The sequence below is a fragment of the Heteronotia binoei genome, chromosome 15 (assembly GCF_032191835.1).
Source record: "Heteronotia binoei isolate CCM8104 ecotype False Entrance Well chromosome 15, APGP_CSIRO_Hbin_v1, whole genome shotgun sequence".
Classification (NCBI taxonomy): domain Eukaryota; kingdom Metazoa; phylum Chordata; class Lepidosauria; order Squamata; family Gekkonidae; genus Heteronotia; species Heteronotia binoei.
In genome coordinates, this window is record NC_083237.1 from 12,554,406 (window position 1) to 12,677,348 (window position 122,943).

A 122,943-nucleotide genomic window follows, 5' to 3' on the forward strand; every position below is an offset into this window, starting at 1 on the left:
TGTGTGTGTGTGTGTGTGTATACACATATTTGTGTGTGTGTGTATGTGTGTGTATATATAAACACACACACATATATTGGCCACTGTGTGACACAAAGTGTTGGACTGGATGGGCCGCTGGCCAGATCTAACATGGCTTCACTTATGTTCTTAAAAACCTCAGCTTGAGACCCTGGAGAGCTGCTGCCAGTCTTAAGTAGACAATACTGACTTTGATGAACCGAGGGTCTGATTCAGTAGAAGGCAGCTTCATATGTTCATATACTCATATAAAGGGCTCCCAGTCCTGCCTACCCAGATGCCACACCTGATACCTCAGCACCTAAGAGTTGAATGCTGACTTCTAGAAATTTTGGATCTACAGTTTTCGCCCCTCCATCATGGCCGGTGTCTAGGAATTTGATGGTTCTTTTTGCAGACGAGCAAATCGAGTGATGCCTGGTGTCTACTGATGTGAAGGTCTTACTGTCTCTGCTTGGAAACTAACCGCAAAGAAGAAGACTGCAGATTTATACCCCGCCCTTCTCTCTGAATCACAGTCTCAGAGCAGCTTACGATCTCCTTTATCTTCTTCCCCCACAGCAGACACTCTGTGAGGTGGGTGGGGCTGAGAGGGCTCTCACAGCAGCTGCCCTTTCAAGGACAACCTCTGCCAGAGCTATGGCTGACCCAAGGCCATTCCAGCAGGGGCAAGTGGAGGAGTGGGGAATCAAACCCGGTTCTCCCAGATAAGAGTCCGCACACTTAACCACTACACCAAACTGGCTCTCACGTACTTTGGAATCCACAACCAAAGTACTTGGTATAAAAGGCAGCTGGGAAAGAGAACTATGGAGCAGCAGGGGGGAAGAAATGGTTTTGCCAGGCCAGTTGGTCATAAAAATAGCCCCACGGTGTGTTCAGAATTGGATGGGAACGAAGGCTCCTGGGATTGTTGGGAGGTGAATGGGTATGTAAAGAGGGGGTTTGTAGGCTGCAGTGCATGCTGGGATATTGAAAGTGCATTCTTTCTCACTCAGAACTCCCCATTTCTTCTTCCAGCCAGTTCTAGACCGCATGCTACACCCTGAGGCTTTGCCCCACCTGATCGTGTCGTTCGGGGAGCTGAACCGCAGCTGAAGTTGGGGAGGGGACCTCTCGGCCACCCCCTCCCCGGCTCGGGAGCCCACTCCTTCGTCCCTCAACATGGCGGACCCCATCATGGACCTCTTTGATGACCCCAATCTTTTTGGCCTGGACTCGTTGACCGACGAGAGCTTCAGCCAGGGGGCCCCCGACCCCATCGAAGAGGCCCTGGGGCTCCCCGGCGGGGCTTTGGACTCTTTGGCGAGCGGGTCCAAAGAACAGCAGGTCCCTGCGCAGGCAGAGGCCCCCCAGCCTCAGACCCTGGCCCTCCCGGACGCACAAACCGAGGCCGCTCCCGAGTTGCCTCAGCAGGACCAACCGGGACTCTTGCAGGCCCCTCAAGACCAGGAAGTCCTCAGCCAAGGCAACCCCTTCATGGGAGTCTCTTCTGCCACCACCACGCCAACCGTAGTACCCTCTTCCTCCACCGGGGGCCAGCAAACGGTGGCACCCCCTCCAGCCCCGAAGATCGTCATCTTGAAGGCGCCGGCGGGGGGCTCGATGACGGGCGCCCACGTCGCTCAGATTCAAGCCCAGCCCATTGGGGCGGCCAACGGAGGCAAAGTGACCTTCGCAAAGGTGTTGACAGGCACCCCCGTTACGGCCAGGGGTTTCCATAGTTTCGGGCAACGCGGTGCTGGCCACCAAGGTCTCCCCTGGAGCTGGGGCCCCGGCGACGCTGCATCGTCTCGTCCAACCCGGTCGGCCCGTCAAGCAGCTGGTGTTGCAGCCCATCAAGAGCCAACCAGGAGTCACCACGGGGGCCACGCCACTGAAACCAGCCGTGACACTGACGTCGACGCCTGCACAGGTGAGTGCCCAGTGCATGTTGAGGGTAACAGGTGGGTTGGGTTTTTCTGGAGGGGGTAGCTAGATCCAGGGGGTGGAATTCTAGCAGGAGTTCCTTTGCATAATAGGCCACACCCCTCTGATGTAGCCAGTCCTCCAAGAGCTTACAAGACTCTTTTTTTGTAAGCTCTTGAAGGACTGGCTACATCGGGAGGGTGTGGCCTAATATGCAAAGGAGCTTCTGCTAGAATTCCACCCCCTGGCTGGATCAGTGGTTGGGGGCTTGGGAAAGACCCTCCACTTCTGGAGGACTGCCTCCAGTCTCAATAGACGGTATCTGGTGCAACGAACCAGTGACTGAATCCAGTGAATCCAGTAAACTTAGTAAAAGACAGTTGTATGTAACCATGTCCTTGTTATCTTTCTGTAGGTATAGTAATAGTCAGGGCTTTTTTTGTTGCAGGAACTCCTTTGCATATTAGGCTATACCCCCCTCCCGAGGTAGCCAATCCTCCAAGAGCTTACAGTAGGCCCTGTAAGGAGAGCTCTGTAAGATCTTGGAGGATTGGCTACATTAAAGGGGGGGGCGTAGCCTAATATACAAAGGGGTTCCTGCTACAAAAAAACCCCTGGTAATAGTATAATCACCAGCCTATCATTTGTAGCAGATTGGCCGTGTAGTGTAGTAGTTGGAACATTGGGCTGTGACTGAAGATATTGAAGGAGATATTGGATTTATATCCCGCCCTCCACTCCGAAGAGTCTCAGAGCGGCTCACAATCTCCTTTACCTTCCTCCCCACCCCCCCACAACAGACACCCCGTGAGGTGGGTGGGGCTGAGAGAGCTCTCACAGCTGCTGCCTTTTCAAGGACAACCTTCTGCGATACCTATGGCTAACCCAAGGCCATTCCAGCAGGTGCAAGTGGAGGAGTGGGGACTCAAACCCGGTTCTCCCAGATAAGAGTCCGCACACTTAACCACTACACCAGACACACCAAACCCGCTCTCCACTGGGGCATCTGGGTTCAGATTCTTTCTTTCTGCCGTGAATCTTGGGTCAGTCACCAGCCTTTAGCCTGTCCTGCCTGACGGTGTTGCTGTCAGGATAAAAAAGGAAGCCAGAGTGGGGCAAGAAATCGTAGACCAGGAAGGAAGGATGGAGCACAGTGGCAAACAGATCCCGTTTTGTACCATTTGAGAACTCAGCGTGGTATAGTTGTTTGAGTGCTGGGCTCTAGGGCAGGGGTGTCTAACTCACTTGTTATGGGGGCCGGATCTGACATAAATGAGACCTTGTCGGGCTGGGCCGCATGTGTCGTACAATCTAACATCAGGTAGTGGAGACATAAACTTTATAAAGGACAAATACAATTAAAGGTTTTCTTTAAAAAAAAATTATTCAAATATGACATGCTTAAAAGATTAGCATTCTTGTAATATTTTATTTAGCAGTCTCTGAGAACCGAAAGAAGTTAGAGAGAGGGAGAAGGAAGCAGACAAGAGCCACTTGCTCGGGGGCCTGATAGGAGCCCTCCGGGGGCCTGATTCGGCCCCTGGGCTGCATGTTTGACATCCCTGGGCTAGGGTCTTCAAAACTTGTGTTCAGAACTCCACTTTACCATGAAGTTTGCCATGGAGAAGAGCCAGTTTGGTGTAGTGGTTAAGTGTGCGGACTCTTATCTGGGAGAACTGGGTTTGATTCCCCACTCCTCCACTTGCACCTGCTGGAATGGCCTTGGGTCAGCCATAGCTCTGGCAGAGGTGGTGCTTGAAAGGGCAGCTGCTGTGAGAGCCCTCTCCAGCCCCGCCCACCTCACCGGGTGTCTGTTGTTGGGGAGGAAGGTAAAGGAGATTGTGAGCCGCTCTGAGACTCTTCGGAGTGGAGGGCGGGATATAAATCCAATATCTTCATCTACCTCACAGGGTGGCTGTTGTGGGGGAGGAAGGTAAAGGAGATTGTGAGCCACTCTGAGACTCTTCGGAGTGGAGGGCGGGATATAAATCCAATATCTTCATCTACCTCACAGGGGGGCTGTTGTGGGGGAGGAAGGTAAAGGAGATTGTGAGCCGCTCTGAGACTCTTCGGAGTGGAGGGCGGGATATAAATCCAATATCTTCATCTACCTCACAGGGTGGCTGTTGTGGGGGAGGAAGGTAAAGGAGATTGTGAGCCGCTCTGAGACTCTTCGGAGTGGAGGGCGGGATATAAATCCAATATCTTCATCTATCTCACAGGGTGGCTGTTGTGGGGGAGGAAGGTAAAGGAGATTATGAGCTGCTCTGAGACTCTTTGGAGTGGAGGGCGGGATATAAATCCAGTGTCGTCGTCGTCTTCTTAGTTGACCCTGTGCTGGTGACTTCTCTCTCAACCTAGTTGAAATCACTGGGTTTCTGGGAAGATAAAATGATGAAAGAAGATTGAGGAATGCCTCATGAAGGAAAGATATGGGGAAAATGTACCAGATAGGTCCCCCAAATCCCCATGAAAATATATCAAATGGCCTCCTGAGACTGCATAACTTTGAACTACCAGTACAAAATGGGAGTTTGTCTGGTTAAATATTTCCCCATGTTGGTCAGCATGCTAGGTTGCTTTTGAGCATGTTGACTTGTAGGTGATGGCCGGGGATCCAGAATTACTACTCATCTCCAGGGTACAGAGCAGGGGTGGCCAAACTTGCTTAACGCAAGAGCCACATAGAATAAGTGTCAGGTGTTTGAGGGCCGCAAGACCTGAACGTCAGATGTTTGAGAGCCAGAAAGAAGGAAAGAGAATAGATTGGTGGATGGGGAGGTGGAAAGAAAGCAACTTTAAATGTATTGTCCAAGCTGGCTTGGCTCGGAGAAGTGATTTAAAGATACAGATGCCTTCTCCAAGGCAGCCGATGGGGCAGTGGGGACTTTGAGAGCCACACAATACGTGAAAGCCACAGCTTGGCCACCCCTGGTATAGAGATCAGTCCCCCTGGAGAAAATGGCAGCTTTGGAGAGTGGATTCTGTGCCATTGTACCCCGTCCTCCCAAGTTTCTATGCCCAAATCTCCATGAGACTCCTAGCCTGGAGTTGGCAACCCTATTTTACAAGCAGGGACTTTTTAAATATTTGGGAGCTTTCAGATATATAGATAGAAATGTAAAATTTCCAGAAATTCTGTTGTGGGGGAATAGAAACATATGCAATACGTAGTTTCTGATCAACCCTAAACTTATTTTACTGATGTAATTTTTTTTCAATGTAAGAGTCATTTTAAAAAGCTTAATTAGTGTATGAAATTATACTGCTGTGCATACTTACGGAGTTAAAGCTATAAACATTGTCATTTCTATAAGGGGAAAAAAATGCAAGTCTGACAGTACTTAAGCAAGTGTTGTGTCCTATGCAACCCTAGCACACGTGTTCTAATTTTTGCCATCTGAGAAGTAGAAAGAAATGTACGTTGAGGGTAGAAAACAAAATTCCTTAGTAACCAAATGAAGGTATGTTACTTGAGCAGAAAAACTCTCATACGTTCACAATATGTATCAACAATACTGTTCCTCACCTGGATAGGCCAGGCAAACCCGATCTCGTCAGATTTGGAAAGCTAATGATGGTTGATTCTAGCAAGTACTTGGATGGGAGACCTCCTTGAAATACCAGAGGGCAAGGGCAGGCTTTATTCTGCCACCTCTCTGAATATCCTCCGGGCTCCCAGTAGGGGTGAGTCACTAGAGGTTGCTATGAACTTCCAGGTGCACACACACACTCACAAGCACATACACGCACATAAAAATTAAAAAAAAACCCCAGTATTATGTGCATATTTGGATATGGGTATATTAGGAATGATGATAATGTTGATGATATTGGATTTATACCCTGCCCTTCTCTCTGAATCAGAGACTCAGAGCGGCTTACAATCGCCTACATCTTCTTCTCCCACAACAGACACCCTGTGAGGTAGGTGGGGCTGAGAGGGCTCTCACAGCAGCTGCCCTTTCAAGGACAACTCCTACGAGAGCTATGGCTGACCCCAAGGCCATTCCAGCAGGTGCAAGTGGAGGAGTGGGGAATCAAACCCGGTTCTCCCAGATAAAAGTCTGCACACTTAACCACAAAACCAGACTGGTTTACTTGTTTTCTCTGTTTCCCTATCCTCCAGGTCAGTGTGCAAATGTCAGTCTCTTCAGCCCACTGGTTTAAGAGATGCCTTGGCGTTGACCTTGTCGTTCTTTTCCTCTCCTCCAGGGGGAGTCCAAGCGCATCACTCTGGTCCTCCAACAGCCCCCGGCAGGGGGAGGTGCACCGGGCCAGCGCCACGTCGTCCTGGGCAGCCTGCCGGGCAAGATCGTGCTCCAGGGGAACCAGCTGGCGGCTCTGAGCCAGGCCAAGGGGACCCCGGGGCAGCCAGCCAAGGTGGTCACCATCCAGCTCCAGGTCCAGCAGCCCGGCCAGCAGCAGCAACCAGCCCCGGGAGGACAGCCCGGCACGCAGAAAATCCAGCTTCTGCAGCAGCCTCCGGTCAGCACCTCCGGCCCCCAGGCCCCACTGAGCGTCTCCTCCGTACAGCAAGCCCAGGTGGTGGGGGGCTCGGGGCAGAGAGTGACGGTGCCCCTGAAGGTCGTGTTGCAGCCGCAGGTAAAGGAGGAGGCTTCATTCTTGGGAAGCAACGGGGCTTTTTTTTTGTAGCAGGAACTCCTTTGCATATTAGGCCACACCCCCTTTGAAGCAGCCAATCCTCCAAGAGCGTACAGGGTTCTTAGTACAGGGCCTACTGTAAGCTCTTGGGGGATTGGCTGCATCAGGGGATTGTGGCCAGGGAGTTACTGCTACGAAGAAAAGCCCTGGGAAGCAATGTAATTGGGGACAGAGCTCAGTTTACCATCAGGACTGCACGTGGGACAGTTTCTACAGAAGGATAAGGAAGCTGTAGGTTATGTCATACTAGAGAATCTCAGCTTCCTTGCGAGGGGAAGGCACAAAGAGGAAAATGACCAAAAGTGCCGTATAAAACAGTTTTTTGTTCTCTGCTGTTAACCATTATATGCTTTATTTAAAAAAATCAAAAACACTGCTACTGGTAAATAAAAGAGCAATGACTTAAGTACCAAAAAATAACAAAGGCAATTCAGTACATCTAGATAGGTTGGCTTTACATATCCATCTAATGCATAGCGTTCGCTGACAACTGGACTACTCTTAATATCCACCCACATTATAAATTCTGGTGATATTGAGCAGCCGGACTGGAACGTTAGAGACCAACCCTATTTTCAGGGTATAAGTCTTGAGAGTCAAAACTGGCACAAATCATAGAAGGAGGACCTCCAGGGTCATCTAGTCCAACCCGCCCACTCAATGCTGGAAATTCACAGATATCTCCCCCTCACGTGCACCTTGCGTAATCCCTGCTCTGAGCCCAGAAGATAGCAAAGAAATCCCCACAAAAAACTCCCAAGATTCTCTGGAGCAGGGGGGTCCAAACTTACTTAACGTAAGAGCCACATAGAATAAATGTCAGATGAGAGCTGCAAGACACGAACATCAAATGTCTGAGAGCCGCAAGAGAGGAAGGAAGGAAGGCAAATAGAGAGGGGGGGAGGTGGAAAGAAAGCAACTTTAACTTTAAGTGCATTCTCCAGGCTGCAACCTGGATTGGCTTGGATAAGTGATTTAGAGAAATGCCTTTTTTTAGTCAGCTGACAGGGCAGTGGGGGTTTCAAGAGCCACATAATACGCGTGAAAGAGCCACGTGTGGCTGCTGAGCCGTAGTTTGGCCATCCCTGCCCTGAAGGGATCAACAGCTGAGTCTGGACTCTCGAAAGGGAGCTTCGACGTTTGAAAGCTTATAACTTGAACACCTTGTTGGTCTCTTGAGGTGGTACCGGACTCGAACATGGCTACATCTTGGGAGTAAATGATAATTCAATGATTTGCCATTAGCTTTATCTGCATAGGGCTAGCTGTTCAGGTTGTTACAATACAATATGAGAATTTATAATGTGGGTGGATATTAAGAGAAGTTAGTCCAGTTGTCAGCGAACGCTATGCATTAGATGGATATGTAACCAACCTATCTCTTTGAAACATCATAATGTATTGCTATTAAAGCAAAAAAAAAAAAATCCCTTGGAAATTAGATGCATTTTGATTACGCTCCTTCCCAGAGAAACTCTTTCACAGTCTGTTTTGTAGTAGAACAATCATGTGTATCCCTTAAGTTATCAGGCTTTCTGCTGAAATTGTCTCTAGGGAGAACTACAATTTATTCTAGTACAAAACATGTCTCTTTTATAGCAAGATAAATCTCCAAGGAATATGCGGTTGTAGACTCGGGGGGGCCCGTGCAGCTGATACAGGGGTAGGGAAGGTTGGCTCTCCAGAAGTTTTTTTTGCCTACAACTCCCATTAGCCCCAGCGAACATGGCCAATGGCTGGGGCTGATGGGAGTTGTAGGCAAAAAAATCATCTGGAGAGCCAACATTCCCTACCCCTGATGAGTCGTGATTTGGGAAGGTTCCGGGTTCAGATCTAGCTTCTGCAATGAATCGTGGTGGCCACAGGCAGGCCAAGCTCTTGTCAGTGCTCCCCCCAACGCAATATTGGGATAAACTGGCCAACTGTACAGGGCTGTTGTCAGAATCACAAAGTGATGTAGGTGAAGTACTTTGAACAGAGAAGTGCTTTAGAAACGTGAAGAGTTGCCGCGATCACAGATGAACGAGTATGATGCAACTTAAAGGAGAATTTCTGCTCTTCGATTGGCTGCGAAGACAAGCACGGGGAATGGCTGCCGAAGTCTCCTGAGATGGCTCGGAGACCGCATGAGACCTTGCATGAATGCAGAAGCATGCTGCCGGAAAGAATTAGGCAAACCTGGGTGGAAGGGGGCAGGGAGCAAGGATTGTAGAATCAATTATACAAATTTAGACTGATGAGCTCAGTTTGCATACCGTTTGCTGCTTCTGCGTAAACCAGTCCCAGGCTAGCATTCCTTGGCGCAGGTCTCATTTATAGTGCGAAGCGGGTGCGCCCCGCCCTGGTTCCAGCGTGTCTCAATGACTGTGTCGGGACAAAGAGAGCATGTTATGCGCATTGTAATCAGGATGCGCTTTGTCCTTTGCGTTCCCAGTTAGCATCATCCCACCTGCTCTCGGCAAAGCCCCCTTGAGGGGCCGTGGCTCAGTGGCGGAGGCACTGCTCTGCATGCCTAAGGTCCCAGGTTCAGTCCCCAGCATGTCCAGTTTAATAGGACTCGATCACAGTGATGTCAAAGACCCTGGAGAGCCACTCCCGGCAGAGGAGATGATTGGTTTGGTAGATGAATGGCCTGACTCAGTAGCTTTGAGGGTTCACAACTACTCTCTGTGGGCCAGGTGTGGTTTTAAAGGGAGATCGGGATGGGGTTGATTAAAATAATAATAATAATGACACCCGAGCATTTATTAATAATATTATCATTATTATCTATATCTATCTGTCTATCATCTATCTATCCATCATATCTCTCTCTCATCTATCTATCTGTCTCTCTATCATGTATCTGTCATCTCTCTGTCATCTATCTATCAACTCTGTCATCTCTCTGTCATCTATCTCTCTGTCATCTATCTATCAACTCTGTCATCTCTCTGTCATCTATCTCTCTGTCATCTATCTATCAACTCTGTCATCTCTCTGTCATCTATCTCTCTGTCATCTATCTATCAACTCTGTCATCTCTCTGTCATCTATCTATCAACTCTGTCATCTTTCTGTCATCTATCTATCAACTATGTCATCTCTGTATCAACTCTGTCATCTCTCTGTCATCTATCTATCAACTCTGTCATCTTTCTGTCATCTATCTATCAACTATGTCATCTCTGTATCAACTCTGTCATCTCTCTGTCATCTATCTCTCTGTCATCTCTCTATCAACTCTGTCATCTCCCTGTCCTCTCTCTGTCATCTGTCTATCTATCAACTCTGTCATCTTTCCCAGATGGGCTCAGGGCGGATAACAACATGTTAAAACAGTAAAAGCAATTAAAACCAATAAAAATATACATTTTTTAAAAAAATAGAACAATGGTGGCAGGCAGGGCTGTTTTTTGGTAGCAGGAACTCCTGTGCCTATTAGGCCACACACCCCTGCTGTAGCCAGGCCTCCAGGAGCTTACAGTAGGCCCTGGAAGAAGAGCCCTGTAAGCGCTTGGAGGATTGGCTGCATCAGGGGTGTGTGGCCTAATATGCAAAGGAGTTCCTGCTACCAAAAACCCTGGAAACATGGGGTGGGTGGATTTTAGTTACTTTGGGCAGAGTCCCCGGAGAGGCAGCATGGAGGTTTTCTAAGGAAATACAATAATTCCAAGAGACAAGGATATGAGAAGGCCTCGTAGAGAAGATGAAGATAGTTTGCATCTTGAGGGTTTCCAAAGCCCCTTTTGGCCAACCTCATACTCCCTCGCCGCACGCTGGACCCGTGTTCCACAGCGCAGAAAACCATAGCGCCTCTCTGACAGGGGGTGTTCCTTTTCTCTGTTGTCTTCTGCAGGCCAGCTCCTCTCAAGGCAGTTCCTCGGGCCTCTCGGTCGTCAAGGTGCTGAGCAGCAGCGAGGTGGCGGCCCTCCCCTCGTCCAGCGGGACGACGCGGAGCAGCTCAGACGAGTCCCGCAAGCTGGAGCACCAGAAGAAGCAGGAGAAAGCCAACCGGATTGTGGCCGAGGCCATCGCCCGGGCCCGAGCGCGGGGCGAGCAGAACATCCCCCGTGTGCTCAACGAAGACGAGCTGCCCAGCGTGCGCCCCGAGGAGACGGGGGAGCGCAAGCGGCGTCGGAAGGGCGGAGGCGAGCGCGTCCCCAAGGAAGAGCGGCCCCGCAAGGGGAGAGGCCAGGGGGGGTCTGGCAAGAGCAAAGGGCGGGGGAAGCCCAGGTAAGGGGGGGATGATGTGGGGAACGTCTCCTCAAACCCCCTCAACCTTCAGAGTAGAGTTCTGTATTTTAAAAAATTCCTCTCCTCATCATCCCTTCCAGCACCATCACGCCGGTGGTGGGGAAGAAGCGAAAACGCAACGCCTCTTCCGACAATTCAGATGCTGAGGTGATGCCAGCCCAGTCCCCGCGTGAGGAGGAAGAAAGCAGCGTCCAGGTGAGGCAACTTTCAGGAAAGCAGGGCAAAGCCTCAGGGAGCATTTTGCTTCACCAGGTAGAAATAAGACTTGGCAGAGCACTCAAACCACTGCACATTGGGAGAGGGGCTCAGCTTGTTCCCAGTGAACATCAGAGAAGCCATGTTGGATCGGGCCAGTGGCCCATCCAGTTGAACACTCTGTGTCACATAAGAACATAAGAGAAGCCATGTTGGATCGGGCCAGTGGCCCATCCAGTTGAACACTCTGTCACATAGTGGTCAAAAAACCAAGTGGCATCAGGAGGTCCACCAGTGTGGCTAGGACACTAGAAGCCCTCCCACTGTTGTTCTACCCCCGCCCCCCCAGCACCAAGAATACAGAGCATCACTTGCCCCAGATAGCACATTATGGTTAATAATCACTGATGGACCTCTGCTCCATATGTCTATCCAATCCCTTCTTGAAGCCATCTATGTTTGTCGCTGCCACCACCTCATGTGGCAGTGAATTCCATAGGTTAATCACTCTTTGGGAAGAAGTATTTCCTTTTATCCTTTCTAACTCGACTGCTCAGCAATTTCATTGAATGCCCACGAGTTCTTGTATTGAGAAAGGGAGAAAAGGACTTCTTTCTCTACCTTCTCTATCCCATGCACAATCTTGTAAACCTCTATCATGTCACTCCTCAGTTATCATTTCTTCGAGGTAAATTGTCAGAGGCAGGATAAGACAGGTTTACATGACGTGTAACTACTCTAGAAGCCCACTTTGTGCACCAAAATAAACAGCGGGTCTGACAGATATCAGACTCCCAAACCTACACACACAGGCTTCTCAAGGACTTAATGCTTTTTGCTTTGGAGGACTGGGAGATCGTGGGCGAAAAAACATGAGTTGCCATCAGGAGGTCCACCAGTGGAGCCAGGACACTAGAAGACCTCCCATTGTTGTCCCCCGCAAGCACCAAGAATACAGAGCATCATTTGCCCCAGAGTCATTAGAACATCAGAGAAGCCATGTTGGATCAGGCCAATGGCCCATCCAGTCCAATACTCTGTGTCACACAGTGGCCAAAAAACCCAGGTGTCATCAGAGGTCCACCAGTGGGGCCAGGACACTAGAAGCCCTTCCGCTGTTGCCCCCCACCCCCGTCCCCCCAAGCACCAAGCATACAGAGCATCACTTGCCCCAGGCAGAGAGTTCCATGATAATCTATACCTTGTGGCTAATAGCCAGTGATGGACCTCTGCTCCAGATGTTTACCCAGTTGCCTCTTGAAGCTGTCTATGCTGGTGGCTGCCACCACCTTCTGTTTGCTCGCTGTTTGCCTTTTTTGGTTTGTTTGCCAGCACCCCAGTATCTTTGTGGGTTTATTGCGCACAGCCTAAAGGTTCTGTAATGTTCTGTGGTAGGGCTGAGTTTCATATTTTAGATGCTGTAAGGTTATTCTTATCTGATCGAGCAAATAATATAATATATTTTAATAATAATATATTTTATTTATATCCCGCCCTCCCCGCCGAAGCAGGCTCAGGGCGGCTCACGACACGTAAGAATTGCAAATGACAATATAAAACATTTCCTCCAAACGATATATATATATAATTTACTAATTAAAACCATTATAATTAAAACCATAAAATTACAATAAAACTAACATTTACAGTGCTGCACTCTAGATGTTCTCCTCGGTAGTTTATGATGCCCGGATACAGTAGACCAATCCACGTTAAGTGAAGGCCGTTTGAAAAAGGGTAGTCTTGCAGGCCCTGCGGAATTGATCAAGACTCCACAGGGTCCGCGCTTCATCCGGTAGTTGGTTCCAACAGTGTGGAGCCGCGATCGAAAAGTCCCTTTCCCGCGTACCCTTTGGTATTCTGCAGGCCAACTCACATTTTCACAATTTGCTAGGATAGATTACCGCAACTTGCCCTCCGTGGGTCTGCCGTTGAAGGCAGTACAGATGCTTGAGGTAGTACAAAATGCTCCCTCCCCATCGCTTACGATGGAGAGCCGATCGTGAACTGTGTTCCCATTAGAACAACTGTCGGTTTCCAGTCCAATTCCAAATTCAGTTCTAGGTCAATCAATAAATCAATAAATAAACCTTTAATGGCATATAAAAACAGGTTAAGAAACAATAGGTTAAAAACGATGAATGGGTTAAGATACTGTACATCAGAATTAAAGCACAGTTACAAACAATCACCATTAAAAGAAACAACAAGACTGTTCCTTGTCTTGACGAATCTTTTTGGCCCAATACAGAAATGAGGCAGTGTTCACAGTTATGCCAGGAATAACAGTTCTAGGTGCCTTAAAGGTCTTACAGAACCCTTCTTGACTGGGATTCATGTGTCTGGACCAGCTGCTACGAATTCAGATGTCCTTTTTCGTTGTGCCTGGTGCTTCTTGCTTGACTGTCTCCTTATGCCCTTCCGCTTCAGAACTGTTTGCAAAACAGCTTCCAAGGATTTCCCATAATCTCTAAGGCTGGTTAAAGCAGGGGTGTCGGACTCCTTTGTTATGAGGGCCGGATCTGACATAAATGAGACCTCGTTGGGCTGGGCCGTCTGTGTCATAAAATAGATCCAAATAGGCAGCCGTGTTGGTCTGAAGTAGTAGAACAAAATAGGAGTCAATCGCACCTTTAAGATCCAACGTAGTTCTGAATAAAACTACGTTGGTCTTAAAGGTGCAATTGACTCTTATTTTGTGTCATAAAATGTAATGCCAGGAAGGAGAGATACAAACTTTTCTTTTTTTAAAAGAAGGTGCTTTCTTTGTATCTTTCCTGTGGGATCCAGGGAACTGGGCAAAGGAAGCTCTGGCTCTTTCCCTCCCTTCCCAGGGGACAAGGAGGGGGAGGAGCCTCAGCCAACGGAGAAAATAGAGGCTTTGCTCTGTAGCTCCTGTGCAGTTGAGCAAGCCTGGCAAAGCAAGCTGTGACTCGGAAGGAAGCAAGGGAGAAGGAGAAGCAAGCTGCCTGGCTTGTGGGCCTGATAGGAGCCCTCTGGGGACCTGATCCAGCCCCTGGGCCACATATATGACACCCCTAGGTTAAAGGGTTGATCTGTTTAAAGGAGTGAGCAAAGCCAATGATTCTCTATTTGTGTTCACTTCTCTTTTATTCTTAAAACTGTCAGTTTTTGATTACATAGAGAAAATATTACATTAAGGGCTAGAAATGCAGAGAGACCTGGTCTTGAAAGAGAGGCAGGTCCATTCATGCACACGGGCAAATGCCCCACTGAGAGCCACGATCGATCGTGTGTTTTGGCTCGTGCTGCTGAGTTCTGATTCCTTCTGAGAGGATTTCCCCCTCCCCCGGGTGGATTGGGGAGCGAGAAGAGATTCACGCATTGCTTAGACCAAGGGCATTGCGTGAACCTGGCTTTGTTTCCCCTTCGTTCCCAGAAACGACGCTCGAACCGGCAAGTCAAACGAAAAAAGTACACGGAGGATCTGGACATCAAGATCACAGACGACGAGGAAGATGAAGAGCTGGACGTGACGGGGCCCATCAAGATGGAGCAACCCCCTGCCCCGGAACCTCCCATCCCGGAACCGATCCCGGAAGGGGAAACGCTGCCTTCCATGCAGTTCTTTGTGGTAAGGTTTTCAAGTTTGGGCAGCCATTCCCCTGAGGGGAACTTCTTAAAAGGGGAAGCTCAGTGGGAGCTCAGGTCGCTAACTCTGGCTTGGGAAATTCATGGAGATTTGGGGGTGGAGCCTCGGGACGTGGGGAGGGAAGGGACCTCAGCTGGGTACACTGCTGTGGAGCTCTATATACAACGCCCTCCAAAGCGTCCATCTTCTCCCAGGGATCAGATCTCTCTAGTCTGGAGGACAACTTCAGGAAATCTCCAGGCCCCACCTGGAGGTTGGTAACCATGGTAGAAAATAAATCAACCTTATTTTATGCATTTCTTTATATAAGACTGTTATGAGCTGCCTTTTTTCCATACAAGAATTCAAGGTGGCTTACAATATAAATAAAGCACAATGCATAAACTGCTACTCTGCCCTGTTGTTGGCCCTCCAGAGGAGCTGGTTGACCACTGTGGAACAAGATGCTGGACTAGATGGACCCTCACTGGTCTGATCCAGCAGGGCCCTTCTGATGTTCTTCTCAAGGAAAGGCCTTGGTCTCCATGCCCTATTGTTGGCCCCCCAGAGGAACTGGTCAGCCGCTGTGTGAGAAAGGAGGCTGGACTAGATGGACCTCCACTGGTCTGATCCAGCAGGGCTCTTCTGATATTCTTCTGAAGGCCTTGGCCTTTCTGCCCAGTTCTGCTCCTCCAGAGGAGCTGGTTGGCCACTGTAGAACAAGATGCTGGACTAGATGGACCCTCACTGGTCTGATCCAGCAGGGCCCTTCTGATGTTCTTCTCAAGGAAAGGCCTTGGTCTCCATGCCCTATTGTTGGCCCCCCAGAGGAACTGGTCAGCCGCTGTGTGAGAAAGGAGGCTGGACTAGATGGACCTCCACTGGTCTGATCCAGCAGGGCTCTTCTGATATTCTTCTGAAGGCCTTGGCCTTTCTGCCCAGTTCTGCTCCTCCAGAGGAGCTGGTTGGCCACTGTGTGAGATGGAATGCTGGACTAGATGGGACCCTCTGGTCTGATCCAACGAGGCTCAACTTACATTCTTAATCTTCAGCTGCCTTTCGAAGGCTGCTTGGTATGGCTTTCAAGCAAGCTGCTTGGTATGGCACGGCGTAAGATCTGGATCATCCATCCCATTGAAGGGGATCTCTCCCACGCTTCTTCCTAGATCCCCGGGAGTTGCTTCCTCCCAGTTTGCACTTCTGGAGATCTTTTTGCAGTTCGTTTAGAGAGACCTTTCTCAGTGCTAGAATTCACAGTCACCCCCCCCCCCCCCCGAATTAAAATTGTTAATTAAGTTTAGGGAAACCCTGGCCATGGTTGAAAGTCCTGGGAGCAGGGAGGGTAGAGTAATTCATGGAGGATGGGGCTGTTGGTAACTGTGAATAGAACAGGGGTGGCCAAAGTTGCTTAACGTAAGAGCCACATAGAATAAACGTCAGCTGTTTGAGAGCTGCAAGACATGACCATATGAACATATAACATATGAAGCTGCCTTATACTGAATCAGATCCTTGGTCCATCAAAGTCAGTCTTGTCTTCTCAGACTGGCAGCGGCTCTCCAGGGTCTCAAGCTGAGGTTTTTCACACCTATTTGCCTGGACCCTTTTTTGGAGATGCCAGGGATTGAACCTGGGATTGACCATCAGATGCTTGAGGGAAGGAAGGTAGGAAGGAAGATAAAAGCATAAGAGAAGCCATGTTGGATCAGCCAGTGGCCCATCCGGTCCAACACTCTGTGTCACATAAGAACATCAGAGAAGCCATGTTGGATCAGGCCAATGGCCCATCCAGTCCAACACTCTGTGTCACACAGTAGCCAAAATATATATACACACACACACTATGGCTAATGGCCACTGATGGACCTCTGCTCCATATTTTTATCCAATCCCTTCTTGATAAGAATGTAAGAGAAGCCATGTTGGATCAGGCCATGATGGATGAGACGCCATGATGGATGGAGGGGTGGAAAGAAAGCAACTTAAAATGCATTCTCCAAGCTGCTGGCTGGCTTGGCTTGGACAAGTGATATGACTTCTCCAAGCCAGTTAACGGGGCAGGGGGGGCTTCAAGCGCCACACAGTCTGTGTGAAAGAGCTGCATGTGCGTTTGCAATAAAAAAGGCCAACGCCATGCTGGGAATTATTAGGAAAGGAATTGAAAACAAATCAGCCAGTATAATAATGCCTCTGTATAAATCGATGGTGCGGTCTCATTTGGAGTACTGTGTGCAGTTCTGGTCGCCGCACCTCAAAAAGGATATTATAGCATTGGAGAAAGTTCAGAAAAGGGCAACTAAAATGATTAAAGGGCTGGAACACCTTCCCTATGAAGAAAGGTTGAAACGCTTAGGGCTCTTTAGCTTGGAGAAACGTCGACTGAGGGGTGACATGATAGAAGTTTACAAGATAATGCATGGGATGGAGAAAGTAGAGAAAGAAGTACTTTTCTCCCTTTCTCACAATACAAGAACTCGTGGGCATTCGATGAAATTGCTGAGCAGACAGGTTAAAACGGATAAAAGGAAGTACTTCTTCACCCAAAGGGTGATTAACATGTGGAATTCACTGCCACAGGAGGTGGTGGCGGCCACAAGCATAGCCACCTTCAAGAAGGGGTTAGATAAAAATATGGAGCAGAGGTCCATCAGTGGCTATTAGCCACAGTGTGTGTGTGTGTGTGTGTGTGTGTATATATATATATATATTTGGCCGCTGTGTGACACAGAATGTTGGACTGGATGGGCCATTGGCCTGATCTAACATGGCTTCTCTTATGTTCTTATGTTCATGTAACTCCCAAGCCACAGTGTGGCAACCGCTGGTCTAGAGGCAGAGTATCACTGAATGCCAGCTGAGAGGACATAAGAACTACAGTGGGTAGCACAATTCCTGTAAACGATAGCTATTTTTTTCCCTTGTCAAGTAAAGCTGATGGACCATTTTAAGCTGTTTGTTCTTACTCTTGGATCGCTTCTCTCCCCCCCACCCCACCCTAGGAAAACCCCAGTGAGGAAGATGCCGCTATTGTAGACAAAGTGTTATCCATGCGAGTGGTGAAGAAGGAGGTAAGGAAATGGCTGTACTCAGGGCTTTTTTCTCAGCAGGAACCTCTTTGCATATTAGGCTACACCCCCCTGATGTAGCCGATCCTCCCAAGAGTTCACAGTAGGCCCTGCACTAAGAGCACTGTAAGAAGAAGACGAAGAAGATGACTGCAGATTTATACCCCGCCCTTCTCTCTGAATCAGAGATGCAAAGCAGCTTAAAATCTCCTATATCTTCCTCCCCCACAACAGACACCCTGTGAGGTGGGCGGGGCTGAGAGAGATCTCCCAGAAGCTGCTCTTTCAAGGACAGCTCCTGCAAGAGCTGTGGCTAACCCAAGGCCATTCCAGCAGCTGTAAGTGGAGGAGTGAGGAATCAAACCCGGCTCTCCCAGATAAGCATCTGCACACTTAACCACTACATCAAACTGGTGTAGTCCGTCAGTTTATACCTTGCCCTTCTCTCTGAATCAGAGTCTCAGAGTGGCTTACAATCTCCTATTTCTTCTCTGCCCACAACAGACACCCTGTGATGTGAGTGGGGCTGAGAGAGCTCTGACAGAAGCTGCCCTTTCAAGGACAACCTCTGCCAGAGCTATGGCTGACCCAAGGCCATGCTAGCAGGTGCAAGTGCAGGAGTGGGGAATCAAACCCAGCTCTCCCAGATAAGAGTCCGTGCACTTAACCACTACACCAAACTGGCTCTTAGAGGATTGGCTGCATCAGGGGTGTGTGGCCTAATATGCAAATGAGTTCCTGCTACAAAAAAAGCCCTATCTGTACTCTTGGCAGAGTGGGCCAGAGGATCATTCTGCCGCTGCCTTCTCATTTCAAGGGGATATTTTTGAGGGGGCTTCCAGTTTTGGAGATCTGCTCCCCAGAGCACAGAGCTGATTAAAGCAAAAATCACTGAAATCAGCGCTTAACAAAGTTAATTTTTTTTATTCGTTTGTATGTTTTATTGGGGTTGAGCTTACCTTGTATATTGGTGTTGACCGACCTTGGATTGTGAGAAATGAAATGAACGAGTAGCACCATTTCCTGATAGTTTAAAAAAAAATAAACACAACATCCAGTTTGGTGTAGTGGTTAAGTGTGCGGACTCTTATCTGGGAGAACCAGGTTTGATTCCCCACTCCTCCACTTGCACCTGCTGGAATCATCTTGGGTCAGCCATAGCTCTGGCAGAGGTTGTCCTTGAAAGGGGAGACACTTATCTGGAAGAACCGGGTTTGATCCCCCACTCCTCCACTTGCACCTGCCGGGATGGCCTTGAGTCAGCCATCACTCTCGCTGAGGTTGTCCTTGAAAGGGCAGCTGCTGGGAGAGCCCTCTCCAGCCCCACTCACGTCATAGGGTGTCTGTTGTGGGGGAAGAAAAAGAAGATGTTGATATTGGATTTATATCCCACCCTCCACTCCGAAGAGTCTCAGAGCGGCTCACAATCTCCTTTACCTTCCTCCCCCACAAGAGACGCCCTGTGAGGTAGATGAAGATATTGGATTTATATCCCGCCCTCCACTCCGAAGAGTCTCAGAGCGGCTCACAATCTCCTTTCCCTTCCTCCCCCACAACAGACACCCTGTGAGGTAGATGAAGATATTGGATTTATATCCTGCCCTCCACTCCGAAGAGTCTCAGAGCGGCTCACAATCTCCTTTCCCTTCCTCCCCCACAACAGACACCCTGTGAGGTAGATGAAGATATTGGATTTATATCCCGCCCTCCACTCCGAAGAGTCTCAGAGCGGCTCACAATCTCCTTTCCCTTCCTCCCCCACAAGAGACCCCCTGTGAGGTGGGTGGGGCTGGAGAGGGCTCTCACAGTAGCTGCCCTTTCAAGGACAACCTCTACCAGAGCTATGGCTGACCCAGGGCCATGCCAGCAGGAGCAAGTGGAGGAGTGGGGAATCAAACCCGGTTCTCCCAGATAAGAGTCCGCACACTTCACCACTACACCAAACTGGATAAAGGAAATTGTAAGCCGCTCTGAGACTCTTGATTCAAAGAGAAGGGCGGGGTATAAATCTGCAGTTCTTCTTATTGTGTCCCTTAACTTCAAGGACTCCATCAAGGCAGCCTTTTGAGTCTGTTCCAGCCAAAACGAGCAGGAGTCCTGCGGCACCCTAAAAACAATTTTCTTCGCTTAGGTCAAATTTTCCTCAATCGGAACCCATCGTCAAATTGCAAATTCCTGGGCATTTATCAGAACCCGTCAGATTGATATTTCCAAAGTGGCTTTACTTGATTTCGGTTTTTTAAAAAAGCTTTCATTTTTATCCCACTGTTCATTCCGAGGAGCTCCCATTACAGCTCCCCTCACCCCCCCCCCTTTCCTGGTTTGTCCTCACAACAGTCCCGCGAGACCCATCAGACTGCGGCTGTCCCAGGATTGGCCAGGGAGTGTTAGGACTGAGTGGGGAGCTGCAGTTAACTTTCCCTAATCTGGGCCATAACCTACTGCATAAAGCTTGCTGGCGTCTTTCCTTTGAGGGGAAGGAGGCACCTGTACTGACAGTAAAGATGTAGGAGAATTTTAAGGCAAAGGTAGTCCCCCTGTGCAAGCACTGAATCGTTACTGACCCGTGGGTGGCATCAGATCACACTGGACCAGAACCAATGGCTTGAAATTAAGTCAAAAGAGTTTCCGGCTCAACATTAGGAGCCGTTAGAGCGGTTCCTCAGTAGAACAGGCTTCCTTGGGAGGTGCTGGGCTCTCCTTCCTTGGAGGTTTTTCAACAGAGGCTAGATGGCCACCTGAGAGCAATGAAGATCCTATGAATTTAGGGGGAGGTGTTTGTGAGTTTCCTGCATTGTGCAGGGGGTTGGACTAGATGACCCCGGAGGTCCCTTCCAACTCTATGTTTCTATTATTCTAATGTTTTCTTGGCAAACTTTTTACGGGGTGGTTTTGCCATTGCCTTCCCTAGTCACCTGCACTTTCCTCCCAGCAAGCTGGGTACTCATTTTACCGACCTCGGGAGCATGGAAGCCTGAGTCAACCTTGAGCCGGCTACCTGAACCCATCTTCCACCGGGATCGGTCGTGAGCAGAGCTTGGACAGCAGTGCGGCAGCTTTACCGCTCTGCGCCACGGGGCTTTAGGGACCAGTCAATGGATTGCTCCTGTTCGGTGCCGAGTCCTCCACTTTCCTTTCCTTGCTACTCTGATCCTTTTTTCTTTCTTTTTTCTCCCCTGCACCTGCAGCTCCCCAACGGGCAGTTCACGGAGGCAGAAGAATTCTTTGTGAAATACAAGAACTAGTGAGTGTGTCTCTAGTCTCTGTATTAATGTGCATGTGAGCTTCCCAGAGGAGCCTGGGAAACGTGGCTCTAGGCCTCTGCCGGTCTGGATTGTACACCCTCCCTGGGAGGAGGGGTCGGCTTTGTGATTACCTCCCCTTCCTCGGTTGCTGTGAAGGCGATTGGGCTTTTTTTCTTTGCCCCCCAACCCCGACAACCTCAATCCCATCTCTGTTTCTTTCCCCAAGCTCCTACTTGCACTGCGAGTGGGCCACCATCGCCCAGCTAGAGAAGGACAAGCGGATTCACCAGAAGCTCAAGCGCTTTAAGACCAAAATGGCACAGATGAGGCACTTCTTCCACGAGGTATCGAGAGCTTTTGTTTGTTGGGGTTCGTTTGGGGTAGTGGCGAAGTGCGCGGACTCTTATCTGGGAGAACCGGGTTTGATTCCCCGCTCCTCCACTTGCAGCTGCTGGAATGGCCTTGATCAGCCGTAGCTCTTGTAGGAGTTGTCCTTGAAAGGGCAGCTTCTGGGAGAGCTCTCTCAGCCCCACCCACCTCACAGGGTGTCTGTTGTGGGGGAGGAAGATAAAGGAGATTGCAAGCCGCTCTGAGTCTTCCTCAGGAAGTGAAGGGCAGAGTATAAACCCAGTCTCTTCTCAGTTTTTTGTAGTGTTTAAATGTGCGGACTCTTATCTGGGAGACCGGGGTTTGATTCCCCACTCCTCCACTTGCACCTGCTGGAATGCCCTTGGGTTAGCCATAGCTCTTGCATGAGTTGTCCTTGAAAAGGCAGCTTCTGGGAGAGCTCTCTCAGCCCCACCCCCCTCACAGGGTGTCTGTTGTGGAGGGGAGAAGATATAGGAGATTGTAAGTCACTCAGAGAGAAGGGCGGGGTATAAATCTACTATCTTCTTCTTACCACTCTGTGCCACGGGACTTTAGGGACCAGTTAATGGACCCATTCTCACACACACACACACACACTCTCTCACACTTTCTGTGTCTTGTCTTCCCAGGACGAGGAGCCTTTCAACCCGGACTACGTGGAGGTGGACCGTATCCTGGACGAGTCACACAGCATTGACAAAGATAACGGAGAGGTGCCTTATTGGGATGGGGGGGAGAGAAGGGCACATAGAACTGGGTATGGCGTGCCCCTCGGGGGGCCAATCCAAGCCAGCGGTCAGGATCTGTCTCTTGCAAAGAGGCTGAGAGTTAAAAACCATGAGCGAGATTTCAGTCATCGGCCCGACTGACTTACCGTACTTCTCTCTTCGCCGCCGCTGCGCAGCCGGTCATCTACTACCTGGTGAAGTGGTGTTCCCTCCCCTATGAAGACAGCACGTGGGAGCTGAAGGAAGACGTGGACGAGGGGAAAGTCCGGGAGTTCAAGCGCATCCAGTCCAGGCACCCGGAGCTCAAACGGGTGGTGAGTGATGACCCACTAGCCCCCCTCTCGAAATTGCGATCCACAGAAGCCTCCGCTGTACCAGTTCCCTTCTGTCTGCTGGGGGATTTGGACCCCTTGTTTGTTTGTAATATATATAACACCTGCTTGGCTTGTGGGGAAGTAGCTTTCTTTGCCCCTTGAGCTCCTTTATGCACAAGAGTCCCTTTTCCGGCTTTTCAGGCTCGCCCCCAGGCAGGCTCCTGGAAGAAGCTGGAGCTTTCCCACGAGTACAAAAACGGCAACCAGCTGCGAGAATATCAGCTGGAGGGCGTCAACTGGCTGCTTTTCAACTGGTACAACAGGTGAGCTGGGGGGCGGAGAGGAAAGCCCGAATGGATACGGGGGACTGCTGTCGCCACCAGCGGGGATTTCCGTCACTGCTGCTAAACCCAGCGGTATGGTGACACTGCTGATCTATATATCTATATCATAGCAACGTCAAAGCACTGTCCTGCCCTGTTTTGCGACTGCAGATCTTTTGATCACTTTGGGCTATGCAGATCTTGGGGAGGGACGGTGGCCCAGTGGTAGAGCATTTGCTTGGTAAGCAGAAGGTCCCCGGTTCAATCCCCAGCATCTCCCAACTGAAAAGGATCCAGGCAAGTAGGCATGAAAAGCCTCAGCTTGAGACCCTGGAGAGCCGCTGCCAGTCAGGTGAGGGACGGTGGCTCAGTGGTAGAGCATCTGCTTGGTAAGCAGAAGGTCCCCGGTTCAATCCCCGGCATCTCCAACTGAAAAGGGTCCAAGCAAGTAGGTGTGGAAAACCTCAGCTTGAGACCGTGGAGAGCCACTGCCAGTCTGAGTAGAGAAGACTGACTTCGATGGACCGAGGGTCTGTTTCAGTATAAGGCAGCTTCAGATGTTCAGCCTTTCCTGGCACTGTAAAAAAAAAAACTGGCTGCTTGGAGAAAGGATTCTGAGATTCTTAAGGTGAGAAACTGTGGCTGCATTCAAGCAACACCATAAACTCCTGTTTAGATTACCAGGCACAAATATCCAGTCCAGGATTGCCTGCACATTCTCTTTTTTCCCCTCCTTCCATAAAGGAATGACCTTTTTCTCCTAACTGCTGTGTCCAGGCAGCCTCTGTGTCAGGGTCACTCAGCCAACCAAAGCTTTTTGAATTTAGATGTCTTAACAAGTCAGGGTTGACATCAGCTGTGATTAATAAACTAGCTTGACTCCCAGTTTGGCATATTGGTTAAATGTGCGGAAGTCTTATCTGGGAGAACCGGGTTTGATTCCCCACTCCTGCGTGTGCACCTGCTGGTGTGACCTTGGGTCAGTCACAAGTTCTCGCAGAGCTGTTCCTCTCGAGAGCAGTTTTTGTCAGAGCTCTCTCGGCCTCACGGGGTGTCTGTTGTGGGGATGGGAAGGAGAGTGTAAGCCGCCCCGAGACTCCTTTGGGTAGTAAAGGGCAGGGTGTAAATCCAATCTCTTTCTGCTTCTCCCCTTCTTTGAGCTTCAGCAATGGTTTCTGTGTAGATAGGGAAATGCAGGGCGCCCCCCTGACTTGTCCTGCAACCCGGACCTCTCCTTCCCACCTGCAATAGTATTCCCAGTTCTATAGGCAGAGGGTTAAGGGACCTAGTCAAAGAGCGGCCGTGGCTGACGATTCTTTTCCTTTCCTTCCGCCCCTCCCTCAGGCAAAACTGCATCCTGGCCGATGAGATGGGCTTGGGCAAAACCATCCAGTCCATCGCCTTCCTGCAGGAGGTGTACAACGTGGGCATCCGGGGGCCCTTCCTGGTCATCGCCCCGCTCTCCACCATCACCAACTGGGAGCGGGAGTTCAACACGTGGACCGAGATGAACACCATCGTCTACCACGGCAGCCTGGCCTCCCGCCAGATGATCCAGCAGTACGAGATGTACTGCAAGGACTCCCGGGTACGGATGGGGGAGAGAGCAGCAGGCGGCGTTTGGGAGGCGGGCAGGGCTGAGGGACATCTACTCGGCGTTAAGGTTCTGCCGAGATTCCAGCGAGAATTTCAAAGCCTAAGCTTTCGGCAATCAAAAATGCCCTTCGTCAAATACAAGTGAGAACGCAGATCCCGGAATCCTTATATCATTTTTAACACATTTTTTTAAAAAATTCCAAGTTGTACAGAACTTTGTTGGATGAAGTAGTATCAAGTAGATTAATTCCACACACAACAAAATTCTACTGTGCATAAAGTACTATAATATATATATAACCTTGTAGAACATCTGATTTAGCATTTAAGATAACGTCTAGTTCGCCAATCAATCAGTCAATCAATAGATAAATAAATACATATATAAATAACTAAATATCTTATTAAGGAGAAGTTAACCGACAGTTGGGTTAGAATTGTTGACTCTTAAGCTAAGAAAAATGCCTTGCTCCATCCCAAGCCAAACGAAAGGAAATACTTAAATAAATAGAGAAAGAGGAGGTAGCATAAGTTAGAAAGAATTATAGCGAGAGAAACTGAAAGTAAGTTGTGTTAATAGGTAAGATGTTTTTAGATTCAGTATATCTGAATCCTTATATCTGAAGATAATAGGGCTGGATAAGGTTGTAGGCTGTGTCCCCTCTAAGCTGAGTTAGTGTGAGGTAGCTCACAATTTTTTTTTTTTGCCTCTGGCTCACGCGTTTTTGTCTTAGCACAGGAAAAATGGCCCCAGAGCAAACAAATCGATGCAGGAGCTCACAACTTTAGTAGCTTACGAATTTAGAATTTTCGCTCACACAGACTCCACAGCTTAGAGGGCATATTGGTTGTAGGATTCTTATCTCGCCACAACGGTGCCAGTTTTCTACCTTGAAGGATTTCTCCTCCTCTCTGTTCCTAACCGATTTCAGGGCACGTTGCATCTCTGCATCCTGAGTTCCTTCTTTGCAGCCCCCCTCCCAGCTGGCTGGGATATAAAGACCTGGGGATTTCCATTCTGGCTCCTGTCTGAGGAAGGGAGCTTTGATTCTCGGAAACTCAATTCCCTTCCCCCTCCTGGAGACTTCACCCTTTCATCTGATCCTTACAATCCCTGTACCTTGATTGCTGGGTGTATTAGGAAAATCAAAAGGACTAGAATAGGGTTGCCAAACTGGCTCGGGAGCCACTTGTGGCTCTTTCATACACGTTGTGTGACTCTCGAAGCCCCCTTCTCTCCATCAGCCAATTTGGAGAAGGCATTTCTCTCTTTAAATCACTTTGCCAAGCCAGCTGGTCGCTTGGAGAATTCATTTAAAGTTACAGTTGCTTTCTGTCCCTCCCTTCCTTCCTTCCTTCCTTCCTTCCTTCCTTCCTTCCTTCCTTCCTTCCTTCCTTCCTTCCTTCCTTCCTTCCTTCCTTCCTTCCTTCCTTCCTTCCTTCCTTCCTTCCTTCCTTCCTTCCTTCCTTCCTTCCTTCCTCCCTGAGAGCCAGTTTGGCGTAGTGGTTAAATGTGTGGACTCTTGTCTGGGAGAACCAAGTTTGATTCTCCACTCCTCCACGTGCAGCTACTGGAATTGGCCTGGGTCAGCCATAACTCTTATAGGAGTTGTCCTTGAAAGGTCAGCTGCTGTAAGAGCTCTCTCAGCCCCACCTACCTCACGGTGTCTGTTCTGGGGTGGGGGAGAAGGTAAAAGGAGATTGCAACTGCTCTGAGATTCAGAGTGTAGGGGAGGATATAAATCCAATATCTCCTTCCTTCCTTCCTTCCTCCCTTCCTGTCTGATGGTTCTCAAACATCCATGTCTTACGGCTCTCAAACATCTGACATTTATTTCATGTGGCTCTGACGTTAAGCGAGTTTGGCCACCCCTGGACTAGAAGCTGAACAAATCCAAATGTATAGACTCCAAAGACCGCTCGCATTCCACGGCTGCGCTCTCTCACCAACAGGGTCGCCTGATCCCGGGCGCGTACAAGTTCGATGCCCTGATCACCACCTTCGAGATGATCCTCTCCGATTGCCCGGAGCTGCGGGAGATCGAGTGGCGCTGCGTCATCATCGACGAGGCCCACCGCCTGAAGAACCGCAACTGCAAACTGCTGGACAGCCTCAAGCACATGGACTTGGTAGGGGCCACCCCCCCTTCTCTCCCCACCCGCCTCTCCTTTGGCAACGGCAGAGGGAGGGAGCGACACCTGACCTGCAGCTTGGGTTTGACTCTGGTTTACCGTAACCCCTCTCACCCTGGCCCCTCTGAGCAGCCTGCTGGCCGGTCTGTTCTCAAACTCCCCAGTATTTCTGTATCTGACTTGCTCTTGGCTGACATCTGGGAGAATCGACAGGAAGCCATTTTTTTCTTCTTCTTTTTTTGGGTGGGTTGCCAGTTTGGTGTAGTGGTGAAGGGTGCGGACTCTTATCTGGGAGAACCGGGTTTGATTCCCCACTCCTCCCCTTGCAGCTGCTGGAATGGCCTTGGGTCAGCCATAGCTCTGGCAGAGGTTGCCCTTGAAAGGACAGCTTCTGGGAGAGCTCTCTCAGCCCCAGCCAGTTTGGTGTAGTGGTTAAGTGCGCGGACTCTTATCTGGGAGAACCAGGTTTGATTCCCCACTCCTCCTCCACTTGCAGCTGCTGGAATGGCCTTGGGTCAGCCATAGTTCTGGCAGAGGTTGTCCTCGAAAGGGTAGTTTCTGGGAGAGCCCTCACAGCCCCACCCACCTCCCAGGGTGTCTGTTGTGGAGGAAGAAGACACAGGAGATTGTAAGCCGCTCTGAGCCTCTGATTCAGAGAGAAAGGCGAGGTATACATCTGCAATTCTTCTTGCTGCCTCTCCACGGGTCTTGTCTCCTCATCATCCTGCCTTGGGTTCAGTGGTACGCAGTGGTGACATCTAAGCTGCCACAGATGTCATCCGAACGAGGCTTTACTGCAGTGCTCCTCAGCCCTTTCTGAACCTGCTGACGCAGTGGAGTTTCCGACACAGGGCGAGGGTGCAGGCCGGACGACACAACCAGTCCGTGGAAAAATTGTCTTCCATGAAACCAGTCCCTGGTGCCGAAAAGGTTGGGGGTCCCTGGCCTAGAGCATCTCTGATGCGTGTTAAAGATGGCCATTGAGGTGGAGCTCACCACCTCTTTAGGCAGCCTGCTGAGTCCACTGTTGAACGACTCTTACTTTTAAAAAGCTTTTTCTAATATCCAGCTGGTACCTTCTCGCCCTTAAATTAAACACATGGTTGCGAGTCCTCTCCTCCGCTGCCAACAGCAGCTCCCTGCCCTCTAAGGGACATCCCTTCAGATACACATTGATGATCCTTGTTTTATTGTCTTACATCAGGTGTGGCCAACGGTAGCTTTTCAGATGGTTTTTTTGCCTACAGCTCCCATCAGCCCCAGCCAGCATGGCCGATGACTGGGGCTGATGGGAGCTGTAGGCAAAAAACATCTGGAGAGCTACCGTTGGCCACCTCTGTCTTACGTAATTCTTTCCCTATTCGGAACACTTTGTGTACATTACCCTGAAGTTCTGACAACAGCCCTGCGAGGTGGGCCAGTATATTATTCTTCTGCCTAACTTATTGAAAAGACACTTTGTTGAGTTCATGGCAGAGGGGTTAGATTCATACACCCCAGAATGCAGCTTCCTCTTGCCTGCCACAAAACTTCCGGTATTTATTTATTTACAGTATTTTTTGCACCATAAGACTCACTTTTCCCCCCCAAAAAAGTGGAGGGAAAAGTGTGTGCGTCTTAAGGAGCGAATACTGCAAAAAAATCACACAAATGCCTCTAAATTCACACAAACGGCTCTAAAAACTAGGTGCGTCTTATGCTCAGGTGCGTCTTATGGAGCGGTAATCAAATTTATATCCTTTCCTCCCCTGACGGGCTCAGTGCGGCTAACAACAAATATGTTTCTTTTTTTTTTCTTTAGGAGCACAAAGTGTTACTGACTGGCACCCCTCTGCAGAACACGGTGGAAGAGCTCTTCAGCCTTCTGCATTTCCTCGAGCCCTCCCAGTTCCCCTCAGAGTCGGAGTTCCTCAAGGACTTTGGTGACCTCAAAACTGAAGAGCAGGTATTCTTCCTCTCCCTCCCACAGAAACTTAAGTAGAGTCCTGCTGAATCCAACTGATGTGGCAGTGCCAGGATTCATAAATACCCACGGAAAATAAAATCAGTTTTATATATATATTTTATACTTCAGAAATCTTTTTGAAGAGAAATTCCTGTCAGAAATGGCACCACCACAAAAGGCGGGAAAACCTATGGGAGATGATGGCCAGCCTGATGAAGCAGCCGCTGGGAGAGAATCCCAGTCAGGAACTAGAGAGAATGAAATTACAAATAGAAGTGGCTAAAATAAAGGCTGAGAAAGAAAAAAGCTAGAATTAAAGCTGAGAAACTAGAGTCGGCCAGAATGGAAGCAGCAGGAATGGAGTCTGAGAGATTAGAGTGGGGGGAAATGGAAGCTGAGAGAATAAAGGCAGAAAGAGAACACCAGTTACAGTTGGCCAAAATGCAAGCAGAACAGGAGGAGAGAGAAAGGGGAGAAAGAGAGAGGGAAAGGCAGTGAAAACAAGAAAAAGAGTTCTATGAACTGATATCCAGAGGTTTGCTGTGTCTGTATACGGAGGTCACCATGGCTAGTAGCCATTCATATCCTCTCTCATCTTAACCTCCCGCTTTCTTAACCACCAGGCCCATCCTTGCCCTTAGATCCTTTCTTTGGTTCTAATCCATGCTACTTGCCATTCAGTTTTGGACTGACCCTTCCCCCTCTTGGTTCCTTGTGGTGATGGGGCATGCCACCAAGTCACAGCAGACGTTCGGCAACCCCATAGGCTTTCCAAGACAAGAGACACTCGGAGGTAGTTTGCCTGTGTTCCCTCTAAGCTGAGTTAGTGTGGGGTAGCTCACAATTGTTTAGCCTCCAGCCCACACACATTTTTTTGTCTCAGCGCAGGAAAAATGGCCCCAGAGCAAGCTAATTTCTGCAGTAGCTCACAACTTTAATGCCAGTAGCTCATGAAATAGAATGCTTGCCCACAAGCAATGTTCTTTCTAAGCTGCGGAGTCTTGTGAGCAAAAATCCTACTTTGCGAGCTACTGGCATTAATGTTGTGAGCTGCTGCATCAATTAATGTGCTCTGGGCCCGTTTCTCCTGAGCTGAGACAAAAATTTGTGAGCCGGAGGCTTAAAAATTGTGAGCTAGCTCACGCTAACTCAGCTTAGAGGGAACGCTGCTCACAAGTCTCCGCGGCTTAGAGAGAGCATCGGTAGCAACCCTGTGTCAAGCGTGAGATTTCAAAATAACCAGTCCTTGGATTTTGAAACAAAGTTAGGTTTATTGATAATCCATGTGGCTGGTTGGAGCTGGAGATTGGAACTGATACTTTGTAACATTAGAACACATGCTTTAAGATGGCACATCAAAGGTCCTATAAACAATACTACATTCACGTGTGAAATTCACACGCCAGATCCCTTATCTGTATTGCGGCTAGCACATCCTGGATTCAGGCCTGGCTGCGCGTGAGAAAGAGTCCCAGGAGGTCTTATCTTCAAAGAAGACATTCCTGCATTTGTTAGTAAAAGCGAAAGAAGAAAGGAGGGGGTTGCTACTTTGATGTGCCTTCATTTACTTCAGGGTTAGTAACAATTCTAAGATCTGGATACTGTAATTGAAGGTAATTATACAATGCTTGACACCCTGGGCTTCTCTGGTGGTCTTCCATCCTAGTTCTAGCTATTGCTGACCCCTGCTTAGCTTCTGAGATCTGATTTAAATCAGGGTAGTCTGCACCACGTAGGCCAGGGCCTCCATTTCTTGTACGCGTCTCCAGTCCCAAGCAGATGGATGAGTTTTGCAAAGTCCTAGGCTTCCTCCACCTTTGGCGGTGCCCTCAATTTGACCTGCAGGCTTCCTCCGCAATGCAGGTCCAGAAGCTGCAGGCTATCCTGAAGCCCATGATGCTTCGGCGGCTGAAGGAGGACGTGGAGAAGAACCTGGCCCCCAAGCAGGAGACGATCATCGAGGTGGAGCTGACAAACATCCAGAAGAAGTACTACCGGGCCATCCTGGAGAAGAACTTCAACTTCCTCTCCAAGGGGGCCGGTCACAGCAACATGCCCAACTTGCTCAACACCATGATGGAGCTGCGGAAGTGTTGCAACCATCCCTACCTCATCAATGGTACAATTCCAGCGGGGAAGAGGTGGCAGATGGTGGGATTCGGGTGCTCTGGAAAAGGTTGCAGAGAGCCAGTTCGGCGTAGTAGTTAGGCGTGCGGACTCTTCTTTGGGAGAGCTGGGTTTGATTCCCCGCTCCTCCGCTTGCAGCTGCTGGGATGGCCTTAGGTTAGCCATAGCTCTCGCAGAGCTGCCCTTCAAAAAGGGCAGCTTCTGTCATAGCTCTCTTAGCCCCACCCACCTCATAGGAAGAGGAAGGTAAAAGAAATCATGAGCTGCTCAGAGACTCTGAGATTCAGAGTGAAGGGCAGGATATAAATCCAATATCTTCAGAGAGCCAGTTCGGTGAAGTGGTTAAGCATGCGGACTCTTATCTGGGAGAACCGGGTTTGATTCCCCACTCCTCTATTTGCAGCTGCTGGAATGGCCTTGGGTCAGCCATAACTCTCGCAGAGCTGTCCTTGAAAGGGCAGCTGCTGTCAGAGCACTCTCAGTCCTACCTACCTCACAGGGGGAGGAAGGTAAAAGAGATTGTGAGCTGCTCTGAGTTTCAGAGTGAAGGGCAGGATATAAATCCAATATCATCATCTTAAAAAGAGGTAGAAGAAAGAGAGTTACAACATGGCCGGAGAAGTCTTCGTGGCAAGATTAGTGGTAATCAGGAAAACCATCTAGTAAAGCAGGGGTGGCCAGTGGTAGCTCTCCAGATGTTTTTTGCCTTCAACTCCCATCAACCCCAGCCATTGGCCATGCCGGCTGGGGCTGATGGGAGTTGTAGGCAAAAAAACATCTGGAGAGCTACCGTTGGCCACCCCCGAAGTAAAGGATTAATTTTCTTCCTTTGAGCCCCAGGCCTAATAAAGCAAAATGGGGCATTTAGAAGAAAAAATTGTGCAGAAATGTGTGTGTGAGAGAGAGAGAAAGAGAGAGAGACGCCTATCAGGTCACTTCTTTCTTATGCTGACCCTATGAATTAATGACCTCCAAAACATCATCTTCTTTGCAGCCTCGCTCAGGTCTTGCAAACGGAGAGCCCTTGTGGCTTCCTTGGTAGAGTCCGTCCATCTCTTGTTGGGCCTTCCTCTTTTCCTGTTTCTTTCAGCCTTTCCTAGCATGATTGTCTCTTCCAGCGACTCCTGTCTTCTCGTGGTGCGACCAAAGTACGATGGCCTCAGTTCGGTCATCCTAGCTTCGGTTCAGGCTTTATAACTCTACTGTAGTGGCGGAGGCTGTTAATTACTTCTGAATCCCAAGTCTGAAGCTGACGATCGAGTGAATACTCGAGTATGTGTTTAGATGAAAAAAACAAACTTCTGCTTCTCTAGAATCTCTAGAACACACACATCTAGGACTTTCTGTGCCGTGATGGAATCTCTGGTATGGGATCAATTAAATGCTGAAATATGAGTTTCCTTTTATCTGTCATCCTACATTTATGTATCAGTTTTAAAAACTGCCTTTTTATCTGTTTTTTTTTTTACTGAAATAAACCTGATTGATCTATTGGTATAGGATCAGTGGAGTCAGAGCTGTGGTTTTTTGTTTTTCCTCTTTTCTCTCTTGTTTAGAAGATATTGGATTTATATCCCACCCTCCACTCCGAAGAGTCTCAGAGCGGCTCACAATCTCCTTTACCTTCCTCCCCCACAACAGACACCCTGTGAGGTAGATGAAGATATTGGATTTATATCCCGCCCTCCACTCCGAAGAGTCTCAAGCGGCTCACAATCTCCTTTACCTTCCTCCCCCACAACAGACACCCTGTGAGGTAGAAGAAGATACTGGAATTATATCCCGCCCTCCACTCCGAAGAGTCTCAGAGCAGCCCACAATCTCCTTTACCTTCCTCCCCCACAACAGACACCCTGTGAGGTAGCTGAAGATATTGGATTTATATCCTGCCCTCCGAAGAGCCGAAGAGCAGCTCACAATCTCTTTTACCTTCCTCCCCCCCACAACAGACACCCTGTGAGGTAGAAGAAGAGATTGGATTTATATCCCGCCCTCCACTCAGAAGAGACTCAGAGCGGCTCACAATCTCCTTTACCTTCCTCCCCCCCACAACAGACACCCTGTGAGGTAGATGAAGATATTGGATTTATATCCCACCCTCCACTCTGAAGAGTCTCAGAGCGGCTCACAATCTCCTTTACCTTCCTCCCCCCCCCCCCACAACAGACACCCTGTGAGGTAGAGGTGGGTGGGACTGGAGAGGGCTCTCACAGCAGCTGCCCTTTCAAGGACAACCTCTGCCAGAGCGATGGCTGACCCAAGGCCATTCCAGCAGGGGCAAGTGGATGATTTAGACCCTGCTCTCCGCTCTGAATCTCAGAGTGGCTCACAATCTCCTCTAACTTCCTCCCCCACAACAGACACCCTGTGAGGTGGGTGGGGCTGGAGAGGGCTTTCACAGCAGCTGCCCTTTCAAGGACAACTTCTGCCAGAACTATGGCTGACCCAAGGCCATGCTAGCAGGTGCAAGTGGAGGAGTGGGGAATCAAACCCGGTTCTTCCAGATAAGAGTCCGCACATTTAACCACTACACCAAACTGGCTCTCCTCAGATTCTCTCTCAATAGTTTCAGCTATAAATTTCAAACCCGTTTCGGCCTTGTTTGTAATCTAATCCATCCCAGCCTCATCTTAACTGGCTGCCCTCTTTTCCATGGCCTTTTCCTTTTTCCTCCCCAAATCAGGTGCGGAGGAGAAGATCCTGACCGAGTTCCGGGATTCCTGCCACCACCACGTGCCCCACGACTTCCCCCTCCAGGCCATGGTGCGCTCCTCCGGGAAGCTGGTGCTGATCGACAAGCTGCTGCCCAAATTGAAAGCCGGCGGCCACAAGGTGCTGATCTTCTCTCAGATGGTCCGATGTCTTGACATCCTGGAGGACTACCTCATCCAGAAGAGGTGAGGGTTGGCAACAAGCGGGGGTCTGAGGGAGAAACCAAAACTGTTCTCAGCTAAGTTCTGCAGGTTCCCTTTAGATTTACCAGGGGTGTCGAACTCATTCGTTATGACATAAATGAGATCTTGTCAGGCCAAACCATGTGTCATAAAATGTAATGCCAGGTAGCAGAGATAGAAACTTTATAAAGGACACAAGACTTTGTATTTCTCCCATGTGGTCGAGGGAACTGGGCAAAGGAAGCTTTGGCTCTTTCCCTCCCTCCCCAGGGGATGAGGAGGGGGTGGAGCCTCAGCCAATAAAAGGAAGAGCGGCTTGGCTCAGTAGCTCTGCTGTGCGATTGAGAGCCCGGCAAAGTGAGCTCTCCCTCCCCCTCTTCCTCCCCAAGGGAGGAGCCTCGGCCAATGGAGAAACTAGAGGCTTTGCTCTGTAGCTCCTGTGCGATTGAGTTAGCCTGACAAAGCAAGGTGTGACGCAGAAGGAGGCAAGAGAGAGGGAGAAGGAAGTAGATTTGCTCGCGGGTCTGATAGGATACCAGTTGCTAAAGTAATGCGTTCCATAAAAGTGCGTCTTCCCCAACTCCACACAGGTACCTGTACGAGCGCATTGACGGGCGGGTACGAGGGAACTTGCGCCAGGCGGCCATCGACCGCTTCAGCAAGCCGGACTCGGACCGCTTCGTCTTCCTGCTCTGCACGCGAGCCGGAGGGCTGGGGATCAACCTGACAGCGGCCGACACCTGCATCATTTTCGACTCAGATTGGAATCCCCAGAACGACTTGCAGGTCAGGCGGAGGAGCCCAGCTTCTGTGATATCAACAAACTTGGGGGAAATCAGAGGGGGCCAGCTTCTGCGACACTGATGAGCTTGTGCGGGGAAAACCCAGAGATAGAATAGGAGGGGGGCTGCATGACAAATCATTCTGGCCCTCTCCCTCTGTTTTGCTTTGCCAAATACCCAACGTTTATTCAGTTCATATATTTTCTGAGTACTATATTATCTAAGATCCCCGTATCTGGCAAATATTACTGTGTATAAAGTTAGATCAGCATTTCCAGCTCTGTGGTTTCAGACAGTGCCAACAGAATACCTCCTGGGGCGATACTCTAAAACACCTCAGGAACAGCGTATTTGTAAATGCAAAACTTCTGCGGAAGACCTCTTCCATTATGTTACGGTTTGCCCACTGTACTCAGAACCTAGACGCCAGTTTCTGGCTGAAATAACGAATCAATTGTATTTGGCCTCTGATACGGATAAGTTAATATACGGTTTCTTATAAGGTAGCACTTTTTGCTTTGGCTGCTAGTAAAATCAGGGCAAAGGCAGGATCCAGTAGACAGTAAAACGATGCTGTTAACTGGACTATTTGAGCCTGATTATGGAATCATGGGGTTGCTGCATGTAATTTAAGATTTTGAATAATCTAATTCGTTAATCTTAGAGTCCCTGACTGCTTTTAACTTGTAAGTTGCTGCAATTGCAATGGCCAATGGTTTTACACAATAATTTTTTTTTTTTTTACTGCATACGGAGTAATGCATAGCGGGAATTTGTTTTTGGAGGACAGGACATGTTGGTCTGCAGTAGAAAAGCTGGATTTGAGCCCAGTAGCATCTTTGAGATCAATATGATTGGGGGGGGGGGGTGGCGGTATACGCTTTTGACAGTCAAATCAGACATGGGAGTTGTAGCAGTTGTCTATCGGACAAGGGAACGTCGAGAACAGAATGGCGAGGGCAATTGCTGAATTACAAATCATAATTTGCATTCTTAACCCCTGCCCACCAGCTCTACGTAGCTCTGCTCCCTGCACCCCATTCCATTGTCTGATGAAGTATACGTGTATATGAAAGCTTACCTTCTGAATAAATAATAATAAGTTTTTATTTATACCGCGCCCTCCCCGCCGAGGCAGGCCCAGGGCGGCTTACAAGGCATGATATAAAATATCATGGTATAACAATAAAACAAAATAATACATCAATAAACAGGGTAAATAAATACAATCTGAAAGTTAACATTAAAATTATTAATCTAAAAAACAGTACAATGGTGCCACAATCACAGTTTATACAAAATGGCTGATGTTAATTTCTAGGTTTCATCTTAAAAGGCTAGTTGGAAGAGGGCAGTTTTGCAAGCCCTACGGAACTGATTAAGATCCCGTAGGACCCGCATCTCTTCTGTCAGCTGATTCCACCATTGGGGTGCCTTTATAGAGAAGGCCTGCTCCCTGGTTGTTTTTAATTTGGCCTCCTTAGGCCCAGGGGTTTCCAAAAGATTTTGTGAGCTGGAGCGCAGTGCTCTCTAGGGAACATATGGAGAGAGGCGGTCCCTAAGGTTGGCAGGTCCTCGGCCATATTGGGCTTTAAAGGTGATAACCAGCACCTTGTAACGAACTCGGTATACAATTGGCAGCCAGTGCAGTTCCCGCAGCCTAGGCCGCACATGTTCCCACCGAGGTAGTCCCACTAGCAGTCCGGCTGCTCATTCTGCACTAGCTGCAGTTTCTGAGTTCGGTACAGGGGCAACCCCATGTAGAGGGCATTACAGTAGTCTAACCTCGAGGTGACCGTCGCATGGATCACTGTTGCCAGGTCGCCGCATTCCAGGAAGGGGGCCAACTGCCAATAAAGCTTTGTTGGTCTTAAAGGTGCTACTAAACTCCTACTTTGTTCTATGCTATCAAAAGTTCCTCTTCGGGATCTGAACGCTTGGTGCTCAGAAACCTATTTCTGTGTCCAGGGTGAGCCGTTTGGTGCCTGTGTAACTCGAAAAAGGTAGTATAGCATTGGAAAGGAAAGGAAAGGTCCCCTGTGCAAGCACCAGTCGTTCCCGACTCTGGGGTGACGCTGCTTTCGCAACGTTTTCACAGCAGACTTTTTACGGGGTGGTTTGCCATTGCCTTCCCCGGTCATCTACACTTTCCCCCCAGCAAGCTGGGGACTCATTTGACCGACCTCGGAAGGATGGAAGGTTGAGTCAACCTCGAGCCGGCTACCTGAACCCAGCTTCCACACCGGGGATCGAACTCAGGTCGTGAGCAGAGCTTAGGACTGCAGTACTGCAGCTTTAACACTCTGCGCCACCGGGCAGAAAAAGATGCTGAAAAGGGGCAACTAGAACACTTAAAGGATTGGAACACTTCCCCTTTGAAGAAAGGTTAAAAACGCTTGGGGCTCTTTAGCTTAGAGAAACGTCGACTGCGGGGTGTCATGATAGAGGTTTACAAGATTTTGCATGGGATAGAGAAGGGAGAGAAAGAAGTCCTTTTCTCTCTTTCTCACAATACGAGAACTCGTGGGCATTCAATGAAATTGGTGAGCAGTTGGGTTAGAACAGATACAAGGAAGTATTTCTTCACCCAAAGAGTGATTAACTTGTGGATTTCACTGCCTCAGGAGGTGGTGGAGGCTACAAGCATAGCAAGCTTCAAGAGGGGACTGGAGAAACATGGAACAAGAGGTCCATCAGTGGCTATTAGCCACAGTGTATTGTTGGAAGTCTTTGTCTGGGGCAGTGATGCTCTGTAGTCTTGGTGCTTGGGGTGGAGGACAATGGGAAGGCTTCTGGTGTCCTGGCCCCACTGATGGCACCTGGTTATTTTGGCCACTGTGTGACACAGGGTGTTGGACTGGATGGGACATTGGCCCGACCCAACATGACTTCCCATATGAACATATGACGCTGCCTTATACTGAATCAGACCCTGGGTCCATCAAAGTCAGTATTGTCTACTCAGACTGGCAGCGGCTCTCCAGGGTCTCAAGCTGAGGTTTTTCACGCCTACTTGCCTGGACCCTTTTTAGTTGGAGATGCTGGGGATTGAACCTGGGACCTTTTGGTTCCCAAACAGATGCTCTACCACTGAGCCACCGTCCCTCCCTTACGTCCAGGCTGGGCCGTGTGGTGGTCTATCGCCAATGCAACGCCTTCGTCACGTGCCCCCTCCATTCTCTTCCCTCTCCAGGCACAGGCTCGCTGCCACCGCATTGGGCAGAGCAAGGCTGTGAAGGTCTACCGGCTCATCACCCGCAACTCCTACGAGCGCGAGATGTTCGACAAAGCCAGCCTCAAGCTGGGGCTGGACAAGGCCGTCCTGCAGTCCATGAGCGGGAGGGAAGGCAGCATCGCTGGGGTGAGGCGGCCAGCGGGACCAGAGGAAGCAGAAATGTAGTTGTGATGAATGAGTTGTTGCAAAAATGTACACGGCCGTTTGAGATTCTTTCGGCTGCAGACGTGGGGTTCGGTCGGTGCTTTGTTTGGCCCCTCCCAGTGTTGGCACTGTCTTCTGAACGCTGGATCACAGTTCAGAAGATCGTGTGCCCATTATGTTTGTTTTTGGTTACTTCTTTCATACCTTGCCTTTCTCCCCAGTGGGACCCAAAAAGGGGCTAGTTTGGTTCTCTTGCGCTCCCATTTTATCCTCACGAAAACCTTCTGGTGTAAGGCCCTGCCCTGGATAGCCCAGGCAAGCCTGATCTCGTCAGATCTCGGAAGCTAAGCAGGTCTGACCCTGGCAGGTACTCGGACTGGAGCAGGGGTGGAATTCTAGCAGGGGCTCGTTTGCCTATTAGGCCACACACCCCTGATGTAGCCAATCCTCCAAGAGCTTGGAATTCTAGCAGCGGCTCCTTTGCCTATTAGGCCACACACCCCTGATGTAGCCAATCCTCCAAGAGCTTGGAATTCTAGCAGGGGCTCCTTTGCCTATTAGGCCACACCCCCTGATGTAGCCAGTCCTCCAAGAGCTTGGAATTCTAGCAGGGGCTCCTTTGCCTATTAGGCCACACCCCCTGATGTAGCCAGTCCTCCAAGAGCTTGGAATTCTAGCAGGGGCTCTTTTGCATATTAGGCCACACCCCCTGATGTAGCCAATCCTCCATGAGCTTGGAATTCTAGCAGGGGCTCCTTTGCATATTAGGCCACACCTCCCTGATGTAGCCAATCCTCCAAGAGCTCACAAAAAAAGAGCCTTGTAAGCTCCAGGAGGATTGGCTACATCTGGGAGGTGTGGCCTAATATGCAAAGGAGCCCCTGCTAGAATTCCACCCCTGGATGGGACACCTCCGATTCCTGGGGCCAGGTTGCAGGGACAGGCAAGCCGCCTCCTCTCTGAATGTCCAAGCCCGCCCCCTCCCCAGGGGTCACCAGAAGTCAACCATGCCTTTCAGGCATGCAGACACGTGTGTGTGTGTGTACACACATGAAAACACACAATATTCACAAAAGGGGGAAGAGAAAAACCTTCAGGTGTAGGTTAGGCTGATTTTGTGTGGCTGGCCCAGGATCCCCAAGTAACCTTCCTCCCGGGGCAGAATGCAAATGTGATTCTGAGTCTCCCAGATGTTTGCCCAACATGCTGACCACGATGCGGCACTGCCTCCACTTGTATTGTTGGGGTTTTTTGTAAACTTAAATAAGCTTTATTGAATTAATAAGAAGAAGAAGAATTGCAGATTTATACCCCGTCCTTCTCCCTGAATCAGTCTCAGCAGCTCACAATCTCCTATATCTTCTCCCCCCACAACAGACACCCTGAGAGGTGGGTGGGGCTGGAGAGGGCTCTCCCAGTAGCTGCCCTTTCAAGGACAGCGCGGCAAAAGCTATGGCTGACCCAAGGCCATTCCAGCAGGTGCAAGTGGAGGAGTGGGGAATCAAAGCCGGTTCTCCCAGATAAGAGTCCATGCACTTAACCACTGCACCAAACTGGCTCTCTGTATAACAAATACAGAGTTAGATAAGGAACCAAATGACAACTTTTCACTGATGAGCTGAATGTTACAAATTAATTAGCAAACAACTAAAAAAAGGGGGGGGAACCCGGGGGGGAAATAAAATTAATAAATAGAATTGATTACTTCTAGTAACATGCTATATTGGCCTTTCTTGGCAAGATATTATAAAAATGGAAACCATACTGCCCCGAATCTTGAATTATATACATCTGAGTCTTGTTAGACGAGAGAATCTGTAAGCTTATTCGGTAAACAGATTTCACAGTTGTCATTAATCCAGTTAGAAACTGATAAAGGCTTAGAAGTTTTCCAATTTGCTGCTGTTTCTGAACAAGCTGCAGCGGTCTGTTTTTCTAGTAATTCATAACTGGCAAGCCCCGTCACATTCAGCGTCCGCACAATGAGACTCGTAACATTTTTCACTCGCTGTTTTTACCCTCCGCGTCTTGAATGGAAGCTCATAAAGCTCCATCGTTGTCTGCTGTCTAAACCCAGGCTGCAAGGACGGAAGGAGGGCAGGATATTCCGGGAACATAGCATAACCGTGGGATTGTAGCCAGGCCCAGATAAGGCAGGAAGAGGCAGCCGCTCCCTTCCTCTTTCCCATCATCATCCTCTCCTCCCCTCCCAGATCCAGCAGTTCTCCAAGAAGGAGATCGAGGACCTGCTGCGCAAGGGGGCTTATGCGGCCATCATGGAAGAGGACGACGAGGGCTCCAAGTTCTGCGAGGAGGACATTGACCAGATCCTGCTGCGCCGCACCACCACCATCACCATCGAGAGTGAAGGCAAAGGCTCCACGTTTGCCAAGGTACCCGCGTCCCCCTGCCCCTACCTGCTGCTCTATTTCGGTGCTTTGCATCGTGCCCGCCACAGAGTTCTTGGATGCCAGAGGGACGCAGTGCCTACAGAGGGGCAGTTGGGCGGTGTTTCTGAGAAAAGAAGACGACGACATTGGATTTCTATCCTGCTCTCCACTCTGAGCAGCCCACAATCTCCTTTCCCTTCCTCCCCCACAACAGACACCCTGCGAGGTGGGTGGGACTGAGAGAGCTCTCCCAGAAGCTGCCCTTTCAAGGACAACTCTGCAAGAGCTATGGCTAACCCAAGGCCATCCCAGCAGCTGCAAGTGGAGGAGTGGGGAATCAAATCCGGTTCTCCCAGATAAGAGCCCGCATACTTAATCACTACACTGCGGGGGGCGGAGTGGAGAGAAGAGGAAGCATGGGAAGGAGACCGTATTTATAGCATCACCAGAGAACCAGTTTGATGTAGTGATTAAGAAGGTGGGCTCTTATCTGGGAGAACCGGGTTTGATTTCCCACTCCTCTTCCACATGCAGCTGGCTGGGTGACCTTGGGTCATTCACTGTTCTCTCAAGAGCAGTTCTCACAGAGCTCTCTCAGCTCCACCTGCCTCACAGGGTGTGTGTTGCAGGGAGAGGAAGAGAAAGGAGATTGTAAGCCACTCTGAGACTCCCAAGTGAAGGGCAGGGTATAATTCCAGGCTCTTCTTGCTCTGCCAGTATGCTAGCTGTTTCACGGAGTCCAGAACGAATATCCCTGATCCTCCAATCGCCGTACAGCGCAAGGGTGCATGCTTATAATTTATAAAAGAATATCAAAGTTTTTTGAAGACTGTGCTGAAGAAACAGGATTCAGTGGTTGCAGGGAGCGCTTTAATTTAAAAACAAAACAAAACAGTGAAAACTTCAAACTGCTGTTGCTGTTCTTCTGCCTGCTTTCCCCCATGTCCTCAAGGACTAGAAACTTGTCGTCTTCGTTTTAAAAGTAAAGTTTCTCTGAAAGCGGTGTGGGAGGGAAAGCTGAATCTCCTGTTCCTCCCACGCCGTGAGAGGAACTGTTAACTGTCCCGGGGATATACAGTGAATTTCATGGCCCGCGTCAGAATTCAAACCTAGGCTTTCCTGGTCCTAAACTCGAACAAATACGCTAGTACTAAATCAAAGACTTGAAGGTTAGTAATGATCATTTTATTTCATGTTCCTTAGAAGAGATAGAATGAGGGATCTGTCACGGCCGGGCGAGTGGGCATCAGCATTAAAATGAGGTTCAATATAGGTAGAAAAGGGCAACTAGAATAATTAAAGGGGTTGGAACACTTTCCCTGTGAAGAAAGATTAAAACGCGTGGGGCTCTTTAGCTTAGAGGAACGTCGACTGCGGGGTGACATGATAGAGGTTTATAAGATTATGCATGGGATGGAGAAAGTAGAGAAAAGTCCTTTTCTCCCTTTCCCGCAATACAAGAACTCGTGGGCATTCAATGAAATTGCTGAGCAGTCAGGTTGAAACGGATAAAAGGAAGTACTTCTTCACCCAAAGGGTGGTTAACGTGGCATTCACTGCCACAGGAGGTGGCAGCAGCTACAAGCATAGCCAGCTTTATGAGGGGATTGGATAAAAATATGAAGGAGAGGTCCATCAGTGGCTATTAGCCACAGTATATATATGTGTGTGTGTGTGTATACATACACACATATTGGCCACTGTGTGACACAAAGTATTGGACTGGATGGGCCATTGGCCTGATCCAACATGGCTTCTCTTATGTTCTCATGTGACACAAAGTATTGGACTGGATGGGCCACTGGCCTGATCCAACATGGCTTCTCTTATGTTTTTATGTGACACAGAGTGTTGGACTGGATGGGCCATTGGCCTGATCCAACATGGCTTCTCTTATGTTCTTATGTGACACAGAGTGTTGGACTGGATGGGCCATTGGCCTGATCCAACATGGCTTCTCTTATGTTCTTATGTGACACAGAGTGTTGGACTGGAGGGGCCACTGGCCTGATCCAACATGGCTTCTCTTATGTTCTTATGTGACACAGAGTGTTGGACTGGATGGGCCTCTGGCCTGATCCAACATGGCTTCTCTTATGTTCTTATGTGACACAGAGTGCTGGACTGGATGGGCCTCTGGCCTGATCCAACATGGCTTCTCTTATGTTCTTATGTGACACAGAGTGTTGGACTGGATGGGCCATTGGCCTGATCCATCATGGCTTCTCTTATGTTCTTATGTGACACAGAGTGTTGGACTGGATGGGCCTCTGGCCTGATCCAACAGGGCCTCTCTTATGTTCTTATGTGACACAGAGTGCTGGACTGGATGGGCCTCTGGCCTGATCCAACATGGCTTCTCTTATGTTCTTATGTGACACAGAGTGCTGGACTGGATGGGCCACTGGCCTGATCAAACATGGCTTCTCTTATGTTCTTATGTGACACAGAGTGCTGGACTGGATGGGCCTCTGGCCTGATCCAACATGGCTTCTCTTATGTTCTTATGTGACACAGAGTGCTGGACTGGATGGGCCTCTGGCCTGATCCAACATGGCTTCTCTTATGTTCTTATGTGACACAGAGTGCTGGACTGGATGGGCCACTGGCCTGATCCATCATGGCTTCTCTTATGTTCTTATGTGACACAGAGTGTTGGACTGGAGGGGCCACTGGCCTGATCCAACATGGCTTCTCTTATGTTCTTATGTGACACAGAGTGTTGGACTGGATGGGCCTCTGGCCTGATCCAACATGGCTTCTCTTATGTTCTTATGTGACACAGAGTGCTGGACTGGATGGGCCTCTGGCCTGATCCAACATGGCTTCTCTTATGTTCTTATGTGACACAGAGTGCTGGACTGGATGGGCCTCTGGCCTGATCCAACAGGGCCTCTCTTATGTTCTTATGTGACACAGAGTGCTGGACTGGATGGGCCTCTGGCCTGATCCAACATGGCTTCTCTTATGTTCTTATGTGACACAGAGTGCTGGACTGGATGGGCCATTGGCCTGATCCAACATGGCTTCTCTTATGTTCTTATGTGACACAGAGTGTTGGACTGGATGGGCCATTGGCCTGATCCAACATGGCTTCTCTTATGTTCTTATGTGACACAGAGTGTTGGACTGGATGGGCCATTGGCCTGATCCAACATGGCTTCTCTTATGTTCTTATGTGACACAGAGTGCTGGACTGGATGGGCCTCTGGCCTGATCCAACATGGCTTCTCTTATGTTCTTATGTGACACAGAGTGCTGGACTGGATGGGCCATTGGCCTGATCCAACATGGCTTCTCTTATGTTCTTATGTGACACAGAGTGTTGGACTGGATGGGCCATTGGCCTGATCCAACATGGCTTCTCTTATGTTCTTATGTGACACAGAGTGTTGGACTGGATGGGCCATTGGCCTGATCCAACATGGCTTCTCTTATGTTCTTATGTGACACAGAGTGTTGGACTGGATGGGCCACTGGCCTGATCCAACATGGCTTCTCTTATGTTCTTATGTGACACAGAGTGTTGGACTGGATGGGCCATTGGCCTGATCCAACATGGCTTCTCTTATGTTCTTATGTGACACAGAGTGTTGGACTGGATGGGCCATTGGCCTGATCCAACATGGCTTCTCTTATGTTCTTATGTGACACAGAGTGTTGGACTGGATGGGCCATTGGCCTGATCCAACATGGCTTCTCTTATGTTCTTAAGTGACACAGAGTGCTGGACTGGATGGGCCATTGGCCTGATCCAACATGGCTTCTCTTATGTTCTTATGTGACACAGAGTGTTGGACTGGATGGGCCACTGGCCTGATCCAACATGGCTTCTCTTATGTTCTTATGTGACACAGAGTGTTGGACTGGATGGGCCATTGGCCTGATCCAACATGGCTTCTCTTATGTTCTTATGTGACACAGAGTGTTGGACTGGATGGGCCATTGGCCTGATCCAACATGGCTTCTCTTATGTTCTTATGTGACACAGAGTGTTGGACTGGATGGGCCATTGGCCTGATCCAACATGGCTTCTCTTATGTTCTTAAGTGACACAGAGTGCTGGACTGGATGGGCCATTGGCCTGATCCAACATGGCTTCTCTTATGTTCTTATGTGACACAGAGTGTTGGACTGGATGGGCCACTGGCCTGATCCAACATGGCTTCTCTTATGTTCTTATGTGACACAGAGTGTTGGACTGGATGGGCCATTGGCCTGATCCAACATGGCTTCTCTTATGTTCTTATGTGACACAGAGTGTTGGACTGGATGGGCCATTGGCCTGATCCAACATGGCTTCTCTTATGTTCTTATGTGACACAGAGTGTTGGACTGGATGGGCCATTGGCCTGATCCAACATGGCTTCTCTTATGTTCTTAAGTGACACAGAGTGCTGGACTGGATGGGCCATTGGCCTGATCCAACATGGCTTCTCTTATGTTCTTAAGTGACACAGAGTGTTGGACTGGATGGGCCATTGGCCTGATCCAACATGGCTTCTCTTATGTTCTTATGTGACACAGAGTGTTGGACTGGATGGGCCACTGGCCTGATCCAACATGGCTTCTCTTATGTTCTTATGTGACACAGAGTGTTGGACTGGATGGGCCATTGGCCTGATCCAACATGGCTTCTCTTATGTTCTTATGTGACACAGAGTGTTGGACTGGATGGGCCATTGGCCTGATCCAACATGGCTTCTCTTATGTTCTTAAGTGACACAGAGTGCTGGACTGGATGGGCCATTGGCCTGATCCAACATGGCTTCTCTTATGTTCTTATGTGACACAGAGTGTTGGACTGGAGGGGCCTCTGGCCTGGTCCAACATGGCTTCTCTTATGTTCTTATGTGACACAGAGTGCTGGACTGGATGGGCCATTGGCCTGATCCAACATGGCTTCTCTTATGTTCTTATGTGACACAGAGTGCTGGACTGGAGGGGCCACTGGCCTGATCCAACATGGCTTCTCTTATGTTCTTATGTGACACAGAGTGCTGGACTGGAGGGGCCACTGGCCTGATCCAACAGGGCTTCTCTTATGTTCTTAGGCAAGCGCTAAGTAATGCCCATTGGAGCTGTGGTGCTGGAGGCCATGATTAAACCTCTCTCACAGTATAGCAAGCACGAAGGGTTTCTTTACAAGCTGGACCTCGACTGAGAACACTTTTTCCTTTCCCAGGCAAGCTTTGTGGCTTCTGAGAACAGAACAGACATTGCCTTGGACGATCCGAACTTCTGGCAGAAATGGGCCAAGAAGGCAGATCTGGATCTCGACATGCTGAACAGCAAGGTATGCCAGGAGAAGGGGAGGGGCCTTAGGGCCAGGCTTGAGAAGGGAAGGCCGTGTCAGAAGGGTGTTCAAGATGTGATTGGCTGCTCCCTTACCCTATCCTGCACGTGCTTACTCAGAAATCGTGTTGAGTTTAATGGGAGACTGGCTTCTGGAGAAGTCCACCTGGGATCGCGATATTAATATTATTAAAGGGAGAGCAATTTTGTAAAAATATTTACGCTGTTGGTGGTCGTGTCCTTGGATGCAGAAATTTTGGTTTAAAGTTATATCAGAAATTAACATAACGTCACAAGTCAATATCCCATTTAAGCCAGAAGTGGTTTTGTTAGAGCACTGGAAGACACCAAGACGAGAAGCTCAGGAAAAAAAGGCCTTTATATCTGTTTTAATCTCCAGAGCTAAAACTTTAATAGCTCATAAACGGTCAGCGAAGCGTATTTCTGCTTTCAGGGCTTGGTGTTGAAAATTATGGGATTATTTTACCCTAACTAAAAGAACCTTTTCTTTTTCAAATGTAACACCAAGTCAGTGGGAGAAAAAAGCTATTGTGCCTTGGTTCCCAGTTGTTTCCTGTTTAGTAGAACATGAAAAATTACCAAATGATCCTTTATACGAATCAGTGATCTATATCAGGGGTGGGGAACAGTGGCTCTCCAGATGTTTTTTTCCTACAACTCCCATCAGCCCCAGCCGGCATGGCCAAAGGCTGGGGCTGATGGGAGTTGTAGGCAAAAAAAATCTGGAGAGCTACTGTTGGCCACCCCGGGCCTAGGAGCCTCCACAGAGTTCAATCCGGCATTGCAACGAGCTATCCAGCCCTTTTGCATTCGGAACCAACATTTGGCTGTGCGGGCTTGGTGGAATTCGCATTGGAGAATTACCCCCCGGAACGGGGCCAAAAATTCTCATTCACGGGGGCCGGCTTTTGTCTCCTCCCCAGAACAACCTGGTGATCGACACTCCCCGGGTGCGGAAGCAGACGCGCCACTTCAGCACCCTGAAGGACGACGACCTGGTGGAGTTCTCCGACTTGGAGAGCGACGACGACGACCGGCCCCGCTCCCGGCGCCACGACCGGCATCACCACCCCCTCCACCATTCGTACGGGCGCACGGACTGCTTCCAGGTGGAGAAGCAGCTGCTGGTCTACGGGTATGTGGCGTCAGGGGGAGAAGGCAGCGAGAAGCACGGTGGATTGGGAGCTGGCTCATTTAAACCCTGGGCAAAGGTGGTGGTGGGGATCTTGATTCAGGGAGAGGGCAGCGCTGACCTCGCCGGATTTCTTTGGCAGCTGGGGCCGCTGGCGGGAGATCCTGTCGCACGGGCGGTTCAAGCGGCGCATGTCTGAGCGGGATGTGGAGACCATCTGCCGGGCCATCTTGGTGTACTGCCTGATGCATTACCGGGGTGACGAGAACATCAAGGGGTTTATCTGGGACCTCATCAGCCCTGTTGAAAACGGCAAAGCCAAGGAGCTTCAAAATCACTCCGGTAAGGGGCTCGGGTTTTTTTTTTTGTTCCTCTCCGTACCCCAGAGCTCCTTGGCTTTGAGAGCCAGTTTGATGTAGTGGCGAAGTGCACGGACTCTTATCTGGGAGAACCGGGTTTGATTCCCCACTTCTCCACTTGTAGCAGCTGGAATGGCCTTGGGGCCAGCCACGGCGTTCACAAGAGTTGTCCTCGAAAGGGCAGCTTCTGTGAGAGCCCTCTCAGGCCCACCCACTTCACAGGGTGCCTGTTGCGGGGGAGGAAGTTATAGGAGATTGTAAGCCGCTCGGAGTCTCTGATTCAGAGAGAAGGGTGGGGTATAAATCTACAGTCGTCTTCTTCTAAGCTTCATGACAAGCCAATTGGGACGGGTCCTCTTAGGGTGTTTCTCGGGGGTGCGTCTTGTGTCTGCCCTATCCTGGATGACCCAGGCTAGCCGGATCTTATCAGATCTCGGAAGCTAAGCAGGGTCAGCCCTGGTTAGTCCTTGGATGGGAGACCACCGAGGAAGTCCAGGGTTACTACACAGAGGCAGGCAACGGCAAACCACCCCTGAGCAGCTCTTGCCTTCAGAAACGCTATGGGATTGTCATACATCCCTTCAGGCTGAATTACATCTTTCCACCCTGATCTTGTGCGTGGAAAAATACAAAATGGCGGAGCTGAACGGGCATGCGACGCTGGCATTCATTTGGCTCTCTCTCTCTCTCTCTCGAGAGAGGGGTGTCCTCTTTTTGGAGGCCTGGGGGAGGGGATTGGTGGGAAAACCCGCACGCTTTATGAGATTTTTTTGTGCAATGTTCTAAACTGGACACGTGACGGACTAGCCGGGCTCACCCTAATCCCTATTGCCCTGGTTCCATGTTGTACCTAGAGAGCCATGGCCCTCCTCTGAGCTCACTTCCTGTTCCTCGGACAGGCCTGTCCATCCCGGTCCCGCGGGGTCGCAAGGGGAAGAAGGTGAAGTCCCAGACCACTTTCGACGTTCAGAAAGCCGAATGGATTCGCAAGTACAACCCGGACACCCTCTTCCAGGACGAGGGCTACAAGAAGCACCTCAAGCATCAGTGCAACAAGTAAGACGGGGTCCGGGGCCACCCCTTAGTGCAGATACTGGAGGGGGGGGACAAGATTTGCCTGGCCAAGTGCTTGTATGTCCAGACTGGAGGGTGGAGTGAGTCATTATCCCTGCTCCCTTCCGTTGCCAATTATCAGATGAAAAGAGCAAACTCCCGGGGTACTAATGGTTGGTAGTTAAATAAAGTATGATGTAGTGGTGAAGTGTGCGGACTCTTATCTGGGAGAACCAGGTTTGATTCCCCACTCCTCCACCTGCACCTGCTGGAATGGCCTTGGGTCAGCCGTAGCTCTGGCAGAGGTTGTCCTTGAAAGGGCAGCTTCTGGGAGAGCTCTCTCAGCCCCAGCCAGTTTGGTGTAGTGGTGAAGTGCGCAGACTCTTATCTGGGAGAACTGGGTTTGATTCCCTACTCCTCCACTTGCACCTGCTGGAATGGCCTCGGGTCAGCCATAGCTCTGGCAGACGTTGTCCTTGAAAGGGCTGCTGCTGTGAGAGCCCTCTCAGCCCCACCCACCTCACAGGGTGACTGTTGTGGGAGAAGAAGATATAGGAGATTGTGAGCCGCTCTGAGTCTCTGATTCAGAGAGAAGGGCGGGGTATAAATCTGCAGTTGTCTTCTTTTTCTTAATGACTTTCTTTTTTGTCCTTCTAGGGTGCTGCTCCGGGTGCGCATGCTTTATTACCTGCGCCAGGAGGTGATCGGAGACCAGGCTGAGAAGGTGTTGGCAGGCACCATCGCCAGGTAATGCCCTTGCTGCCATCCTAGTCTCACCTAGCACTAGGTCACAGTTTAGCATCAAGAGCAGCTATGTTGGATCTGCTGCATTAGAGTCCCAATAGCCCTTTAGAGATCAGTAAGACTTTTTTGGAGGACGATCCTTTGAGAGTCAAAGCTTCCTTTGTCAGATACTCAGAAAACCTTGATGGGTCTCCAAGGTTCAGCTGGACTCGAACCCAGCTCTTCTCCAGATCAGCACGGCTGCCCTCTGGAACGATGCGTCCAGTGTCTTGTTTCATATAATGTCTCAAACAGACTTCCTAGTGGGGCACAAAGCCCCCTTCTCTTGCAGCCTTCCCCCCCCGCCACACACACACACACTGTTATTCAGAGGGTTTAAGATTCTCTCTTTGGATGATGACTCAAGTCTTGTGAACCTCTTACCTGTTCCATGAAATTCTTCTACATTAATGAACTGAACGTACATATACATTTAGCACCTTCCACCCCACCCCCATTCCTAGATCCCTAGACAGCCAGCACAAACCTCTATTGGGCCTCTGAGACGCCAGCCGAGTGTTCCCTATGCGATGTCCAAAGCTTACCTCTACCGTTGTATAATGGCTTGTTTACAACAACATAAGAACATAAGAGAAGATATGCTGGATCAGGCCTCTGGCCCATCCAGTCCAACCCTCTGTGTCACACAGTGGCCAAACCCCAGGTGCCATCAGGAGGTCCATCAGTAGGGCCAGAACTTCAGAAGCCCTTCCACTGTTGCCCCCCAAGCACCAAGAAGATAGAGCATCACTGCCGCAGACGTAAGAGAAACCGTGTTGGATCAGGCCAATGGCCCATCCAGTCCAACCCTCTGTGTCACACAGTAGCCAAACCCCAGGTGCCATCAGGAGGTCCATCAGTAGGGCCAGAACTTCAGAAGCCCTTCCACTGTTGCCCCCCAAGCACCAAGAAGATAGAGCATCACTGCCGCAGACGTAAGAGAAACCATGTTGGATCAGGCCAATGGCCCATCCAGTCCAACCCTCTGTGTCACACAGTGGCCAAACCCCAGGTGACATCAGGAGGTCTATCAGTAGGGCCAGAACTCCAGAAGCCCTTCCACTGTTGCTCCCCAAGCACCAAGAAGAGAGCATCACTGCCGCAGACGTAAGAGAAGCCATGCTGGATCAGGCCAATGGCCCATCCAGTCCAACACTCCGTGTCACACAATGGCCAAACCCCAGGTGCCATCAGGAGGTCCATCAGTAGGGCCAGAACTCCAGAAGCCCTTCCACTGTTGCCCCCCAAGCACCAAGAAGATAGAGCTCTCTTGTTGCTGCCAAATAGTAAAGAGTCCAGAAACACCTTTAAGACTAACAAATTTTATTGTAGCATAAGCTTTCTAAAGAGAGCTGTGTTTCTCAAAAGCCTATGCTTTACTATTCCACATTCAGAGGCACTGAACTTCTGAATCCCAGAGCCAGAAGCCAACATCAGGGGAAGGCCTTTGCCTCTATGCCCTGTTGTTGGCCGCCCAGAGGAACTGGTTGGCCACTGTGCGAGACACGATGCTGGATTAGATGGACTGTTGGTCTATCCAGCAAGCCCCTTCTTATGCTCTTATAAGGGGAAGGCCTCGGCTTCTCTGTCCTGTTGTTGGCCTATCAGAGGTGCTGGTTGGCCACTCTGTGAGACAGGATGCTGGACTAGATGGACCACTGGCCTGATCCAGCAGGGCCCTTCTGGTGTCCTTCTGAGCTGCCAGCACCTGAATGCGTTCATCACATGTTCGCTGGAGATCTTCATTTTTCTCTTTCTTGCCTTCTTAGTGAGATCGACATCTGGTTTCCACTGGTGGATCAGGCAGAAGTCCCCACGGCTTGGTGGGATGCAGAAGCTGACAAGTCTTTGCTGCTGGGGGTCTTCAAGCATGGTAGGCGGCTGAGGGGCACCGGAACATACTGGGAGCCGCCTTACACTGAATCAGATCTCTGGTCTATCAAAGTCAGTCTTCTTGTCTACTCGGATGGGCAGCAGTTCTCCAGGGTTTTGGGCAGAGAGATATTTTGCATCCGCTACTGTCTGATCTTTTTGAACTGGAGATGCCAGGGCTTGAACCTGAGACCTTGTGTGTGCCAAGCAGTTGCTGTACCACTGAGCTGCAGCACCTGCCTCAAACACTCCTTTGGGAAAGGGATTCATGGCCACCCCACAGTGAGCCATTTGGTCTCCTTTGACACAGAAGCACTTGGGGTGTTTTGTTTCATTGTGGGGTGGGGGGGAGGGGGTTCGTCTCATCAAGTTGTCAACTGACTCATGGAAGCCCTATGGGGTTTTCTAAGCAAAAGACAAGATCGAGCGAGTCGAGGCGATCCAGGTAGTCTCGCTAAATCCGTGCCTCTGCTGTTATCCCCTACATTTGAGTCCCGGCAGCTGGTTTGGTGGATAGTACAGAACAGAAACTTGAGAAGGAAGGGGTTTAGTGTACTTTTGATAGGAGCTCCGTGGCGCAGAGTGGTAAAGCTGCAATACTGCGGTCTGAGCTTCTCTGCTGACGACCTGAGTTCGATCCCGGCAGAAGCTGGGTTCAGGTAGCTGGCTCAAGGTTGACTCAGCCTTCCATCCTTCTGAGGTCGGTAAAATGAGGACCCAGCTTGCTGGGGGGAAAGCGTAGATGACTGGGGAAGGCAATGGCAAACCACTTCTTAACAAAAAATCTGCCGTGAAAATGTCGTGATGCAACGTCACCCCAGAGTTGGAAACGACTGGTGCTTGCACAGGGGACTGCCTTTACCTTTTAGTGCACTTTTATCAATTTCTGTTAGAAGAAAATTACCAGGAAGTGTTACGTTTAGGTGAACAGAGATATGCACTCCCTCATTTTCGTGTCCCCTTCAGGCTATGAGAAGTACAACACAATGCGAGCAGACCCCGCACTTTGCTTCTTAGAGAAGGCCGGTCGTCCTGATGAAAAAGCCATTGCAGCCGAGCATCGCCTGGATGTTGGAGAAGGGTGAGCGGGGTGTCTTCGTGAGCTTTGGCCCCGGCAGAGAACAGGGATGGATGTGGGGGGGGGGGGTAGAGAAATGGGGTGCGGGCAAAGGAGGGGAATGTAGAGCCACGCACCTGTGATGACCCGCCATGCTAATACCGAGGCACTGAATCAAGCTTTTGGCTCGGAATCGGGTGTCCATGAGTTAAGCTTGCTTCTCAAGAGGAGAACTGAGGTGCACGCACAAAGAGATGGGACTGTTGCCCAAAGAGGTGGTCTCCTAATTAGTTTGGGGGACTCAGCTTTAAAGGAGACCAAACAAGAGGGGGTAGCCAGGATTCTCCACCAATGTTTATGGGGATTTTTCCCTTAAGAGAACTCTCGAAATAAGCCAGGCAGATGTTCAGCCGGAAAGGTTTTTATTAAAAGAGAATAAAAGGATAAAACACTCATATAAACACACTGGAAACTCATACAAGGCTAGTTAAGAGGAAAGGGGAAAATGTAGTTTGGGGGAAGAATGACTAATCTTGAAGAAGAGGTCCACGGAGTTAGCAGCAAAACTACCAGCATTTCACAGTGAAGAGAGAACTACATGTCCAGGATGGTTTCTGACTGGCATCAATTCTGTGTCATTTTGGGCCAGGCAGTGTATTGCACTTATGATAAATTTGAGATAATTATTTGGAAGAGCGTTATTGGTTTTCTAGCTATGAACTTCCTGAACTTTATGGTTTTCTTGCTATGAACTTCCCCTCAGTGAAAGAAGGGGGTCTGGCCACTAACAGGAAGGAGGGAATGTTTTTGTATCTGAGGCGAACTGATTAGGTTCCCCCTCTCCCCATTGGCAGAGTGGATTTTGACAAGGACTGCGAGGACCCCGAATACAAACCGGTGGGTGGCCCTGCCAAGGAACAGGATGATGAGGTGAGTTCCTTCACCGTAATAAGAACATAAGAGAAGCCATGTTGGATCAGGTCAGTGGCCCATTCAGTCCTACACTCTGTGTCAGATAGTGGCCATAAAATACAGGTGCCATCAGGAGGTCCATCAGTTGGGCCAAGTAATTAGAAGCCCTCCCACTGCGCCCTCCCCCCAAGCACCAAGAATACAGAGCATCACTTCCCCAGACAGAGAGTTCCATCAATATGCTGTGGCTAAGAGCCACTGATGGACCCCTGCTCCATATGTTTATCCAATCTCCTCTTGAAGCTGTCTGTGCTTGCAGCCGCTGCCACCTCCTGTGGCAGTGAATTCCATTTGGGTGAAGAAGGACTTCCTTTTATCCGTTCTAACCTGACTGCTCAGCAATTTCATTGAATGTCCTTCATTGAATTCAGTAACAGTCCCAGAATCTCAGATAGCCTTATCTAAGAAATGTGGCGATTTTTTTTTTTAAAAATCAAGTGGGGAAGGTACAGTAACCAAACATCCAGCTGCTTTCTTCATTTCAGTCCACATAATTTTAGGACAGTGTGGGAGTCAAAATATTATTGCGTATAGCTATTGGCCATTACAAAACGGAACACAAACACCAAAATTCCCAGATAACATCTTAAAAAGTTTCCCAGAAGGGCCAACCTCAAGAATTTACAACGTTTGATATCACTCTTGCTTTCTTCATTTTCAGCCCACATAATTTCAGGACAGTGTGTCAAATGATATGTTTTGGTTGTGGAGGCTCTGAGGGAAGGGTCAAAAGCAGCAGCTTCAGCCTTCGCATTCACGCTGCTGATCTTTTTTCTTACAGCCTGACCCACTGATGATGATGGATGAGGAAATACCTGTGGTGGATGGAGAGGAAGGTAAATACCGTCTTTGGCCTTGCCTGGAGGCTGGGGTATGGAGATTTGGAATTACAAGTGACTTCTGGATCTGTGGAGAAAATGGCTGCTTTGGAGGGCAGGCTCTGTGGCGTTTGGTGTCGTGGTTTGGTTTAGAGAGCCAGTTTGGTGTAGTGGTTAAGTGCACGGACTCTTTTGGGAGAACCAGGTTTGATTTCCCACTCCTCCACTTGCAGCTGCTGGAATGGCCATGGGTCAGCCATAGCTCTCATAGGAGTTGTCCTTGAAAGAACAGCTTCTGTCAGAGTTCTCTCAGCCCCATCCACCTCACAGGGTGTCCGTTGTGGGAGAGGAAGGTAAAGGAGAGTGTGAGCCGCTCTGAGATTCGGAGTGGAGAGCAGGATATAAATCCAATATCATCATCACCATCCTTCTCACTCTGAGCAATCCCAGCATTGCAGCTGTGGTTTGTTCATTGGGTTCAACGGACCACTCCTTTCTCCTTCATTTGATATATTGAACGAATGGGACTTCTAAAAGCCCTACACTTGATTTCGCACTTGGGGCTGGGAGGGACCAGTCCGTTTTCTCCCATGCATTGTAATAGTGGGCTCTCACTCAGCCCCACTCACTTCACAGGGTGTCTGTTGTGGGGGAGGAAGATAAAGGAGATTGTGAGCTGCTCTGAGACTCTTCGGAGTGGAGGGCGGGATATAAATCCAATATCTTCATCTACCTCACAGGGTGTCTGTTGTGGGGGAGGAAGGGAAAGGAGATTGTGAGCCGTTCTGAGACTCTTCAGAGTGGAGGGAGGGATATAAATCCAATATCTTCATCTACCTCACAGGGTGTCTGTTGTGGGGGAGGAAGGGAAAGGAGATTGTGAGCCGCTCTGAGACTCTTCAGAGTGGAGGGAGGGATATAAATCCAATATCTTCATCTACCTCACAGGGTGTCTGTTGTGGGGGAGGAAGGGAAAGGAGATTGTGAGCTGCTCTGAGACTCTCCGGAGTGGAGGGCGGGATATAAATCCAATATCTTCATCTACCTCACAGGGTGTCTGTTGTGGGGGAGGAAGGGAAAGGAGATTGTGAGCAGCTCTGAGACTCTTCAGAGTGGAGGGAGGGATATAAATCCAATATCTTCATCTACCTCACAGGGTGTCTGTTGTGGGGGAGGAAGGTAAAGGAGATTGTGAGCCGCTCTGAGACTCTTCAGAGTGGAGGGCGGGATATAAATCCAATATCTTCATCAACCTCACAGGGTGTCTGTTGTGGGGGGGGGAAGGGAAAGGAGATTGTGAGCCGCTCTGAGACTCTTCGGAGTGGAGGGCGGGATATAAATCCAATATCTTCATCTACCTCACAGGGTGTCTGTTGTGGGGGAGGAAGGGAAAGGAGATTGTGAGCAGCTCTGAGACTCTTCGGAGTGGAGGGCGGGATATAAATCCAATATCTTCATCAACCTCACAGGGTGTCTGTTGTGGGGGAGGAAGGGAAAGGAGATTGTGAGCCGCTCTGAGACTCTTCAGAGTGGAGGGCGGGATATAAATCCAATATCTTCATCTACCTCACAGGGTGTCTGTTGTGGGGGGGGGGGGAGGTAGAGGAGATTGTGAGCCGCTCTGAGACTCTTCGGAGTGGAGCGCGGGATATAAATCCAATATCTTCATCAACCTCACAGGGTGTCTGTTGTGGGGGGGGGGGAAGGGAAAGGAGATTGTGAGCCGCTCTGAGACTCTTCGGAGTGGAGGGCGGGATATAAATCCAATATCTTCATCATTCTCATCCCCTGCTGGGGTCCCTTCTCTTCCTGAAGCCTGCTCCTCCTTCGCCTCCCATCTGCACATTTTGATGAGCTTCCCAATTTGACAACCCTAACGAGGAAGACTCTCGATAAAGCAGGTGGCAGAATCCCTGAATGTGTCGAGCGTCTCGTCTCTTGGGGCCTGGCGAGTGGCAGGGAAGAGGGCAGACGGAAATCAAAAAACGACCCAGCTCGTCTCTTTCCTACAGGCCAGCCGGGGAACCTGTTCTGGCCCCCTGCCTCAGCGCTCACCGCCCGTCTGCGGAGGCTGATCACCGCCTTCCAGCGGAGCTACAAGCGGGAGCAGCTCAAGATGGAGGCCGCGGAGCGAGGAGACCGGCGACGGCGGCGTTGCGAGGCTGCCTTCAAGCTGAAGGAGATGGTGCGGCGGGAGAAGCAGCAGAGGTAACCTCTCGGGGCAACTTTGGGACTTTTGGAGAAGCCTATCTTTGCCTCCCCGTTCCCTCCCACTGGCAGCTTGAGCTAAAATAATCCAGTTTGTGTCTTGAGCTGTAGAACAGGAATAAATTGGGAGAATTGTTGTGTTACGAAGGTAGTGGTTTAAATGTTACTTTGAGGGGATCTCAGGTGGTTTATGGGGAGGAATAACAAGGGGCATTTATTTTTGCTTTCTAGCTTAATTTCTAAGACGTAGCCAGTGTTCCCTCGAAGCTGTGAGCTAGCTCACAGATGTTTAGCCTCCAGCTCACACCTTTTTGTCTTAGCTCAGGAAGAATGACCCCAGAGCCACCACCAACTCCTGTGAATGCCACGTGTTAATCACCCTTTGGGTGAAGAAGGACTTCCTTTTACCCGTTCTAATCCGACTGCTCAGCAATTTCATTGAGTGCATTGCTCTTAAAACAACTCTCTTAAAACATAAAACAACTTACTGTTTTGTTTGGTTGCATGTTCCTTTTTTTAAAAAAAAAGCCAAGAACGTTATTAGGCTTTGTATTTCAGCCTTTACACATTGAGCAAGACTCAGACTCAGAGAGAGCCCGTTTGGTGTAGTGGTTAAGTGTGCGGACTCTTATCTGGGAGAACCGGGTTTGATTCCCCACTCCTCCACTTGCAGCTGCTGGAATGGCCTTGGGTCAGCCATAGCTCTGGCAGAGGTGGTCCTTGAAAGGGCAGCTGCTGTGAGAGCCCTCTCCCGCCCCACCCACCTCACAGGGTGTCTGTTGTGGGGGAGGGAGATAAAAGAGATTGTGAGCCGCTCTGAGACTCTTGAGTGGAGGGCGGAATATAAATCCAATGTTGTCGTTGTCTTCATCAGACCAGTTTGCCACTTAGACCTCTGATAGCCCTTTCCCCAGATTTGACATTCTAAGCTAGAATAATGGAAACAGAGAAACCCAACTCTATGATTCTAGTGTAGAATGTCAACTCGGGGACAGGGCTAAACCAGGCTTGAAGGTCTAGTGTGAAATTGGTCTCAGTTCAAGTTAGGGAGGTCTCCGCAGTCATCTCCTCCAAGTTGGAAGTTCAGCACTTTCAGAATCTCGCTGTGAGATCTAGCAGGCTTGAATTCCAGTTTAGCGCCTTGGGCTTCTGCTTTCACTGGAAGATCCCTTCCAACAAAGTGAATCTCTTCCACTGAACAAGAAGAGACTTTGACGCTTCAGGATGTTACATTTAGAAGCAACTCATGGTCACTGTGGGGGGAGCCTACGCTTGCGAGGTAGGGAGGGGGCTCTAGGGTCGTTAACTGACTAAACAAGAGATTCTCCTGTCTCCCAGTTCACTGATGCTCCTCTCTTCTTCTTTTCTTCTCTGTTTTTTTTTTTTGCAAAGATGGACTCGTCGAGAGCAGTCGGACTTCTACCGCGTGATCTCCACGTTTGGAGTGGAGTACGACCCGGACATCCCCCGTTTCCACTGGAGCCGCTTCCGGGCTCTGGCCCGGCTGGACAAGAAGACGGATGAGAGCCTTACCAAGTATTTCCACGGCTTCGTGGCCATGTGCCGGCAGGTGTGCCGGCTGCCCCCCGCTGTGGGCGATGGTTAGTAACCACGGGAAGGGCGGGGTGCGGGAACATCTTCAGGAGGTCTTACTGCACGAGAGTCCCTTTGCAAGCCAGTTTCTTTCCATCGGGTATGCGGAGCGTCCGCCTGGTGCCTTTTAAGACCGTAATGAAAGCAAATCCGGGAAACAAACTCATGCATACAAAAAAAGATTAAACTCGCTGAAAGCATGGTTTTTAACAATGACAAAGTGCTAGTGCAAAAAGTCCCTTTAAATATGTTCAGAACTGAGTAGACCAGGGGTGGCCAAACCGTGGCTGTTTCAGCCCCCACTGCTTTGTCAGCCAGCTTGGTGAAAGCGTTTCTCTCTCTAAATCACTTCGCCAAGCCGAGCCAACTGGCAGCTTGAAGAATCTAGTTAAAGTTAAAGTTGCTTTCTTTCCACCTCTCCTCCTCCCTCTGTTTGCCTTCCTTCCTTCCTTCGTGGCTCTCAAACATCTGACGTTCATGTCTTGCGGCTCCCAAACATCTGACGATTATTCTGTGTGGCTCTTTCGTTAAGCGAGTTTGGCCACCCCTGGAGTAGACGTTCCAAAAGACCCTCAACATGGATAGTCAAGCATATTCCGCATGTTTCAGTCAGATCACATCTTCATCGAGGAGGGATAAGTTGAACAGTCCACAGGCTTTGAGTTATTCTTCTCTACAGCACAATGTCTCATCAATGGAGAGATCTCAAGAAGGTTGCATCAGTGCTTAGTTCTCCCGGACCTTTTTTAGACGCCCTGGGAAATGCTGATTGACACTTTGGGGTCCGGCAGCCATTTTTCTCCAGCCGGTTTGGCCAGGGGTCCTGGAGGGTTTTTGCCATCTTTTGGGCATGGAGCCTGCAGGGGTCACTGGGGATGTGTGGTGTGGGGGGGAGGAATTTGTGAATTTCCTGCAGTGTGCAGGGGGTTGGACTAGATGACCCTAGAGGCCTCTTCCAACTTTGATCCTATGAGAACGAAGGGAGGGAAGTGGTTTTACAAAATACGGCACGTTGCAGCAGTTTAGCATCCACTTTGGGAGCCCATTGGATATAAACGGGTGGAATTCTAATCAGGGGCACCTTTGTATATTAGGCCTCACACCCCTGATGTAGCCAGTCCTCCAAGAGCTTGGAATTCTAGCAGGGGCTCCTTTGCATATTAGGCCACACACCCCTGATGTAGCCAATCCTCCAAGAGCTTGGAATTCTAGCAGGGGCTCCTTTGCGTATTAGGCCACACACCCCTGATGTAGCCAGTCCTCCAAGAGCTTACAAAAAAGAGCCTTGTAAGCTCTTGGAGGATTGGCTACATCAGGGGTGTGTGGCCTAATATGCAAAGGAGCTCCTGCTAGAATTCCACCCCTGGTTATATATGAGGTAAAATGAACAAAAAATAGCTGCGGGTCTCTATTATATCTCCCTCCCCTTTCCTTCTGCAGAGTCTCCGGACCCGACGCTGTTCATCGAGCCCATCACGGAGGAGCGGGCCTCGCGCACCTTGTACCGCATCGACCTCCTGCGGCGTTTGCGGGAACAGGTGCTGTGCCACCCCCTGCTGGAGGAGCGGCTGGCCCTGTGCCAGCCCCCCGGTCCCGAGATGCCCGTCTGGTGGCAGTGCGGTCGTCACGACGGAGAGCTGCTGCGGGGCGCGGCCCGCCACGGCCTCAGCCAGACCGATGCTACCATCATGCAGGACTCGGACTTCTCCTTCCTGTCGGCTCGCCTCAGCCACCTCCACGGTCGGGCCGGGGGCACAGGGACGCCTCCGCCGCCCCCGCCACCCCCTCCGCCCCCGCCACCGCAACCTTCACCGTTGGCTCTCCCCGGAGCTGCTGCCACGACCGCTGCTTCCTCTGCCCTCCTCCCCCCGCCCCTGCATGAGCTGCCCACCCCTCAGCAGCCTCCGGCCCTCCCCTTTAAGCCTGACTCGGCCGACGACTCCGACTCGGAGCTCGACCTCAGCAAGATCTCGGCTTCTTCGTCCTGCTCCTCTTCGTCGGGCTGCTCCGATGACAGCGAGGGTGAGTACACCGTCGTCGTAGTCAAAGGTATTGCATAAAGCCATCGGCCGTTACAGTTACAGCAGCGTACAAGTTAAAAAGGACTCTAAAATTAACACATTCAAATTCAGGTTATTCACCATCTTAGGGACGTACAGCGTCCCCGTGATTCCATAATCAGGCTCTAATTGTCCAGTTAACGACATCATTTTGCTGTCTACCTGGGTGTTGCCTTTGCCCTGATTCTGGAGAGCCAGTTTGGTGTAGTGGTTAAGTGTGCAGACTCTTATCTGGGAGAACCGGGTTTGATTCCCCACTCCTCCACTTGCAGCTGCTGGAATGGCCTTGGGTCAGCCATAGCTCTGGCAGAGGTTGTCCTTGAAAGGGCAGCTGCTGTGAGAGCCCTCTCCAGCCCCACCCACCTCACAGGGTGTCTGTTGTGGGGGAGGAAGGGAAAGGAGATTGTGAGCCATTCTGAGACTCTTCGGAGTGGAGGGCGGGATATAAATCCAATATCTTCTTCATCTTCATTTTGCTGGCACCCAGAGCAAAAAGTGCTACCTTATAAGAAACGTAGAGTCAGTATCTGACATCAGAAATATTAACTTATCCATATCAAGAGCCATACACAATTGATCCGTTATTTCAGTCAGCAACTTGCCTCTAGGTTCTGAATACAGTGGGCAAACCGTAACATATTGGAAGAGGTCTTCCACAGAAGTTTTGCATATACAAATACGCTGTTCCTGAGGTGTTTTAGAGTATCGCCCCAGGAGGTGTTCTGTTGGCATGGTCTGAAACCGCAGAGCTGTAAATGCTGATCTAAGTTTATACACAGTAATGTCTGCTGGATACGTGGATCTTAGGTGGTCCTTCTTTACATTGAGGGAGGGTGTGTCTCTTTTGGTGCAGTGGTTAAGATTGCTGACTCTAATCTTAAGAGAACCGGGTTTGATTCCCCCATTCTCCTTCACATGCAGCCAGCTAAATGACCTTGGGTCAGCCATGGTTCCCTCAGAGCTCTCTCAGCTCCACCTACCTCCCGGGGTATATGTTTGAGGGAGACGGCTGGCTGCTCTGAGACTCCAAATAAAGTGTGGGGTATAAATCCAATCTCCTCCTCTTCCTTCCTTCCAGCTTGGCGTAGTGGTTAAGTGTGTGGATTCTTCTCTGGGAGAACTGGTTTTGTTTCCCCGCTCCTCCACATGCATGACCTTGAGTCAGTCGTAACTCTCTTGGAGCTGTTCCTCTGAAGAGCAGTTTCTGTCAGAGCTCTCTCAGCCCCACCTACCTCCCAGGGTGTCTGTTGTGGGGAGGGGAAGGGACAGGCGATCATAAGCCTCTCTTGAGACTCCTTTGGGTAGCGAAGAGTGGGGTATTAATCCAATCTCCTCCTCCCTCTTCTTCTCGCCCCTTTTCTTCTCTTCTTCCTCTCCCCCATTGAACTTTTTTGTTGAAAGTCCTAGCAGATTCGTCAACCAAATAAAAGCAGTTGACTGCCTGAGGGAGGGGTTCCCAATGTGGACACCATAGCACACGCCAACACCTTTCCGGGCGCCCGCCAAGCGTTTTTAGAAAATGTGGGGGCCACGTGGAGCTCCTGCTTAGCATGGCTTCCAGATGGCCACTGGAGATCTGATTGGCTGTGCAGATAAAAATGTTTCAGTGCTAACTGCTGCCACAGTGTTGGTTTCAGTCTCTTTCCCTCTTCTTCCCCTCAGTGTATGTTTTAAAATACTCCTCTTGTCCCCAGAACTTGGGTTTCCTCTGTGTGGGTGTCTCCCTCTTGTGGTAACCATTTTGTGGTTCCATCATAAATAGATCCCTCTTAGAGGGGCATTTTCCAGCGCCTCTGAAAGAGGCCTTGGTCCGGCCCCTCTTGAAAAAACCTACAGCAGACCCGGCCGAATTGGCAAACTACCGACCGGTGTCCAATTTACCATTTTTAGGTAAAATTATCGAGAGGGCAGTGGCGTTACAGCTACAGAGATTTCTAGATGACGCTTCTGTCTTAGACCCGTGCCAGTCTGGCTTCCGACCGGGCCACGGGACGGAGACGGTCCTGGTCGCCTTGGTGGACGACCTCCAGCGGCAACTGGATCGAGGCGGTGCGGCAATACTGATGTTACTAGATCTGTCGGCTGCGTTTGATACAGTCGACCATCGGTTGCTGATCCACCGCCTCGCCGACATAGGGGTTGAGGGGCTAGCCTTACAATGGCTTTCCTCCTTCCTCATGGGTCGGGGACAGAGGGTGGCGATTGGGGGTGAGTGATCCCAGAGGCGCACACTAGACTGTGGGGTGCCCCAGGGAGCAGTTCTCTCCCCGATGTTATTCAACATCTATATGCGCCCCCTCGCCCAGATTGCCCGGAGATTTGGGCTGGGTTGCCATCAATACGCAGATGACACCCAGCTCTATCTACTAATGGACGGCCGGCCCGCCTCCGCCCCGGGGAACCTGGATCGGGCTTTGCGGGCTGTTGCAACGTGGCTTAGACTGAGTGGGCTGAAGTTAAATCCAGCGAAGACAGAGGTTCTCCATGTGGGTCGTGGCACTCTGGGGAAGGAAATATCTCTCCCAGCCTTTGACGAGGCGCCGCTGAAGACGGCGCAGCGGGTGAAGAGCCTGGGCGTCTTACTGGAGCCTTCATTATCAATGGAGGCCCAGATAACAGCCACTGCCAAATCAGCCTTCTTCCACCTGAGGCGGGCGAGGCAGCTGGCCCCTTTCCTAGAGCGTCAGGACCTAGCAATGGTGATCCACGCGACGGTCACCTCAAGATTGGACTACTGTAACGCTCTCTACATGGGGCTGCCTCTGTACCAGACCCGGGAGCTGCAGCTAGTGCAGAACGCGGCGGCCAGGCTGCTACTTGGTCTCCCAAGATGGGAGCATATACGGCCAGGGCTGCGCGGACTGCACTGGCTGCCAATCGTATACCGGATCCAGTACAAAGTGCTGGTCATAACCTTTAAAGCCCTATATGGCCAAGGACCGACCTACCTGAGGGACCGTCTCTCCCCATATGAGCCCCAGAGAGCACTGAGGTCAGTGGGGAAAAGCAGACTGAATATCCCTGGGCCAAAAGAAGTTAAACTTCAAAGCACCCGCACCCGGGCCTTTTCTGTTGCGGCCCCACAACTCTGGAACCAACTCCCAGAGGAGGTGCGGGCCCTGCGGAACTTAGACCAGTTCCGCAGGGCCTGCAAGACCGCCCTCTTCAAACAGGCGTTCACCAATAACTGAATTAATGTTTACCGCCAGATTAGTAACGTTTACCGCCAATGTTGACTTAGGAATGTTTTAATTAATTATTGATTATTGACTGATTTTAATGTGAATTTTAATGTGAATTTAATGTTTTTATTACTATTGTTTACCTGAAATGCTGTTAGCCGCCCTGAGCCTGCTTCGGCGGGGAGGGCGGGATATAAATAAAATTTTACATTACATTACATTTTACATTACATTACTCCCATCTCCTGTGGCCGCCATTTTGTGGCTGTGCTCACCAGCCGGTGCTAGAATTTCAGAGGAGCTCACAGGTTCCAAAATGTTAGGGACCCCTGACTTGGGCAATTAATTATCTGCCATGCTCCAAATTGAATCTGAAAAATCAATTTTCAGTTGATTGCCAATTAAATAGCCAAACAGTAGATTAAGGTTAAGCGATTTGCATATTACAAAAATGTCCATATTGAATACGCTTGTGATGCTGTTGAGAAGTAATGTACACTTTAAGCAAAAACAAAGAGCTCCCTGTTAAAAAAAAGAAAAAAGAAAGGTTTTCCTTTTTCACTATTACCAGAACACTTTCCAGAAATTTCCTCACAGAACTTACCCAGTGGCACAACTGGATAAGCTCCTGAGGAACTAAATTGATGAGCCTAATGATTTAAGGCTTTTGTCCCCAAACTAAGAAGCCACACCCGGACTAATGTGGTGTAATGTTCTTGAATGCCAGCCTCTTTGAGAAGGTAAACTGCGGTCTGAGGCTCACAAGCCTGTTTTGAAGAACCCACCCTTATTTTAGTTCACGGCACCGCGGCTCCCTTGTGGTGAGACCAGGGGTGAAATTCTAGCAGGAGCTCCTTTGCATATTAGGCCACCCGCCCCCAATGTAACCAATTTCCAAGAGCTTACAAGGCTCTTTTTTGTAAGCTCTTGGAGGATTGGCTACATCAGGAGGGTGTGGCCTAATATGCAAAGGAGCTCCTGCTAGAACTCCACCCCTGAGTGAGAGCAAGGCCCGTTTAGTCAGGCTTTTCATAGGCCAACCTGCTTCTCCTTCCTCCCCTCCCCCAAGCTTGCCACAGACTCTGGTTTTGTTGGTTATCCTGCCGCTGTTCACTCTGTCCTCTGACAATCCTCAGCCTTTTATTTATTTTTTTCCCTCCCTCAGGTGAAGAAGCCTCTTGTGGTGGGAAGCTGTTTGAGGAGGAAGAGTCACTCCTGTCCCTCCCCACTTCCCACGAAGGCAACTCCCCGCAGCCCAGCGCTTCAGACCTCCTGTTGCAAGAACGCCAGCGAGCCCACGAGTGGCCAAAGGTGAGTGGGCAGAAGCCCGAGTTTAAACCACGTCTGCTGAATCGCCACAGGAAACAGCTCAGTTCCTCATCTTGAGCAGAGCTCGCAGAGTACCGGCATCCTGCGACGTGGCTGGCGAAAGCGGAGGGAAGGATGAGAAATAAAGAAACGTTGGAAGGATGCATGGACAGGAACCCTGGACTAACCAGGGCTGACCCCGCTTTGCTTCTAAGTTCTGATGAGCTCAAGCTAAGTTTAGCTGTTGGGGCTGCAGTTGCTAAACTTGATCCTGGCCTACTTTGAAACAAGATTATATTGCTCTCCCGCTTCTGGGGAGCCAGTTTGGTATAGTGGTTAAGTGCATGGACTCCTAGGAACATATGAAGCTGCCTTCTACTGAATCAGACCCTGGGTCTATCAGAGTCAGTATTGTCTGCTCAGACTGGCAGTGGCTCTCCAGGGTCTCAAGCTGAGGTTTTTCACGCCTACTTGCTTGGACCCTTTTTAGCTGGAAATGCCAGGGATGGAACCGGGGACCTTCTGCTTGCCAAGCAGATGCTCTACCACTGAGCCACAGCCCCATTCATGGCTCTCCAGGGTCTCAAGCTGAGGTTTTTCACACCTACTTGCCTGAACCCTTTTTAGCTGGAGATGCCGGGGATTGAACCGGGGACCTTCTGCTTGCCAAGCAGATGCTCTACCACTGAGCCACAGCCCCATTCATGGCTCTCCAGGGTCTCAAGCTGAGGTTTTTCACGCCTACTTGCCTGGACCCTTTTTAGCTGGAAATGCCAGGGATGGAACCGGGGACCTTCTGCTTGCCAAGCAGATGCTCTACCACTGAGCCACAGCCCCATTCATGGCTCTCCAGGGTCTCAAGCTGAGGTTTTTCACGCCTACTTGCCTGGACCCTTTTTAGTTGGAAATGCCAGGGATGGAACCGGGGACCTTCTGCTTGCCAAGCAGATGCTCTACCACTGAGCCACAGCCCCATTCATGGCTCTCGAGGGTCTCAAGCTGAGGTTTTTCACACCTACTTGCCTGGACCCTTTTTAGCTGGAGATGCCGGGGATTAAACCTGGGACCTTCTGCTTCTCAAGCAGATGCTCTACCACTGAGCCACCGTCCCTCCAGTAGTGTGCAGGGGGTTGCCAGTAGTTCACACAAGCAACACTTGACAGCTTCTCTCTCTCTCTTTTTGTCTTCCCTCCCAGGACCGAGTGCTCATCAACCGCATCGACATGGTGTGCCAGGCTGTGCTCTCGGGGAAATGGCCTTCAGCCCAGAGCCAGGCCTGCATGGGCCAGGGAGAGAGCCTCGCTCGCTTGCACGGGGAATACACCAGCTCCCCCGTCCCTCATATTTGCCCCCTGGCGAGCCAGGAGGAAGGGGCCACGTCCTTCACCCGCCTGCGGCACGGCGGCCAAGAGAAGGAGTTCACCGTGCAGATCAAAGATGTGAGTGGATCAGCAGAGCCTCTGCCCTCCCGGTGCCAAAAATGGCTTTGCGATAGGCCAGTGAGAGACGATCGCCTGTGGAGGTGACTCACCACGCTGATACTGAGTCCCCGAGCATAGCGAAAAGGGGGTTTGAACATATGAACATGAACATATGAAGCTGCCTTATACTGAATCAGACCTTTGGTCCATCAAAGTCAGTATTGTCTTCTCAGACTGGCAGCGGCTCTCCAGGGTCTCAAGCTGAGGTGTTTCACACCTATTTGCCTGGACCCTTTTTTGGAGATGCCAGGGATTGAACCTGGGACCTTCTGCTTCCCAAGCAGATGCTCTACCACTGAGCCACCGTCCCTTGCCTAGTGGGCCAGCTTGCCCACTAGGCAAACTGGGTGGTTGCCTAGGGCGCCAGGAAGGGAGGGGGCACCGAATTGGGCTGCTCCCCCAGTGCCCAAGACAACCACCTAGTTTGCCTGCCTTCTCGCCGCCAGCCCCCGCCCTTCCCTTCCGTCGCCGCGATGATGCTGGGCCCTGCCAACAAGGCAGCCGCGCATTCCTTGAAGGAAGAGAGTAAGAGAAAACAGTGGCAGCACAGTGTAGCTAAGCAGCCGAAAACAACTGCGCCCCCCCCCCCAAAAAATCAAACACTTGATTACACTTTATTTATTCATTCATTGTTTATATCCCGCCCTCCCCACCAAGGCGGGCTCAGGGCGGCTTACAACATAAAATCCAGAACAATAAGATTAATAACTATTAAAAGACGTATTCAATAATTTGCAATAGTTAAAACGGTAAAACAAGAAGAAGCAGTCTGACAGTTCAGTGCTGTTCTCACAGCCTTCCTCCGCGGTTTTTAAATCCCAGTCAGTTCTATGCCAACCGGAAGAGGAGGGCCTTGCGGGATCTGCCCAAGGTTCCGCAAGGCCCTCACCTCCTCCGGTAGCTGGTTCCACCAGCAGGGGGCTGTGACACTAGGAAAAATATTTCATTCTATAAGTGCAGAAGCATCAACACATTTTTACAACAGTATCAAAATGGTTAAAAGGAAAGTCCCACGTTATTATATGCCCATTCCACTGGGTGACTCCGAAGAAATTTTCAATCTTCAATGAGTATATTGCTCCAAATTCATCTCGCACTATAGAGTCCAACCTCAAATATCGGCTTCAAAGGACAAAATTCACCTTCACGTGATTGCCAGTTTTTTGAAGGCAGCGTGGGAGAAGGCTTCTCCCCCCTCTGTAGGAATGATCACTCGACAGGTGTACCGGGAGAAAAGGCTTGCCCTCTGAGCAAGGTTCCTTTATTTTATACATGCTGAAATTACACCGAAGTTACCCAAACTTAAAAGCATAACAAGAAACATCTGCTCAGTTCAAGGAAGCCCCTTTTGCATAGTCTACAAGAATTAAAACAAGCTAGCATTCACCAGGGATATATTTGTCCGGGGAACAGGGATGTGGTTAAACACGAGTGTGAGAAGCCTGTGCTCTTTTGTGTCATCAGAATTTGTGGAATATAGGTGATCAGGTTGGTATGCCAAGCGCGTGATCCTCCCACACCCCTCCTTTCCGGAACCGGACGTGAGGGGGAGCAAATCCTCCTGCGGCACTGCCTTCAAAAATACGCACGGCTGCTTCGCCGTTAGGGCCCAGCGTCGTCATGGTGAGCTGGGGTAGGGAAGAGCGGCGGAAGGGAAGGGCGGGGGCTGGCGGCAGCATTGGGGGGCAGGCAGGCAGGGTCCAGCGTTGTAGCGGGGAGGAGAAGGAGGGCGGCAGCAGGCAAGACGGAGCGCGGCGGGGGAGTGCCAAGCAGGGAGCCCACCTGGGGCGCCATGTGCCCCAGGGTCAGCACTAGCTTTGAACCAATGTTGCTTTTTGCACTGAGGCGCCTCCTAGTGGGAGGTGTTTGTGAGTTTCCTGCATTGTGCAGGGGGTTGGACTAGAGGTCCCTTCCAACTCTATGATTCCATGTCTGTACTGACATTTAGGATCCTAGTCCGTCCTGCCCGCTCGGGGCGGTGTGCTTTAACAAAGCAAATTGAAAAAGTTTTTATATTGAGCTCCGTATTTTTGCCCATCTGAAAAGTAGGATTGCATAAGGGCGGTCAGTAGAGAATGTTCCTTTGGGTTTCTTTGCTGTCTGCCGTTGGACAAATATTTCCAGTGATGGAGAAAGGCTTGCAAATTGTCACAGCCTGTGCAACCAGAGTGCTTGTAAGAGCGCTTGTACTTCATTCTATCTTTAATTCTATAAGTTTAATTTTTGATACCTGAGAGGTAGGGGAAGGGGAAATAGAAGTTTAATGTAGAAAACAAATTTTGCTCTGAATAATAGCTGGCTGTATTATTTGGACGCAATCACCAAATGTAGCTTTGGGTATTACGTTAAATTTCGTAACAGTGAAAAAACTGAAGTCTTCAATAACCTACTGTCATTCAGCACATGCAGGGGTGGCCAAAGGTAGCGCTCCAGATGTTTTTTGCCTACAACTCCCATCAGCCCCAGCCATTGGCCAAAAGTATTTAAATTTAAACAAAAAAAATTTTTCTTAAAAATGTTTAGAAGACCTACATAAAGATAATTACCTTATGCTGTAGAATGTCTCTTTTCGATATGTGAATGGTTTTATGCGTATTCTTGTCTTCTGTGCCACTCATTCCAAAAGGGGAGCAAATAAGTTTGTTTGTTTTTCCAATACCCCCAATCTTCCCATTGGAAATCTTTTTAAAGCCGTTGGGAGTGGGGGGTGTTCTTCCCCCACGCGCCGAGTTTCATGACTCTACTTCCTCTAACGCTGGGCTTGAGTCCTAACCAATGTTCCCTCTAAGCTGAGTTAGCGTGAGCCAGCTCAAAGATTTTGAGCCTCCAGCTCACCCGTTTTTGTCTTCGGTCAGGAAGGAGGGCCCCCGAGCACACTCACTGATGCAGTCGCTCACAGAGTGGAATTCTTGCTCACCAGACACTGCCGCTTAGAGGGAACACTGGTCCAAGCCCATCTCCCATGCTCCCTGCGAAGAAAGCACCAGGATGACATGCCCGTTTGCAGGGGTGTCAAACTCATTTGTTATGAGGGCCGGATCTGCCATGAGACCTTGTCCAGCCAGCCGTGGGTGTCATAAATGTAATACCAAGTAGCAGAGATATAAACTTTATAAAGAACATAAATAAACACAACTAAAGATTTTTTTAAAAAAAAAAAACTTAAAATAAAATGTTCTTAAAACATTAGCACTTATTGGTCTTAAAGGTGCTTTCTTTGTATTTCTCCTGTGTGATCCAGGGAATTGGGCAAAGGAAGCTCTGGCTCTTTCCTTCCTTCCCCAGGGGACCAGGAGGGTGAGGAGCCTCAGCCAATAGAAGGAAGAGAGGCTTGGCTCAGTAGCTCTGCTGTGCGATGGAGAGAGCCTGCCAAAGCAAGCTCTTTCTCCCCAAGGGAGGAGCCTTAGCCAATGGAGAAAACAGAGGTTTTGCTCTGTGGCTCCTGTGCAATTGAGCAAGCCTTGCAAAGCAAGCTGTGATGCAGAAGGAAGCAAGAGAGAGGGAGAAGGAAGAAGACGACAGCCAGTTGCTCAAGGAGTTGATAGGAGCCTTCTGATGGCCTGATTTGGCCCCCGGGCTGCATGTTTGACACCCCGTCTTAGAGAATGGGTGGAATGACAGTATCAAGAACTTCTGGAGGGGAAAGAAGTCTCAGTAAGAGAACCTGGGTCAAATACTTCTCCTTTGAGAGCCAGAGAGCCAGCTTGGTGTAGTGGTTAAGTGTGCGGACTCTTATCTGGGAGAACCGGGTTTGATTCCCCACTCCTCCACTTGCACCTGCTGGAATGGCCTTGGGTCAGCCATAGCTCTGGCAGAGGTTGTCCTTGAAAGGGCAGCTATAGTGAGAGCTCTCTCAGCCCCACCCACCTCAAAGGGTGTCTTGTGGGGGGAGAAGATCTAGGAGATTGCAAGCCACTCTGATTCAGAGAGAAGGGCGAGGTATAAATCTGCAATTCTTCTTCTCCTTTGATAGTTGGGCTCTGATACCCGCAGTGATGTTGGAGGCTAGGGACCACATATCTGTACCCCTGGGACACCTCGCAAGCGCGAGGTCCTTATTTCTTTGCCTTCCTTAGGAAGAAGGCATCAAACTCACTTTCCAGAAGCACAGACTGGTCCCCAACGGGACCATGAGGGACCGCCCCGCTGTCACCCAGAAGAAGAGCAGCAAGAAGATGGTGGAGGTGAGAAGCAGGGAGAGAATCCGTCCTTTGGGACCTGGGCTGTGATGCTGTTTGGGAGGTGGGCGGTGTCCATCCGCGGCCTTCTTTCTCTTCTTCCTCCTCAATGCTTTTTATTTTCTCCTGGGATTCAGCTGGAGCTGCAGTGCTTGGAGGCCCTGAGGGGCCCTGACATCGACCTCGAAGCACGCATCCCGGTGGTGAACAAGACAGACGGGACGCTGCTGGTGGGCGACGCCGCTCCCCGGCGGGCAGACCTGGAGGTGTGGCTGCAGGCCCACCCGGAGTTCACCGTGGACCCTCGTTTCCTGGCCGTGAGTCTTCACACACTTGCACCGTTCCTCTGAACATTTGAAAAAGTCACAGATGTGAATGTCGTATTGATGGAACTCTCTGGAGCAAGTGAAGCTCTGTATTCTTGGTGCTTGGTGGGGAGGCAACAGTGGAAGGGCTTCTAGTGTCCTGGCCCCACTGGTGGACCTCCTGATGGCACTTGGTTTTTTAGCCACTGTGTGATACACAGTGTTGGACTGGATGTGCCATTGGCCTGATCCAACATGGCTTCTCTTATGTTCTTAAGTTCAAGAATAGAACTCTCTGTCTAGGGCAAGTGATGCTCTGTATTCTTGCTGCTTGGAGGGGCACAGTGGGAAGCCTTCCTAGTTTCCCGGCTGAGTCACTGATGGATCTCCTGATGGCACCTGGGTGTTGGACTGGATGGGCCATTGGCCTGATCCAATATGGCCTCTCTTATGTTCTTAAGTTAAGGAATAGAACTGTCTGGGGCAAGTGATGCTCTGTATTCTTGGTGTGTGTGGGGGGGGGAAGAGTGTGAGGACTTCTGGAGTTCTGGCCCCACTGGTGAACCTTCTGATGGCACTTGGGGTTTTTTGGCCACTGTGCAACACAGAGTGTTGGACTGGATGAGCCATTGGCTTGACCCAACGTGGCTTCTCTTCTGTTTTTACATTCCCAGAACTGGTCGGGGTTCCTCCACCAGCACACTGCCTTCTCTCTTTTGCAAATGTGGAGTCCATGACTTTTAGAGTGGGAGTTAGTTCCCAGCGTCCCCAGCTTGGTCCCACCATGAAGCATAGGGATCGTCAGTGGCCAGTTTCTGAAAACAGTTGGTGGGCGCCAGCAAGCGGCGTGGTGTCTGCAGGGGGACCTCCTGGCCCATAGTATCGATTGGGATGGCAAGAAAGATCTGTTTTGTTTTATTAGATGGATATCTCACCCTCCTTGCCAAGGCAGGCTCGGGCAGCTCACAGGCCAGTTGGCAATATAAAAAGCAACCGATAATGACAAAAGCATATAATAGCATAAAACAATAAAATACGACAAAATACATTTGGTGCTATCTTACGGTTACATGCCGTAGGTAACTAGGTGGGATCAGGGGTATCTTCGTGGTCACCATTTGCATCCAGTGGCCTAGGCGACGTTTCCCACAGGTCGTTTGCACAGTCGCTCCCTTCGGTTCTGTACTCAGCAATTAAGCGCGAGATGGAAAAGTGTCGTCTTGCAGGCCTCGCAGAAAGAGCTGGGGCAGGGGTGGGGAACGGTGGCTCTCCAGATGGTTTTTTTTGTTGCCTACAACTCCCATCAGCCCCAGCCGGCATGGGCAACAGCTGGGGCTGATGGGAGTTGTAGGCAAAAAACATCCGGAGAGCCACTGTTCCCCACCCTTGAGCTAGGGGATCTAGAAACGCACGTGATAACATAGTGCTTGAAATTATGCCATTAAAGGTTTGGTATGGTATGGTACATAGTGCTTGAAGAATGGGAACAAATAGACCTGTGCGCGCTGGAGCTCTTCAACTCCAAGGTCTACGGTGCCCCCAAAGCTGCATTCCTAAATAGCCATTAACGTGATTGCTTTTCCCTCCTGCCTTTCACCAGTACATGGAGGAACGCCGGAAGCACCGGTGGCCCCGGTTCCCAAAGCCCGTTCCAATAGAGCCGACCTGCCTGGTGGGGCTGGAGCGAATGCAGGCTGCCGGCCTCTCTGCCAATGGGAAGAAGGTGAGAAAGCCGGGTCCTTCCCCTTCCCGCCCGCCTGCTCGGTCCTTCTACTGAACAGTAGTCCTTTGAACAAGCAGTGGGTTCATCAGGTCTCTTGTGCACTGAATTCCCAAGGAAGTGTGCAGGCAGATATTGAAGAAGAAGAAGAACTGCAGATTTATACCCCACCCTTCTCTCTCTGAATCAGAGACTCAGAGCGGCTTACAATCTCCTGTGTCTTCTCACCCCACAACAGACACCCTGTGAGGTGGGTGGGGCTGAGAGCCAGTTTGGTGTAGTGGTGAAGTGCGCGGATTCTTATCTGGGAGAACCGGGTTTGATTCCCCACTCCTCCGCTTGCAGCTGCTGGAATGGCCTTGGGTCAGCCATAGCTCTGGCAGAGGTTGTCCTCGAAAGGGCAGCTGCTGGGATAGCCCTCTCAGCCCCACCCACCTCACGGGGTCTCTGTTGTGGGGGAGGAAGGTAAAGGAGATTGTGAGCCGCTCTGAGACTCTTCGGAGTGGAGGGCGGGATATAAATCCAATATCTTCTTCATCATCATCTTCTCGCAGCAGCTGCAAGTGGAGGAGTAGGGAATCAAGCCCGGTTCTCCCAGATAAGAGTCCGCACACTTAACCACTACACCAAACTGATATAGTTACATATATAATCTTTTTTTTTTAATAAACCTACTTACATTCCAACCGCAGATGTTAGCTATTTAGAAATGTGGTAGTTTCCAATGGTAGATTTGTTCTCACTGTCTGTTTACGCCCTGGTTCGTACTTGGATGGGAGGAAGCCCAGGGTTGCTACATAGAGGAAAGCAGTGGCAAATGGCCTCTGTCTCTCTCTTGCCTTGAAAACTACGGGGTGGCTAAAAGCTGGCTCTGGCTTGGGTGACACTTCCAACACCACCATGTTTTATGCCAGATCCCTTGGTTACTACTGTACCATCTGTCACTTTTTGGTGGATTGCGCTCTTCCTGCAAGGAGCGCAGAGTAGTATATGGGATTCCCCCCTCTTTTTATCCCGTGAGGTTGGTTAGCCTAAGAGAAGAAACCCCCCCCCTTGCGTGGAAAAGGGCTCCATTTTACCCTGATTGGGAAGGGGTGGTACGTATAATCGTGTATCGGCGGGGGATTTTATTGGTAGAAAAAGCCCAGCAGGGGTTATTTGCATATTAGGCCACACCCCCTGACGTCAACCATTGTTTCACACAGCAGGAACTCGTTTACATATTAGGTCACTTCCCCTGATGCGAAGCCTGCCAGAACTGGGTTCCTACTTTAAAAAACAAAAACCTGTATCTATTAGACCAGTGTTCTCTCTAAGCTGCAGAGCCTTGTGAACAAAAATTCTGTGTCGTGAGTTTCTGGCATTAAAGCTATGAGCTGCTGCATCAGTGAGCGTGCCCTAGGAACATCCTTCCTGAGCGAAGACAAAAATGTGTGAACCGGAGGCTAAAAATCTGTGAGCTGCCTCACGCTAACTCAGCTCAGAGGGAACACTGGTCATGGTTAGCGTGAGAAGGCAAAAGGTCCTCTGCACACGTGCTGTAGGCCTGTATATATCTGTATATGGGGGTGGGGAGAGGTATTACTGAATTTCCTGTACTGTGCAGGGGGGTGGACTAGATGACCCTGGAGGTTCCTTCCAACCACATCAGTGTTGCCTGGACACTGCACCTAAAATATTAAAACAATTTGAAAAATTAAAGCCAACCTTTTAAGATTATAAAATAATTCAGTACAAACACGGGAACAGAGAGGAGGGCCAATAAGCATGATTAGGGGTAAAAAGGTAAAGGTAGTCCCCTGTGCAAGCACCGGTCGTTTTTGACTCTGGGGTGATGTTGCTTTCACGTTTTCACGGCAGACTTTTTACGGAATGGTTTTGCCATTAGGGAAGAGCCCCCTGGCGCAGAGTGTTAAAGCTGCAGTCCTAAGCTCTGCTCACGACCTGAGTTCGATACACGGTGGAAGCTGGGTTTTCAGGTAGCCGGTTCCAGGTTGACTCAGCCTTCCATCCTTACGAGGTCGGTCAAATGAGTCCCCAGCTTACTGGGGGGAAAGTATAAAAGACTGGGGAAGGCAAGGGCAAACCACCCCGTAAAAAGTCTGCCGTGGAAACGTTGTGAAAGCAACGTCACCCCAGAGTCGGAAACGACTACTACTTGCACAAGGGACCTTTCATTTCCTTGCCATTAGGGGTAGGCCAAAAGAAATAAAAAAAGGTCTTCGCTTGCTGGTGGAAGGCGCCGACAGAGGGAGACATGCAAATCTTCCTGGGGAGGGAGTTCCAAATAGCAACCAGAGGTGGGAGCGGGGGGAATACTCTGTAAACAGTAGTTCTGAAGATGCGTTTTTAATGGGCAGCAGAGGAAGGAACTAAAGAATTGCAGCACGTTGACTTTTCGTTCTCGAATTTCCCTCGAATAGGGTTTTCTGCCCGATCCTACCATGAACCGCCTCCTGCCCGGAGCAGTAGGGGCCGACGGTGCCCAGAAGCGGGGCCGCCAGACTCCGATGGAATTCTCCAACATGATGGCCCTGATGGGAGCCGGCCGGGTGCAGTTAGGAGCCGCGGGGCCTCTCTCCTTGCACCACGCCCACTTCCAACCCGGGCCGGCCCACGGCTCTCCTCTGTCATACATGCCCTTCTCGACCGCGGCCGCCACCGCCGCCTCCTCTTCCGCCGGTGCTCTGCTCCATCCAGCACTGGGCCACGCCGGCTTCGCCGCGGGCCACTTGCACCTGGGCCACCCCCAGCCCGTGGACGAGGACGAGGAGGAAGACGAGATGGACGACTTGTCTCAGGGCTACGCCAGCTCGGAGCGGGACTTCTCCTTGCTGGACGACGACCCGATGATGCCGGCCAACTCTGACTCCAGTGACGAGGAAGGAGAAGAGGAAGGGGACGACTGAACCGAGCCCGGAAACGGACGGGAGGATGCAAACGGGGGGCCAGCTTTTCCGGGCAAGCGGGGGACTCTCTGCGCCCTTGGCGTTTGAATTTGACGGGCGCGAGGACTCCACGCCTGCTGGGCCACGTGCCGGTCGAGCCAGTCGCCCTCGATCCACGCGGCTCGCAGGGAGAGCGACGCCAAGTCCTTTGTCCGCCCAGCTAGGGTTGGCGGGACGGCCGCTCTCCCCGAAGGGTGCTCCTGTGTGGCTTTTTTTTTTTTCAAACTAAAAAAAAAAAAGGCTGTTAATTTTGGTCAGTAAGTCCAGCCCCTCTCCTCGGCGTTGATTGGCAAGCAGCCCTCCCCCCTCCCCCCGAGGCTGCGGTTTCTGTCTACCTAGGACAGCGAGACCACACCCAGGGCCCAGCCAAGATCAAGACGATTTGGTTAACCGTTCACAGCTCCTTTTTTCCCCTCGACTCCTCCACAGCCTGCTCATCTGTCCCCCCTCCTCTCCCCCAGGTTCATGTGCTGTAACATAGTGCGAAAAAAGGAGCAGGGGGTATGTGCGGGAGGGGGGGTCTCCTTCCCTTTCCCTCCGTTCCCCTGTCTCCGTGTGGGTGGGGTTTATATTTATAAATATGTAATATGTCTTGTGTAATATGGCTGAGGCTGTGGGAATGAATTGTGGGGAGTCGAGTCACGGACGGGCGGGTTGGGGGGGTGGCAGGGGGCTGTGGGGAAAGAGACGCTAGAGCTTCCTGTAGCTGATTCTCTCTCTTTTTTTTTCTTTTGGTTTTTTTAATAAAAGAAACAAAATGCACAAAAAAGATAACCTTTTTCCCCATCCGAGCTCCTTCATGCGGTTGTATCAGTTGCATTAAAAAAAAAAAAGAAAAGCGCCCGAGAATCGGGAAGTGGGTCTGCGTGTTGAGTGTTTTGTAGGGTGGGGGCAGGAGATCCCCCACTTTGGAGGCCCTCCCTCCGCTTCAGGGTCATCAGAGAGCAGGGGGAGGGGAGGGAAATGTCTGCTGGGCACCCCATTATTCCCTATGGAGACTGGTTCCCATAGGAAATAATGGAGAATCGATCCGTGGGTATCTGGGGCTCTGCAGGGTGGGGGGCTGTTTTTTGAAATAGAGGCACCAGATTTTCAGCATAGCATCCACTGCCTCTCCCCAAAATACCCCCCTCCCAGGTTTCAAAAAGATTGGACCAGGGGGTCCAATTCTACGGGCCCCCAAAGAAGATGCCCCTATACTTCGTTATTTCCAATGGAGGAAAGGCATTTAAAAGGTGTGCTGTGCTCCCTTGCCTTGCGATTGCCAGCACTGCCCTTGGACTTCAATCATGCTCGCCACACCCTTGCTTCTGGCTCCACCCCCAAAGTCTCCCGGCTCCACCCCCCAGATCTTTCTTGAATTGGACTTGGCAACCCCTCATGTTTTGAGGAAAGAAAATAGGGTTGGATAGGGTTTCCAGCCTCCCAGTGGTGGCTGGAAGTCTCCAGGAATGACATCTGATCTCCAGGCTACAGAGATCAAGTTCCCTAGAGAAAACAGCTGCTTTGACGAGGAGACTCTACGGCCGAGGTGGCCAAACTGTGGCTCGGGAGCCACGTGCCGCTCTTTCACGCATATTGTAGGGCTCTCCCAGCCTGAACACACAATGCTGACCTTGATGGAGCGAGGACCTGATTCAGGATAAGGCAGCTTCGTGTGGCCACAGGAACAGGGGCTCAAATGAATGCGGGCATTTTTTTGAGAGAGAGAGAGAGAGCTTCTCTGACCTCAAGTTGGCTGTTGCATGGCGCAAAGGCTTTTCCTGCAGATGCTTCCACATCCTGGAAGAGCCAGTTTGGTGTAGTGGTGAAGTGCGCGGACTCTTATCTGGGAGAACCGGGTTTGATTCCCCACTCCTCCACCTGCACCTGCTGGAATGGCCTTGGGTCAGCCACAGCTCTGGCAGAGGTTGCCCTTGAAAGGGGAGACTCTTATCTGGGAGAACCGGGTTTGATTCCCCACTCCTCCACTTGCCCCTGCTGGAATGGCCTTGGGTCAGCCACAGCTCTGGCAGAGGTTGTCCTTGAAAGGGGAAACTCTTATCTGGGAGAACCGGGTTTGATTCCCCACTCCTCCACTTGCCCCTGCTGGAATGGCCTTGGGTCAGCCATAGCTCAGGCAGAGGTTGTCCTTGAAAGGGCAGCTGCTGTGAGAGCTCTCTCCAGCCCCACCCACCTCACAGGGTGTCTGTTGTGGGGGAAGAAGACATAGGAGATTGTAAGCCGCTCTGAGTCTCTCAGGGAGTAGGGCAGGGTATAAATCTGCAATTCTTCTTCATCATCTTTGCATTTTGTAGAAAAAGAAAACGCAACCTAATTTATCAGATCCTCTGGTGTTTTCCAGGAACATACCAGTGGGGTGAGAAGGGGAAGGGGCTGCCCTTTTGCTCGGCCATGTTGTGTATGATGGTTGAATGTATGCAGCCTGTAGCTGTAGTAGTAAAGTAGTAGTCAGGGCTTTCTTTTTTGTAGCAGGAACTCCTTTGCATATTAGGCCATACACCCCCGATGTAGCCAATTCTCCCAAGAGCTTACAGGGCTTACTGTAAGCTGCTCTTGGAGGACTGGCTACATCAGGGGTGTGTGGCCTAATATGCAAAGGAGTTCCTGCTACAAAAAAGCTGTGGTGGTAGTAGTTGGCGGTGGCAGCCTTTCTCATAGAGACTGAAGGCAGATCGTACAGAAGTGAGTCAATATAACCCACAAGATAGGACATTCACGAAAAACGCAATAGGATTAGGACCAGCCAGCAATCTAAAAACAAACTGAAGCAAAGCACAAGTAAGGAGAAGACGGCTGCAGATTTATACCCCGCCCTTCTCTCTGAATCAGAGACTCAGAGTGGTTTACAATCTCCTATATCTTCCTCCCCGACAACAGACACCCTGTGAGGTGGGTGGGGCTGAGGGGGCTCTCACAGCAAGCTGCCCTTTCAAGGACAACTCCTGCGAGAGCTATGGCTGACCCAAGGCCATTCCAGCAGCTGCAAGTGGAGGAGTGGGGAATCAAACCCGGTTCTCCCAGATGAGAGTCCGCACACTTCACCACTACACCGAACTGATGCAAAAAAAAAAAAAAAAATGCATTGTAGAATCCTGTGTTTGGTGCTGGAAAACGCTGTCCAAGTCACAACCCCAGAGGGTTTTTAAGACAAGAGGCAGTCAGAGATGGGTTGCCATTGCCTTGCCTCTGCATAGCAACCCTGGACTTCTTTGGCTGTCTCGCATCCCAATACGAACTAGGGCCGACCTCCCTTAGCTTCTGAGATCAGGCTAGCCTGAGCCATCCCAAGTCACGGCTAGGATCTTGCATACAACGAAAAAACGGAGAAAGACGAAACAACCAGGAAACACCACATACCTCCCTTGTTCAATGAAAACAACGTACTTGATATATCCAACACGTAAATACGCAAGACACTTGTATTGTGAGAAAGATTCACACTGTTGTAACACACACACTGTTGCCAATAAGTACAATATCCAAAATAATATAAACCAAACCACCAAGTTCCATTACAGTTCCAGGCTTCCAAGGAATACGTCAAGACTTGTACAGCACTCAAAGGTGATATAAATATATTCTCCAACTGTGCATAAAGTGTGTTCTCAATGGAATTTTGATCGTTATATTTCCCATTTCGATTAGCATCTTTATCAAGAGATTCACATATGAATAACTTGCGCCTTTCTTCTGAGGCTCTCTAAGCCGTATGTCAGCTTCAAAAATATTTATTTTAATATTTCTTATCTCTGGAGCCTTACAGCCTCTGTAATATTCACGACTCAGTGGTACATACTTTCTGCTGGGCCATTGTGCGTTACAAGATTTTGAATTTTTCTCATAAGTAATACTAGTGTTGGAGCTATTAAGTACATTGTTTTCATCCATGAGCACCCAGCTTGCTGTGGGGGGGAAAGCGTAGATGACTGAGGAAGGCAATGGCAAACCACCCCGTCAAAAGTCTGCCGTGAAAACGTGAAAGCAACGTCACCCCAGAGTCGGAAACGACTGGTGCTTGCACAGGGGACTACCTTACCTTTACCTTTATTATATCAAGAGGTCAGGAAGAATTTTCTTAGGGTTTTACCTAGTGATTCATGGTATATTTGCTGATATGATGGTTGATACGGAAGAGGAGTTGAAGTCTAGGATGTAGATTTGTATAGCAGAAAGTCAGTGTTAACGTTACCTCTAAGCTGCAGAGTCTTGTGAGTAAGAATTCCACTTTGTGAACTGGCATTAAAGCTGTGAGTTCCTGGCATTAATATCGTGAGCTACTGTATACGTTATTGTGCTCTGGGGTCATCCTTCCTAAGCTAAGACAAAAATGTGTGAGCTGGAGGCTAAAAATCAGTGAGCTAGCTCACGCTAACTCAGCTTAGAGGGAACACTGGTCAGCGTTCTATTTGAACAGTCCTCCCTGTAATGTAAGAACCCCATGGCGCAGAGTGTTGAAGCTGCAGTACTGCAGTCCCAAGCTCTGCTCACGACCCGAGTTTGATCCCTGATGGAAGCTGGGTTTTCAGGTAGCCGGCTCGAGGTTGACTCAGCCTTCCATCCTTCTGAGGTCGGTCAAATGAGTCCCCAGCTTGCTGGGGGGAAAGCGTAGATGACTTGGGAAGGCAATGGCAAACCACCCCGTAAAAAGTCTGCCGTGAAAACGTTGTGAAAGCAGCGTCACCCCAGAGTTGGAAACGACTGGTGCTTGCACAGGGGACCTTTCTTTTCCTTTTTCCTTTCATTATACAAGGGAGATATCTGGTGTTTTCTGGTTGTTTATGATCTGACATACAGCAAGCTCTACAGAGTAATAGAGACCACAGTCCAGGTAACTTTTGTGAACTGTTTTGTACAACACAGCTCTGTTATCTGGGTAGAAAAAACCCTCCTGACCAACTCTGCTTAGTTTTCTAGAAAACCAAGTGAGAGCCTTCATGGCCTCTGGACAGGCCATTCTGTAAGATGGGGGGCCAGAATGGAGAATTTTGAAACGTCGCAGCCCAGTAAAATAACAGGATTCTGCATGCAAATTTCTTACCTCAGAGCAAACTAACAGCATCCTTTTCTGTCTCTCTATGACGCCTGATGTCTACACTGATGGACCATGCCGAGAGGTTGATAGGGACTAGCATCAATATGGCCATGGCCTAGACCGAGGGACACGCCCTCTATGGAAGACAGTGTGGTGCAGTGAATAGAACGGTGGACTAAGACTCTAGGTGACCCAGGTTTGAATCCTCACTTCCCTCCAACATGCTGGGGATTTGGCTCCATCACAAACTCAGCCTGGCCTACCTCACGGGGGAAGTGTGTGAAGAAATGGGAGGGGAGAGCAATGGTCTCAAGCCACTTTTGAGTCCCAACTGGCGAGAAAAAGAGGATGCAAATAGGTACATGCAAATATGTGAAAGCTTGCACTTGCTGCCTACGCCAATCTGGCAGATAATGTCTGGTCCGACGTGGCTTCCGACCCCTGGGACATACAGTGTGTGTCCAGAATCTGACCCAGATTGGCTCTTCGGCCATTTTACCTGTAAGGTTGTTATACCAGCAAACCCTAGGCCATGTGGGCACAGCTCCACTTCGCTAACATAGCCTGTGGTGCAGCCAGTTTTCCATGGGATGCTGGGGGCAGAGGTCATCTTACCCAAACGTTGCAAGTCATTCAGGCCCCTGGTGGCCGTGGTTACCTGAACCATGCTGCTAATGACATTTCTACTCTCTTGAGAAGTTAATTTCCCTCTTTCCCATGAGGCTCGGTTGTCCAGACTGTAGTGAACAGAGTTTGAGGGGAAGAGAGGGACTCCGAAAACGAGCTGTGCTATTTTCTTATGACAGAAATTCTCCACCAAAGCATTTTTAAAAAAATTAGAGGTGGTGAAAAGCACTGCTGAGTCACAGCTGGTTTATAGTAACCCCATAGGGTTTGGAAGGCAAGCAAGGAAACCAGGTGGTTTGCCATCACCCACTGCACAGTAATTCTAGGCTTCCTTGGTGGTCTGCCATCAAAGTACCAACCCAGGCTGACTCCGTCTAGCTTCCGAGGTCTGATGAGATTGAGCTAGCCTGGACTATCCTGGTGAGGCCATTGGGAGAGGTTGGACACCACCTGACAGCAATGAAGATCCTAGGAATTTAGGGGGAGGTCTTTGGAAGTTTCCTGCATTGTGCAGGGGGTTGGACTAGATGGCCCTGGAGGTTCCTTTCAACTCTATGGTTCTATGATTCTGTAGGGGGTTGGGCTAGGTCAGGGGTCTCCAACCCCCGGGCCATGGACTGGTATCAGTCCATGGCCTTTTAGCAACTGGGCCGTTAGAAAGTGGAGAGCCAGTTTGGTGTTGTGGTTAAGTGTGCGGACTCTTATCTGGGAGAACCGGGTTTGATTCCCCACTCCTCAACTTGCACCTGCTAGCATGGCTTTGGGTCAGCCATAGCTCTGGCAGAGGTTGTCCTTGAAAGGGCAGCTGCTGTGAGAGCTCTCTCCAGCCCCACCCACCTCACAGGGTGTCTGTTGTGGGAGAGGAAGGTAAAGGAGATTGTGAGCCGCTCTGAGACTCTTCGGAGTGGAGGGCGGGATATAAATCCAATATCTTCATCTACCTCACAGGGTGTCTGTTGTGGGGGAGGAAGGTAAAGGAGATTGTGAGCCGCTCTGAGACTCTTCGGAGTGGAGGGCGGGATATAAATCCAATATCTTCTATCTTCTGCTATAATTATTTCATGATATATTACAATGTAGTAATAAAAATAATAAGATGACATTGGATTTATATCCTGCCCTGCACTCCGAATCTCAGAGCAGTTCACAATCTCCTTTCTCTTCTTTCCCCACAACAGACACCCTGTGAGGTAGGTGGAACTGAGAGAGCTTTCCCAGAAGCCGCCCTTTCAAGGACAGCTCTGCTAGAGCTATGGTTGATCGAAGGCCATTCCAGCAGGTGCAAGTGGAGGAGTGGGGAATCAAACCCAGTTCTCCCAGATAAGAGTCCACACACTTAACCACTACACCAAAATAAAGTGCATAATTGTACCATCCCAAAACCATTGCCCCCCCCTCCCCCCGGTCTGTGGAAAAATTGCCTTCCACAAAAGATTCCTGGTGCCAAAAATGTTGGGGACCACTGGACTAGATGACCCTAGAGGTCCCTTCCAACTGATTCTATGAGACAGTAATTCCAAGTATCAGTTCGATGGGATGGGATAGTTTGCTGTTGTGCCCAAGGATTCTCTTTTGACCTCTTGCCAATTTTTATCCGGAACAAACTGCAGACTCCTTGGCCTTTCCTCTTAAGGAAAGGCACTTCAACCCCATGATTATTGAGCTTGCTCATTAGTTTACAAAATAGAGCAGGGAAAACTAGTTGGGCGCGCCACCCAGATTATCTCAAGTGCCACAAGACTTTTTAAAAAGTCATGTTTAATTCCCACATACATTTTTATGGACAAGCTCTCTTCATTTTCTGCCAGTGAGAGTTTGGAAAACAAGCAGTGGAGGGGGGGGGGAGGAGTGAAGTATAGTTTTATAACATTAAGCCAAAGAAGCCATTCTCAAGGTTTTCCAGTTGCGGTAAAATAAAACCAGTCTGGTTCAGCGCAGGGATAGCAGGGAGGGGTAGTATTTCAGCTTTATCCTATTTCAGTTATTTACAGTCCGTAGGGTTGCCAGGTCTGTGCTGGTAGTGGATGCAGGACACAGTGGGGTTTGGGGAGGGGAGAGGCCTTAGCATGGTACAATGCCCTAGAGTCCACCCTTCCAAGCAGCCATTTTCTCCAGGGGAGCTGATCTCTGCCAGCTAGCAATCAGTTGGGAAAGCCGGAGATCTCCAGGCCCCACCTGGAGGCTGGCAACCCTAATTAGTCCGCCTTTCTCCCGCAGAGTAAATTAATAGAATGAACGAGGCAGGACCTCCAATTAAAAATACAATAAGATTTGACTGGCAAAAATGTGGAACTAACCAGAAATCTGAAAATACAACTGAAACAAAATAAGTGTGCATCCCTATGAACAACAACAAAATAAAAACAGGCTATTTATGTGAGAGTTCCCAGCCTCGTGCAAACATTCCAGTACTTTGGAACATTACGTTCCGCGCATGCTCTTTCAACCGCAAGTAATTTCGCTTGCGCGCGACGGTGGCGGGCGCGCGAGCGCGCACCCCGTCTCACGAAAGAGGCGGAAGGCTCTCGCGGCGTCACGTGGCCGCTTGGCCGGAGCGCGCGAAAGCGGCTTAGGAAGAGTCGCCGGTCCCAGTCACGTGATCGGCACCTCGCGCTCGGCGGGCGAAGCGCGACTGGAGGCGGGTAGGCCGCGCGCATGCGCAAAAAGGGGGAGGGGAAAAAAAAGAGAACCGGAGTAAAACGTCGCAAGATAATAATGACTCTTAATATCACCATAACGTGAATAATACCATAGTATCAACAGCCATAGTAAAAATAACACGTGATATAGAATTAAGACATTTGTAATAGCTCCGTGGGTCCGTCATCTACGCCTCACGCAGTTCAAAACCACGACCGAGTTTCAATAAACAAACACACCGGAAGCTGCCTGTGGGGAGCGCGCGCTCACCGGAAAGGCGAGCGCGGGGGGGGGGCGGTGTCGAAGGTGGCGGCGTGTTTCGCTTCCGGGTCCGCCGGGGGTCGCAGTGGCGGCGCGAACGCGGCGGGAGGCGGGGCCTGCGGCGCAGCGGAGGAGCCGCTTCCATGGCGCTAAGTCTGGACCGCGAGGCCTACTACCGCCGCATCAAGCGTCTCTATAGCAACTGGCAGGTGAGGAGCTGGGGGGGGGGCGCGGAGGGAAAGGGGGAGACCGAAAGCGGCGCCTCCTCCGGGCGGCCTCCCCGGGCAAGAAGGGCTCGGTCTTAGCCGCCCCCGCCTCTCCCACTGCTTCTCTCTTTGCCTGAAATCCCCGCAACTCGTAAATATGGATCATTATCTGAGGATTGCGACATTTCTAAATATATAGATATAGGCAGACTGATATATAAAGACGCACGTGCGTGTGCGGCGCGCATATATGTGCGGAGAAAGTGCAGCAGTCCGTGGGTGGCGCGTGTAGGAGGTCTGTGTTTCCACTCTGCCGGGTAAACATGGTGTACCTTTTAGGTATGTCATCCTAGAGATGTAATATATCATGCAGGGGCTTTTTTTTTGTAGCAGGAACTCCTTTGCCTATTAGGCCACACCCCCCTGATGTAGCCAGTCCTCCTGGAGCTTACTAAGAGCCCTGTAAGAAGAGCTCTTGGAGGATTGGCTACGTAAGAGGGGTGTGGCCTAATAGTCAAAGGAGTTCCTACTACAAAAAGAGCCCTGTTACATATTGTAAGGCCTGTATGCATCCAAGGTTGGAGCCAGTACATTCACATTCTTCCTGTCTCGGAAAGGGGCTGGGGAATCCACTTCAGAGTCTCTCTCTACTTCTTTTTTTTCTGGTTCCCTTAATACTTAATAACTGCTTATTGTGTTACTTTGTACTGGTTGGGGAAACTTGTCAGAGGATCGAAGTGGCTCAGTATCCTCTCTTCCTTAGAATCCTCTCAGCGTTGATGAAATAAAATCTGTGGGTCTCCCTCCTCCAATATTTTTTCCTGCTGCTTTGTTCTTGCTTTGGAATATCTCAGGGGTGGCCAAGCTGTGGTTCAGGATCCACATGTGGCTCTTTCATACATATTGCATGGCTCTGGAAGCCCCCAGCACCCCATTGGCCTGCTTGAAGATGGCATCTGTCTCTTTAAATCGCCAGGCCAGGCCAGCCAGTGACTTGGAGAATGCATTTAAGTTGCTTTCTTTCCACCTCTCCCTGCCCCATCTATTTTCCTTCCTCCCTCCCTCCCTCCCTCCTTCCAACATCTAATGCCCATGTCTTGTGGCTCTCACACATCTAATGTTTATTCTATGTTGCTCTCATATTAAAGAAGGGGGCGGGATGGTGGCTCAGTGGGAGAGCATCTGCTTGGTAAGCAGAAGGTCCCAGGTTCAATCCCTGTTATCCCCAGGCAAGTAGGTGTGAAAAACCTCAGCTTGAGACCCTGGAGAGCCGCTGCCAGTCTGAGAAGACAATACTGACTTTGATGGACCCAGGGTCTGATTCAGTATAAGGCAGCTTCATATGTTTATGTTCATAAGAAGTTTGGCCACCCCTGGCATATCTGCTTTGTAAATGACTCTCCCCTGTCAGTTTCATCTTCCCTTGTAAATGACTCTCTCTTGTCATTGTAAATGACTCTCTCCTGTCAGTTTCATTTTCCAGTCATTCCTTTGACGTGTTCTATGTATGTTTTTTTTATTCTGCATTGCAGAATAATGTGTAAAGAAATGTGTAAAGGTCCATAGACGTAGCTGTATACATAAATATGCCCCCACGCCAGCTAGCCCATTCTTTTTGTAACTGCTGCTCTGCATACTTCTGTAGTCATGTATGATAATGCAGATTTCAGCTGTTTCTGTCCTCTAAGCATCGAGATAGCGAGTATGAACAAATGGTTAAATGTATGTTTGCAGATAGCTAAATGTTTCAAGTGACTTTGAGTGTAAATCTTGAAGGCCTTGTTGAGAATATATCAAGAGCTGTTGCAGCCTATTTTTAGATCCATGCAATTAGCATAACTTGCAGATTGCATTGACAAATGTGGCAGATTTCATGATCCTGGGAGCAGGCTGAGGTGATGGGAAATGTGTCAGTGTACTAGTGCTAGGCCATAACTATCTTATGTTCAGTTTTGGGCACCACATTTTAAGAAGGACATAGACAAGCTGGACGGGTGCAGAGGAGGGCAATGAAGATGGTGAGGGGTCTGGAGACCAAGTCCTGTGAAGAAAGATTGAAGGAGCTGGGCATGTTTAGCCTGGAGAGAAAGCGGCTGAGAGGCGATGTGATCACCATCTTCAAGTACTTGAAGGGCTGTCATATAGAGGATGAGGTGGAATTGTTTTCTGAGGCCCCAAAAGGTCAGATCAAAACCAACGGGTTGAAATTAAATCAGAAGAGTTTCTGGCTCAACATTATGAAGAACTTCCTGACCATTAGAACGGTTCCTCCGTGGAACAGGCTTCCTCGGGTGGGCTCACCTTCCTTGGAGGTGTTTAAACAGAGGCTAGATGGCCATCTAACAGCAATGACGATCCTGTGAATTTAGGGGGAGGTATTTGTGAGTTTACAGTGTTACTGATGTAACAAACACGAATTTGAGCAGACTTCGGAGTATGGTGGAAGACAGGAGAGCCTGGCATGACTTTGTCCATGGGGTCGCAAAAAGTCGAACTCGACTGTGCGAATTAACAACAAATTTGTGAGTTTCCTGCTTTGTGCAAGGGGCTGGACTAGATGACCCTGGAGATCCCTTCCAACTCTGATTTTATGATTCTAAACCACAGTCCCTGAGTGTGACCCCCAAGATGTTCTAGAAAGAGCCAGTACACAACGATGCTCTGTCCTCCCATTGAAGTAATTCAGGCAGAATCAAGGTTTTTGAGTCAGTAGGGAGCTGGCAAGGAACATGTGAATACATGAAGCTGCCTTATCCTGAATCAGGCCCTCAGTCCATCAAGGTCAGTGTTGTCTGCTCAGATTGACAGTGGCAGAGGCAAAGACCCAGGCAGAGGTCTTTCACATCACCTATCGCCCGGTCCTTTTAGCTGGAGATTGAACCTGGGACCTTCTGCATGCAAAGCAGAGGCCACGGCTCAGTGAGGTAAGAAACAGATCAGAGGCAGAAACAAAGGAAGGCAGCGCTGTCAGCCGTGTGAAAAATCCTTGCGTGCTGCTCTTAGGCTTAGAGCTTGTTTATCCAGCCCTGCTAGAATGCCAGATGATAGACAGGTGAGGTACATGTTCCTACTTAGATCAAAAAGCCTTTCTATCCGCGTTTGCTTGTTGATAACTGGACTCCATTGCAGACTTTGTGGAGTTGAACATCAAATCTTCAGATTGTTCCCAAGGGTGCTGACCTTGCCCGAAAGATCCCTTTAAGGCAAGTAAAAGACCCATTAGGAAGCTTCTCTGTTCCTCTGCCAGCTGCTTTCTATGATCACGTCTTTAGATATAAAATCCTCTGTCGTTGTGATGGCAAGGAGACGGAGTCGTATTTCCCAGCAAGTGCATTCATAGAACAGGAATTGCAGATTTGCAGGAATTGTGAGCTGCTCTGAGATTCGGAGTGGAGTGGCTTACAATCTCCCTTGTCTTCTCCCCCCCACAACAGACACCCTGTGAGGTGGGTGGGGCTGAGAGGGCTCTCACAGCAGCTGCCCTTTCAAGGGCAACCTCTGCGAGAGCGATGGCTAACCCAAGGCCATTCCAGCAGCTGTAAGTGGAGGAGTGGGGAATCAAACCCAGTTCTCCCAGATAAGAGTCCGTGCACTTCACCACTACACCAAACTGTCTCACACCAAACTGGCACAAACTAGTTGGAGGGGAGTGCAAAGGTATGGTTTTAGATTCCTTGCTGTGGCATTTATTGTGATTTTATTTTCAAGGTTAAGAACATAAGAGAAGCCATGTTGGATCAGACCAATGGCCCATCCAGTCCAACACTCTGTATCACACAGTGGCCAAAATACACACACACACACAGTGGTTAATAGCCACTGATGGACCTCTGCTTCATATTTTTATCCAATCCCATCTTGAAGCTGGCTATGCTTGTAGCCGCCACCACCTCCTGTGGCAGTGAATTCCACATGTTAATCACCCTTTGGGTGAAGAAGTACTTCCTTTTATCCGTTCTAACCTGGCTGCTCAGCAATTTCATCAAATGCCCATGAGGGAGAAAAGTGCTTCTTTCTCTACTTTCTCCATCCCATGCATTATCTTGTAAACCTCTATCATGTCACCCCGCAGTCGACGTTTCTCCAAGCTAAAGAGTCCCAAGCGTTTCAACCTTTCTTCATAGGGAAAGTGTTCCAACCCTTTAATCATTCTAGTTGCCCTTTTCTGCACTTTTCCCAATGCAGAAGAAAGAAGGTTAAACCCTGCATGACCTAATACTATCAAAGGTGATGGAAAGGTACAGGTGTGTGTCCCCCACCCCGTGTCTGTTGGAGTAGAAATGGCGGGAGGAGGAGTGAGGAGTCGTCACCGAGTTCAAAGAAAGGTGTCTGTAGGTCTTAGCCTGTGCATAGCAGCAGAAAAGAGCAAGAGTCCAGTAGCACCTTAAAGACTAATGACATTTATGGCAGGGCATGAACTTTTGGGAGTGTCTGAAGGAGGGCGCAATGATTCACGAAAGCTCATATCCTGCCACAAATATCATTAGTCTTTAAGGTGCTGCTGGGCTGTTACTCTTCTCTGTTGTAGGAAAGAAGGCTCAGGGGAAAGAGCAGACGTGTCGAACCTCTAACAGAAATCGTCTCAGGAGGGGCTGTCAGCAGGCAGTGCCCATGTCTTCCCTGGCTTTTCTGTTTGCCACAGAGCTAGATGGCTGTTTGCATGTGCGGGGCTCCGATCGTGCCTCCGTATTGTGCACGCAAACGACAATGTGCGGAATTGACTTGGTGCTGGGTATTTCCGAGCGTGGCTCTTAAGCGTCACGCTGTGGTGCTTTTTTCTTGCAGAAAGGAGAAGACGAATATGCCACCATTGACGCCATCGTGGTCTCTGTCGGCGTGGACGAAGAGACCGTCTATGCCAAGTCCACTGCCCTGCAGGTGAGGGGGGGAGGGGTAGCGCCATCTCCCCTGTGAGGATGACTAGCTCCAGACAAAAAAGGGAGGGATGGGATTATAGGAATGAAAAGGAAAAGAGAGAGAGACGCTTTTTTCTTCCTTTTCCCACCTTTGCAGACGTGGCTTTTCGGCTACGAACTCACCGACACCATCATGGTCTTCTGTGAGGACAAGATCCTCTTCATGGCCAGCAAGAAGAAGGTGGAGTTCCTGAAGCAGATTGCAAACAGCAAGAGCAACGAGAGCACCAACGGGGTGCCGGCAATCACATTGCTCGTGCGGGAAAAGGTGTGTGGGCAGCGAATCGGTGTAGCTAGTTCGTGAAGGGCTCTGGACTTAATGAAAAGCAGGGTTTGGGACTACAACTCCCAGACTGCACCTGGGGAAAAGAAACCGGAGGGAGAAAGCGGACTTAGAGCTGGTTCACCTGCCGCTGCTGCCTTCACTCCTCCAACCCAACATTGAGCCAAGGTGGCTACCCCCCCCTACGTTTTGCCTGGACTATATCACTGGCAAGCAGCCATGCAAGTCCTGTACTGTGAACAGCACTGAAAGTTGGGGTTGATATGGGTTACAGATACAGAAGCTGGCGGTCATAGTCAGAACCCAATACCGCCAGACTAGATTGAGATAGCGTACTAGTTTTTAACTTGATAAATGTTTTATGGTTTTATATGTTTTATGGAATTGATTGTTTTTATGATACTGTAAGCCGCCCTGAGTCCGCTTGCGGAGAGGGCGGGATATAAATGTAAAGTAATAAATAAATAAAATAAATAAAAACTCACGGAAACCACTAACCTCCCCCCCCTCCTTTCTTTTCTTTTCCTTTTCTCTTCTTCCCTCCCTGGCCCCAGAATGAAAGCAACAAGGCAAACTTCGACAAGATGATCGAAGCGCTGAAGGGCAGCAAGAACGGCAAGCGCATCGGCATCTTCAGCAAGGACAAGTTCCCGGGAGAGTTCATGAACAGCTGGAACGATTGCCTCCACAAGGAAGGCTTCGAGAAGGTGGGGAGAGGCAGCCGCAGGCGGGCGGGCAGGACGGGCTTCGTTCCTCGCTCACATTTCTCCCGACTCTTCCGTAGGTGGACATCAGCGCCGTGGTGGCCTACACCATTGCCGTGAAGGAGGACGGGGAGCTCAGCCTGATGCGCAAAGCGGCGGCCATCACCGCAGAGGTCTTCACCAAGTTCTTGAAGGAGCGGGTGATGGAGATTGTGGACGTAGACGAGGTGAGGCAGGAAGGGAGTTTTGAGGCTGGGAACCTGAGGCGGGACGTCAGGTGGAAACGGGACCCTCTTAGCCAGTGTTCCCTCTTAAGTTCAGTTAGCGTGAGCTCGCTCGCAGTTTTTTAGCCTCCAGCTCGCCCGTTTTTATCTCCGTTCGGGAAGGGTGGCCCCAGAGCAAACTAATGCGTGCAGTCGCTCACAGCTTTAATGCCAGGAGCTCACAAAATAGAGTTTTTGCCCACGAGACCCCACAGCTTAGAGGGAGCGTCAGTCTTAGCCTTGAGAAGATGGGGCAAAGCGAGCCGTTGCATGCTCTCTTTTGCACTCCGCATCAGCAGCTGTTTGTTTTTCCCTTGCCGGGGGTGGGGGGGGACCTGTTAGTCTTTTTTTGCCTTTTGCCGCCTACCGTGCTGTCCCTGACAGTTACCCTTGCGCTGTCTGCACTGTACAGCACATGTTGATGGTGCCTGTAGCTTAAAGCTGGGGCAGGCAGCTGGGATAACTGGGCGGTCCTGCCCTTTCCAGAAGGGCAAAGAAACTGTAAAGGTGCCTTGGTTGTGCGCCGGTGCTGTTAAAGGGACAAGGGGAGGGATGCTGGTTTTTTGATCAGCTCGTGCAGTCTGTTGTTCCTTGCAACATTTGTGCTGCTTGGCTAGCATTGACGCGGGCCCAAGTTCAGCCGGAGAGTTACGCAAATCGGTTGGCATGACCATCGGTCGTCAGACAGCCCCGCGTTTCTCTCAAGACCCACGGGGAATTCTTTTTTCTACTCCTTCCCCATATATTTTTTCCATTCCTGAGAAGGCGGTCGTCCCCCCCCGCACTCTAGGAGCATCTGTTAACTGTCGATTCTTCCCCATTCACTGGCAGAAAGTACGGCACAGTAAGCTGGCGGAGTCGGTAGAAAAAGCCATCGAGGAGAAGAAATACCTCTCTGGGGCCGACCCCTCCACTGTGGAGATGTGCTACCCGCCCATCATCCAGAGCGGAGGCCATTACAATCTCAAATTCAGCGTTGTCAGGTCAGTGGAACCCCACCCCCACCCCTAGAAACCGGATCTTCAAATCAAGGCGCTCTTTGAGTTTTCCAAGAAAGAGAAAAGATCAGTGGCTGGTTGTATTGTTTCTCTGGTAAAACGCATTTCAGCTGAATAACACATTTGTGGCCCCGTGCAGTCTAATTGAAAGCCTTTGGTCTTGCAGGGCATACTGTTTTATGTCTCCTTGGAGAGGAGAAGGAAGGGAACGTTAAGTACCCAGAGCTTTTCAAGAGCCATAGTGATAGTCTGCTGGGCAAAGCACCTTCTCTGTGAGTCAGAAAGCAGAGGTTTAAACAGCTGTATGGTTTAAATGACCCCCTGCTTTCTACTCTTGGCAGCTTTTCATGGGGAGCAGAAATAATAATAATAATAAACTTTTATTTATATCCCGCCCTCCCCGCCGAGGCAGGCTCAGGGTGGCTCACAAGACATGGTGTGTACCATGATTACAATAAATACAATTCCTATATTAAAAAGCAGTTAATAAAATACAGTTAAAAGACAGTTACAGAAATAATTTAAAAAACCACAATAGATTAGAGGTGCTACAGTACAGTAATATATATATCCAGATGGCCAGATGTCACTTTCAGGGTTCCACCTTATAAGCTTGTCGAAAGAGGACAGTTTTACAAGCCCTGCGGAACTGGTTAAAGTCCTGCAGGGCTCGCATTTCCTCTGGTAGCTGATTCCCCCAGTGGGGAGCCATTATTGAAAAGGCCTGCTCCCTCGTTGTTTTCAGTTTGGCCTCCCTTGGTCCAGGGATTTTTAGGAGATTTTGGGAGCTAGATCTCAGTGCTCTCTGGGGAACATATGGAGAGAGACGGTCCCTAAGGTAGGCAGGTCCTCGGCCATATAGCCGGAAAGCAGGAGTTTAAACTTTAAATGGCTGATAAACTGATACGAACTGACTCCGTCCGTGAGCAGACCTCCCTGTTAATGTGGGTTTGTGATTCAACCACCAACCGGACTGCAAAAATGCAATTTGTGCCCATCCCCAATAATAAACACCCATAACTGGCCACAATGGTAACTACTGTTGGATATTGTATCTATACCGCTCAGCTTCAGTGGGTTTTCCCCCCAGTCTAGTCACAGCTGTTTAAAAAAAGCAATTAAAGATGAGATTTTGTGTGACCATAGTTGTCCCTGAATCCCAGTTTAGTCCCAATTCTCTGCATGGAACGAGCTGTAGCGGTTAAAATGTTAAGACGAGGACTGAGGGATCCGAGTTCAAGTCCATGCTCGTCAGGTGACCTTCGCTCTTTCAGCCTAGCCTACGTTACAAAATTGCTCGGAAGGTACAAGGGAGGAGGGGAAGAAAGATGTGCAGCGCCAGATCTGGCCGGAAGGGAGTGATAACAAGGCGCTACGTAAGCAAATGGGCAGTCTGGCCTTGCCTAGCTCCGTCGTTGCCTGCTTTTGACCTTTTCTTTCTGTCCGATCTCAGTGAGAAGAACTACATGCACTTTGGAGTGATCACTTGTGCCATGGGTATCCGCTACAAATCCTACTGCTCCAACCTGGTGCGCACGCTCATGGTCGACCCGCCCCAGGAGATGCAGGAGAACTACAGCTTCCTGCTGCAGCTTCAGGAAGAGATGCTCAAGGAACTGCGGCACGGTAAACGGCAGTCTTTACATGGGGGGGGGGGTTTGCAGAGCACAGGAAGGGGCTAGCCGGAAACTGCCCCATCTCTTCTTTTCTCTGACCGCCTCCCCTTCCCTTCAGGCGTGAAGCTGAGCGAGGTCTACGTCGCCGTCATGGATATGGTGAAGAAGCAGAAGCCGGAGCTCTTGAGCAAAATCACCAAGAACTTGGGGTAAAAAAGCCTTACCCGTTGGGAGGTGTGCTTCCTACGGTACTGGGATTTTGTCCTTTCTGCAGGAAGAGACTCCGGAGCGGTGTAGCGAGAGGACTCACGGTTTCTTCACTCTTCCCTCCAGATTTGCCATGGGCATTGAGTTCCGAGAAGGATCCCTCGTGATTAACAGCAAGAACCAGTACCGCCTCAAGAAAGGTGAGAACTTCTCTCTGAGCAGCCTGATTCCTTAACCTTGCCAAACGTACCTGTCCAGGTTTTGCTCGTGTCAAGAACAGGTAGTCATAAGTACTCTGTTGAAAGGGGTTTCAGATGTTTCCTTCCCTCGGAATCTGTTTTCTGTTCTGTCCTAGGGATGGTTTTCAGCCTCAATGTGGGGTTATCAGATCTTACCAACAAAGAAGGAAAGAAACCAGAGGAGAAGACTTACGCACTGTTTATTGGGGATACAGTGTTGGTGGAAGAGGTCGGTATCAGGACTGGGAGCCATGTGAGAACGAGAGTGTCTCACACCAGGAACTGTGCCGCCAGAGGGCCCAAACTCCTAGTCTGAATACAGATTAAGTTCTTGACATCTCTGTTACTTTTTCTCCTGCTCAGGATGGTCCAGCTACTCTCCTGACATCTGTTAAGAAGAAGGTGAAGAATGTCTCTATTCTGCTCAAGGTGAGTCCTCCAGGATGTATTTGCGGAAGATCTTCTGGGGTGGTTGACTTGCAATTTTTGCGAGAAACTGTCAATTCACTTCTAAAAACTTCCATTTCTGATAGGGATTGGTGCGGCTATAGAATTTTGGTATGCAGCAAATTAATTATACGTGATTTAGAAACGCTGAGATGTCTCATTAAAAAAAAAAATAGTCCTTGTTGAGACCTTTCCGTTTTGTTGCCTGCTTTTCTGAGATTAGGTGGGTGGCAACCCGGGACAGGGCCTTCTCGGTCATGGCACCAAAACTCTGGAACTCTCTCCCCAGGGAGATTTTTCTGCACCCTTCTCTTGCCATTTTCTGCCAGTGGGTGAAGACTTTTTAATTTTGTTTAGGGTCCCCTTGTCAAGTAGACGGATTCAATGATGAGTCAAAGTTGCTACAAAGACTACATTTATTGATAGACCGTTACTCTGGCTCAAACCAGTACTTTGATACATAAGTTTTAAGGTACACTTCAAAGGGATTCTTATGGGGAGGGGGAGCATTCACACATAGCCACAAAGATACATTCCCAGGCTGGTTATCAGACATTTTGGCCTTGCGTTGCCAGATGGCTCTTCCTCCCTCACAAGGTTCTCTGGGAAGGTGCTGATTGCTTTTACTTTCAACAATTACCAGTCACAAAGCAGAGTGGGGCCAGGAAAAGGGTAATAAACTAGCAGCATTTGGTTCCTTATGATTTTACCCAGGCCTGCTCGTGACAGGCCAAGAACCCAGCAGTCTTTGGTCAGAATCAGTCGCGCTTGACATCCCTCAGGGATTCCTCCTTCCTCCACAACGTTCAATTTTATTTTATTTTTAATCTTTGAATGCGTTTGTAATTTTTTTTAATGATTGGAGGGAGGGGGAGACTGATTGGTTTTAATGGTTCTAAAATGTGGTTTTATTGTATATACCGTATTTTTCGGTCCAAAAGGCGCTCCGGACCATAGGACACACCTTCCTCCTGGGGGGCGATCCGCTGCCTCCGCCTCCGATCCCGGCGCTTCCCCCGTGCCTGCCTGCCTGGCTCCAGCTTCTTCCAGCAAGCGCTGGGATCGCTCCATGCTGCCCCCACCGCAAAGCCAGCACTTCGCGAGTGTCGGCTACGGAGGGGGCAGCGTGCTTTCTCCATGCCTGTCTGCCTGGCTCCAGCCCTGATGCTTACAGCAAGCGCCGGGATCGGAGGGTGGAGGGAGCGATCCTGGCACTTGCTGTAAGCGTCAGAGCTGGAGCCAGGCAGACAGGTACGGAGGAAGCACGCTGCCCCCTCCGCAGCTGGTGCTCGCGAAGCGCTGGGTTTGCTGTGGGGGCAGCGTGGAGCGATCCCAGTGCTTGCTGGAAGCAGAGCTGGAGCCAGGCAGGCAGGCGCGGGGGAAGCGCCGGGATCGGAGGCGAAGGCAGCGGATCGCCCTCCCCCCCGGAGGAAGGTACATCTATCGTCCCTTCAGTCCATAAGATGCACACACTTTTCCCCCCACTTTTTTGGGGGGGGAGTGCGTCTTACGGTCCGAAAAATACAGTGCCTCAATTTTTTTGCTGCTTTAGTAGCCCTTGTGAGGGCAGAAAGGTGAGGTGTAAACTTTGTGGAATAAAATAGATGGAAGGGATAAGGAGGGAACTGAAGACCAGGTTCGGATGTTTTCCCGAAGGGTTTTCGAGTTCCCGACATCAGACCTCTTGGTAGTTTGGCATGTGTTGTGGGGGGATCGCTGCTGATGAGCAGATGAAGTGAGTTCAGGGACAGAGGTCTGGCTTGTGGAAGGTTTAGCTACTCTCCAGAGGGGTGTGTGTACAGATTGCGATGACCGATTGTGTTTTTTGCAGAAGGATGATGAAGACGAAGAAGAAGAAGATAAGGACGAGGCCGTAGACATGCTGGGGCGTAGCTCTCGAACAGCTTTGCTGACGGAAAGGACTCGGGTACGGAAGGCTTAAGTGGGGTGAGGAGGCTGGGCAAACCTACCCTCTCTTTTGAGGGCGCGGGTCCAGCGGTAGTGGTTCTGGAGCAGCGGGTGGCCTAGATCCCGCTTTCACCTCCTCCTCCTCCATCCCGCTCAGAACGAAATGACGGCCGAGGAGAAGCGACGAGCTCACCAGAAGGAACTGGCCACGCAGCTCAACGAAGAAGCCCGCCGGCGGTTGACGGAGCAGAAGGGGGAGCAGCAGATCCAGAAGTGAGTGCTAGGCCCCCCATGGGAGATCCGATGATCAGGGTTTGGAGGGAGACGGTGTTGAGGTGACGTCCTCGTAAGGCCTTGGATGGATGCCCTGGAAGCGCCAGTTGGCCACATTTCTCCCATCTTTCTTTCCCATCGCAGGGCTCGTAAGTCCAACGTCTCCTACAGAAACCCATCCCTGATGCCAAAGGAGCCGCACATCCGGGAGATGAAGATTTACATCGACAAGAAGTATGAGACCGTCATCATGCCCGTCTTCGGCATCGCCACGCCTTTCCACATTGCCACCATCAAGGTACCAGCTCTGCAGCAATGGGGGTGGGGCAAGCCCAGTGCATCTTGGAGAGCCAGTTTGGTGTAGTGGTTAAGTGCGCGGACTCTTATCTGGGAGAACCGGGTTTGATTCCCCGCTCCTCCACTCGCACCTGCTGGAATGGCCTTGGGTCAGCCATAGCTCTGGCAGAGGTTGTCCTTGAAAGGGCAGCTGCTGTGAGAGCCCTCTCCAGCCCCACCCACTTCACAGGGTGTCTGTTGTGGTGGAGGAAGGTAAAGGAGATTGTGAGCCGCTCTGAGACTCTTCGGAGTGGAGGGTGGGATATAAATCCAATATCTTCATCTACCTCACAGGGTGTCTGTTGTGGGGGAGGAAGGTAAAGGAGATTGTGAGCCACTTTGAGACTCTTCAGAGTGGAGGGCAGGATATAAATCCAATATCTTATCTACCTCACAGGGTGTCTGTTGTGGGGGGGGGAGATAAAGGAGATTGTGAGCTCCTCTGAGACTCTTCGGAGTAGAGGGTGGGATATAAATCCAATATCTTCATCTACCTCACAGGGTGTCTGTTGTGGGGGAGGAAGGTAAAGGAGATTGTGAGCCACTTTGAGACTCTTCAGAGTGGAGGGCAGGATATAAATCCAATATCTTCATCTACCTCACAGGGTGTCTGTTGTGGGGGAGGAAGGTAAAGGAGATTGTGAGCCGCTCTGAGACTCTTCGGAGTGGAGGGCGGGATATAAATCCAATATCTTCATCTACCTCACAGGTAGTGGGGGAGGAAGGTAAAGGAGATTGTGAGCCACTCTGAGACTCTTCGGAGTGGAGGGTGGGATATAAATCCAATATCTTCATCTACCTCACAGGTAGTGGGGGAGGAAGGTAAAGGAGATTGTGAGCCGCTCTGAGACTCTTCAGAGTGGAGGGCGGGATATAAATCCGATATCTTCATCTTCTTCTTGGGTAGGGGTGCAGTTTGCTGGCTCAGGTATTCAGTGGATAGGGTAAGAGTCCCACAGGGGCTGTTAGACCTTGATGCCTAGAGCTGCCCCAAAGTATGTTGGAAGTCTTCTCCTTAAACTCTTGAGAAGGCAAGGCGCTAAAGACACTCAGGGCCGGTTGAGAAAGGGGGTACGGAAGGCCTTGTGGACCAAGACGGATGTGTCAGAGCGTTCTTCTCCCGTGCTTATTCACTTACAGAACATCAGTATGTCTGTGGAAGGCGACTACACCTACCTAAGAATCAACTTCTATTGCCCGGGCAGCGCCCTGGGTCGCAATGAGGGCAACATTTTCCCCAACCCTGAAGCCACCTTTGTGAAAGAAATGTGAGTTTCTTTGCCTGATCTCTGCCCTGGGGTGTCATTGGAGTATCCTCTGTTGCCCTGAAAGAGAACTGGGTACCGTTTCCTGTTCCTTTAGTGGACTTGGTGACTAGTTACTGACTTTTAAGCCCATCTTTCTCACTTTGAGCACTTTCTCACCCAGCATTGCAGCTGCGGTTTGTTAATTAGGTTCAATGGATCACTCCTTTCTCCTTCATTTGATCTAATGAACCAACGGGACTTCTGAAAGGCCCATGCTTGATTTAACGCTTGAGGCTGAGAGGGACCAGCCTGTTTTCCCCCGTATCTTGTAATTATGGGCCTTCCAGTTTGTGAGCCGGTTTGGTGTAGTGGTTAAGTGTGCAGACTCTTATCTGGGAGAACCGGGTTTGATTCCCCCACTCCTCCACTTGCACCTGCTGGCATGGCCCTGGGTCAGCCATAGCTCTGGTAGAGGTTGTCCTTGAAAGGGCAGCTGTTGTGAGAGCCCTCTCAGCCCCACCCACCTCACAGGGTGTCTGTTGTAGGGGGAGAAGATAGAGGAGATTGTAAGCCGCTCTGAGACTTTGATTCAGAGAGAAGGGCAGGGCATAAATCTACAGTCTTCTTCTTCCACGCAATCTCCCCTTTCAGTGATCCTGTCCCCTTGCAGTGTGCCAAAAAGAACTGGGTTCTTAATGCTACAGTCATGCATTTGCCAAACCAGCGTTGCTCTTTCTCTCCCCCTAGAACATACCGGGCTTCGAATATCAAAACGCCCGGGGAACAGACAGTGCCAGCCCTCAACCTCCAGAACGCCTTCCGCATCATCAAGGAGGTGCAGAAACGCTACAAAACCCGGGAGGCCGAGGAGAAAGAGAAGGAGGTGAGGGGCTCAAAGAGTTTCCTTGGGGGGGGAAATGCAGCAAAGAGGCGTTGGGCATGGTTAGGCCTTTTGCCAGTTTGGCATAGTGGTTCAGTGTGCAGACTCTTATCTGGGAGAACCGGGTTGGATTCCCCACTCCTCCACTTGCACCTGCTAGCATGACCTTGGGTCAGCCATAGCTCTGGCAGAGGTTGTCTTTGAAAGGGCAGCTGCTGTGAGAGCTCTCTTAGCCCCACCCACCTCCCAGGGTGTCTGTTGCGGGGGAGGAAGGGAAAGGAGATTGTGAGCCGCTCTGAGACTCTTCGGAGTGGAGGGCGGGATATAAATCCAATATCTTCTTGCTGGAATGCAGTCCTTGCTATATCAGAGCTCGAGAGCTGTGGCAGGGGAAGGAAAGGTGGATGCTTTACGAAGGAACTCCTGCGTATTTCTTGGTCGTGACATGTGACATACATCTTCTATTGCTCCAGGGGATCGTCAAACAAGACTCGTTGGTGATCAACCTGAACCGCAGCAATCCCAAGCTGAAGGACCTTTACATCCGCCCCAACATTGCCCAGAAGAGGATGCAGGGGTCCCTGGAGGCCCACGTCAATGGTACGGAGGGCTGGGAGCCCAGCAGGCAAACGCAGCTTCTCAGGGCTAGAGGGGTCCGGAGGAGAGGACATTAAGGAAGGATTCCTAGAAACCAGTCGAACCTTTAAAGAGCCGGTGGAACACATTCCAGCTCCTTGGCAGTTGCCTCGTTGGGGTTATTGCAGCCTTACCCGTTGGCTTCTTTCTCAGTTCCGTGGGCTTGGAGAAAGTGGAGGGATTGAGAGCATCCTCCAATGCTAAGCCTCGGAGAAACGTCGACTGCAGGGTGACATGATGGAGGTTTACAAGATTATGCATGGGATGGAGAAAGCAGAGAAAGGAGTCCTTTTCTCCCTTTCTCACAACACAAGAACTTGTGGGCATTCAATGAAATTGCTGAGCAGTCAGGTTAAAATGAATATAAGGAAGTCCTTTTTCACCCAAAGGGTGATTAACATGTGGAATTCACTGCCACAGGAGGTGGTGGCGGCTACAAGCATAGCCAGCTTCAAGAGGGGGTTAGATAAAAACATGGAGCAGAGGTCCATCAGTGGCTATTAGCCACAGTATGTATATGTGTGTGAACATAACATATGAAGCTGCCTTCTACTGAATCAGACCTTTGGTCCATCAAAGTCAGTATTGTCTTCTCAGACTGGCAGCAGCTCTCCAGGGTCTCAAGCTGAGGTTTTTCACACCTATTTGCCTGGACCCTTTTTTGGAGATGCCAGGGATTGTACCTGGGACCTTCTGCTTCCCAAGCAGATGCTCTACCACTGAACCACCATATATACACACAAACGCACACATATATTGGCCACTGCGTGACACAGAGTTTTGGACTGGATGGGCCATTGGCTCGATCCAACATGGCTTCTCTTATGTTCTTATGTGACACAGAGTGTTGGACTGGATGGGCCATTGGCCTGATCCAACGTGGCTTCTCTTATGTTCTTATGTGACACAGAGTGTTAGACTGGATGGGCCATTGGCCTGATCCAATGTGGCTTCTCTTATGTTCTTATGTGACACAGAGTGTTGGACTGGATGGGCCATTGGCCTGATCCAACATGGCTTCTCTTATGTTCTTATGTGACACAGAGTTTTGGACTGGATGGGCCATTGGCTCGATCCAACATGGCTTCTCTTATGTTCTTATGTGACACAGAGTGTTGGACTGGATGGGCCATTGGCCTGATCCAGTATGGCTTCTCTTATGTTCTTAAGCCCTACCCAGCAGTGGATAATGTTGCCTTTCTGTGATCAGGGTACACATGTCTCTTTTGGTCAGGTTTCCGCTTCACCTCTGTGCGGGGAGACAAGGTGGACATCCTGTACAACAACATCAAACACGCCGTGTTCCAGCCTTGTGATGGGGAGATGATCATCGTTCTCCACTTTCACCTCAAGGTACTCACTGGTGATGTTGACGGGGCCGTGGAAGCTTAGTCTTCCTGCAGTTTGCTCATGTTGGGCAAAATCAGTCAGTTTGGATACAAGGCACACGTGACGTGAAGCTGCCTGTACTGAATCAGACCATTGGTCCATCAAAGTCAGTATAGTCTACTCAGACCGGCAGCAGCTGCCCATGGCTTCAGGCTGAGCTCTTTCGCATCACGTATGGGTGTCAAACTCATTTGTTATGCGGGCCGGATCTGACAAAAATGAGACTTTGTTGGGCTGGGCCATGTTGGGCTGGGCCGTGTGTGTACCTATTTAAGATTAGGTAGCAGAGATATAAATTTTATATAGGACACAGACAAACAAAATTTGAAGATTAAAAAAAAACAAAACCTTTAAACATGCTTAAAACGTTAGCACTTATTGGTCTTAAAGGTGTTTTCTTTGTATTTCTCCCATGGGATCCAGGGAACTGGGCAAAGGAAGCTCTGGCTCTTTCCTTCCTTCCCCAGGGAACCAGGAGGGGGAGGAGCCTCAGCCAATAGAAGGAAGAGAGGACTGGCTCAGTACCTCTGCTGTGCAATTGAGAGAGCCTGGCAAAGCAAGCTCTCCCTCTCCTCCTTCCTCCCCAAGAGAGGAGCCTCAGCCAGTGGAGAAAACAGAGGTTTTGCTATGCAATTGAGCAAGCCTTGCAAAGCAAGCTGTTATGCAGAAAGAAGCAAGAAAGGTAGAAGGAAGCAGATGACAGCCAGTTGCTCAGGGGCCTGATAGGAGCCCTTTGGGGGCCTGATTTGGCCCCTGGGCTACATGTTTGACACCCCTGACCTACAAGCTGATCCTTACTGGAGATGCTGGGGATTGAACTCAGTACCTTCTGGCATGTCTAACAGATGTTCTACCACTGAGTCACAGTCCTGCCTGTATTGTTTTGCTGTTTTCAAAGCACAGCAGGGAACTGCTTTTCAATGTCTTGTTTTCCCCTCCCTGTGGTACTGCTACAGCACCAACCCCAAATCAGACTTTTCCCTGCAGCCACTGTGGCCGGACCTGCCTGTCCCGCATTGGTCTTGTCAGCCACCAGCGAGCTTGCAGCAGACGTGGACTACTGCACCTTTCTTAAATCTTCGTTCGCGAAGTCAAGCCGAGAGAGAGAGATATTCTGTGCAGGGAGTTTTGCAAAAGCTACAGAATTAACTGGCGGGTCACCACATTAATCTGTTACGGCCAAAACAACCAGAATGCCGTGCCTGTCGTCCTTAGATGTAGTTGTCTTTAGGCTGTCACAAGACTTTTTATTTTTTTTTAGTTGCAGAATTTTTTTTAAAAAAACCTCTCGATATTAGAAGCAGGTTGCCAGGCGTTGCGGTGGCAGACCTAAGCTGGGAAATGTGGGCCCGTCACCTGCTGCAAACTCAGCGCAATGCAGAAGTCCTTAAATTCGGCCGCTTTTGTTGCCGTTTTATTCGTCGTTCCTTTCCCTTCTCCCGTCTGGCAAGAGCAGAATAAAAATGCAAAATGAGCCCCTCTAAAAAGAAATGAAAAAGGCACCGCCTTTTGTTCCCTCTTAGCGTGACGCGGGTTTTTATTCTGGAATAGAGTTTGGGATGCCTGCTTGCAAATGTGTGCATTGGCCTGTTCAGATTTTTCTCCTGTCTCCTCCCCCCCCCCCGCCCCTTTCTCTGAACACGCACTCCAGAATGCTATCATGTTTGGCAAGAAGCGCCATACAGACGTGCAGTTCTACACGGAGGTGGGCGAGATCACCACGGACCTGGGCAAGCATCAGCACATGCACGACCGGGATGATCTCTACGCTGAGCAGGTGAGGTGGGCTTCCTTGCCCCGTTCCAGCAGGGGAGCGAGGTGGGAAAGATGGCATGTAGCAAGCGGCAGGCTGCATTGACTGATGCTCATTGGTCCCGTCTGGCATAGATGGAGCGCGAAATGAGGCATAAACTGAAAACGGCGTTCAAAAGTTTCATCGAGAAGGTGGAGTCGCTGACCAAGGAGGAACTGGAATTCGAGGTGCCCTTCCGAGACTTGGGGTAAGGAACAATGTGGCCCAAGGAGACCGTGTGTTTTGGAAGTGCCTTAAATGTCCCTTTGGGACCTTATTGTGTGTGTATGTGTGTGTGCTTGTGCGCACGTGTGTACCTGGAAGTTATGGTGATCTCTGGTGACTGACCCCTACTTGTGGCATGGAGGATATTCGGAGGTGGCTGAACAAAGCCTGCCCTTGCCTCCTGACTGCTGGTGTTCCAAGGAGGTCTCCCATCCAAGGACTTGTGAGAGTCGGCCCTACTTAAGCCTCCGAGATCTGGAGAAATCAGGCTTGCCTGGGCAAGGACCTTTTATTATAAAGGGCAACCTTGGAGGGCCCTATTTGGGTGGAAAGGCAGTACTTTTAAATAATAAAAACTAGCAGATGTGTGTGATGAGCAGTGTGAACACTGTGGTTCAAATTTTTGTTATCTGGGGGATGGATGGGTGGATGAACGAATAAATGAATGAATAAGAGAGAGAGAGAGAGATTGTGAGTGTGTGTGTGTGAATGTGTGAGAGAGAGTGATGGATGATGGATGGATGGGTGGGTGGATGGATGGATGGGTGGATGGATGATGGATGGATGGATGGATGGATAGATGATGGATGGATGGGTGGATGGATGGATGGATGAATGGAGGATGGATGGGTGGATGGATGGATGGGTGGATGGATGGGTGGATGGATGGATGGAGGATGGATGGATGGATGAATGGATGGATGATAGATTGATTGATGAGTCCCCTGTGCAAACACCAGTTGTTTCCGACTCTAGGGTCACATCATATATATATATGTATGTATGTATAAAAATAAGGATTGATCTAGGAGGGAAATCCTGCTGTTTGACTAGAATAGTTTTGGATAATTGAGTTATTTCTTCAACATCTGTTAGTCATGGGGAATCTGGAAAACAATACATTTAAGGGCAGGCTAGGTCCTTTGGTTATGCTGGTAGAAAAGTTGTGTCTAAGCAACTTTTATCAGAACTTCTGGGTCATGTATGTGTTCCTTTGTCTAAGCAAAAGCTAAGGGGGAAGAAAAGAGAAAAGATTTTTGTCCTCAGTATTATGATTTGCGGTTGACACCTAGAAGGAGAAGAGAGGAAATAAAGCACAGGTAGAGCCGGTGTTTGCATAGTCCCAGGAGAGGATCGGGAGTCTCTTAAGGCCTGGGCTGCCCACGTGGCAGAGCAAGAGGGTAGAATGAGCCCATCCCACTTTGGAGTGCAGGTGAGGCAGCGTCCCATTTTTCATGCTTGTCCATGCGAAAACTCCGTGCAGATAGAGAGGCATGTCAGGAAGGCAGGTTCTACCATTGCACATAGTGCTTCGTATCCCAGTTGTAGGGATTTAGTAATGCTGGAGGAATCTTTGCAGAATTTACCCCCTCACCTGCAGTCTGAAATGGCCCAGGCCTTTCTACCCCCTTGGTCCTCTCCACCGCTACATAATTTATCTTGCCCACCGATCCCACTCCATTGTCCTCCTTGCCTCTGTGACCTGTTTATTGGCAGCCTTTAAGGACTTTCCTCTTAATTGGTTGTGGCAGGTTCAACGGCGCCCCCTACAGAAGCACCTGCCTGCTCCAGCCAACCAGCAGCGCCCTGGTGAACTGCACTGAATGGGTGAGTGAAAAATCTCACTTGGGATGAAAGACCAGTGGCTGTATGGGAAGAGAATCCTTGAAGCATCTCGAGGCACCCAAGGCACACGTGTTCTGCAGGCATGAGTTTAAAAAACGGAATCTTGTGAGCCGCTCTGAGACTCTTTGGAGTGGAGGGCGGGATATAAATCCAATATCTTCATCTACCTCACAGGGTGTCTGTTGTGGGGGAGGAAGGTAAAGGAGATTGTGAGCCGCTCTGAGACTCTTCGGAGTGGAGGGCGGGATATAAATCCAATATCTTCATCTACCTCACAGGGTGTCTGTTGTGGGGGAGGAAGGTAGAGGAGATTGTGAGCCACTCTGAGACTCTTTGGAGTGGAGGGCGGGGTATAAATTCCGGGCCCCTCCTTTTTTTCTGGACGTGCCATTTTTGCCGAGGGGAGGCATAGGACAGGAGAGGACCGAAGAATCTTGTGAGTAGAAATTCTACTTCATGACCTACTGGCATGAAAGTTGTGAGCTACTGCATCAATTTGTTTGCTCGAGGGCCATTTCCCTTGAGCTAGGACAAAAATGTGGAAGCTGGAGGCTAAAAAACTGAGCTAGCTCACGCCAACTCAACTTAGAGGGAACACTGGTCCTGCACGATACTCCCTTTCAGCTATGGAGTCTTGTGAGCAAAAAACGGACCTGCTTTTTTTCTTCCACAAAAGCAGTAATTCTGACAACGGCTATGGGTATTTGCATTCCACCTGTGAAAACTAGTTCATGTGAACTTTTAAGTCTCAGAAGGTGATCAGTGCCTTGTTCTGCCCTTTCTTAGGATCATCTAATCTCTGAGTTCTAATTGGTAGAGGTACTTGCTCATCTTTTGGAGAGCCAGTTTGGTGTAGTGGTTCAGTGTGCGGACTCTTATCTGGGAGAACCGGGTTTGATTCCCCACTCCTCCACTTGCAGCTGCTGGAATGGCCTTGGGTCAGCCGTAGCTCTGGCAGAGGTTGTCCTTGAAAGGGCAGTTTCTGTCAGAGCTCTCTCAGCCCCACCCACCTCACAGGGTGTCTGTTGGGGGAGAAGTTATCCAATATATTATAAGATTATAAGCCGCTCTGAGTCTCAGATTCAGAGAGAAGGGCGGGGTATAAATCTGCAATTCTTCTTCTTTTCTATGGGCTGATACTCAGGCTAACATTGCACAGGTCTGGGGAGGAGGGAGGAGGAATCTGAATCTCCTTATCTTCAGGGCTTTTTTTGTAGCGGGAGCTCCTTTGCCTATTAGGCCGCACACACCCCCGATGTAGCCAATCCTCCTGGAGCTTACAGTAGGCCCTGCACTAAGAGCCCTGGAAGCTCTTGGAGGATTGGCCACATCAGGGGGTGTGGCCTAATATGCAAAGGAGTTCCTGCTACAAAAAAAAAGCCCTGCTTATCTTTATTAGCCTCGTGTCCCTCCAGCAAACTCAGCACGTGACCCCCTTCACCATAACCCCTACAAGGTGTAGGTTCAGTTGCCTTTGCATCAGGCAGAGCATAGTAGGCCGGTCCGAGATGGTTCTGTGAGCTTCGCAACTGAGCGGCTCCTCAACCCGGTTGTCCTCTGGCGCTCTTAGCCGTGACACTTTCTCACCCACCCTCAACGGGTGTGGGAGACTTAGGAGAGTTTCTCCCGCCCGCAGCCCCCCTTTGTGGTGACGCTGGACGAGGTGGAGTTAATCCACTTTGAGCGCGTGCAGTTCCACCTGAAGAACTTTGACATGGTCATCGTCTACAAAGACTACAGCAAGAAGGTCACCATGATCAACGCCATCCCCGTGGCTTCTCTGGACCCCATCAAGGAGTGGCTCAAGTGAGTGTAAGCAGCCTTTGCGGCGCCGGTAACTTAGGTTTTAAATTAGCGCCAGGGGGGTGCTCTTGACCACATGAGGCTGCCTTTGCGCTGCATCAGGCATTAGTCCATCAAAGTTAGAATTGTTTGCTCAGGCTGGCAGCAGCTCTCCAGGGTCTCAGGTGGAGGTCTTCCACATCACCTGCTCCCAAGTCCATATAACTGGAGGAGCCGGGGATTGAACCGGGGACCTTCTGCATGCCACACAGATGCTCTGCCACTGGGCCCACAGCCCCTTCCTGTCAGGCCTCTTGACTATCTTCCAGGGCTTTTTTGTAGCAGGAACTCCTTCGCATAATAGGCCACACACCCCTGATGTAGTCAGTCCTCTGAGAGCTTACAGGGCTCTTATTCCAGGGCCCACTGGAAGCTCTTGGAGGATTGGCTACATCAGAGGGTGTGGCCTAATATGCATAGGGGTTCCTGCTACAAAAAAAGCTCTGCTATCTTCCATAATAACAACTCTCCATTGTATCCAGATTAGTGTAAAAGAGGATAGTACCACTGGCCAGGCCAGTGGTGAAATTAAGGCAGTTCGCAGGTGGGTGAATATGTATAGAAGCCGTTAGCTGTTACATGCGCGCCTAACTTTCTGGCGCGAGGTAAGTTCAGAACGCTTAAATTGTTACAAGGCAGACATTCTCACACTACAACAGTCATTAGCAAAACATTTTAACAGATCGTATATGACCTTGACCGTCAGATGGTGTTAGAGGGCCTAAATATTTTGTTTTCCCAGTAAGTACAGCAGGTGTCTCAGAGAAGAACAACAAAATGATAAAATAGTAAAATGACAGTGTAAGTCGATAGCTTCTTTCCCTCGTTTAGAAGAGAGGAGACAGACAGGAAGGGCAGAAAGCAGGGCAGCCTCTGACCACTTGGGTGTCAGCAGTAGCTGAGTGCCACGTTCTTTGCAAGACAGCACCCCACCCCCCCAAAAAAGCAGAATAGCAACAACTTTCCTTCTGGGCAAAAGAAATCAGTATTCATTTACTTCCATCTTGAAAGGATTTAAGTATTTCCATTTGCACAAGCTGTCGTGGGCTGAAATCCCGGCTGCCCGAACAGGTGAGTGCGAGTTCCATCTCCTCCCGACGCCGTGCATTCATGTTGTCTCGCTCTCTCTCCCCCTCCCCCCTACAATCAGCTCTTGTGACATTAAATACACAGAAGGGGTGCAGTCCCTTAACTGGACCAAAATCATGAAAACCATCGTGGACGACCCAGAGGGCTTCTTTGAGCAAGGCGGCTGGTCGTTCCTCGAGCCCGAGGGAGAGGTACGTCACGGGGCTGGTGCCTGAATACCCGGAGGGAGGGCAGCTGCGAGGCCCCAGGCCTCTGGCAAGGCTCACTGCCGTGGCCCTCCTCCTCTGCTAGACTTCACTTATTTGCTAGTGCTGGGGAAATGGCTGCAGACAATGGTGAGCTTGAGCAGTGGGAGAGCTCAGAAGCTGGTGGAGGGGAAAGTTACCAGCAGGGCTTTTTTTAAAAAAGTAGAAAAGGCCCAGCAGGAACTCATTTGCATATTAGGCCACACCCCCTGATGCCACCATTGTTTCGCGTGCAGCCTTCATGAGATGTCCCGATTTCAACGGCTTCTTCCACAGACTTAAGGTTCGTAGGTTCGTAAGCTACGAACCTTGAGCCTGCGTTAGAAGGCGTTGAAATCGGGTTCCGTTTTGACAGCCTGGTAACTGAGGAGGGCCAGTACTGAAACGTTTTTAAATCTAGAGGGGACGTCTTAAGAAAGCTATAAGGATTTCCTGGTACTTCCCTCTGAAAGAATTCCAGAACATGTCGTGGGCTGTGTTACGAACTTTTATTTATTGGAGGGAGGTTTTCTGACGGCTGCTAATCCCCTTCTTTTGGAAAGTTTGGAAGTAATGGTTTGTAATGAATTGTAATTTTTTTTCCCGGAGGGGTAGAAATTGTGAAGCGATGCTGAATTTTGTGTACACCGGTTTAGAATTGTATATGTGAAAAGTTATATGTAAGGATTTAAGCACACGTACCATGCTCAGCGGTTTTCTACTTGCTTGAGAGCCAATTTTACAGCAACAGTCCAGGGGGCTTTCTGCATCACTCAATCTGGGAAGGAGGAAATGAGCAAGCAGGTTTTCTACCTGCTTGTCTTCACGCTGAAACCCCTTTTTCTGTGGTAGAATGGCTCTCAGGCTGCAGTGGAATTCACTGCCACAGGAGGTGGCGGTGGCTACAGGCATAGCCAGCTTCAAGAGGGGATTGGAGAAGCATTTGGAGCAGAGGTCCATCAGTGGCTGTTAGCCACAGCATATTGATGGAATCCTCTGTCTGGGGCAGTGATGCTCTGTATTCTTGGTGCTTGGGGGGGGGGCATAGTGGGAGGGCTTCTAGCCCCACTGGTGGACCTCCGGATGGCACCTGCGTTTTGTTGGCCACTGTGACACAGAGTGTTGGAGTGGATGGGCCATTGGCCTGATCCAACATGACTTCTCTTATGTTCTGTGTCTGGGGCAGTGATGCTCTATATTCTTGGAGCTGGGGGGCGGCACAGTGAGAGGGGCTTCTAGTCCCACTGATGGACCTCCTGATGGCACCTGGTCTTTTTGGCCACTGTGTGACACAGAGTATTGGACTGGATGGGCCATTGGCCTGACCCAACATGACTCCTCTTATGTTCTTATGGACCTCCTGATGGCACTGGTTTTTTTGGCCACTGTGTGACACAGAGTGTTGGACTGGATGAGCCATTGTCCTGATCCAACATGGCTTCTCTTTATGTTCTTACATCTGGGGCAGTGATGCTCTATATTCTTGGTGCTTGGTAGGGGCACAGAGGGAGGGCTTCTAGTGTCCTGGCCCCACCGGTGGACCTCCTGATGGCACCTGGGTTTTGTTGGCCACTGTGTGACACAGAGTGTTGGACTGGATGGGCCATTGGCCTGACCCAACATGGCTCCTCTTACGTTCTTACTTCCAAGCTGTGGGGGGAACAGCAGCTGAGCTTGGGTCAGTGTGACTCCCTCCTCTCAAAGACGGCCCTCCTTCACCAGTTTCACCTCCCTCTCTCTGTCCCCCAGGGAAGCGACGCCGAAGGCGGGGATTCCGAATCCGAGATCGAGGACGAGACGTTCAACCCCTCCGAGGATGAGTACGAGGAGGAGGAGGAGGACAGCGATGAGGACTACTCTTCCGAGGCAGAAGAATCAGGTGAGGAGGCTGCCAGTGGACGTGCTGCCCGCCCCATCCCGGGTCCATTTCATTGGAGGGAAGAGCCAGCTTGATGCGGAGGACTCTCATCGGGGAGAACCGGAGCTGATTCCCCACTCCTCCGCGTGCAGCAGCTGGGTGACCTCGGGCCAGTCGCTGTTCTCTCAAGAGCAGTTTCTGTCAGAGCCCCACCTACCTCACAGGGTGTCTGTTGCAGGGAGAGGAAGGGAAGGAGAGTGTGAGCCTCTCTGAGACTCCATTGGGTAGTAAAAGGTGGGGTAAATCCAACTCTTCTTCCTTTTCCCAAGCTCCTCCCCCCCCCACCCCCGGCTTCCTGTGGCCTTGCAAAAGCCCCGGTGCTACAAAAGCCTTGCTTGTGAGCCCCACCCATCAGCTCCTGTAATTGCAGCTGTCACAGAATAACAAAAGCGCACCTTTCTTCAGGAAGTGGAGCCTGAGGTGTTGTGGTGTCAGGCGTTTGGGCAGGGGCGCGCTAAAACCAAGAGAGTAACCTGCAGATCCATCCTCCTCCACAAAGACGTCAGAAGATCAGTGGTTCAGCTCGTTCCACCTCCTGTTTCACCCAGTGACCGACGGGTTGCCCTGAAGGTCAGCTGGAGAGGGCCCCGAGATCAAGGCCCCGCCCTTGAAAGTCCCTCCTAGAACTGGGTTTCAGAGGCTCATTTCAGTCACTGCGGCTGGTACCAACTGATGGACCCGCTCCTGTGTGAATGCGTCCAACCGCCTTTCGGAGGCAGCCATGCTCACAGCCGTCCCTCCTCCTGTCAGCAGTAAATTGCTCCATGTGCGTGGACTCTTATCTGGGAGAACCGGGTTTGATTCCCCACTCCTCCACTCACAGCTGCTGGCATGGCCTTGGGTCAGCCATAGCTCTTGATAAGTGGTTAAGTGCGCGGACTCTTATCTGGGAGAACAGGGTTTGATTCCCCACTCTTCCACTTGCAGCTGCTGGCATGGCCTTGGGTCAGCCATAGCTCTTGCTAAAGTGCGTGGACTCTTATCTGGGAGAACCGGGTTTGATCCCCCACTCCTCCACTCACAGCTGCTGGCATGGCCTTGGGTCAGCCATAGCTCTTGCTAAGTGGTTAAGTGCGTGGACTCTTATCTGGGAGAACAGGGTTTGATTCCCCACTCCTCCACTCACAGCTGCTGGCATGGCCTTGGGTCAGCCATAGCTCTTGATAAGTGGTTAAGTGCGCGGACTCTTATCTGGGAGAACAGGGTTTGATTCCCCACTCTTCCACTTGCAGCTGCTGGCATGGCCTTGGGTCAGCCATAGCTCTTGCTAAAGTGCGTGGACTCTTATCTGGGAGAACCGGGTTTGATCCCCCACTCCTCCACTTGCAGTTGCTGGAATGGCCTTGGGTTGTCCTTGAAAGGGCAGCTGCTGTGAGAGCCCTCTCAGCCCCACCCACCTCAGAGGGTGTCTGTTGTTGGGAGGGGAGGAGGTAAAGGAGACTGTGACCGCTCTGCGATTCAGAGTATAGGGCAGGATATAAATCCGGTATCATCATCTTCTTAATGTGTCTCCTCGGGAGTCCTGTTTTCTGTTCGTCTTGTGCATGCTAGAGATACTTAACGTGGTGGGCAACATTTGGGGAAACTTAGAGCCCTAGAAATTGCTCTCCTTGTTGAACCACTGACAGTTTTTTAAGCCCTCTCCTTGTGTTTGTCCTCTTTGAACAGATTGCTCCAAGGAGTCCCTGGGCAGCGAGGAGGAGAGCGGGAAGGACTGGGACGAGCTGGAGGAAGAAGCGCGGAAAGGTGAGAGCCCCTGCTTCCTCCTTTGCTCGGTAGCCCCTCACTCAGCGCTTCGTTTTTAAGATAACTGCAAGGAAGCACGCAAAGCTCTCGGGCGGGGGGTCATCAGAGTTGCATCAACAATGGTGGGAGCTGGTCTGTCTGGTCCATCATCGTTCCTGGGCACTGAGGAGGCACTAGGCGAGGGACTAGTGGCTCAGTGGTAGAGCACCTGCTCCCAGGTTCAATCCCCGGCATCTCCAACTAAAAAGAGTCCAGGCAAGTAGGTGTGAAAAACCTCAGCTTGACACCCTGGAGAGCCACTGCCAGTCAGGTGAGGGACAGTGGCTCAGTGGTAGAGCATCTGCTTGGTAAGCAGAAGGTCCCAGGTTCAATCCCCGGCATCTCCAACTAAAAAGAGTCCAGGCAAGTAGGTGTGAGAAACCTCAGCTTGAGACCCTGGAAAGCCGCTGCCAGTCCACATAGGCAATACTGACTTTGATGGACCAAGGGTCTGATTCAGTGTAAGGCAGCTTCATATATGTCCTGCCTGACCACGTTCCTTGTAGACTGAGTTAGTGTGAGCTAGCTCACAATTTTTTAACCTCTGGCTCACACATTTTTGTCTCCGCTCAGGGAAAATGGTCCTAGAGCAAGGTAATTTATGCAGAAGCGCACAACAGTAATACCAGTAGCTCACAAAGTAGATTTTCTGCTTACAAGACTCCACGACTTAGAATCATAGAATTGGAAGGGATCTCTGGAGTCATCTAGTCCAACCTCCTGCACAATGCAGGAAACTCACAAATCTTTCCCCCAAAATTCACAGGATCTGCATTGCTGTCAGATGGCCCTCTAGCCTCTGTTTAAAAACCTCCAAGGAAGGAGAGCCCACTACCTCCCGAGGAAGCCTCTTCCACAGAGGGAACATTACTGCTGACCAATATTCCCTCTAAGCTGAAGAATCTTGTGAGCAAAAATTCTACTTCATGACCTACTGGCATGAAAGTTGTGAGCTACTGCATCAATTTGTTTGCTTGGGGGCCATTTCCCTTGAGCTAGGACAAAAATGTGGGAGCCGGAGGCTAAAAAACTGAGCTAGCTCACGCCAACTCAACTTAGAGGGAACACTAGTCCTTCCCGATACTCCCTTTAAGCTATGGAGTCTTGTGAGCAAAACGTTTGGTGCAGTGGTTAAGTGCGCGGACTCTTATCTGGGAGAACCGGGTTTGATTCCCCACTCCTCCACTTGCACCTGCTGGAATGGTCTTGGGTCAGCCATAGCTCTGGCAGAGGCTGTCCTTGAAAGGGCAGCTGCTGTGAGAGCCCTCTCCAGCCCCACCCACCTCACAGGGTGTCTGTTGTGGGGGAGAAGGTAAAGGAGATTGTGAGCTGCTCTGAGACTCTTCGGAGTGGAAGGTGGGATATAAATCCAATATCTTATCTACCTCACAGGGTGTCTGTTGTGGAGGGGGGGGAGATAAAGGAGATTGTGAGCCCCTCTGAGACTCTTCGGAGTGGAGGGAGAGAAATAAATCCAATATCTTATCTACCTCACAGGGTGTCTGTTGTAGGGGAGAAAGGTAAAGGAGATTGTGAGCCGCTCTGAGACTCTTCGGAGTGCAGGGCGGGATATAAATCCAATATCTTCATCCACCTCACAGGGTGTCTGTTGTGGGGGAGGAAGGGAAAGGAGATTGTGAGCTGCTCTAAGACTCTCCGGAGTGGAGGGCGGGATATAAATCCAATATCTTCATCTACCTCACAGGGTGTCTGTTGAGGGGGAGGAAGGGAAAGGAGATTGTGAGCTGCTCTGAGACTCTTCGGAGTGGAGGGCGGGATATAAATCCAATATCTTCATCTACCTCACAGGGTGTCTGTTGAGGGGGAGGAAGGTAAAGGAGATTGTGAGCCGCTCTGAGACTCTTCGGAGTGGAGGCCGGGATATAAATCCAATCTCTTCATCTACCTCACAAAGTGTCTGTTGTGGGGGGGGGGGGGGGTAAAGGAGATTGTGAGCCGCTCTGAGACTCTTCGGAGTGGATGGCGGGGTATAAATCCAATATCATCATCTTCTAATTTGTGAGCTACTGGCGTGAAAGTTGTGAGCTACTGCATCAGTTGGTTTGCTCTGGGGCCATTTCCCCTGATCGAAGGCAAAAATGTGTGAGTTGGAGGCTAAAAAACTGAGCTAGCTGATGCCAACTCAGCTTAGAAGGAACACTGGTCCCGACTTGCTCCTGACTTCCCCCTCCCCCCTTGCCTCGCAGCTGACCGAGAGAGCCGGTACGAGGAGGAAGAGGAGCGGAGCCGCACCATCAGCCGCAAGAGGAAGGGCCCGTCGTCCCAGAGCTCCAGCCACAACCGCAGTTCCCACAGCCGCAGCCCCGCCCGAAGCTCGGGCCCTCCCAAGAAGAAGAGGAAGTAGATTGCGAACTCTAGCTTTTCTTCCCACCCCCACCCCCCGCACCACCCCCACCACCCCCAAGCCAACCTTAGGGGGGACGGGTTCGGGCTTCGAGACGTCATCCCGCTGCCAGCATTTAGGGCATGGGGGTGGCCGGCCTCTCCCCACAAAACTTTACATCTTTCCCCCACATGCACACACACACACACACACCCCTCACCCGTTTCTGTTTTCTCTCGGAAGGAATATATATATAATTATTATTATTTGGAGGGGGGGGGTTCAGCTTTTTTCGTTTTCGTCCCTCGAGCCTTTTCTGACCATTCGTACGGACCAATCAGCTGTGAGAGAATTCCAGGCCCCTCCTTTTTTTCTTGTCACCACGGACGTGCCATTTTTGCCGAGGGGAGGCACAGGACGGGAGAGGCTCAGGAGTGTGGTGTCAAGTGATGCGCTTCTCTGCAGTTCCCACCTTCCCCCTTTTCTTTCGCCCTCGCCTTTCCCCCTCTCCCAGCGGGTCTGCCGGCTTTGGAGCCCTCTTCCCCACACAGCTCCCTTCCTTGACTCCCAGGATCTTCGTTCTTAAGACCGGCCGGGGCCTGGAGGGACCGTTGGCCTGAGAGTTGCACTTGAGCAAGAACAAGCGCTTCAGGGAAGTGGACCCCCGATGCTGCGGGGGGGGGGGGGCACAGGGTGTTTCTGTTCAGTTTCTCAAATCAAAACCCCGCAAAGCGCAGAAGAATCCCATCTCAGAACAGTAATGGGGAGGGGAGGAAAGAGGCGCACGAGAAAAGCGCTCTTGCAATTATTTTCTGTTTCACATTGTCAGGCTCTGTCCGTATTTATCTGTTTTTGGTATTTTCCTCTCAGTCGGGTCTCCAGTGAGCGAGTGTTTGAGGACAGGAAAGGGCACAGGAGGGGTTGAATTCATCGCCTGCCCCCTCCCCCCTTTGTTTTTCTTCTGGGGAGGGGGGGGGGGTTCAGTGATTCAGGGCGGGGGGGAGCTTTCTCAGATCCTCTTTTTTTCCCCGGTAGCCGTTTAGCACCCGGTATTTTTGACTTTGGAAAAACTGATCAATAAAAATGTTTTTTTTAAGGATTTGGAAAGTTTATTGGTTGGCTTCGTTCTCGCTTTGTCTCCAATGACATTCCCCCCACCCCCCAAGTTTGGTCCTAGAATCTTTTCTGTTGGGGGCCTGGCCCGTCATACCCCTTCATCGCTGTTTCTTTTGCCCGCCCAATAGATGAGGCGCAAGGCAGCAGCCGCTTCCATGGAGACTCTCAGCAGACCGATGCTTACGTCGGGGTCGTGGGAACTGACCACTGAAAGAGCAGCAGAGACACAAGAGAGAGAGAGAGTTTAAAAACTGCCTGTGTTCTGGTAGACTAGGAGAGAGCTGCAGAAGTATGTAGCTGTTGAAAGGACAGGCTGGTAACTGGGAAAGAGGAAGAGTGCAGTTTTCATTAACGGCAGGGCTTTTTTGGTAGAAAAAGCCCAGCAGGAACTCATTTGCATATTAGGCCATCTCTCCCCCCCCCCCCCCCGACATCACTATTTTCTGCACAGGGCTTTTTGTGTGGGAAAAGCCCAGCAGGAGCTCATTTGCATATTAGGCCACACACCCCTGACATCACTATTTTCTGCACAGGGCTTTTTGTGTGGGAGAAGCCCAGCAGGAGCTCATTTGCATATTAGGCCACACACCCCTGACATCACTATTTTCTGCACAGGGCTTCTTGTGGGAAAAGCCCAGCAGGAGCTCATTTGCATATTAGGCCACACCACCTGACACCACCATTTTCCACGCAGGGCTTTTTTTTGTAGGGAAAAAGCCCAACAGGAACTCATTTGCATATTAGGCCACACCCCACGTGTAATTGTTTCACACTGCTTTTTTGTAGCGAAAAGCCCAGCATGAACTTATTTGTGCATTAGGCCACACACCCCCTGACGCCAAGCCAACCGGAACGGCATTCCTCTGTGTATTCCTGCTCAAAAAAAGTCCTGATTAACAGTATTAATATACAAAGGGGGAAGGGGAGATTGGGATTTATTAGATTTCTCTCCCACCCTCCCCACCGAAGCAGGCTCAGGGCGGCTCACAGCTCATAAAATCGCAATAAAACAATTCAACCGCATTAGTTCCATACAAGCAATTCATCAAGTCAGCGGTTCATAATTAAAACAATTTGGTGCCGATCTCGTTCGATGTCCTTTCATTTCCAATGGCGTTCAGTACTTATTAGGTATCCGTTCCTGCTACTCTATTGGCAGTTCAGGATCCATTGAAGGGCAGCCGGAATAGTGTTGTCTTGCAGGCCTTGCGGAACCGAGCGAGGTCCCGCAAGGCCCTCGCCTCCTCCGGCAGGTGTGTGTTAAATACCAGTTCAGATGGGGTAGCTGTGTCAATCAGCCGAACAACTAGATCGGAGTCCAGCAGTTCCTTAGCAACCAACAAGATTTTTATTGCGGCGGGGGGGTGTTATCGTAAGCTTTCAAGAGTGAAAGCTGGTGAAGGGAGTCCAACTCCAAAGTTCTTACCCAGCAAATCTATTTGATCTCTTATTTGGTGCGGCTGTTTAAATACAGAGCGACCAAAGCCTCAGCTCGGGCATCACGCAAAACCGTGGTTTGTTTCCACTGCAGCTGCCTTGTCCACCCTGGCTTCAGCCAGCAGGTGGTCATTCAAATCCTGGTTCATTACCTTGGTCTCCCCCTCTTCCCCCTGGCTTAGCTTATCTGTCAGCCTCCACTGGGGGCTGGAGAAGCCTCGGGGGACGAGCCAGGATCTCACAGTCGCACAACGCCAGAAACCATTGTTCAGACGAGCTGTGGTTTACCGAGCCAACTTGTAACTATGCCTCTGCGTTCTGTTTTGTGTAAATACAAAACCGCTAAGAGACACTGTAACTTAAATGACTAAACAGTGTAATGTGAAGGCCAGTGGTGGTCTGGCCAGGCTTGCACAGAGAACTTCAAATGAACAAGCACACGTTTCAAAAGGATATTCCCACAAGACAGTTCAAAACTTTCCAATCACAAAGGGATATCCATATACCAGTATTAGTTCATAGAATTAAAGCTCATCCAAAGACATCTGTTCTAGATATCAAGAGGTTTCATATCCGTTAGGAGAACCTGGAAATCTAACATATGTCTTGAACCTTGTTGGTCGTCTATGAATGTATTGTAAAGATTGGGTTCCAGTGATAAATAAGCCTCCAAACTGAAGAAAGATGGATGAAACGTCTTGATATCTAGAACAGACGTCTTTGGAAGGGCTTCCTTTAGTTCTATGAACTAATACTGGAATATGGATATTCCTTTGTGATTGGGAAGTTTTGTTGAACTGCTTTTGAGCTGTCTTGTGGGAATATCCTTTTGAAGCATGTGCTTGTTCATTTGAAGTTCTCTGAGCAAGCCTGGTCAGAACACCACTGATGTTCACATTACACTGTTTTGTCACTTAAAATTTATGATGTCTCTTAGCAGTTTTTTATTTACACTATTGTACACTAAGATTCTGTGATTTCACACTGCGTTCTGTTTTGGCAAACCCTAACCTAGCCATGCCCTGATCTGGCTGGCCCAGACCTGCCTGTAAGTTAAGCAAGGTCAGCCCTGCTTAGTAATGGGGAAGGGGCCACCACCAAAGAAGACCAGGACTGCTACGCTGAGGCAGACACCAACAACCCACCTATAGATGTCTCTTGCCTTGAAAACTACAGCATCACCTTAAGACCTGGAGATGCTTTCCACCACCAATCTAACCCTAGGGAAGTGACCTGCATTCAGACTGTCGCATTAACCACAGTTTGGTTAAACCAGGGGTGACCAAACTGTGGGTCGGGAGCCACCTGCGGCTCTTTCACACACGCTTAGTGGCTCTTCAAGCCCCCAACTGCCCTGTCAGCTGTCTTGGAGAAGGCATTTCTCTCTTTAAATCTTTTTAAATCACTGCTCCAAACCAGGATAATTCATTTTGAGAGTTAAAATTGCTTTCTTTCCACCTCTCTTCCTGACTTGCAGCTCTCAAACGCCTGATGTTTAGTCTGTGTGGCTCTTACATGAAAGCAAGTTTGGCCACCCCTGGGTTAAACCGTCCTTTTGTGTGACGTCGGAGCTGAACCATAATGAACCATAATACCCAGAGAAAATTTACAAAATATAGGCCACAATAAAATAGAAAATATTCAGAGATTCAACAACGTAACTCATACAAATCACAAATGTCCATAATATGTAGGCCCAAGATATCCAAAAGTCTTTAGAACATCAAAAGGGAAGCCCCAATATCTGTTCTAGATGCTTCCAACTATACTCAGGCAGTTTCCAAATTTTCTGTGCATAATTCCAGTCAAAACGTTCCTACAAACATCTTTTGATAATAATCCAAAGGGATTTAGAAGTTGGAATCCTTCAGCAATTGTTGCTTTGGTGGAACTTGCATAGTTGTTCTCTGTCGATATTTGATTCGCAAACCTTTGAAAATGTGAGAAGCGACTGCTTTCTTTCTGTTTGCAAGAACTTTTATCAATTTGCAAGAATTTATGGTTGTAAATTAACAGTTTATTGGTTTTAAATCATAAAACAGTACACTTAAAAAACATGAATTGGCTAATATTGCCTAGATGTCTGCCTATATATATATACGTACATATACACACACATTCATATAAATACATAAGAACATAAGAGAAGCCATGTTGGATCAGGTCAATGGCCCATCCAGTCCAACACTCTGTGTCACACAGTGGCCAAAATTTTATATATATATATATATATATATATATATACACACAAACCCACTGTGGCTAATAGCCACTGATGGACCTCTGCTCCATATTTTTATCTAAACCCCTCTTGAAGGTGGCCATGCTTGTGGCCGCCACCACCTCCTGTGGCAGTGAATTCCACATGTTAATCACCCTTTGGGTGAAGAAGTACTTCCTTTTGTCCGTTTTAACCTGTCTGCTCAGCAATTTCATCGAATGCCCACGAGTTCTTGTATTGTGAGAAAGGGAGAAAAGTACCTCTTTCTCTACTTTGTCAATCCCATGCATTATCTTGTAAACCTCTATCATGTCACCCCGCAGTCGACGTTTCTCCAAGCTAAAGAGTCCCAAGCGTTTAAACCTTTCTTCATAGGGGAAGTGTTCCAGCCCTTTAATCATTCTAGTTGCCCTTTTCTGGACTTTCTCCAATGCTATAATATCCTTTTTGGGGTGCGGCGACCAGAACTGCACACAGTACTCCAAATGAGACCACACCATTGATTTATACAGGGGCATTATGATACTGGCTGATTTGTTTTCAATTCCCTTCCTAATAATTCCCAGCATGGCATTGGCCTTTTTTATAGCAGACGCACACTGTCTTGACATTTTCAGAGAGTTATCTACCACGACCCCAAGATCTCTCTCTTGGTCAGTGTCTGCCAGTTCACACCCCATCAACTTGTATTTGTAGCTGGGATACTTGGCCCCAATGTGCATTACTTTGCACTTGGCCACACTGAACTGTACATATAACGTGTACTCCAAAGGAAGGAATTATAGTATTAAATAAACAAACAGTGCCGACATTCTACCGTTAAGTGTAAATCATTAACAATTTTAGGGAGTTCTTGTTGAGCAGTTAGATATTCCAGATGTTATTTAACATCTATATGTGGCCTCTTGCCCAGATTGCCCGAAGGTACGGGCTAGGGTGTCACCAGTACGCTGATGACACCCAGCTCTATCTACTGATGGACGGCCAGCCGACCTGCGCCCCGGAAAACCTAGATCGGGCATTACGTGCCGTGGCTGAGTGGCTCAGACTGAGCGGGCTGAAGCTTAACCCTGCGAAGACAGAGGTCCTTTGCCTGGGTCGCCGCGGCCCGGGAAGGGGAATCCCCCTACCAGCCTTTGACGGTGCGCCGCTGATAGCGGCGGACAGGGTCAGGAGCTTGGGGGTGCTATTGGAGCCTTCCCTAACGATGGAGGCTCAGATAGCAGCCGCTGCCAAGTCCGCGTTTTTTCACCTTAGGCGGGCAAGGCAGTTGGCCCCCTTCCTGGAGCGCGACAACCTAGCAACAGTGATGCATGCTACAGTCACCTCGAGGTTGGACTACTGTAATGCCCTCATCATGGGGCTGCCCCTGTCCCGAACTCGGAAATTACAGCTGGTGCAGAATGCCACGGCCCGGCTGTTACTGGATCTCCCAAAGTGGGGACACATTCAGCCAGGCCTTCGGACCCTGCACTGGCTTCCAGTGATGTACCGAGTCCGGTACAAGGTGCTGGTTATCACCTTTAAAGCCCTATATGGCTTGGGACCTGTCTACCTGAAGGACCGTCTTTCCCCGCATGTTCCCCAGAGAGTACTGAGGTCGGGAACACAAAATCTCCTTACTGTCCCTGGGCCGAAAGAAGCCCGCTTGAAATCCACCAGAGAAAGGGCTTTCTCTGTTATGGCCCCTACATGGTGGAATCAGCTGCCGGAAGAGGTGAGGGCCCTGCGGGACCTTGTCCAGTTCCGCAGGGCCTGTAAGACGACCCTCTTCCGGCTAGCCTATACCTAGCTTGAGAACTTAACGTACTTGCCAGATCTCTTTTATATACACATGGATTATTTATTAATTTTAAGGTTTTATCTGTTTTAAATGTTTAACCCTTTACATGCCTAAATATTGTTTAATTTTTATGTTGGATTCATTATTGGAAGCCGCCCTGAGCCATTCGTGGGAAGGGCGGGATATAAATTCTAAATAAATAAATAAAGTACAGGAAACCATATAGTATTAAAATTGGAAGGTGTTTCACAGCCATCGATCGAATTATAGTCAGTCAATTTTGCCATCATATAAAATTCCCAAATTTTGTTATGCCGCTGAGTAAGGGAAGGGGGGTGATGTGCCTTTCCAATTCCTAGCAATGCATGTTTTTGCTGCAGACAAATTTGCAAGGATTTGTGGGAACCTTAGCTGGAATTTTGCATTGCAAATTTGGAAATTCTATATGAGTATAAGTGGAAGCAACTATAACGGATACTGGGCTTCCTTTTTGACGTTCTATAAGGCTTTTGGGTATCTTGGGCCTATCATAGACAGTTGTGATTCATATTTTGTATGAAGTACATATGAAGAGCCCCTCGGTGCAGAGTGGTAAAGCTGCAGTACTGCAGTCGGAGCCCTCTGCTCACGACCTAAGTTTGATCCCAGCAGAAGCTGGTTAAGGTAGCTGGCTTGAGGTTGACTCAGCCTTCCATCCTTTCGAGGTCGGTCAAATGAGTCCCCAGTTTGCTGGGGGGAAAGTGTAGATGACTGGGGAAGGCAATGGCAAACCATCTCGTAAAAAGTCTGCCGTGAAAACATTGTGAAAGCAGCGTCACCCCAGAGTAAAAAATGACTGGTGCTTGCACAGGGGACTACCTTTACCTTTTTACATTGTTGAATTTCCAAATACGTTCCACAGTCATCATTATTGTGAGTTACGAGACTTGTATATTTTCTCCAACCATCCAAAGTCAACTGGGCTTACAATGTTTTGTGGACCATTTTGAAACTTGAAACATGTGGCCTGAAGGTTGTGCTGTCTCTGCCACATGCACAACAGGGCTGGGGGGGCGTCCTAGCTTGCAACCCGGGTGGGATCCAGCTTCTTACCTTGCAGATTCTGCTGCAGGATGTCTGTTCCCGTCAGAAGGATCTGCCGCAGGTCCAGGTAGGCAAAGCCCACGTCGTCACACTCTCCTCCAGCCCCGGGCAGAGGCTCACTCACCACTACAAACTGCAGCCTACAGTGATGGGAGGACACAGTGAATCCAGGGGCAAAGCGGACTCACTTGTCCTCCCTCTGACCAGTTGTGGGAGATGAAGAAGAAGGAGGCCGTAGATTTATATTCCGCCCTTCGCTCTGAATCAGTCTCAGAGCGGCACAATTTCCTTTATCTTCCTCCCCCACAAAGACACCCTATGAGGTAGGTGGGGCTGAGAGAGCTCAGTGAAGGGCCCAGTTCTTTTTGGCATGCTGCAAGGGGACAGGAGCTTTGAAACGGGAGGGGAGAAGAAGGAGGAGAGGGAGGATGGGGATGGGGATGGATGGTGATGGATGATGATGATGGACGGGGATGGTGATGGATGGTGATGGGTGATGGATGATGATGGTAATGGTGATGAATGATGATGAGGATGGTGATGGATGATGATGGTGATGGATGGTAGTGATGGATGATGATGGATGGGGATGGTGATGGATGGTGATGGATGATGGTGATGAATGATGATGAGGATGGTGATGGATGATGATGGTGATGGATGGTAGTGATGGATGATGATGGATGGGGATGGTGATGGATGGTAATGGATGATGGTGATGGTGACAGATGGTAATGGTGAGGGATGGAGATGGTAATGGGTGATGGTGATGGATGGTGATGAATGATGGATGGTGATGGTGATGGATGATGATGGGGATGGTGATGGATGGTGATGGATGATGGTAATGGTGATGGATGGTAGTGATGGATGATGATGGTGATGATGGATGGTAATGGTGATGGATGGTGATGGATGATGGGGATGGATGGTGATGATGATGGATGGTGATGGTGATGGGTGATGGATGATGATTGATGATGATGGTGATATTGGCTTTATATCCCGCCCTCCACTCCGAATTGCAGAATCTCAGAGCGGCTCACAGTCTACTTTATCTTCCTCCCCCACAACAGACACCTTGTGAGGTGGGTGGGGCTGAGTGAGAGCCCACTATTACAACACCTGGGAAAAAACAAACTGGCCCCTCCCAGCCCCAAGTGTGAAATCAAGTGTAGGCCTTTTAGAAGTCCCGCTTGTTCATTAGATCAAATGAAGGCGAAAGGAGTGGTCCGTTGAATCCAGTGAACAAACCACAGCTGTAATGCTGGGAATGCTCAAAGAGAGGAGGAGGATATTGGATTTATATCCCGCACTCCACTCTGAATTTCAGAGTCTCAGAGTGGCTCACAATCTCCTTTATCTTCCTCCCCCACAACAGACACCCTGTGAGGTGGGTGGGGCTGAGAGAGCTCTCTCGGAAGCTGCGCTTTCAAGGACAACTCTGAGAGCGATGACTGGCCCAAGGCCATTCCAACAGCTGCAAGTGGAGGAGTGGGGAATCAAACCTGCTTCTCCCAGATAAGAGTCTGCGCACTTCACCACTATACCAAACTGGCTGGGGGTGGAAGGGTCCGCAAGGGGATGCTCACTGGTTATGCTGTGGTTCCTCTGCCACCAGCATGGAAAACAGCAGCTGCCTCTGAACGCTGGCTGGATCCGGGTTCAGTTTAATTACTGCAGGAGAAGAAGGCAGGACGGGTTTCGCATTAGCACCGATTCACATTGAGTACGTGGATCTACATAACAAAGGTGTGGTTTTATCACATAGATCAGTTCCCCTAGTGGAGGTATTTTCCTCTGGGAGAAGAAAATGCCCAGAGAAAGGTTAAGGCACTTGGGGCAATTCAGCTTGGAGAAATGACGACTGAGGGGTGACATGATAGAGCAGGGGTGTCAAACATGCATTTCGGGGGCCAAATCAGGCCCCTGGAGGGCTCCAATCAGTCCCCCGAGCAATTGGCTGTCATCTGCTTCCTTCTCCCTCTTTCTTGCTTCCTTCTGCATAACATCTTACTTGGCAAGGCTTGCTCAATTGCACAGGCGCTACAGAGCAAAACCTCTATTTTCTCCATTGGCTGAGGCTCCTCGGGGAGGAATAGCTTGCTTTGACAGGATCTCCCAATTGCACAGCAGAGCTACTGAGCCAAGCCTCTCTTCTTTCTATTGGCTGAGGCTCTCACCCCGGAGTCCCCCAGGGAAGGAAGGAAAGAGCCAGAGCTTCCTTTGCCCTGTTCCCTGGATCTCATGGGAGAAATACAAAGAAAGCATCTTTAAGACCAACGAGTGTTAACGTTTTAAGCATGTTTTACAGTTTTAAAAATATATATTTGTGTTTGTCTGTATTCTTTATAAAATTTATATCTCTGCTACCTAATCTTAGATAGGTACACACATGGCCCCGCCCAACCCAACATAGTCCAGTCCAACAAGGTCTCATTTATAACAGATCCGGCCCTCATAACAAATGAGTTCGACACGCCTGTGACAGAGGTTTACAAGCTTATGCATGGGATGGAGAAGGTAGAGAAAGAAGTCCTTTCACACCTTTCTCACAATACAAGAACTCGTGGGCACTCCATGAAATTGCTGAGCAGTTGGGTTAGAACTGATAAAAGGAAGTCCTTCTTCACCCAAAGGGTGATTAACACATGGAATTCACTGCCACAGGAGGTGGCGGCGGCTGCAAGCATAGACAGCTTCAAGAGGAGATTGGATAAACATAAGGTCCATCACTGGCCTTGCTCACCTGGGGCTCTCCTTGGCCACCCCCCCAGTCAAAAGGCCAGCAAGCCACCTGCCACCCAAAATCACATAAAAAGTAGAGAAAGAGTGGCATGGTCTTCTCCAGGGGTTAATGAGGGCTGCTGGGGGTGTGGCAAAGCTCCTGGTGGCTGGCTGGCTGCCTTCTCTCATCCAGAGATTGTTATGCAGCTGCACCTCCTATTCAATGGACAAGGTGGGTGGGGAGGAAGAGGGGGAACCCTCAGAAAGGTTCAGGAGCTGTGCTCCTGTGAGCTCCTGCTGAATTCAAGGCCTGCAAACAACAATCAAGTGTACACAGTACAGGAACGATCCGTACATTCACTCACCCT

The 122,943-nt window shown here is 49.9% G+C and overlaps 2 protein-coding genes and 1 non-coding gene across 3 annotated transcripts; all 3 read left to right on the forward strand.

Annotated features, from left to right (window-relative positions):
- The first annotated feature begins 1,034 nt into the window (after positions 1–1,034).
- CHD8 (chromodomain helicase DNA binding protein 8) lies at positions 1,035–75,021 on the forward strand. Its single transcript, XM_060256720.1, is given in 38 exon segments — positions 1,035–1,719; positions 1,721–1,936; positions 6,145–6,534; positions 10,433–10,809; positions 10,911–11,025; positions 14,426–14,620; positions 17,617–17,685; positions 20,871–20,926; positions 21,154–21,271; positions 21,926–22,009; positions 22,201–22,338; positions 22,540–22,661; positions 24,006–24,249; positions 26,211–26,387; positions 28,192–28,335; positions 30,199–30,454; positions 33,146–33,359; positions 33,947–34,142; positions 37,332–37,499; positions 39,731–39,910; positions 45,093–45,203; positions 46,147–46,358; positions 46,498–46,697; positions 47,614–47,770; positions 48,425–48,514; positions 50,320–50,423; positions 51,389–51,503; positions 52,334–52,409; positions 53,233–53,287; positions 55,282–55,477; positions 56,870–57,078; positions 58,511–59,092; positions 63,478–63,623; positions 64,817–65,059; positions 69,178–69,285; positions 69,417–69,596; positions 71,185–71,307; positions 73,728–75,021. Coding segments are annotated over 38 exon segments (7,386 nt in total). The 5' UTR covers positions 1,035–1,185; the 3' UTR covers positions 74,214–75,021.
- Positions 51,614–51,721, forward strand: LOC132584911 (small nucleolar RNA U6-53/MBII-28). The gene has a single exon (XR_009556286.1). It is a non-coding gene; the product is annotated as a small nucleolar RNA U6-53/MBII-28 (small nucleolar RNA).
- A 7,838-nt stretch (positions 75,022–82,859) lies between the features above and the next one.
- Positions 82,860–113,320, forward strand: SUPT16H (SPT16 homolog, facilitates chromatin remodeling subunit). Its single transcript, XM_060256649.1, has 26 exons — positions 82,860–83,024; positions 87,807–87,899; positions 88,035–88,205; positions 88,775–88,927; positions 89,005–89,151; positions 90,019–90,170; positions 91,639–91,811; positions 91,920–92,010; positions 92,135–92,208; positions 92,364–92,476; positions 92,611–92,676; positions 94,526–94,621; positions 94,760–94,875; positions 95,020–95,173; positions 96,352–96,479; positions 97,206–97,341; positions 97,812–97,938; positions 99,209–99,327; positions 101,015–101,140; positions 101,251–101,363; positions 102,913–102,988; positions 104,643–104,812; positions 105,999–106,128; positions 107,911–108,040; positions 109,748–109,825; positions 112,072–113,320. The coding sequence occupies exons 1-26, from the start codon at positions 82,959–82,961 to the stop codon at positions 112,227–112,229; spliced, it is 3,156 nt and encodes a 1,051-aa protein (XP_060112632.1). The 5' UTR covers positions 82,860–82,958; the 3' UTR covers positions 112,230–113,320.
- Positions 113,321–122,943: the final 9,623 nt, after the last annotated feature.

Bases quoted from the DNA above. Each gene is read 5' to 3' on its own strand.
- SUPT16H (XM_060256649.1), top strand. From the start codon at position 82,959: ATGGCGCTAAGTCTGGACCGCGAGGCCTACTACCGCCGCATCAAGCGT. The intron at 83,025-87,806 runs GTGAGGAGCTGG...TTTTTCTTGCAG, and splicing joins GTCTCTATAGCAACTGGCAG to AAAGGAGAAGACGAATATGC. The intron at 104,813-105,998 runs GTGAGTGTAAGC...CCCTACAATCAG, and splicing joins CCCATCAAGGAGTGGCTCAA to CTCTTGTGACATTAAATACA.